This window comes from Zingiber officinale, chromosome 5B (assembly GCF_018446385.1).
Source record: "Zingiber officinale cultivar Zhangliang chromosome 5B, Zo_v1.1, whole genome shotgun sequence".
NCBI lineage: Eukaryota > Viridiplantae > Streptophyta > Magnoliopsida > Zingiberales > Zingiberaceae > Zingiber > Zingiber officinale.
The window spans coordinates 35,766,358-35,910,536 of record NC_055995.1 but is presented as its reverse complement, the minus strand read 5'-3'; the positions used below and the strand labels follow the sequence as shown (position 1 = coordinate 35,910,536).

The following is a 144,179-nucleotide window of genomic DNA, read 5'->3' as shown; positions in this document are numbered from 1 at the left end:
GTGACCAATTTCAGTTCACTAAGTTCCAACTTATTACAAATTAATAACGAAATGAGGCTAACACTAGCCTCTAAATCATAGAAAGTTTTACTAAAAAGTATTGTTCCTATCTTGCAAGGAAATGAAAAGCTTTTATGATTCTTGAACTTTGGAGGCAATGAGTCCATCAGTAGGGCACTACACTCCTTGATTAATGCCACAATCTTGAATCTATCTTTCTTGTACTTATTTGACACTAACTCCTTCATGAATTTGATAAATTTTGACATTTGTTGCAGTATGTCCATCAAAGGGATCTCGATGTAGAGCAACTTAACTTTCTCCAAAAACTTACCAAATTCTTCATCTTTATTTGTGTTGATTAGTCTTTAAAGGAAAGAGATCAGCTGCATTGTTGGTTGAGTGGGAGAATGCCCTTCAACCTCAATGGTACTCTCCTCCTCCTCTTGGGTGCCACCATTATGAGAGGAGGATGGAGAGAGGTCTACATTAGTCGCTAGTCCCATCCGTGAAGCAGTTACTTGGGGTTCCCCCAAGGTTCGTCTACTCCTAAGTTCAACTCTGTTGCAGTGCTCGACTGGGTTTACATATCATTTTCCTAGAAATAACTTGGGTGTTCTAGAGGATGATGTAGCTATCTAGGCTACTTGGCTATTCAACATCTTCATATGTTTTTCAGAGTTTTCCATTCTTTGACTTGGTTGTTTGATGCCATTCTTCATTTCAAGTTGATTTGGTAAGATCTTCTCAAGCAGATTTTTAGTCTTTGATGGTTGATAACTCTATTGTTGTTAAGGTTGGAAGTTTTGTTGTTGCCCCGGTTGATAGCTCTTTTGTTGACTTGGTTGATAACTTTTCTCTTGATTATTCTTATAAGAGAAGTTAGGATGATTTCTCCACCCGGGATTATAAGTGTTGGAGTATGGATTGTTTTGTCTCAAATTGAAGTTGTCATTACATCACATTGTTCAATTTGAGCTAGTTGTGCAATAATAGCTTCAAGTGGATAAGCTTCTTAAATATGATCCATATCTCCATAAGAGTCGCAAACTCCCATAATTATACTCACCGGATGGGAACTCATTAATTCAAACTTCTTTGACAAAGCATCAACCATTGTAGATATCAAACTCAAAGTATCATGGTCATATTTATCGGGTATTTTGATTGGATTTCAAGGAAAAAATCATTCCACTTCTTTCTGATATCCACTGGTGATGATTAAGCATCACACTCTCTATGATCTCTTTAGTTTATCTAGACTTTTGTTCATGACTGCTCCACCAGATGTGGAGTCAAGAGACACTTTAGTTTTGTTGTGTCCAAAGGATGTCCACATATCTCCACAATGACATGATATTGTCCACTTTGGGCCAGACCCTCATGGTTTTGTTCTTGGGCTCTCCCCAAAAAGCCCTCATGCCAATGGAGATATCCTATATCCTTTTAAACTCATGATCTTTACCAAATCTTTCCAATATGGAACTTTGATTGAACCCCAACAGTCCTTCCTCAAACGAAGGACCACAATTACTCTCATGGTTCGGGCCTCCTCGCCAGCATCTAGTCACCCTGACTTGCTCTGGGCCTCCCCGCAAGCATCCGCATCCGGTCACCTTGACCTACTCTGAGCCTCCCCACGAGCATTCAGTCACCTTTACCTACTTGGATCTCCCTGTGAGCATCCGGTCACCCTGACCTGCTCGCCTCCCTATAAGTATCGGGTCACCCTAAACTGCTCCAAGCCTCCTCGCAAGTATCTAGTCATCCTAACCTGCTTCGGGCCTCCCAGCGAGTATCCGGTCATCCTGACCTGCTTTGGGGCCTTTCCCACAAGCATATGGTCATCTTGACCTGCTCTAGGCCTCCCCGTGAGCATTCGCTTCCGGTCACTCTTGACCTACTCCGGGCCTCCCTACAAGCATCCAGTCAATCTGACTTACCCCGAGCCTACCTTTAACTTCGTTCAAAGCCACCCCACATTGCATATGGTCTAGACCATGACTCTGATACCATTTGTTGAGACTAAAGGATGTCCACATATCTCCACAGTGGCTTGATATTGTCCACTTTGGGCCTAGACCCTCATGGCTTTGCTCTTGTGATCTCCCCAAAAGACCTCACGTCAATAGAGATATCCTACATGCCTTTAAACTCATGATCTTTACCAAATCTTTTCAATGTGGGACTTTGATTGAACCCCAACAAGTCTGATAGTTGATTCCATTATAGAAAGTGTGAATCACTAGCCATTTTTCCAATCCATGACATGGATATGATCTGAGCATACTTTTAAATCTATCCGACACTTCATAAAGAGATTCCATATTAGTCTATTTGAAGCTAGCAATCTAATTTCTCATATGTGATATTTTACTTGATGGGTAGAATTTGTCTAGGAATACTTTTTCACATTCACCCAAGATGTAATATTGTTTTTTGGTAAAGAAGTGAGCCAGAGTTTCACTCTCTCTCAAAGAAAAACCAAATAGGAGTAGCTTGACTACACCTATTGGTACTCCATTCATGCTTATTTTTTCATAAATTTCATAAAATACCTCAAGTGTTTGTTTGGGTCCTCATGTGAGCTTCCACTAAACTAATATTGTTAGACCATCGTGATTGCTGCAGACTTAATCTTAAAATTATTAGCTCCAACGGTCGATCTAGTAATACTAGACTAGTGACCTTGAGCATAGGTGTTGCACAATCTTTGAGAGGTTTGTTTGCCATGTTTTATATTGCTTGCTCCTCTTGTTGCTTTCACAGAATTTTCCTTCTTTTGAAGGTTCTTTCAATCTCAAGATCTATAGATAATAACTATCTTACAAAATTAGACCTTTGCATACAAGAAAAAGACAATTTAAGAATAGTTATTTGTATTTTCTGAATATAGAAGAATGTAAGTGTAGAAATTAAAATTATAAGAATTAAATATGTGAAAATTAAAGGAAATAAAAGTGCAAACTATATACAAATATTTACAACGTCTAGTCTCACTTAAGTGTCTGTCACTAATGTCAAACAATCCCTGTTGGTGCAATATTCCCTAGGTCAAGGTTGACCGTGTTAACTGAGCCTGAATTGAGTCAAGCTCGAGTCTTGATGTTGTGGTTTCAATGTTTGACAATACATGGAGAGAAGACATGGAGATTGCAGGTGCAATTGTTCATGTGGTGAGATTATAAAGGAAAGTCAAGTAGGTCAAAGTTGACTGGATACTTGACTGGAAATCCTAGTGAGTGAAGCTAGGTAAAAGTCCTAGTGAGTGAAGTCAAGCAAATGGAAAGTCCTAACTGGGAAGTTATGCAATGGGAAGTCCTGGTGAGTGAAGCTAGGCAGAAGGAAATCCTGGTGAGTGAAGCCAGGTGAAACCAAAACAGCACCCAAACCCTATAGAGAAGCGTCGGTGTAGAGTACAAATTCGTCCTCTCTAGAAGGTAAAACCAAAACTGGAGCCGACACTAATCTCCGCTTCAGCTCCTGAAAGCTGGTCTCGCAATCCTTGGACCACGTGAACTTCACACCTTTCCTGGTAAGGCGTGTCAGCGGCATAGCAATACGTGAGAAACCCTCGACAAAATGTCGGTAATATCCGGCCAATCCCAGAAAACTGCTGATCTCCTGAACTGACTTTGGCTGCTCCCAACTGGTGACAGCCTCGATCTTCTGAGGATCAACTGAAATACCTCTGCTAAAAACCACGTGTCCCAGAAAACCGACTGAGGATAACCAGAATGCACACTTGCTGAACTTCGCGTACAGCTGATGTCGTCTAAGAGTCTCCAAGACTATACGAAGATGTTGTGCATGCTCCTCCTTGGAATGCGAGTAGACCAATATATCATCGATGAAAACGATAACAAACTGGTCCAGATACTCCATAAAAATGTGGTTCATCAAGTCCATAAACACCGCTGGAGCATTGGTAAGCCCAAATGGCATTACCAGAAACTAATAATGACCGTATCTCGTACGGAAAGCTGTCTTCTGAATATCTGAGTCTCTGACCCTCAACTGCCGGATCGTAGATCAATCTTAGAATACACTGATGTACCTCTGAGCTGATCAAACAAATCCTCGATCCATGGTAGAGGATATTTATTTTTGACGGTCACTGCATTCAGCTGTCTGTAGTCAATACATAATCTCATAGTGCCGTCCTTTTTCTTGACAAATAATACCGGAGAACCCCATGGAGAAACACTAGGGCGAATGAATCCCCTGTCTAAAAGCTCCTGGAGTTGAACCTTCAGCTCGTTCAACTCTTTTGGTGCCACACGATAAGGAGCTTTCGATGCCGGTGCGGTCCCCGGAATCAGCTCAATAGCGAACTCCACTTGCCTTCTGGGAGGCAAACCTGGTAACTCCTCTGGGAATACATCCGGATACTCTCGGACTACCGGAACGTCGGAGAGCTGCGAACTACCGCTGTCCTCAATACTAATCAAAGATAACAGAAATCCCTGACAGCCATGTGACAGCAGCTTCTGAGCCTGAATCGCCGAAATGATCGATATGTCGTCGTCTCTGATGTCAGTGAAATCCCACGAGGGTTGGTTCGGAGGCTGGAATGTGACCACCCTCGTCTGGCAATCAACTGTGGCATGATATGCTGACAAACAATCCATGCCAAGAATGATATCAAACTCGACCATCTCCAATACTAGAAGATCTACCGTAAGTATCATGTTGCCAAAGTCTAACGGGCAACCTCTGACCTCCTGGGTGACGTCTAAAGTATCACCGGACGGTAGGGAGACGGTCAATCGCTGCAGTCTAAAAGTAGGTAATCTACCAATCTCCCGCATAAAGGTACGGGATATAAAAGAGTGCGAGCTACCAGTATCAATCAATATATCAGCGGAAAATGTATAAATGGAAATCATACCGCGGAAAACGGATCCGTCGGCCCGCTGTGCATCCTCCCTGGTAATCGCATGAACACGTCCAGTCTCTGGCGGAGGAGGAGGTGGTAACGCTGCCAGCGGCTGCTGCGGCTGGGCAGAAGCCTGCCACTGAGGCGCTGCTGGATAATGTGCCAGAGAAGACTGAGAAGGCGGCGACTGATATTGTGTCGATGGCTGGGACTGAGTCTGGTACTGGCCTAGAGGCTGAGGCTGCATCTGATATTGCCCCTGCGTCGGATAATAAGGTCTTGGAACAGAACTCTGGGGTGCTATGGAAGCACTGGAGTACTCCTGTCCAAGCATGCCAAATGTCGCTGTTGCAGGTGAAGCACTCCGTTGCTGGCCATGCGAAGGTTGGGCTCTTCGCCCTCCTCGATAAGTTCCGGACTGACTGGACTGTCCTCCATGATCAGACCCTCCGGAAGTCATATGTTGTGTCTTCTGCGGACAATCTCGGCTCTGGTGCCTAGGCAGTTTGCAATGAAAGCAAACTGACTGTCCCAGAGAGCAGGCTGAGGTGATGTGATCTCTGGACCCACATCTGAAACAGCGAATGTCGTTGGCAGGTTGTTTCCGGTTCTGCTGGGGAGACCGGAAACATCCTGAAGAAGACTGCCCTAATTTCTGAGGTTTACGTGATACCCCAGATGTACCCTGATCTGACCGACTACGCCTGCTCTACTGTGGTGTAGCCTGAGGTTGCTGGATCTACCCAGATGTCTGACCCGGCTGTTTCCTTTTTCTATATGGAAACACTCTCTGCTGCGCTGACTCAATCAATAGGGCTCTGTCTAAAGTCTCCAGATAGGAAGTGGTACCAAGACCGGCAAGTCTTACTTACAAATGTCCATCCAACCCCTGAATGAACTGCTGTATACGTGAACTATCTTCCGCAACAAGCTCTGGACAAAATCTAGCCAATCTGTCAAACTCTGCATTATACTCAGTCACTGTCCGATTGTTCTGTCGCAGACTCAGGAAATCATGCCGGCGAGCCATCTGATAAGCTCGTGGAAAGAAACGGCTCTCAAAGGCCTCTCTGAATCTGGCCCAAGTGATGTTCTGCTCACCGATGATGGAACGCTAGGTAATCCACCAGGTGTCGGCCGCGTCCCATAAATGAAAAGCAGCTAGCTCTGCTTTCTCCCACTCGGAGCAAGCCATATATAAGAAGGTCCGCTCCATAGTCTCAATCCAAGACAGGGCCACACTCGGATCACAGTCTCCTCGGAAGAGTGTAAATCGACTCTTCATCGACTCTGCCAACACTGGAATCCTGGCTCGAGCCGCAACAATGACAGTGAGGTGTGTCGGAACGGCTGTCGGGACTGGCGGAACCACTGGAGCTTGTGCTACAGGTGGTACCGGTGCATAAACTGGAGGAGGTACTCCCGGTGCTGCTGGGTAAACTGGAGCATATGCCATCGGTGGCACTGTAGGGTGAACATAGGTGGTCGCGACTGGAGGTACAGTAGGTAATGGTACCGAATGTGGAGCAGCCGGTATCCCTGATGCAGGTGCTGCTGGGTACACTGTATATACTGGGGGCACAAGTGCTACTGGTGCCGGATACACGGTGGGTCCAGGTGGCGGTGGTGCCGGGTACGCCGTATGCTACGCTGGAGCAGGTGTCGGGAATGTCAATGGTACCCCTAGTGGTACCGAAAATACAGTAGTAGTGGATACTGTCGGTGCAGCTAAGGTAGGTACCTTTAAGGGAGCCATCGGGGTCTGAGAGCCCGACGCGCCCGCAGTACCCTGAGTCTGTCCTTCACTGACAGGCTCATCTACAGTAGGCATCTCTGGCATATCCAGAGATCCCGCGGTCCTCATACGTGGTCGTCCAGCACCACGTCTCGCAGTAATACGCGTAAATCGCCTCATATCTGTTAAATTATATTACAACTATTACTACCAGTATAACCAATTACCAAAATAACATCATACCTAATTGTTGTCTGGAGTAGGGGTGTCAAAAATGAACCCGACCCGACGACCCAACCCGAGTCGACCCGAAAAAAATCGGGTTCGGGTTGGACATTTTCGGGTTCGGGTCGGGTTCGGGTTGGAGGGTTGGAGAGTAAAATAATTTCGGGTTGGGTCGGGTTGGGTTCGGGTTGACCCGGGTTGGCTTAAATATAGGGTTTTTTGGGTTTAAATCAAATTTTATTTTAAAAATTTAGATGTTTTTATGTATATTAATATCATGTTTGTATGATAATGATGGAATATTGAGATAAAAGTGAAGAATTATAGGGAAAATAGCCCAAAAAAGTCGTTTTGAATCGAATTTTCGGGTTATATGGGTCGGGTTCGGGTTGATCGGGTTGGTCGGGTTCGGGTTCGGGTTGAAGTGTTTTGGGTTGAACTCGGGTTCGGGTCGGGTTCGGGTTGGGTTAAAAAAAAAAAAAAACTCAACCCGACCCAACCCGACCCGACCCGACCCACCCGAATTGACACCCCTAGTCTGGAGATGTTCCGTCGCTGTCCAGTCCCCAAATCGACCTCGGAATTCCATACAAGAAAATCACCGAAAATCCGTATAAATCCGAAAAAAAAGTCCAAAATATATACGTAATGGAAAACCCGTGCAACCAAAATAACAACCCAGTTTGACTCGCAAACTAGGGCTAGCACAACATATCCAAAATACTAAAAGTAGGTATCACACCCTGCTCTGATACCAATAAATTGGTATCAGATAAATCTCGAAAATCCAACACACGGAAATCAAACAAGTATCGCCAAACTTTGGCGCTCTGATACCATATCATTTGGTATCAGGTTATACCAACTATCCAAAATACGAAAATAAAGATCGTAAAACTTAAACTCTAATACCACTAAATTGTCACACCCCGGAGGAGTCCCTGTCCGAAGAAATTTCGACAGCATCTCCCCTGTACAGCGGACAATCTGAAACTTTCTACATCTCATATACCTCAGCCACATGCGGCTGGAATAATAACAGAAATAAAATATAACACACAGATATTCCACGCAGTTTAATATATAACAAACTGAAACAGAAATAGGACTCAAAAACAACCCTACTCAACTACACTCGTAAAGCTCAAATCCGACAATAAGATCAACTTACCTCTTCTGCCGTTCAGGCAGGCATGTAGTAAAACATATCCAAACACCAAAACTATCGACACATACATTCATACCAGATCCATAGTATCAAAAATCCATAGTAAGTCGGACATAGTCTAAACAATAAAACTAAAAGATCATCCAGCATTTTCGTGGTCTGCAGGGACTAGCAACTGGAACTCTCTCCTGACAGCATCAACCTGAAAAATATCAACAATGGAGGCGGGGTGAGTCCAACGCTCAGCAGGTACATCTGATATACATAGTAAGGAAGTAACATCTAGCACTAATCATGCGTACAGTCTCCTGACGTAATAAAGGTAAATGCAATCTGAAATGAACAGGAGAATACTGTACTAACCAGGACCTGGTACAAGGATAAACAGTCTGAGAGGTATAGAAATCTTGTATGCATGTCAAGCATGGTATCCAACCAATATGCAGTAAATAAATGCAGCAAACACAATCACAAGAAATAAATGCATCAATGTGTATGATGTCAATGCAGTCATGGTCACCCCTGACGCCAGTCAGCCATCTCACACCCAATGGTGGGACCGAGTGGGTAGGGTTGTGACAACCGTGCACTCTACATCACTACTCCTGATGAGTGACCGAGTGGACGGGATGCTGTCGGAGTACACACATACTCCTACCCCAAATCATAAATGGGGGAGCGAAATGCTCTCATCTCCCGGTACACGATGACGGGGAGGGGTCTCGACGTGCTACCACACTGCTATCACATTACCCATGAGCGGACCAACGGAGCACCGAACGAGCAAACTGACGTGCTACCACGCTGTGTCATGCTAGCCATGAGCGTCAACAATGGAGCACCGAACAGTGATGAAACTGGCGATGTGCTCGACAATAATGGAGTAATCTATCACACAGCATGCAATCATGCGAATGGTGCATGACACTAAGCATGGTAATATACTGAACCAAATCTATATACATACATGATGTGCACCATAGTCAGTAAATCATATCAAGGGTGCATAGATCAGATAAGGTATCACACCTAGGTCCTGAACATGGTGAAGCATGGTATATCACTACCCCTATAAACATGTATCAGCAGGTAAGGAATAGTATGAGATGCAAAACAAGCAATCAATCAAGCATGTAACAGGTATTGGGTAGTGATTAACCGAAACAAATAAGAAACATAATCTTTGCTATTTGTTAAATTCATTACTATGCATATCAAATGACATAAGTCAAAAGTACCCGCCTCCAATAAGAGGATCGTATCCGAATAGATCCCTCTTCGAGACACCGTCTCGAATCAACGTCCTGTAATAAATCATACAGTTTATCTAAGTTCTGTTTTAACAAAATAGCTAAACAAAGAATCCTATTCCTAAAAAAAATAACAATTGATTAGCTAATCCCTCTTGCTAACATCATGAATCAGATCTAACCCAAACTTAGGTTAGATTCCACATTTCAACCACAATTACCTCCTCTGAATCAGTTATCCCATACCATACAGCATTAATTCATAGTAAACTAAATCAGAAATGAATTTCCAGCCCTTACCCTAGTGCAATATCGTCCCTGTGGACACACGGCCAGGAGATGCAGATGCTGGACAATGCTAGATGGAAGACCTTGCCGCCTTAAATATGTTGTCAACACCACAAAGAAACTATTACTTATCTGTAGGCTGTCCACAACCAAACCCAGCGAAGTTAGGGTTCGGATCCGGCAACAAAAGTAAACCTAGGGCAAGGAAAAAGGGTCAGCTACCTTCGCCAGGGCAGAGACTAAATGGTGGTGCTGATCCTTTCTTCCGGTGAGCTTTTGTGGCAATTTGTCGATGGCGTCAGTGCTAGGGCTGGAAACAGCCAACGCCGAGTGTAGAGGAGAAGGAGAAGACGCCACAGAGAAGATGGCTAGGGCACACGTGCAGATAAGTGGATCCGTGGAGTCGACAGCGCCTGGGGACGGACTTGGTGGACGGCGCTCGGCTACGCCGTAGGCTTCAAGCTAAGGCACAGCGCATAGAAGAGGGGTCGGCGATCGGCTGGCATCGCTGGGCTAGCCCCGTGCGGAAAGAAGAGGGCGATCGGCGCAAAGATTAGAGGGGAAGGAAGGTAGAGGCTTCCAGTGGTCGGCGCTAGGGCTTGGCTGTGGCCGGCAGATTGGGGTTGGCGTCGCGCGAGGGAGATGAGGAGAAGAAAAAAGCTTCAGGTGTGCGGTTCAGGAGGAAGAAAATGAAGGAGAAGGTGGAGGAAACCGCCGTGCGGTTAGGGCTCGGGTTCGCGCGGGGAAGAAGGCTCGGCGTCGGGTGAGAGCACAGCACGAAGAAGGAAAAGAAATAGAAATAAGAAAAATAAAATAAAACTTTTCCTCACTTAAATGGGGTAGCCTAAACAGGCTTTCCCGGAACCCAAATTTTATCCCTGTTAACTCGTCCATACGAGCTCCGAAAAATTCCCGAAAATTTTCCAAAAATTCCGAAAAATTCCCTTATTAATATTTGCCTATTTTCAGTATTTTACATTCTCCCCCACTAATAAAAATTTGGTCCACAAATTTTGTTATCTACCATCAGCAATTACTAACAACAGATATATAGTATAAATGCTGAACGAAAAATAACTCACATACCTCGGATCGTATCCTCGAGCTCAGATCGTATCCTCGAGCTCCCAAGTAGCCTCCTCGTCCGAATGATGCTGCCATCCGACTTTAACCAGTCGGATAGTCTTGTTCCGCAACTGACGCTCTTTCCGGTCGAGAATCCGTACCGGAATCTCCTCATAAGTGACGTCAGGCTGAACTGGAACTGAGACATCTGTCAGCACATGTGTCGGGTCAGGTACGTATCTCCTCAGCATAGATACGTGGAATACATCATGGACGTCTGCCAGGGACAATGGTAGTGCTAGCCGGTAAGCTACCGCTCCGATCCTCTCCAAGATCTCAAAAGGGCCAATATACCACGGAGCTAGCTTACCTCTGAGGCCAAATCTCTTCACCCCTTTCGTGGGTGAAACTCGCAGAAATACATGATCACCAATAGAGAACTCTAGTGGTCTGCGTCTCCGATCAGCGTAACTCTTCTGACGGTCCTGCGCCTCTGACATCCTCCGTCTGATATTACGGACCAACTCTGCATCCTGCTGAGCTCTCTGAGGTTCCAACATCTGGGCCTCTCCAACCTCATCCCAAAGAACGAGTGTCAGACAAGGTCTACCATACAACGCCTCAAACGGTGCCATCTGGATAGCCGAATGAAAGCTGTTGTTGTAAGCAAACTCTACCAACGACAAGTGGTCCTCCCAACTACCTCCGAAATCCATAACACACGACCTCAGCAGGTCCTCTAAAGTCTGAATGGTCCGCTCTGACTATCCATCTGTCTGCGGATGGAAAGCTGTTCTAAATCGGAGCTGCGTGCCCAAGGCCTGCTGCAGACTCTACCAGAAATGAGACGTAAACCGTGGATCTCTATCCGAAATGATACTCAACGGAACACCATGTAATCTGATGATCTCCCGGCAATATAAATCTGCTAATCGATCCAGGGAATCTGTCCTCCGGATCGCTAAGAAGTGCGCGGATTTGGTTAATCGATCAACGATTACCCAAATCGCGTCATGACCTCATCGTGTCCCAGGCAAACCCACCACAAAGTCCATAGTGATATGTGTTGGTGCGGTTAGCACTAACGATTTAACCCAGGTTTTGATGAATGACAAATAGGTTAAGTTAGTCTTGTTGCTGTCTGACACTTTGATCGAGTGTGCAGGAGAAGTCCAGACAGGTCGACGGGCTGACCGGATGTCTGGCAAGAAGTCCAAGCGGGTCGACGGGCTGACCGGACGCTTGGCGAGAAGTCCAGCTAGGTCGACGGGCTGACCGGATAGCTGGCGAGAAGTCCAAGCGGGTCGACGGGCTGACCGAACGCTTGGCGAGAAGTCCAGACGAGTCGACGGGCTGACCGGACGTCTGGCAGGTAAGTGAGGTAAGTCACTGGAGGGGAGTGACTGTGAGGACGCGTTCCCGGGAAGGGGACATTAGGCGTCGATCGGGCTTAGATCCATTTCGGATGTCTAAGTCGAGATCGTGACTAGATTCCGGTCTCAAAAAGACGGAATCTAAGTCATACTCTTTTTTATCCATCTGTTAAACTTTAACTGTGCTAACAATATGTTTTACAGGATACATATTTGCCTCTGACTAACTTTGTTTTGCAGAAAAGGGAGTTTTCTGAACAGGTGGTCCGGCGCCCGAGGATCCGGCGCCAAGGCGAATTCTATCCAGCCGAGTCGTCGCCACATGGAGCATCATGGTTTGTGCAACATTCCGTGCGCCCAAGGGATCCAGCGCTCGAACAAGATATAAAGAAGCCCCGCAGGAGCTTCAAGACAATCAATCAAGCCGAGAACTCTTCATCGCTGGTCTGCTCGACGGCCTGCGACGCCAACAAAGCTCCGACACTACGCTCCGTTCTTTTCCTTTTGTCGGTATTTGTTTTTCGGTTATTAGCATTCCCTGTACGGTTCTTTTGTAATCATTATTCAATTGCTAGTGATTGCCCAACGAAAGTGGTCAAAGACCACGGGCCTTCGAGTAGGAGGGCTCCGAACGAGTAAAACCATTGTGTCTATTTTACTTTTCCGCCGTTTAAACTCTTGTTTTTCGAATCGATATTCACCCCCCTATCGAATCTAACGGTCCTACAAGTGGTATCAGAGCAGGTACCGCTCTGATTTGGTGCAACCACCAATCAGACAAGGGGTGAATTTTCTTTTGTTTTTTTTAATTTTAAAACTGGTGTTTCGTTAACTTAATCAATTTATATTAGTGCAACACGAATCTAGATTTATTTTTCCTATTTTTCTCTTCCCGCACTACTAATCCAAGACCAAGTCTTGGGATATTTTTTTTGGTTATTTACCTGTGCATAGAATGTCTCAACAAGAAGGATTCAGCACAGTACGACCTCCACTCTTCAACGGGGACGACTTTCCATACTGGAAGAAGCGCATGGAGGTCTACCTCAAGACAGACTTCGACCAGTGGATGAGCATTACGAGACCCTACAAAATTCCAGTGGACAATGCCGGGAATCTAGTGGATCCTGAAGACTGGACAGCAGATCTCAAGAAAAAAGCATCAACAGAAAATAAAGCGATCAACACTCTACAGTGCGGACTAACAAGAGAAGAGCTAAACAGAGTCGGTCCACACAAAAACGCTAAAGAACTGTGGGACAAACTGATCGGGCTGCACGAGGGAACAAGCGACGCTAAGGTAACAAAACGAGACCTGCTTTTAAATAAAAATTTTAATATAAAAATGCAGGAAGGAGAAACAGCGAATCAACTCCACGCGAGGATCAAGGACATCCTCAACGGGCTTCATGCGATAGGCCACCAGATGGAGAATAGAGACTTGATAAGGTACGCATTAAACGCCTTTCCACATAATAGTTTGTGGGCATCAATAGTGGATGCCTATAAAATTTCTAAGAATCTTTCTAAATTAAAATTAGATGAGCTTTTCTGTGAATTAGAATTACACGAACAAACTAATGCTGGAGTCGAGAAAGGTATAGCTCTATTTGCAGGTTCCTCCAAAGAAAAGAAAAACAAGCTTGAATTTGAAGAAGAATCTGACCAAGACTCCGAAGAACACCTGGTGAACTTGGTAAGAAAAATGTTCACCAGGAGAAAGAGGAGCTTCAGCAAAAAGGACCTTCAAAAGATCAACTCTCCCTCAGAACAAAAGAACGTGACTTGCTACGGCTGCAACAAAAAGGGACATTACAAGAACGAATGTCCAAAACTGAAGTTCGACAATCCAAAGCCAACCAAAAAGAAAGCACTTAAAGCAACGTGGGACCTCTGACGAATCGGAGGAAGAAGAGCGAAACATCGAGCCACCTCGACCGATGGCCCGCGGGTCGAAACGAAAATGAGTCAAGATGAAGACGGTCCGAACTCAAACAAGCCACGAGTCCGCATTGCTCAAGGCTCGAATGAGGTATATTTTAATTTAAACAAAAAATTTTTTAGAATCATTTCTTGTTTAAATAGTAAATTAACCAAAGTAGAAAATGAGAACAAATTACTTCTTGAGGAAAATCAGAACCTCAAGGAACAATTAAAAAATTCGAATCCAACTCAAGATCCAACACTTGAGGAGGAGAATTTATCATTAAAAAATGAAATAAACAATTTAAAGGAGATGTTAAAAAAATTCACAACAAGATCAAAAAATTTAGACCTAATCCTAAATAATCAAAAAGCATGTTATAATAAAACCGGACTAGGATATAAGTCAAATTCAAATAAAACCTTCAAATCATTAATAACCCAATACAAGTCAACCAATTTAGCTTGGGTTCCGAAAGCGTGTAGGACTTAATCAATATTATATACCTAAAGAAAAAATACATTATATAAAAGTGTATAAACCAAACCAAAATCCAAAATACAAACCTAAATCAAATTCAAAATCTAAACAGTTTAAAAATCAACAAAATTATCACCAAGTTAACTATAACTATAAAAAGAATCGACACAAGCCTAAAACCAAAATCTAAATTAATGGCCAATAATTCAGGGGGAGGCTCCAGAATAGCTGGCACCTCCAAAACTAACCTACCCGACAGGGTAACCCAAAACAAATTAACCCGGCAGGGTAATTAGGAGTAGTTAAAAAGAGACCAAGTTTAACTTGAATCATGGTACTGGTGAAATTTTTGGATGATAGTACGTTAGGGAATCTTGGGCATCGCATGTCTAGAAAGATATGACTTCGATCTGGTGCATTTGGCCAAGTGGAACTGACCGAATCTACCCTTAAATGAATCCTAACCAGTTAGACCAAGATTTAGTTCTAAGTTCCGTGGATAGGACTATTCGGAAAACCTCGAAAGGTTGGTTACTTCTAATGATGTCCATGTGACTCACCAAGTTTAGAAGTTTATCCGAAGAATGCCTATTTGTGGAAACCAAAACTAAATCTGAATCTAACACACGTTAAACCAAAACTCCATAATTAAAAATCCAATTTCATCTCACGAAATCATAGAATTTCCTGATTGAAAATATAGATCGGGTGAGATGAATAAGGTTTTAATTTTAAACTTAAAAAATTAATTTCAAAATTTTAATTTTAAACTTAAAAAAAAATTATTAATTTCAAAATTTTAATTTTAAACTTAAAAATTAATTTCAAAATTTTAATTTTAAACTTAAAAATTAATTTCAAAATTTTAATTTTAAACTTAAAAATTATTTTCAAAATTTTAATTTTAAACTTCAAAAAAAAAAAAATTAATTTCAAAATTTTAATTTTAAACTTAAAAAAAATTATTATTTCCAAAATTTTAATTTCAAACTTAAAAATTAATTTCAAAATTTTAATTTTAAAATTTTAATTTTAATTTCAAAATTTTAATTTTAAACTTAAAAATTAATTTCAAAATTTTAATTTTAAACTTAAAAAATTAATTTCAAAATTTTAATTTTAAACTTAAAAATTATTTTCAAAATTTTAATTTTAAACTTAAAAATTATTTTCAAAATTTTAATTTTAAACTTAAAAATTAATTTCAAAATTTTAATTTTAAACTTAAAAATTAATTTCAAAATTTTAATTTTAAACTTAAAAATTAATTTCAAAATTTTAATTTTAAACTTTAAAAAAAAAATTATTAATTTCAAAATTTTAATTTTAAACTTAAAAATTAATTTCAAAATTTTAATTTTAAACTTAAAAATTTTAAACTTAAAAATTATTTTCAAAATTTTAATTTTAAACTTAAAAATTATTTTCAAAATTTTAATTTTAAACTTAAAAATTAATTTCAAAATTTTAATTTTAAACTTAAAAATTAATTTCAAAATTTTAATTTTAAACTTAAAAATTAATTTCAAAATTCTAATTTTAAACTTAAAAACTTTATTATTTTCAAAATTTTAATTTTAAACTTAAAAATTAATTTCAAAATTTTAATTTTAAACTTAAAAATTATTTTCAAAATTTCAATTTTAAACTTAAAAATTATTTTCAAAATTTTAAACTAATTTCAAAATTCTAATTTTAAACTTAAAAAATTAATTTCAAAATTCTAAACTTAAAAAGAATTATTTTAAACTTAAAACTTAACTTGAAACCTAATTTAAAAAAAAAAAAAAAAAAAAAAAAGGTCAAAAACCAGGGGCGGGCGCCCCTGGTATTCCCCTCCGGGGCGCCCGGAGGGGGATCCGGCGCCAGCAACCCCGGCCCGGAAGGATCCGGCCTGAGTCCCTATAAATAAGGGCAGCGCCCCAATCTTGCACCACTAATTTCACTTTGCCAAGGTTCACTCCGAACCTCAGTAAAGTATTTAAATCTAAATTTTCTGAAGACGCTGTTGCGATTCAACCGAGGTCGTCAAATCTATATTTTTCGATGGCTCCTCAGTAAAATTCTTCCCCATTGAAAATTTTATTAGAATTTATCTTCTCAATCTTTTCTTAGAATATTCTTTATTTATATACTGAGGAAACGAACAAATACGGTGCCGGACCTCCAATGCTAGTATGCACTAGGTTTCCCTGCATTTAACTTAGGATTAAGTTTGAGTCAACCATTTATAAGGCAATTAGGACTACCTGCATAGATAGATCGTTCTTTTTAAGGTCATGTCCCTCCGCTTTAGAGGTTATAGGCCACTATAACTTAAGGAACCTTGTCGAATGTACCAGTCCAATAAACATAAGTCTGTGTGCCGAATTTTGCAATAACCTAGTAAAAGTAGACGACTTCACCTATACCACTAGGGCAACAGGCACTGATATTGTATTTTCCCCTACGACTATCCGAGAGTTTTTAGAGTTGCGTCCATCTACTTGCTCCTTTTTGTGCTATCCTCCGAGGGATCTACCATTCGAAGATCCCTACTCACATATTACTCTCGATACGATTTATTCGTATTTTTTTGGGGGAGAGAGAGATCCCACTGTGACACAGTTTAGGTCAGTAGAACTTCGGGTCCAGGACTACGCTCTTTATAGGGTTGTAGTCATTTACATTTTACCACTGACTACTCGGGACATCGTTGTGATGCGCCCATTCCATTCGTTCTTACTTTATGCCCTAATTCATAGGTTAGACATTGACATCAGCCTACATATCTTCTCCACCATTATCTACTCAGCTGGATTCGTGACTGATAGTCGAGTCCATATGCCATTTGGTCGCATTCTGACAGCCTATATGTCCTCGTTGCACATTGATGTCACTAGAGGAGACGTTGCCCATATGACCGAGTTCGATGTTATAGCCGCTCGGAACTTTTCTCTAGCCGGTATCCAGATAGATAGAGATGACGGGACTATGTCTTGGCGGAGGGGGGCACAGCACCAGCCCGATCCAGACGCACAGGTGGACGAGTTCATGCTCGCACTATTCCCAGAGGAAGTCGCTCTGGCTCCACCACCGCCCCCAGCTCGAGCACCACATCACGCTCATCGCTCTCTAGTCGACCGTATGACCGGACTAGAGAGAGCTATGGCGAGTCTCCAGCAGGAGAACTCTGACTTTCATCGGGACATTCGGCGAGAGGTAGCCGAGTTACGAGCTGCCGGGGATACCCGACACACTGAGCTGATGGCGCTTCTCCGATCCTTGGGGTCTGGACCACCCCCTTCATCTTCTCAGTAGATCTAGTTATGACTCACTTCTGTAGCTACACTACCTGTAAATTATTTTGGATCTATCTAGTGGTATTTCAGACTTACATTGAAAATGTTCTATCTTGATAGGCTAGGAATTTTCAATTTCAAAATTGTTTTCAAAAATCACTCTTTCAAATTATAAGTCAAACTTATTTGTTTTCAAAACTTTCCATTTTTAGATTTTCAAAAACAAGTTTTGGCCTTAGACTAGTTTTGAATCCTTAGAAAGCATGTACCCATAGGACTAGTTTTTGAGCATCTCACCAACACCTTAGGTTTACCTTGCTTGTGTTTGACAAACATAGAAAGGGGTGAGATGCATAGGCCAACTGTCTGGACTTAAGATGCTTATTTCAGTGCATCAGCATAAGTCTGGACGTTAAATACAATTCAGATATTAATCAGATTAAAGTTCATCAGTCAAGTCAAACACTGACTGGTTATAATTAACTTAATCTGACTAACCAAGTGAAAGCTACTATCTTCTGATAGTTAGTTAGTACCTAATTGGTTAGACAGCTGGTTAAAGATAAGTGTCAAGTTCAGGGGGAGAAATTAATGTGTGTTTGAAAAAGGTTTTTTTTACATCTATGTTAAAACTAACTTATTTTTAAAACACCAGTTTTCAAAAAGTTAAATTTAACTAAGTTTAAATCCCACCTAATTTTTAAACCTGATTTTAAAAGTTGAATATTGCAAAGTTAAACTTATTCAGTTTTGTAACATATGCTTGAAAATTCAACTTTCCAAACTTAGCTTTTATCAAATTAGCCTTAAAACTTTATTTTGGCAAAAAAAAATTTTACTTGCTAAATTTTTTTTTGAAAAATTGAAGTTAAAAATTCACCTTGTTGAAAAGTAAATGTTATTTAAACATGCAAAGTAAATTTGAAAACCTGATTTGAAAATCTTTACAAACTTATGAAACTTGATTAACTTTATACTTTTCAAAATTTAACTTGTCTCCCCCAAGTCAATTTGGCTATTTTCTTGGTGTTAAAAAAAATAAATCAAAGTATATTGTAAAATCTGATTACTTTTTGCAGTAACTCAACACTATAATTGTTTACCTTTGCTTATTTTTGATGAATGCCAAAGGGGGAGGAGGGTTAGGTGGTTAAGTTTGCTAAACCAACTTGAAAATACAAACTAACTTCAAAATCACATAAATGCATGTTGTTTCTTGTATATGTTTTCACTAACTTAACCAAGTTGTCATTCCATCAAAAAGGGGGAGATTGTTGGTGCGGTTAGCACTAACGATTTAACCCAGGTTTTGATGAATGACAAATAGGTTAAGTTAGTCTTGTTGCTATCTGACACTTTGATCGAGTGTGCAGGAGAAGTCCAGACAGGTCGACGGGCTGACCGGATGTCTGGCAAGAAGTCCAAGCGGGTCGACGGGCTGACCGGACGCTTAGCGAGAAGTCCAGCTAGGTCGACGGGCTGACCGGATAGCTGGCGAGAAGTCCAAGCGGGTCGACGGGCTGACCGGACGCTTGGCGAGAAGTCCAGACGGGTCGACGGGCTGACCGGACGTCTGGCAAGTAAGTGAGGTAAGTCACTGGAGGGGGGACCGTGAGGACGCGTTCCCGGGAAGGGACATTAGGCGCCGATCCGGCTTAGATCCATTTCGGATATCTAAGTCGAGATCGTGACTAGATTCCGGTCTCGAAAAGACGAATCTAAGTCATACTCTTTTATCCATCTGTTAAACTTTAACGTGCTAACAATCTGTTTAATACATATTTGCCTCGGACTAACTTTGTTTTGCAGAAAAGGAGTTTTCGAAACAAGGTGGTCCGGCGCCGGATCCTGCCCGAGGTCCGGCGCCGGATCCGCTACCGGAGGTCCGGCAAGGCTAATTCTATCCACCGAGTCGCCGTCACGGAGCATCATGGTTTGTGCAACATTATTCCGTGCGCCGAAGGGATCCAGCGCTCGAACAAGATATAAAAGAAGCCCTGCAGAGCTTCAGACAATCAATCAAGCCGAGAACTCTTTCATCGCTGGTCTTGCCGCCGACGCCGGCGACGCCAACAAAGCTCCGACACTACGCTCCGTTCTTTTCCCTTTTTGTCGGTATTTGTTTTTCAGTTTCATTAGCATTCCCTGTACGGTTCTTTTGTAATCATTATTCCGAATTGCTAGTGATTGCCCAACGAAAGTGGTCAAGGACCACGGGCCTTCGAGTAGGAGTCGTCACAGGCTCCGAACGAAGTAAAACCATTGTGTCTATTTTACTTTTCCGCTGCGTTTAAACTCTTGTTTTTCGAATCGATATTCACCCCCCCTCTATCGAATCTAACGGTCCTACAAGATGTTCCCATTTCCACTCAGGAATAGGAATCCGCTGAAGTAACCCGGCAGGTCTCTGGTGCTCAGCCTTCACCTACTGACAAACAAGACATCTAGCTGCGAAATCCGCGATGTCTTTCTTCATGCCATTCCACTAGTAGGAACACCTCAAGTCTCGATACATACGGGTCCAGCCTGGATGGATCGCAAATCGTGAACGATGAGCCTCCTGAAGTAGCTCCTGTAAGACCGGATGAGACTGAGGTACACACAATCTGCCTCGGAAGTATATAATACCCTCCTCGTCTCATGTAAACTCGGTCTGCTGCCCGGAAGCTATTTGACTACTAATGAACTGTAAATGCTGATCACCAGCCTGTGCCTCACGGATCCTCGTCCTGATCGACGACTGAGCAACCATGGTAACCAAAATACCCTGCTCTATAGATCCCTGCTCCTCAAGGTCTAACTCAGAGAAACCCTGAACCAAGTCTGTAACTGAAACTCGGTGGCAAGCCAAAGTCCCTCTGGACTTCCTGCTGAGTGCATCTGCAACCACATTAGCTTTCCCCGAGTGGTAGCTAATGGTACAATCATAGTCCTTCAGGAACTCCATCCATCTCCTCTGTCGGAGATTAAGCTCCTTCTGTGTGAAAATAGATTTGAGACTCTTATGATCAGTGAGAATCACAAATGTAATACCGTATAGATGATGACGCCAAATCTTCAAAGAATATATGATGGCGGCTAACTCCAGGTCATGAACTGGGTAGTTCTTCTCATGCTCCTTCAGCTGACGAGAAGCATAAGAGACTACTCTGCCGTGCTGCATCAAAACAGCACCCAAACCCTATAGAGAAGCGTCGGTGTAGAGTACAAATCCGTCCTCTCCAGAAGGTAAAACCAAAACTGGAGCCGACACTAATCTTCGCTTCAGCTCCTGAAAGCTGGTCTCACAATCCTCGGACCACGTGAACTTCACGCCTTTCCTGGTAAGGCGTGTCAGCGACATAGCAATACGTGAGAAACCCTCGACAAAACGTCGGTAATATCCGGCCAATCCCAGAAAACTACGGATCTCCTGAACTGACTTCGGCTGCTCCCAACTGGTGATAGCCTCGATCTTCTGAGGATCAACTGAAATACCTCTGCTAGAAACCACGTGTCCCAGAAAACCGACTGAGAATAACCAGAATGCACACTTGCTGAACTTCACGTACAGCTGATGTCGTCTAAGAGTCTCCAAGACTATACGAAGATGCTGTGCATGCTCCTCCTCGGAATGCGAGTAGACCAATATGTCATCGATGAAAACGATAACAAACTGGTCCAGATACTCTAGAAAAATGCGGTTCATCAAGTCCATAAACACCGCTGGAGCATTGGTAAGCCCAAATGGCATTACCAAAAACTAATAATGACCGTATCTCGTATGGAAAGCTGTATTCTAAATATCTGAGTCTCTGACCCTCAACTGATGATATCCAGATCGCAGATCAATCTTAGAATACATTGATGTACCTCTGAGCTGATCAAACAAATCCTCGATCCGTGGTAGAGGATATTTATTTCTAACAGTCACTACATTCAGCTGTCTGTAGTCAATATATAATCTCATAGTGCCGTCCTTTTTCTTGACAAATAATACCGGAGAACCCCATGGAGAAACACTAGGGTGAATGAATCCCCTATCTAAAAGCTCCTGGAGTTGAACCTTCAGCTGGTTCAACTCTTTTGGTGTCATACGATAAGGAGCTTTCGATGCCGGTGCGGTCCCCAGAATCAACTCAATAGCGAACTCCACTTACCTTCTGGGAGGCAAACCTGGTAACTCCTCTGGGAATACATCCGGATACTCTTGGAATACCGGAACGTCGGAGAGCTGCGAACTACCGCTGTCCTCAATACTAATCAAAGCTAATAGAAATCCCTGACAGCCATGTGACAGCAGCTTCTGAGCCTGAATCGCCGAAATGATCGATATGTCGTCGTCTCTGATGCCAGTGAAATCCCAAGAGGGTTGGTTCGGAGGCTGGAATGTGACCACTCTCATCTGGCAATCAATTGTGGCATGATATGCTAACAAACAGTCCATGCCACGAATGATATCAAACTCGACCATCTCCAATACTAGAAGATCTACCGTAAGTATCATGTTGCCAAAGTCTAACGAGCAACCTCCGACCTCCTGGGTGACGTCTAAAGTATCACCGGACGGTAGGGAGACGGTCAATCGCTGCAGTCTAAAAGTAGGTAATCTACCAATCTCCCGCATAAAGGTACGGGATATAAAAGAGTGCGAGCTACCAGTATCAATCAATATATCAACGGAAAATGTATAAATGGAAATCATACCGCGGAAAATGGATATGTCGGCCCGCTGTGCATCCTCCCTGGTAATCGCATGAACACGTCCAGTCTCTGGCGGAGGAGGAGGTGGTAACGCTGCCAGCGGCTGCTGCGGCTGGGCAGAAGCCTGCCACTGAGGCGCTGCTGGATAATGTGCCAGAGAAGATTGAGAAGGCGGCGACTGATACTGTGCCGATGGCTGGGACTGAGTCTGGTACTGGCCTAGAGGCTGAGGCTGCATCTGATACTGCCCCTACGTCGGATAATAAGGTCCTGGAACAGAACTCTGGGGTGCTATGGAAGCACTGGAGTACTCCTATCCAAGCATGCCAAATGCCGCTGCTGCAGGTGAAGCACTCTGCTACTGGCCATGCGAAGGTTGGGCTCTTCGCCCTCCTCGATAAGTTCTGGACTGACTAGACTGTCCTCAATGATCAGACCCTCCGGAAGTCATATGCTAAGTCTTCTGCGGACAATCTCGGCTCTGGTGCCCAGGCAGTTTGCAATGAAAGCAAACTGACTGTCCCAGAGAGTAGGCTGAGGTGATGTGATCTCTGGACCCACATTTGAAACAGCGAATGTCGCTGGCGGGTTGTTTCCGGTTCTGCTGGGGAGACCGGAAACGTCCTGAAGAAGACTGCCTTGATTTCTGAGGTTTACGTGATACCCCAGATGTACCCTGATCTGACCGACTACGCCTGCTCTGCTGTGGTGTAACCTGAGGCTGCTGGATCTGCCCAGATGTCTGACCTGGCTGTTTCCTTTTTCTGTCTGGAAATGCTCTCTACTGCGCTGACTCAATCAATAGGGCTCTGTCTAAAGTCTCCAGATAGGAAGTGGTACCAAGACCGGCAAGTCTTACTTGCAAATGTCCATCCAACCCCTGAATGAACTGCTGCATACGCGAACTATCCTCCGCAACAAGCTCTGGACAAAATCTGGCCAATCTGTCAAACTCTGCATTATACTCAGTCACTATCCGATTGTCCTGTCGCAGACTCAGGAAATCCTGCCGGCGAGCCATCTGATAAGCTCGTGGAAAGAAATGGCTCTCAAAGGCCTCTCTGAATCTGGCCCAAGTGATGTTCTACTCACCGATGATGGAATGCTGGGTAATCCACCAGGTGTCGGCGTCCAAAATGAAAAGCGCACCGCTTTCTCCCACTCGAGCAAGCCATAGAAGAAGGTCCGCCCATAGTCTCAATCCAAGACAGACACTGGATCACGGTCTCCTGGAAGAGTGTAATCGACTCTTCATCGACTCGCCAACATCGAATCTCGCTCGTGCCGCAACAATGTCGTGAGGTGTGCTCAACGGTTGTTTGAATCAAGTGAACCACCGAGCTGGTGCTAAAGTGGTACTGGCATAAACCGGAGGAGGTACTCCTGGTGCTGCTGCATAAGCCATGCCGTCGGTGGCACTGTAGGGTGAACATAGGTGGCCGCGACTGGAGGTACAGTAGGTAATGGTACCGAATGTGGAGCAGCTGGTATCCCTGATGCAGGTGCTGCTAGGTACACTGTATGTACTAGGGGCACAGGTGCTACTGGTGCCGGATACACGGTGGGTCCAGGTGGCGGTGGTGCCGGGTACGCCATAGGCTGCGCTGGAGCAGGTGTCGGGAATGCCAATGGTACCCCTGGTGGTACCGGAAATACAGTAGGAGTGGATACTGTCGGTGGAGCTGAGGTAGGTACCTCTAAGGGAGCCATCGGGGTCTGAGAGCCCGACGCGGCCGCTGTACCCTGAGTCTGTCCTTGACTGACAGGCTCATCTATAGTAGGCATATCTGGCATATCTAGAGATCCCGCGGTCCTCGTACGTGGTCGTCCAGCACCACGTCTCACAGCAATACGCGTAGATCGCCTCATATCTGTTAAATTATATTACAACTATTACTACCAGTATAACCAATTACCAAAATAACATCATACCTAATTGTTGTCTGGAGATGTTCCGTCGCTGTCCAGTCCCCAAATCGACCTCGGAATTCCGTACAAGAAAATCACCGAAAATCCGTATAAATCCGAAACGAAAGTCCAAAACATATACGTAATGGAAAACCCGTGCAACTAAAATAACTACCCAGTTTGACTCGCAAACTAGGACTAGCACAACATATCCAAAATACTAAAAGCAGGTATCACACCCTGCTCTGATACTAATAAATTGGTATCAGATAAATCTCGAAAATCCAACACACGGAAATCAAACAAGTATCGCCAAACTTTGGCGCTCTGATACCATATCATTTGGTATCAGGTTATACCAACTATCCAAAATACGAAAATAAAGATCGTAAAACTTAAGCTCTGATACCACTAAATTGTCACGCCCCGGAGGAGTCCTTGTCCGAAGAAATTTCGACAGCATCTCCCCTGTACAGCGGACAATCTGAAACTTTCTATATCTCATATACCTCAGCCACATGCGGCTGGAATAATAACAGAAATAAAATATAACACACAGACATTCCACGCAGTTTAATAGATAACAAACTGAAACAGAAATAGGACTCAAAAACAACTCTACTCAACTACACTCGTAAAGCTCAAATCCGACAATAAGATCAACTTACCTCTTCTTCCGTTCAGGCAGGCATGTAGTAAAACATATCCAAACACCAAAACTATCGACACATACATTCATACCAAATCCATAGTATCAAAAATCCATAGTAAGTCGGACATAGTCTAAACAATAAAACTAAAAGATCATCCAGTATTTTCGTGGTCTACAGGGGACTAGCAACTGGAACTCTCTCCTGACAGTATCAACCTGAAAAATATCAACAATGGAGGCGGGGTGAGTCCAACGCTCAGCAGGTACAACTGATATACATAGTAAGGAAGTAACATCTAGCACTAATCATGCGTACAGTCTCCTGACGTAATAAAGGTAAATGCAATCTGAAATGAACAGGAGAATACTGTACTAACCAGGACCTGGTACAAGGATAAACAGTCTGAGAGGTATAGAAATCCTGTATCCATGTCAAGCATGGCATCCAACCAATATGCAGCAAATAAATGCAGCAAACATAATCACAAGAAATAAATGCATCAATGTGTATGATGCCAATACAGTCATGGTCACCCCTGACGCCAGTCAGCCATCTCACACCCAATGGTGGGACTGAGTGGGTAGGGCTGTGACAACCATGCACTCTGCATCACTACTCCTGATGAGTGACCGAGTGGACGGGATGTTGTCGGAGTACACACATACTCCTACCCCAAATCATAAATGGGGGAGCACAATGCTCTCATCTCCCGGTACAAGATGACGGGGAGGGGTCTCGACGTGCTACCACGCTGCTATCACACTACCCATGAGCGGACCAACGGAGTACCGAACGAGCAAACTGACGTGCTACCACGCTGCGTCACGCTACCCATGAGCGTCAACAACGGAGCACCGAACAGTGATGAAACTGGCGATGTGCTCGACAATAATGGAGCAATCTATCACACAGCATGCAATCATGCGAATGGTGCATGACACTAAGCATAGTAATATACTGAACCAAATCTATATACATACATGATGTGCACCATAGTCAGGAAATCATATCAAGGGTGCATAGATCAGATAAGGTATCACACCTAGGTCCTGAACATGGTGAAGCATGGTATATCACTACCCCTATAAGCATGTATAAGCAGGTAAGGAATAGTATAAGATGCAAAACAAGCAATCAATCAAGCATGTAACATGTATTGGGTAGTGATTAACCGAAACAAATAAGAAACATAATCTTTGCTATTTGTTAAATTCATTACTATACATATCAAATGACATAAGTCAAATGTACCCGCCTCCAATAAGAGGATCATATCCGAATAGATCCCTCTTCGAGACACCGTCTCGAATCATCGTCCTGTAATAAATCGTACAGTTTAGCTAAGTTCTGTTTTAACAAAATAGCTAAACAAAGAATCATATTCCTAAAAAAATAACAATTGATTAGCTAATCCCTCTTGCTAACATCATGAATCAGATCTAACCCAAACTTAGGTTAGATTCCACATTTCAACCACAATTACCTCCTCTGAATCAGTTATCCCATACCATACAGCATTAATTCATAGTAAACTAAATCAGAAATGAATTTCCAGCCCTTACCCTAGTGCAATATCGTCCCTGTGGACACACGGCCAGGAGATGCAGATGCTGGACAATGCTAGCTGGAAGACCTTGCCGCCTCAAATCTGTTGTCAACACCATAAAGAAACTATTACTTATCTGTAGGTTGTCCACAACCAAACCCAGCGAAGCTAGGGTTCGGATCCGGCAACAAAAGTAAACCTAGGGCAAGGAAAAAGGGTCAGCTACCTTGGCCAGGGCAGAGACTAAATGGTGGTGCTGATCCTTTCTTCCGGTGAGCTTTTGTGGTAATCTGTCGACGGCATCAGTGCTTGGGCTGGAAACAACCGGCGCCGAGTGTAGAGGAGAAGGAGAAGACGCCACATAGAAGATGGCTAGGGCACACGTGCAGATAAGTGGATCCGTGGAGTCGACAGCGCCTGGGGACGGACTTGGTGGACGGCGCTCGGCTACGTCGTCGGCTTCAAGCTAAGGTACAGCGCATAAAAGAGGGGTCGGCGATCGGCTGGCATCGCTGGGCTAGCACCGTGCGGAAAGAAGAGGGCGATCGGCGCAAAGATCAGAGGGGAAGGAAGGTAGAGGCTTCCGGTGGTCGGCGCTAGGGCTCAGCTGTGGCCGGCAGATTGGGGTTGGCCTCACGCGAGGGAGATGAGGAGAAGAAGAAAGCTTCGGGTGTGCGGCTCGGGAGGAAGAAAATGAAGGAGAAGGTGGAGGAAACCGTCGTGCGGTTAGGGCTCGGGTTCGCGCGGGGAAGAAGGCTCGGCGTCGGGTGAGAGCACAGCACGAAGAAGGAAAAGACATAGAAATAAGAAAAATAAAACAAAATAAAATAAAAATTTTCCTCACTTAAATGGGGTAGCCTAAACAGGCTTTCTCGGAACCCAAATTTTATCCCCGTTAACTCGTCCATACGAGCTCCGAAAAATTCCCGAAAATTTTCCAAAAATTATGAAAACTTCCCTTATTAATATTCACCTATTTTCGATATTTTACAGAGTCCTAGCAGGTCAAGGGTGACCAGATACTAGGCATGATGAACTAACAGGTCATGGTTGACCAGATGTTGGTTTAGGAGGCTTTAGACTTGATTTTGGGAGAAATCATGAGCTGGATCGATCGGCCGATCGATTGGGCGAGTCTTCACGACAAGCCTCCTCCCAATTGATTAGTGGATCGATTGGGACGAGTGTGTGATCGCATAGAACAGCGCTGGATCGATTGGTCGATCGATCCAGTGCTCCCAATCGATCAGTGGATCGATTTGGGAGCTGCGATTTCACGCGATAAGCCCTGGATCGATCAGCCGATCGATCAGGCAATTCCTGAGAGCACAAAGGCGCTCTGGATTGATCAGTCAATCGATCCAAAGCCTCCCCGATCGATTGGGAGCAATCCAATCGATTGGGATCCGACCATTGGCGCTGGATAAAGCCATTGGTGTGCGATTCCTTCGGCATTGCTGGCACTGTTCACTCCCGATCTTGATAGCAGCTCTCCACATATTCTTCTACACTCTACTGCCAGTTCTTGAAGAGTTCTTGGAGCAAGGTTTGCTGGTGATCCAAGATCAAGAGGCGGGCTACAACAAGAAGTTAGGGTTAGGGTTTTTACTGTACAACTTGTAAGCTTTTGCTTATCTTGTATTTCCCTTTCTTCTTCTTGTACTGAGAGTGTTGTAGGGCTTCTCCGCCTTTGGTAGTAACCATAAAGGAGTGTTATTCATAGTGGAGGGTGTGTGAGTGCGTGGATCCTTGGATTAGTCACCTCTTGTGAGGTGTATACCAAGTAAATCCTTAGTGTTAGCATTGTGATTGTGTTCTTTGTATTTTCCGCTGCACATCTTTGAAGAAACAAGCAACGAAGAGCACGACGAGCACACCGAGCTATTCACCCCCCCCCCTCTAGCTACATAATCGGTCTCAACAAGTGGTATCAGAGTCAGGTTGCTCTTCACCAGAATCATCACCGGAAGGGGCAACAAAGATAGAGGGTGTAGAAGTTGGAGCAAATTCTAACAAGTCAAAGACTTCATCATCAAGCTCAACTTCAAATGGAATTCCAAGACGGACTTGGATTCGATACAAGGGTGTCTCCATCATTTATTTCAACAAACTTCGATCTTTGGAAATCAAGGATTGAGAATTTCTTGATGATGGAGATAGAGCAATGGTTTGCTCTAATGGAAGGATTTGAAGCTCCAACAAATTCCAAGGGTAAGCCTCTCAAGAAAAGCAAATGGAGTCAAGAACAAGTTCAAAGGAGCAAGGTAAATGATAAAGTGACCAAGATTTTGGTCAATTTATTGCCAAGCAATATTTTGGCTTAAGTTGGAGATTTCAAGGATGCCAAGGAGCTTTGGAGCAAGTTGGCAAAGATTCATGAGATCCCCTCCACTGCACAAATTCAAGAAGAATCCAAAGAGGGTGACTCATTGGATCAAGACCAAGAGGAAGAGGACTCCGAGGTTGAGAGATGCTCAACTTCCGAAGAAGAAGTCCAAGAAGCTTCATCTTCAAAAGAGTACAATGAAAAGGACAAAGAGGGAGCATACTTTTTGTTCAATATACAAGACAAAGATGAAGAAGCCTTCACCTCTAGGATTGAGGGGGAGCAACTTTCATTGACACCGGATCAAGAAGAAGGAGAAGTCTCCACATCCGAGTCAAGAGAAGAAGAGGATGAAGAAGCTTCCACCTCCACAAGTCAAGACAAATCTATTGGAGGAGTATCAAGTTCGGATCAAGAGGAAGCTTCTACCTCCAGATCAAAAGGAGAAGATGTCACCCCTACAAGCAAAGGTATAACAATTTCAATAGAAAATAACAAAAATCATATCATTTGCTTTGAGTGTAGGGAAAAAAGGGCATTACAAAAGTAAATGCCCTAAATTGGCCAAGAAGAAGGGCCAAGTGGCACAAAAGGGCAAGGAGAAGCCCAAGGAGACCGCTCCCGGAACAAAAAGGAGCAAGGAGCACATTGTGTGCTTTTTGTGCAATCAAAAGGGACATTACCGGAGTCAATGTCCCAAGGGGAAGAAGGCGGTCAAGGCTCAAGTAGGAAGCACACCTCAAGGGGGAGTCTCCAAGGTAAAAAGAAAGGTATCATTTATTGAGCCTACTCCCTTGAATAATGGTAAAAAAAACATCCTAGTTCTAATTTTTATCATTTTAATGCTATTTACCATAAGAATAGAAAGCATGAGAGCCTTAAAGAAAAACATGTGGCTCTACATGCTAAAACTACCACACTTAGGTTTAGAAAGGTAGATAAGAATCTAGACAAGGAAACTAAGAATTTTAGTTATAGGTCTAGAAATAAAAATGCTCATGAATTCATTGAAAAACCTAAAGCTAAGGACCTAAAGATGGAAAATCAAGTCTTGAGGTCAAGACTTGATAAGTTAGAAAAGACCTTAAAAAGGATGAAAAATATCCTTAAAGGGCAAAATGAGCATAACCTAGGTTTGGGACAACAAAAGTCATCCAATGGCCATAAAGGTTTAGGATACAAATTTAAGGCTAAGAAGGATGTAATTTCTTACCATAGGGTTCCATATAGCTATAGAACTGAGTCTAGGTCTAAGGGTCAAGTCAAAAGTACAAGGGAAGTTATTCCTAGGAGTATTTTTACAACTAAGGTGACTAAGACTTCTAAAAAGTCTAACAAAGTCACTAAAAAGGTCACAAGGGAAGAAATCCCTAGGGTTGACCTAGAAAGTGTGACCAAGGCTTCTAAGAAGCCTAACAAGGTCACTAGGAAGATATCTAGGGAAGTTATCCCTAGTGAATACCTAGAGCATCCAAGGATCACCAATAGGTTTTGGATTCCTAGGAGCATCTTCTCTACCCCATAAATGGGTGAGAGAGTGTCAACTCCGATTAGAAGGGTAGTTAACTCAACTTTGATGAAGTTAACACTCGGAGAGCATTTTCAAGGTTATTATTAACCTTTGAAAATGATAAGGGGTATATGTTTGCTCTTGAGAAGAGTAAAATGTGTCACATTTTGAGAAATTAGATGATATTTTAAGTGACACAAATTGGGAAAATCATAAGAACTATCAAGTTGGGATTTTGGTATGTTCTTAGGAAATTAAAGGCAATGTATGCCTTAACTCAATTGGTTACTCTTTAAAAGAGTAAATTGTGTCAAAAATTTGAAGAATATGTTTAATTTAAATTGGCACAAATTAGAAAAAGCAAAAGAAATGTCAAAATTAGATTATTGGCATTTTCTTGGGAAATAGTGGGCAATCTAGGTTTTAAATCTTAATTTAGCTAAGGCTTAAGGATACTTAGATAGACAACCTAGGTGTTTCATTAATGCTTAAACTTGTCATGCTTTGTTTGCCCATCATATGTCATGACATCATTTTTGCATTCATATTTTATTATGAAAATCACAAAAATATCATGTCATGTCATACATACATCATATAGTTATAAGAAATTTTCTTTTGAAAATTATTTCTTTTTTATGTAAGCCATAACATATCATGCATTATTTAAATTCTTTACAAATTAAGGAAAAATGACATTTATTAACATGTAACATTCTTGGTGGATGTTCATAACCTCAAACTGCCTAGATAGATATGCATGATCCCTAGCTTAGGGCAAAACCAAAGTTTACATCTCACTAAGAACTATAAGGTGACTTGTATGTGGTTTCGTACACATTAAATACAAGTGAGATGTTAGGATGATGAACAAAACACAAGATGTTGACTCAGTGCATTCTTTTGAGTTTTAAATTCATCAAAACACATAGTTATGTGTTTTCCAATCATTGGGAAAGCTAATGTACAAGTCATGTGCATTGAGCCCAAAGAACATGGTTGGAAATTGGTTTTGAAAATGGTTTTAAAATGCTTTTGGAAAACCTTGATAAAGACTATCTTTTGATAGTACTCATCATTGAAAAGTTAGACACAAACTAGAAGAAAATACTAAAGTTTTTACAAGTTTTCTAGTTTGTGTCAATCTTAGAAAATATGAAGTATTTTCTTAGAAAACTATTTTTCCATGAAAATATATGCCATAAGGAATGTCTACATGAATTTTCATAATTTTTTGAATTTTGTAGAATTTTTGGGGAGTTTCTGAAATTGACTAAAATTAAATTTCAGCTTTTTCAGAGCTTCAATCGATCAGTGGATCGATTGGAGTGCCTCAATCGATCGGGCGATCGGTTGAGAAAGCATTTCTCGCGAGCAGAAGCTCGCTGGATCGATCAGCTGATCGATCCACGCAGTCTGAATCGATCAGTGGATCGATTCAGCAGGATCCAATCGATTGGGGATGCTGATTTTATCTGGGAAAGCTTGATTTCAGCATTTTGGACCACTTTTTAGTCTAGGTAACCATTCCTAGCCCCTCAAAACACATTTGTATCTATTTAGGGGGAGTTTCCATGATGAAAACAATGATGGATTGGTTAAGGACGACTAAGTAGAGGTTTAGGTTGAGGTTTGGTTTCATTATTGAATTTATGAACCTTAAAACTTCTAATTTTGGGTTTCCTAAAGGTTTAGGGATTCCAAGTCATTGTTGGTGCAATGACAGAAGTTACGTGCATGTCTTTAGGGGGAGTTACTCTTTAAGGACATGAAAAATACTTTTCATACACCTTGGAAGGTGGTTAACCTTCTTTCGCGGAAATGCTCAAGGTTAAGCATTTGAAAATAATGGAGAGTGGATATCTTCGTTATTCAAAGGGTGTCTGCTCAAGGATGAGCATTTAAATGATAGTGAAGGGTATGGGACCTTCGTTATCGGATTGTGAGCAACAAGTGAAGTTGTGAACAAAGTTAGGTAACTCTTCAGGAGGAGAGTTTGTTTTTGATGTGTGCCCAAAGATGAGGATTGTTTGTGATGTGTGCCAATAGGGGGAGAATGTAGGGTTTAAGTTAGGCCTTCATTATCTAAGAGGGAGTTTGCCCTCTTAGGGGGGAGAATGTAGGGTTTAACTTATGTCTTTATTACCTAGTGGTTATAGGATTAGCCTAACTTACAGTGGTATTGTTAAGTGGTATTGTCAAACATCAAAAAGGGGGAGATTGTTGGTGCAATATTCCCCAGGTCAAGGTTGACCGTATTGACTGAGTCTGAATTGAGTCAAGCTTGAGTCTTGATGTTGTGGTTTCAATGTTTGACAATACATGGAGACAAGACATGGAGATTGCAGGTGCAATTGTTCATGTGGTGAGATTGTAAAGGAAAGTCAAGTAGGTCAAGGTTGACTGGATACTTGACTGGAAATCCTAGTAAGTGAAGCTAGGTAAAAGTCCTGGTGAGTGAAGCCAGGTAGATGGAAAGTCCTAACTGGGAAGTTAGGCAATGGGAAGTCCTGGTGAGTGAAGCTAGGCAGAAGGAAATTCTGGTGAGTGAAGCCAGGTGAAAGTCCTAGTGAGTGAAGCCAGGCAGAAGAGAAATCCTGGTGAGTGAAGCCAGGTGAAAGTCTTGGTGAGTGAAGTCAGGCAGAAGAGAAGTCCTAGTGAGTGAAGCCAGGCAGAAGAGAAATCCTGGTGAGTGAAGCCAGGTGAAAGACCTAGTGAGTGAAGCTAGGCAGAAGGAAGTCCTGGTGAGTGAAACCAGGCACGAGGAAATCCAGTTGGATCAAGGCTGATCGGACATCTGGTGTTGGAAATACCAAGTAGGTCAAAGGAATTGACCGGATACTTGGTATGAAGTGGAAAGTCTAAGTAGGTCAAAGGGATTGACCGGATGCTTGTCACGAGGAGGAAAGTCCAAGTGGGTCAAAGGGATTGACCGGACATTTGGTGAGCGAGTCCTAGCAGGTCAAGGGTGACCAGATGCTAGGCATGATGAACCAACAGGTCATGGTTGACCAGATGTTGGTTTAGGAGGCTTTAGACTTGATTTTGGGAGAAATCATAAGCTGGATCGATTGGCTCATGCCCAATCGATCGGCCGATCGATTGGGCGAGTCTTCGCGACAAGCCTCCTCCCAATCGATCAGTGGATCGATTGGGACGAGTGCGCGATCGCACAGAACAGTGCTGGATCGATCGGTCGATCGATCCAGAGCCCCCAATCGATCAGTGGATCAATTGGGGAGCTGCGATTTCACGCGATAAGCCCTGGATCGATCAGCCGATCGATCCAGGCAATTGCCGAGAGCACAAAGGCGCTCTGGATCGATCAGCCAATCGATCCAAAGCCTCCCTAATCGATTGGGAGCAATCCAATCGATCAGGATCCGACCGTTGGCGCTGGATAAAGCTGTTGGCGTGCGATTCCTTCGGCATTGCTGGCACTGTTCACTCCCGATCTTGATAGCAGCTCTCCACATATTCTTCTACACTTTACTGCCAGTTCTTGAAGAGTTGTTGGAGCAAGGTTTGCTGGTGATCCAAGATCAAGAGGCAGGCTATAACAAGAAGTTAGGGTTAGGGTTTTTACGGTACATTTTGTAAGCTTTTGCTTATCCTGTATTTCCCTTTCTTCTTCTTGTACTGAGAGTGTTGTAGGGCTTCTCTGCCTTTGGTAGTAACCATAAAGGAGTGTTATTCATAGTGGAGGGTGTGTGAGTGCGTGGATCCTTGGATTAGTCACCTCTTGTGAGGTGGATACTAAGTAAATCCTTAGTGGTAGCGTTGTGATTGTGTTCTTTGTATTTTCCGTTGCACATCTTTGAAGAAACAAGCAACGAAAAGCACGACAAGCGCACCGAGCTATTCACCCCCTCCCTCTAGCTACATAATCGGTCCCAACAATCCCCAGTAACGATACCAAAAACTTATTACAAACCCACAAGTGCATGGCTACATCATCTATAATAAAATATCAACCCCATAGGGATTGATGAGCATTACTGAATTTGCATGGTTAGCTAACTAAACAATCAAAATATTAGTTGAAGTTCTTCGAACTAAAGTTGAGAATGTAAAAGAGAGAAAGAGAGCTTTAAGGAGAACTGGTCAAGGGGAGTGTTCTAGAGGTTTTGTTTCATTCTAATGTTGATTAATGTGTTATGGATTGTTTATCTCAAATCCTCTATCCTTATGTAATGTAGAAAGTCTAACTAAATCCCGACACTCCCCCGTGATGGTTGTATCGGAGTGTTGCTCCCTTGATTACTCGATGTCCCTAGGTAGTAAAGATAACCTAGGATATCTGATTAAAGGATTACCCTTTATCACTTAGGGATCCCTGGTCATATGATCCTAGATTATATAATAAATCTATTAACATAGAATAAGGAACAACTCATTAAGCCTACTTAGGTCCTTTCGTGTAAAAGACTACTCTCCCTTTTAAGGCAATGCTCCTGAAAGTCTGATTACCCCCTATCACGAGGTCTTTGGTCATATGATCCAGAGCATCCCCGTTACGGAGTGAGCGATCTATACATCTAATCAATTAAACATGAAAATTAAGCACAAGCACATCACACACATGTTTAATCAAATAGATACAAGTCATAAACATGTCATTAGAAGGAAAATTAGTAAATTCATAGAATTCACATCAATCTCACATTACAATTACTCGCTTAATTCTAAAACAAAGGGATCTACTCCATGACAAAGACAATTGAACCTAAAGACATTAAGATTACAAGCTTCTTAAACAATTCAAGAGAGAAGAGAGAAGGAAAGTTTATCTAAGGGCGATGTCAGGTCTTTGGATCCAATCCTTATGTCCGGAGAAGATGGAGATGTCAAAAATGACCTTGGATCATCGAAGGAAGTGTGGATGGAGTGTAGATCTTGACCTAGAGTCTCCCCAAGGGGAAAACTCTCCTCCCCTTGAAAGGAGGAAGAACTCCCCTATTTATAAGCAAGGCATGACCTCGTGAGACACGGGTTGTGTCACTGCCGTGCCAACTTGGCACGGTTGAATATTGAGAACTCACATATGAGGGAGTACGATCATGTCTCTTGGACATGACCTTATCTTGAAGTCCTAGACTAGAGGAGGCACGACTGTGTAGATCCACATGGCCACCTCCCTAGTGGCTTCTATAGTGTCCTCTCCTAGGCCTTTAAAGACACAGCCGTGTCTTGAGGCACAACCATGTCCTGCCTCTTTTATAGCCTGGGAGGCACGACCACATAGATCCACATGGTCATGCCTCTTTTGGGCTCTAGAAGGCACACGACTCCGAATATTAGAGACACAGTCATGCTAAGGGGGACGACCATGTCATGACTTCTTCTTGATATTGTTCCAAGGTGTGTTTTGTGTCCATTTCTTCTCCAAATCACAACCTATCAATCAGAAAACCAAAAAAGAGTAAATCTCTGACAAAGAGAGTAATAATACTAAAATAATGATAAAATAGGGGGCAATAGCATAGAATATAATCAAGAAATGTAAGTAGATGTGTATTAAAATAAGGATAAAAGTATATATAAACTACGCATATCATGAGCTTGGCTAGCCACGACCAAGCTGCCCATGGCCAAGTTGCCCAAAGCCCCCTGACCATGAGTTTGGGTTGTTGCGGCCAAGCTACTCGTGGTCGCTAAAATAGATAGGGTGTTATGCTTGTGTTATGTATTGTTAGTATTTTTTTAATCCAAAGAATTGTATTGGCTTATTTTGTCTCCTATGTTTAGGTTGTAAACAATGCATGCTATAGAGCATAATTTAATTATTTAGTTTTATTACATGTATTAGGTTTGAATGGTTTAGGGTAATCTTAATTTAAACTATAGATGCTTAGTATTGTCCTTGTTTTGGTAATATTAGAAATTTTATTCTCATTAAGATACAACGTACATGAACAAAATTTGGATATACAATAGATTAGAAAATAGATTTATTTAAGATAAATTATTTGTTAGAATTGAAGAGTTTATGAACTTTATTAAAAGTCATTCAGAATGTATAAATGACACTCAGTTACATTGTTTGTGTAATCATTGCATATTTAGAAATATAGCTTTCTGTGAAGAGAATACCATAAAGTATATGTATATATATATATATATATAATCAGTGTCTTCCGAATGGTTCCCTGCTCTAGAGGTGGACGGATCGACGAAATGGATGAAGATGGATGTGAAGGATCGAAAGATGCGATAGAGGGGGGGTGAATATCGCATGTTAAAAACTTTTCTTTTGCTTGTGAAACAAATCAGAATAAGCAGCAGAAATCAAAACAAAAACAATACAGATGACATAAGTTGTTTACTTGATTCGGAGCCTAGGTCGATTCCTACTCCAAGATCCGCAATCCTTGATCGCACCGTTGGGTAATCCACTAAAACTCTTCTTTCTGAAATCTTTGAAAAGAAGCAGTGCGTAAAATATGGAGAATGCAAGATAGTAACAAACTACTATCTTTTAGAAATTAAGACAATACAAGCATAAACAAGAAGTCATACCAACACTAGATAGAAGATGAAGCTCGATCGGTATTTCCAAATTGAGCAGCTTGCTTGTGAAAGTGAAGCACAGAGTAGCAAAACGAACAGGAGCTTTGCACAACATTGACTTCAAAATTGATGTCTCGCCTCAGACCTTGAGCTCTATTTATATAAGCCTTGATCGGTCAACTGATAAATTGTTCATGCGATTGATCAGTTCGGTCGACCGAACCTCCTATTGGTCGACTGAATGTGCTCCCTTCCTTCTTCGTCAAGATCTAATCTTTAAGCATTAATGAGCTTTAATAGTTTGGTCAACCGATCACCTTGTTTAGTCGACAGAACAGTGAACTTCGCTGTTCACCGAGATTCACACTTGATTCTGCATTAATGAAGTGATCATTCAATCGATCGATCCCCAGGTTTGGTCAACTAATCAACCTAGATTCCTTTATTGCTTTGGATCGGTCTAATCTGTGCCATATCATTAAGGTTTAGTCGATCGATCTACTGATTTGGTCGACTAATTAGGCTTTGATCGGACTTCACTCTGCTCTGGTTTGATCTTTGGTCTGAGTCAAACTAGTGTGGTCGACCGATCCCTAGGTTCGGTCGACCGATCAGGTCGGTTCCTGCAAAACAGAGTTAAACACAATATATCTCTATAAAACAAAGGTTACCACAGTTTAGTATGATGCATGAGTAGTAATTAACAGTAACACTGTCTTAATCTCAACTTGGAATCTTTCCTAGTTTTTTCAATTGGATCAGCGACCTATGGTTTGTTCCTTCCCAGAAACATGACCTTATCGTCGCTCCTCTCCAGTTTACTTACCTCAACCTACCTGCTAAACATTTGTCCTCCAAACATGTTTGGGTTTTACTGCTTAGCATCCGATCGGCTCATCAGGACTTTTCCTTGATCTTCTGTCCTCCAGACCTATCGAGCTTCCTTGCCAAGTGTCGGGCCCTCTCGACCCACCTGGGTTTCCTGCCTGGCTTCTATGATCTACTAAGACTTTTCCGGTTGAGTAAACATTCTATACACTTAGTTAGCTTGTTAGATCACAACATGACTTAACTTGAACTTTGGACAACATCAAAACTCAGATTCGATTCTGGTACATTTTGTACCAACCATCTCTCCCTTTTTGATTTTTGACAACCAAGGTTCACAGTTAAGTTAATAACATATGCAAAGATAAGTAAATAAGTAATTTTTTTCTTAACACTCCCCCTAAGTTTAATAACTCCCCCTGAGTTTAATAACTCCCCCTGAATTCACTATCTCTCATCTTTTGATACACATCAAAAATAGGGGAAACACAAATAACAAGTTTGAAGTTAGAAAAATAGGAGTTTGTTTAAAAACGTTTAAGCAAGAATCCAAAACATTTAGTCTTTAAAAGAAATTGACTTTGGAAAATGTATCTAAATATTTGTAAAAAGTGGACTTTTTAAAACTTATCCAAAGATACATTTTGAAGATAAATTTTGAAGAGAAGTTTTAAAATTTGAAAGATAAAGGTTAAGTTGAAGATAAATATTTTTAGAAAAACGTAAAAAATAATTTTGAAAATTTGTTAAGTAAAAAATTTGAAAAATAATTTTGAAAATATTATAAGAAGAAAGTTTAAAATGATTTTCAAGAAATTTTTGTAAAGACAAAGGTTGAAAATATGTTAAAGAAAATATTTAGAAATAGTTTTAAAAAAATTTTGTAAAGATAAAGGGTAAAATAATTTTGAAATTATATTAGAGAAAAAATTTGGAAATAGTTTAGAAAAATTTTTGTAAAGATAAAGGGTAAAATAATCTTGGAATTATGTTAAAGAAAAAAATTTTAAAATAATTTTAAATTTTTTTTATAAAGATAAAGGTTAAAAATAATTTTAAAAAATTAAATTTGAATTTCCTTACTCTTGAAATTTTCAAAAATGATATTGAAGCTCCCCCTAAAATTGAAATGTACCTAAAAGTCCAAGCATGATTTTAAAATTTTAAAAAATGTTCTCATGATGAAATGTCCAACCTTCATACTTAGCTAACTACCACAAGATAGCATCTGCTGATTCAGGAAGGTCAATTTGAGCATTTGGTCTAACGAGTTTGTGACTAGCTAGAGTACTCAAATTAATCAATGTGTTTTGTTTAAAACCTAGATTTATAACGATGCACTAACATAAGCATCTGAAATCTTAGGCTAAGTCCTAAGCATCTTACACTGTTCTATGTTTCAATAAACACAAGCAAGGTACCCTACCGTGCTTGGGAGATGTTGGCTTCTAAGACTATAGGAACATGCACTTCTACAGTAAGTCCTAGACTACTCCAAAAAGATAAAATATTTTAAACACTATTTTGAAAACAAATTTTGAAATGGAAATTTTGAAAACATAATTTTGAAAAAAAAAACTATTTAAAGCATATGCATAAATCAATTGAAGAGTAGATTAAAAGTCACATAAATAAAAAGTACTCATAACTAACAAGTACCAAATTCATGCATAGTCATAAGTGTATCAAAATAGGTATCTAGTCCCAAAAGCCACTCATCATCATCTATAACATGAAGATAGTCAAACATCCTACGCTGCTTCCTCTCAAAAGCATCAGCTCGATCAATCATCTCTTGTCAAAAATCTGTAATTTGTCCTTGGAGAGAGTTATACTGATCGGTCATCTTGGTTTCTAAGGAGTCGAATCGTCCAAAAATTTCATCTCAAAGATGACTAAAAAAATCACTGGTCAGTGGAGGAGGTGCATAAGAGCTGCCCTAAGCAGCATCGAAAGAAGGTGTCAATGCAAATCTTGGATCAAAGGGCGACTGATGGTGCTCCTCGACTGCAATCAGGTCATCCTTAGCTTCATCTTCCTCAGCTACAGGTGGAACATATCATGGATGGGTCCGCTTGTACATAAGTGTTGGATCGTAAAGTTCGCTAGAGGAGGGGTGAATAGTGATCATTGAAACTTAATCTAGTAAGCAGCGGAAATAAAAAAATAAGAACAATGCTAACACACTAAGTTTTTACTTGGTTCGAAGCCTTCGTCGACTCCTACTCCAAGGCCCGCACTCATCGAGTGCTTTCGTTGGGCAATCCACTAATAGTTCATGAAAAGAATTACAAAATTAGTACAAGAACTATAAAACTAAATTACCGACAATAAGGAAATTAAAACTGAGTCGCAGGTTGTCGGAGATGCTTCGTAGCGTCGCAGGAGCGTCTTTGGAGCAGTGTGCAATAGAGAAATCATGGTAAAAAGTTATGTTTCATGCTCTAGCGGAAGGTTTCTTATATAGGTAGCTTCGGGCACCTGGATCCCTTCCGGGCACCTGGACTGTGACGTCGGCCTAGCCAATCAACGTGCTCCATGTTTACGATGAGATAGACTTTTGCATTCCGGGCGCTCGGACCACTTTTTCCAGCAAAGCTTTTTCCTACAAGAAAAAGATTAGTCCGAGGCAATAAACATTATACTACACTGCAAAATAAAAGTTAGCACAATTATAAAAACAGAGTAGTAATTAGATTCTATCTCCTCGAGACCAGAATCTGTTAAGAGCTCAACTTAGATTTCTGAAATGGATTTAAGTTGGATCGACACCTACTGTTCCCTCAAACAGGGAACGCGTCCTCATCAAGTCACTCCCCTCCAGTGACTTACCTTAACCTACCGCTGTGCTAGACATTCGGTCAGCCCGTCGACCTGTCTGGACTTCGTGCTAGCTATTTAGACAGCCCGTTGACCTAGCTGGAGTTCGTGCCAGCTATCGGGTCGACCCGTTGACCTAGCTGGACTTCATGTCAGATATCCGGTCAGCCCGTTGACCTATCTGGACTTCATACCAGCTATCCAGTCAACCTGTCGACATAGCTAGATTTCTTGCCAGATATCCGGTCAGCCCGTCGACCTATCTGAACTTCTCCTGCACACTTGGTCAACTTGTTAGATCATAATAAACCTAACTTAACTTACTTTGTCATTCATCAAAATTTTGAGTTGGACCGTTAGTATAACCTGCACCAACAATAAATCCCTCTTCACTAGTCCTAATCCCAGCCAAAGATAATTGTCGAATCCCAATGAGATCAAAATTAGATAACTTGATTAGTTCACCCCGATGAACTCCTACCCCTAAAGAAGCAATGTAAGCAGTGAGGACGTGACACTGGATAATATGAACTTTATTCGAGATGGTGTACCCCGAATAGTAGATAATAGATCTAAACACCCAGTAACTCAAGTCAAAGTCAAGTCGGTGCCTCAGTGTATACATCAGAAAAAGATGCACTAGACATAGAACCCCCTAATCTCTAGAAGACAAAGGATGAATGCAAGACACAATCATCTTATAAAGGGCAATGTCATGTGGACTTAGTGGCATAGTTAATATCTTTTTAGGACGCACCCCCTCAAAGAATTCAGCGTACATGAGATCAAGAGTCAAATGAGCGAAAGGGTGGGTAGGATGTCAGGAAGGGAAGCACTAAAAAAGATGCGATTAACAGAAGGTCAAATTCGCAAAAATCTGAGAAACATATCAAGGTCAAACATCATCTCCCTAGTTGCGACTCTAGTCCTATAGTGATGAAGATCAATTTGACATAAGTTATTAAAAACTCAGAACACATAATAGGATTATATGCATGTCGACAGAAGATAATACTATCAAGTTGAAAATGTTGAGAAATGTTTATGACCTCTGGACAATAAGTTTTATAGAAAGGAAGGTCCAAACAACGAGTCAATATAACTTTAAATTTTTTATTAGGGAAAGATTGACTTAGATCTTCAGTTAAGAATCGAGGGTTCTAGCTAGGATTTAAAGAGCTAGCCTCCCTTTGGGAAGTTGTACGACTCTTTTCACTATTATTAAATGAATGAAATAAATAAATCATAAATAGATATAGAAAGAAGGTTTAGAAAGAGATTACCGAGGCATTATCGCATTCCGAGGAAGGCTGTAACTTGTGAAATAGGCTTGGAAGGCATAGAAGGAGAAGAAGGTGGGGAGAGTGGGATGAGACTCAGCTTCTGACCAAGTATCATATTTATAGACTATGATCGATTAACCAATAAGGGATTCGGTCGACCAATCTCTTAAAAATGTTGTATTTCTAACCAATTAAGAGAAGGTGGTTGGTTTTCGGTCGACCGAACCTATTTTCAATTGACCGATAAATTGAGGGCGGACAACTTTCAGTTAGAAAGGTTGCTTAACTCATGTTAGATTCAAACTTAGCTTTGAGTTAATCAAGCAATTTTCGTAAGGATGACCTTTCAGTCAATGGCGAGGCATATGACCTTCTTGTATATCAACGGTGGACCATTTTCTGAATACTTTTCAAAATAGTCCTGCCCAAAAAACTTAATACTAGATTTTGGTCTAATTAGCTCATATTTGACTGGGGTAGTTTTGGTCAGTTCCACTATGTCTAGTGCACCAGGTAGAATACACAAGATTCAACCTAGACATGCCTTCAAGAAAGCTTCCTTGATGTACTATTATCCCAATCCATTCCGATGCTATATTATTAAGGTTTGATAAACTTTTTAAACTAACCGTTCTAAGCTAAGCAGAAAAGTAAACATAATCCTAAGCATGCATAATAGATCAGGTTGGTTGAACAATTTTTCTATTTACTCCCCCTGAGTCATAGCTTAGATATGGTCTATCTAAGTTGTGAATTTGACTCTTATGGATCAAATAATGATTTGGTTTAATTGGTTTGGTTGAACAATTTTTAGGAACTCATGCTTGGACTTGATTTCTAATATTTTGACTAATTAAGGTCATATATGGTTTGTTGGTTTTGTTTGGTTTATAGCCAAGTCCAAATTTGTTGTACATGATTCATTGCAACCCAAGTACCATATTTAGACACTTGGATCCCAGTTCAAACTTTTCCAACATTTTCTTGAGTCACTCGACTTAACTTTTTAAGTTAGAATTTTCTTCCTCAAGTTTCACAACTTGAGTTGAAGTTCTGACTGAATTTAGTTAGTCGAGATACTCAAGTTAACTTGCTCCTTAAGATGGTCAATTTCCTTTAGTAGCAAGTTATTTTATTTTTCTGAATTTATTATTTTTTTAAACAAACATTTAACTAGTTTAAGTAAATTTGACTTTGAATAAAAGGTTACCATATTGGACCTTTGGTAATGGATATGAATCCGTGGCTATTTTCGGACTCAGTATCAGTCTCGGACTTGTACTCTTTTTCAGACTCGGAATCTTTGTTTCTTGTCATAAGGCCAAGATGGCTCAAGTGCTTCGGTTCTTCCATATCAGACTCCTTAAAAGATGACTCGTCCCACGTTGCTTGAAAGACCTTCTTCCTTCTTGCTATTTTTAGTCTATCCTCCTTCTAATTTAGGCATTCGTATTTGAAATGACCCTTCTTGTTGCATCCATAACAAATCATTTCTGATTTGTTTTGCGTCTAGTTGATTGATGTCTGTTTGGTGCCCCTTTTGAACTTTTTCCTTGTTAGTAATTTTCGGACCATGTTGACCAGCTCCTCTTCATTGGTTGAATCTGAATTAGACTCACTTTTTGATTCATTCTTGGCTATGATTTTGGTTTCTTTGTTTGATCCTGCATATAAGATAATACCTTTCTCGATTTGACTCAAGTTAGACTATTCATGTAATTCTAATTCACAAAAATATTGTCTAATTTAAGAATTGAGAGGTCCCTTAAAACTTTGTATGCATCTACTATTGATGCTCACAAAGTATTTCTCAAGAAGGTGTTTATTGCATACCTTATTATGTCGCAGTTCTCTAGGTTGTGTCCGATCAAATGTAGGCCATTGAGAATATCCTTTAGTCTCGCATGCAGGTACGTGGTCGTCTCTCTAGGAAGCATTTTAATATTAAATAAATTATTTAATAGTAAATCTCTTTTATTTACCTTAGATTCATCGGTTCCTTTATGCAGCTTTACCAGATGGTCCCAGAGTTCTTTTGCATTTTCATAGGGCTCGACTCGGTTCAGTTCTTCCATGGTTAGGCCACACTGAATTATGTTGATTGCTTTGTAGTTTAGTTGTGCCTTCTTAATCATCGGGGGAGTCCAATCTTCTGGTTCTATCGGCTTTCCATCAACCATCGGAGGAGTGTATCCTTTGAGTATGGTGAACCAAAGTTCAATGTCGTTTTTGAGATAGCATTCCATTTTGTTCTTCTAATAGTTGAAATTATCCCCTTTAAACAATGGAGGGAGGACGGTGCTATACCCTTCTTGGTAGGAGTTCGACATCCTTGTGACAAAGAGTAAAAAGGAAGAAAATTTCGAAGACTCTCATCTTGGGATTAGTAGTGCGGGATAAAGAAAAAAAATATTACTTAAGAAATAAAGAAAACACTTTTAAAGAAAAAGAAAAGTTTTTAAAATTGCTCAAAAAATGGTTAAGTAATTTCAGAGCTACCAGGCTCTGATACCAATTGAAGGATCGAAAGATGCGATAGAGGGAGGGTGAATATTGCACGTTAAAAATTTTTCTTTTGCTTGTGAAACAAATCAGAATAAGCAGCGGAAATCAAAACGAAAACTATACAGATGACACAAGTTAGTTACTTGATTCGGAGCCTAGGTCGACTCCTACTCTAAGACCCACGATCCTTGATCACACCATTGGGCAATCTGTTAGTTAGAGCCCTAGAGCCAATCATTTAGGTGATTGTATGGACTCATTGTATCATATTCTTGTATATTAATAAAAGGCATTTGTTTGGTTATTATACTTATTTGTATTAGTGCCAAATAGACTAAGTATAATAGCGTCCTTGAGTAGAAGGTTCATACCTATATCAATCGATTAGTTGAATCGATAGTGAGATGATATAGGGAACACTACTCTAAATCATTCCTAGTCGAGTATTAACATTCAGGGACAATGTTAATACAATAAGACTAGCATGTAGGTCAGCTCGATGACTTGATCTCACAAGTCATGGATATAGAGATATCAAGCTGACACATGGGTATGCATTAGAGAATGTATACTGAATGACCCTCCATGAGAAAGTATCATGGATCGTTATATGAGTGTCATATACTTTCTCATGTGGCTATTAGTATGACTATTAGTCCTTTGACCTGAAGTCACCATGGATCCCTACATAACGAGTTATGTACTTTGGTTTCGTCAAACGTCACCCGTAACAGGGTGGACTATAAAGGCGATTACTGGGTATATAACGAATTATGCAGAGGGATGTGAGTGATGTAGATGGGATCTATCCCTCCCATATGACGGGAGCAACATCGCTATTCTTGATAGAGTGAGACAACTAAGTGCATGGTCATGCCCAAATGAGTCAACATTAGATGTTGAGCTCATTTGATCGAGTGAGTCTACTTGGAGTTCAAGATTTAGATTGATTAGAGGATGACACGGTCTATGCCTCATATTGATCAGTCTAGATGTCTAGGATAGAAGGACAATGTCACATGTTGTGAGGAGTCACAATTAGTAGTCACAAGGTGATGTCGGATCTCGACATTCTTGTAACTTGGGTAGTAATGATGTGTTGCTAGATACCGCTCATTACTTATGCTCCTAAATGGGTTTAGGGGCATTGCCAACGTTACAAGAACCTATAGGGTCACACACTAAGGGCAAATAGATGGAGACTAGGTTCATTTGATGAACCTAAATGATTAGGTTCATATGATGAACCAAATTGGATTAAGAGTAATCCAAAGTATGATAATTGAGTTGGACTCAAGTTGGTTCATGTGTCAAGTGAGTCTAATTTGGACTTAGACTCATTTAATTAATTTAATTCAATGAATAGAGATTCATTAAATTAAAATTGGCTTGGACCAATGGTTAGATTAGATCAACCAAGGGATAGAAGTGGTCAAGTTTGACTTGACTTAAGTAGGAAGATGAAGAGTCATGTTTTTGACTTGACTTTGACTTGACCAATGCCACATCATCAAGGCCTCTTCATTTGGTCAAGTTTGACTTGACCAAATGCCACCTCATGGGAGTTACCAAGAGTTGTGACTCTTGATATTCCATGGGGGTTACAAGGTTTAATGTGGCCGGCCACTTTGAGTGTAAAATGAATGTTTTATTTTTCATTCAAGGCTAATTGATTTTGATCTTCTTCCTCTTGCTCACAATTCTTCTCTCCCTCTTCTCCTTCTTGCCGAGACCTTGCTTGAGTGCTAGCACACTCTAAGGTTTCTTCTCCATCTCTTGCTTGTGTGGATACAAATAGAGAAGTGTCTACTTTGACACTTTTGAGATCCGGCGAACCAAGGACAAGCGGGATTGCGAAGGGCTTCGCTACAAAGGTATAAATGGTTTATCCTTATGTAGATCTACTGTAGATTAAAGTTTTCAAACTCGTACTCGTATTTTCGTTCGGTTTTACCTTGCACGAGATCCGTGGCTTGGGCGATTCGGGGTTTCCGCGACGCGAAAAAGCAGTTTTCGCGGCCACGTGCAAGGCTTGTACGAGTTTGTTTTTATTTTTATGAAAAATAAAACCTTCTGTGATTTTCTGTAAAAATTAGTTTTTTATGATTTTATGGGTAATTTTTCCGTAGAAGCGAAGCACAAGTGTCTCGGCACTTGTAGGCTTCGGCTACCGGAAAGATCTTTCAAAACCGGCTTCGTTTTGCCCCAAATCCATTTGGGACAGCAGGCTTGGGTGCCATTAGATCGCAAAGGAGCAACTCACGATGGTTAGATCGTGGGTAGGGGTACTCCCCCTAACCCCGCAAGGGGATTTGCTCCGCGATCGCACCCGAAATCGCTAAAAACGAACCCGCCGGGAAGATTTTTCCGAAACGGCAATGTCTCGACCCAAATCGTTTTGGGACAGCGGGTTTAGGCGCTGTTGGATCGCAAAGGAACCCTCGCGATGGTTAGATCGCGGGTAGGGGCGATGCCCCTGGGCCCCGCAAGGGGATCCGTTCCGCGATTGCGCCCGAAACCGCTAAACGGGACCGCCGGGAAATTTTATTCGTAAAAATTGTAAAAATTAATTTTAAAATTATAGAAAATTATGAAAAAAATATATAATTTTGAATTATATATTAATTTGTGATAGTCATGACCCAAAGCCCAATATGATTGGTTGTGTTGTAATTCATAATACGGCCTGCGTGTCGTTGTGTGTTTGCGAGTGTTGTATTATATTCGCGACCTGCGCGTCGTGCCTTATCTTATTTTCTTGTTGTAAATTAGATCTAGACTCGAATGTAACTCGAGTTTCAAATTGTAATGTACAAATTGGAGCGGTGGAGGGTCCACACGAGACGAAGTTCCGAGGCGGGCACGAGCAACACAAGGTGGTCAAAGGGAGTAGCTTGAAGAAGCTGTTGACCCTAGGTTGACCAATTGATCTTCTCATTGGCTTGAGAAGATCGTAGTAGGGCCATGACTAAATCACAAATAGATTAATTAATTGCTTGTGTATGTGATACATATTTAATAAGTAGTTAATTAATTAGTGCCTTATGATTAGATTAGATCTAAGTCGTGCACATGATGCACCCTTGCGATTAGATTAGATCTAAGTCGTGCACAAGATGCATCCCTTCTCGATTAGATTAGATCTCAATCGACTCAACTCTAATGCCTAACCGTGCCGTGATACCTATCACTACCTCGATCATATGTATTGTTGAATCTGCCAAAGCAGAGCAATACATATTATCTTGGTAGGATACGGAGGGACAATCTTGGTCCCGTCTATCAACGCATGGGTGAATACAAACTCAATTAGATTGAGTATTCATAGTTACTCGGTTGGATCGAGTCAACTATAGGCATTCTTCCAATAGTTGGAAAGATAGATCAATATCACATCTATATTAACTCTCGGGCGTATTAGCCAAAGCTAACTCGAGTTTTAATATAAATGCGGATATTGATTCTATAAACAAGAGTTGCATAGAGATGTAATTGGTAATCGTTACCTACCGATCATACTAAGCCTTGGGCGTATTAGCCAAAGCTAACTCAAGGGTTAGTATGATGTGGATCTTGTCCCACAAGAATTATAGAATTCAGTGGGAGCATCATTTAATTAAAAGGCCTAATTAAATGATTTTTAAAGAATATGATATTTATTTCTGCAAATTTTTCTGTTGTAGATAACCATGACGTCGAACACGAATTCCTTCTCCCTGCGATCTGTCCTTGAGAAGGACAAGCTCAACGAAGCGAATTTCCTGGACTGGTACAGGAACTTGAGAATAGTTCTCACCCAGGAGCGTAAGCTGTACGTCCTGCCAATGCCCCGCGAGCAGACAAAGATGCTTACAAGAAGCATCAAGACGACGCATTAGATGTGTCCTGTCTAATGCTCGCGACCATGAACTCAAAGCTTCAGAAGCAACATGAGTTGATGGGCGCTTATGATATGGTTGAGCATCTTCGCCAACTATATCAGGGACAAGCGAGGCATGAGAGTTTTGAGATCTCGAAGGCACTGTTTCAGTGCAAGATGTCAGACGGGGCTCCTGTAGGTCCTTATGTACTCAAGATGATTGGGTACATAGAGAACCTACAAAGACTGGGGTTCCGACTTGGCCAAGAACTGGCCACTGACTTGATCTTGCAGTCCTTGCCGGATAGCTATAGTCAATTCGTTCTCAACTATAACATGAACGAGATTGACAAGTCACTGCCCGAGCTACTTAGTATGTTACGAACTGCTGAGATTAACCTTAAGAAGGTTAAGCCCATTCTGATGGTCCAGAAGCACAAGGGCAAGGGCAAGCCCAAAGGTAAGGGAAAGTCCCAAACCAAGGGCAAAGGCAAGGCACTGAAGCCTAAAGGGGTCGCCAGGATGCTACCTGCTTCCATTGCGGTCAGGCCAAGGCATTGGAAGAGGAACGCAAGGTATACTTGGAGGATCTGAAGAAGAAGCGGAGTGAGACTTCCACTTGGTATATATGTTATAGAAGTCAATCTATCTATTTCTATATCATGGGTATTAGATATTGGATGTGCTTCTCACATTTGTCTTGATGTGCAGGTACCGAGAAATGGCAAAGGGCGAGGTGGACCTACGGTAGGCAATGGAGCACGGGTTCTTGCGTTGTAGGAACTTATCACTATCTCGCCCTCGGGCTTGTACTAGATTTAGATGATTGTTGTTATGTGTCTTCTCTTACTAAGAACATAGTTTCAGTTTCTTGTTTAGACAAGAAAGGATACTCTTTTATAATAAAAGACAAATGTTGTTCTGTATATTTAAAAGATATGTTCTATTGTAGTGCACCTCTAATAAACGGACTCTATATTCTAGACCTTGAGAGCCCCATCTATAACATTAGTACCAAGAGGTTCAAGTCAAATGACATGAACCAAACCTACCTCTGGCACTGTCATATAAATGACAAGCGCTTATCCCAGCTCCATAAGGATGGTTTGCTGGACTCATTTGATTTTGAATCATATGAGATATGCGAGTCATGCCTACGAGGCAAGATGACCAAGACGCCCTTTAGTAGGCATAGCGAGAGAGCAACTGATTTGTTAGGACTCATACATAGTGATGTATGTGGCCCTTTCAATGTTGTTGCTAGAGGCGGTTATAGGTACTTCATCACATTTACTGATGATTTCAGTAGATACGGTTATGTGTACTTGATGACACATAAATCTGAATCCTTTGAAAAGTTCAAAGAATTCAAGAATGAAGTACAGAACTAGCTTGGCAAAAGTATTAAGGTACTTCGATCAGATCGAGGTGGTGAATACTTAAGCCATGAGTTTCGTGACTACTTAGCTGAGTGTGAGATTTTATCTCAACTCACTTCTCCTGGAACACCACAGTGGAATGGTGTATCCGAAAGGAGGAATCGTACCTTATTAGATATGGTACGATCTATGATGAGTCACACAGATCTTCCGACATATCTTTGGGGATATGCTCTAGACACGGCAGCTTTCATACTCAACCGAGTTCCATCAAAGGTCGTGATAAAGACACCATATAGGATATGGACTGGGAGAGATGCCCAGGTGTCTTTCATGAGGATTTGGGGTTGTGAGGCTTACGTACGACGTCAAGTCTCAGACAAATTAGGACCCAAATCCGACAAGTGCTATTTCATCGGATATCCCAAGGAAACTAAGGGATATTACTTCTACATTCCCAGTCAGCATAAGGTAGTTGTGGCAAAGACTGGGGTCTTTCTAGAAAGGGACTTTGTTTCTAGAAAGACTAGTGGGAGCGCGTTCGATCTTGAAGAAATTCAAGATGCGAACAATAGCACTCATGCCACGATGGAAATTGAACTGGAACCACAAAGTGTTGTGGATGATGTTGTTCCACAAGGAGTTGAGGAACAACAACCGGTTCATGTAGACATACCTCTTCGCATGTCTGATAGGGTACGTCGTCAGCCTGAGAGATACTCATTTCTCTTGTCTGACCATGATGACATTGTGCTCATAGAGGATGAGCCTACCACCTATCAAGAAGCTGTGATGAGACCAGATTCTGAGAAATGGCTAGAAGCCATGAGATCCGAGATAGAATCCATGTACACCAACCAAGTATGGACTTTGGTTGATCCACCTGAAGGGGTAAAACTCATTGGGTGCAAGTGGGTCTTTAAGAGAAAGACTGACATGGATGGACTTATCTATAAGGGTCGCTTGGTAGCTAAAGGTTTCAAGAAGATTCATGGTATTGACTATGATGAAACCTTTTCTCCAGTGGCGATGTTTAAGTCCATTCGGATCATGCTTGCTATTGCAGCCTACCATGACTATGAGATATGGCAGATGGATGTCAAAACCGCGTTTCTGAATGGAAACCTACTCGAGGATGTGTACATGACACAACCTGAGGGTTTTGTAGATCCACAGCATACTAGCAGAGTATGTAAGGTCCATAGGACTAAAGCAAGCTTCTCGGAGCTGGAATCTTTGATTCGATGATGCGATCAAACAGTTTGGTTTCATCAAGAACGAAGATGAGCCTTGTGTCTACAAGAAGGTTGTAGGGGACATAGTTGTCTTCCTCATATTATATGTGGATGACATACTACTCATTGGGAAGGACATCCCTATGCTTCAGTCTGTCAAGACCTGGCTAGGGAGTTGCTTCTCAATGAAGGACTTAGGTGAGGCATCCCGCATTCTAGGGATACAGATCTATAGAGATAGATCTAAGAGATTGCTTGGCCTAAGTCAGAGTACATACATTGACAAGGTACTCCTTCGGTTTGCCATGCAGAACTCCAAGAAGGGATTTCTGCCGATGTCACATGGCGTGAGTCTTTCGAAGACTCAAAGTCCCTCTTCTAGAGAGGAGAGAGACCGCATGGATCAGATCCCTTATGCCTCAGCCATAGGATCGATCATGTACGCCATGCTATGTACTCGACCAGATGTCTCGTATGCTTTGAGCATGACGAGCAGATACCAGTCAGATCCAGGTGAAAGTCACTGGATAGCGGTCAAGAATATTCTTAAGTACTTAAGAAGGACTAAAGAATATTTCTTGATATATGGAGGTAATGATGAGCTAGCTGTAAAGGGTTACAGTGATGCTAGCTTCCAGACCGACCAGGATGACTATAGATCGCAGTCGGGGTTCGTATTTTGCATTAATGGTGGTGCTGTCAGCTGGAAGAGTTCGAAGCAGGATACAGTAGCTGATTCTACAATAGAAGCCGAGTACATTGCTGCATCAGAGGCAGCAAAGGAGGCAGTTTGGATCCGCAAGTTCATCACTGAACTTGGGGTGATTCCTAGCATCGCTGACCCAGTTGAGCTCTATTGTGACAACAATGGAGCTATAGCACAGGCAAAGGAACCTCGCTCACACCAGCGGACCAAGCACATACTACGGCGCTTCCATCTCATTCGAGAGATTATCGATAGAGGAGATGTGAAGATTTGCAGAGTACCTACAGAGGCTAACATCGCAGATCCCTTGACCAAGGCTTTGGCACAGAGGAAGCATGATGGTCACACTAGGTCATTAGGCCTTAGAGCCTATACTGATTGGCACTAGTGCTAGTGGGAGATTGTTAGTTAGAGCCCTAGAGCCAATCATTTAGGTGATTGTATGGACTCATTGTATCATATTCTTGTATATTAATAAAAGGCATTTGTTTGGTTATTATACTTATTTGTATTAGTGCCAAATAGACTAAGTATAATAGCGTCCTTGAGTAGAAGGTTCATACCTATATCAATCGATTAGTTGAATCGATAGTGAGATGATATAGGGAACACTACTCTAAATCATTCCTAGTCGAGTATTAACATTCAGGGACAATGTTAATACAATAAGACTAGCATGTAGGTCAGCTCGATGACTTGATCTCATAAGTCATGGATATAGAGATATCAAGCTGACACATGGGTATGCATTAGAGAATGTATACTGAATGACCCGCCATGAGAAAGTATCATGGATCGTTATATGAGTGTCATATACTTTCTCATGTGGCTATTAGTATGACTATTAGTCCTTTGACCTGAAGTCACCATGGATCCCTACATAAGGAGTTATGTACTTTGGTTTCGTCAAACGTCACCCGTGGGACTATAAAGGCGATTACTGGGTATATAACGAATTATGCAGAGGGATGTGAGTGATGTAGATGGGATCTATCCCTCCCATATGACGGGAGCAACATCGCTATTCTTGATAGAGTGAGACCACTAAGTGCATGGTCATGCCCAAATGAGTCAACATTAGATGTTGAGCTCATTTGATCGAGTGAGTCTACTTGGAGTTCAAGATTTAGATTGATTAGAGGATGACACGGTCTATGCCTCATATTGATCAGTCTAGATGTCTAGGATAGAAGGACAATGTCACATGTTGTGAAGAGTCACAATTAGTAGTCACAAGGTGATGTCGGATCTCGACATTCTTGTAACTTGGGTAGTAATGATGTGTTGCTAGATACCGCTCATTACTTATGCTCCTAAATGGGTTTAGGGGCATTGCCAACGTTACAAGAACCTATAGGGTCACACACTAAGGGCAAATAGATGGAGACTAGGTTCATTTGATGAACCTAAATGATTAGGTTCATATGATGAACCAAATTGGATTAAGAGTAATCCAAAGTAGGATAATTGAGTTGGACTCAAGTTGGTTCATGTGTCAAGTGAGTCTAATTTGGACTTAGACTCATTTAATTAATTTAATTCAATGAATAGAGATTCATTAAATTAAAATTGGCTTGGACCAATGGTTAGATTAGATCAACCAAGGGATAGAAGTGGTCAAGTTTGACTTGACTTAAGTAGGAAGATGAAGAGTCATGTTTTTGACTTGACTTTGACTTGACCAATGTCACATCATCAAGGCCTCTTCATTTGGTCAAGTTTGACTTGACCAAATGCCACCTCATGGGAGTTACCAAGAGTTGTGACTCTTGATATTCCATGGGGGTTACAAGGTTTAATGTGGCCGGCCACTTTGAGTGAAAAATGAATGTTTTATTTTTCATTCAAGGCTAATTGATTTTGATCTTCTTCCTCTTGCTCACAATTCTTCTCTCCCTCTTCTCCTTCTTGCCGAGACCTTGCTTGAGTGCTAGCACACTCTAAGGTTTCTTCTCCATCTCTTGCTTGTGTGGATACAAATAGAGAAGTGTCTACTTTGACACTTTTGAGATCCGGCGAACCAAGGACAAGCGGGATTGCGAAGGGCTTCGCTACAAAGGTATAAATGGTTTATCCTTATGTAGATCTACTGTAGATTAAAGTTTTCAAACTCGTACTCGTATTTTCGTTCGGTTTTACCTTGCACGAGATCCGTGGCTTGGGCGATTCGGGGTTTCCGCGACGCGAAAAGCGGTTTTCGCGGCCCGAAAAACCCAACACAATCCACTAAAACTCTTCTTTCTGAAATCTTCAAAAAGAAGCAGTGTATACAATATGGAGAATGTAAGATAGTAACAAACTACTATCTTTTAGAAATTAAGACAATCAAGCATAAACAAGAAGTTATACCGACACTAGATAGAAGATGAAGCTCGATCGGTACTTCCAAATTGAGCAGCTTACTTGTGAAAGTGAAGCACAGAGTAGCAGAACGAACAGGAGCCTTGCACAACGTTGACTTCAAAATTGATGTCTCGCCTTGGACTTTGAGCTCTACTTTTATAAGCCTTGATTGGTCGACTGATAAAATATTTGGTCGATCGAACCTCCTATTGGTCAACTGAACACGCTCCTAGGGTTTAGTTGGATCAGCGACTTAAGATTTGTTCCTTCCCGAAACACGACCTCACCATCACTCCTCTCAAGTTTGCTTACCTCAACCTATTTGCCAAACATATTTCCTCCAGACATGTTTGAGCTTTACCGCTTAGCATCCTATAAGCTCACTAGGACTTTTCCTCGATCTCGGTCCTCTAAATCTATTGAGCTTCCCTGCTAAGTTCCGAGCCCTCTCGATTCACTTGGGCTTTCTACCTGGCTTCCACGATTTACTAAGACTTCCCCGGTTGAGTAAACATCCTGTACACTTAGTTAGTTTGTTAGATCATAATATAACTTAATTACTTGAAACTTTGATAACATCAAAACTCAGATTCAATTCTAGCGCATTCTGCACCAACAGGATGCTCTAAGGTTTCTCCTAGAGGGGAAAAAATCCTCTCCTAAGGAGGGAGATGAAGCCCCTGGTCCAAAATGATCCAAGCAAGGATTTACTTGATCCTTTTATACTCTCCATAAACTGCCCATATTTGTAAATTTATATTGTCATGCCCCAGAGGAGTCCCTGCCCGACAAACGGACAACATCTCCTTTATAATAGTGACAATATGAATAATATATACAATGGCACACAACTACTCACAAGCTATAATCAACAGTCCACACGGTTGGAACATACAGAATCACACAGTTATATACACATCCCACTCGGATGGAACAAAATGATCAAAATCACACAATTGCATAATAAACAATCCATACGGCTGTACTAAAAACACAGCAAAAAACGAAAGGAAAGCCCATGCAAACTAAAAAAATACAATGCGTACCGACACGACTTAAACACAATAACAACAAGACAAATACCAAAACGATAAAATAATCATATAGCTAAACACCCAATACAACGCCAATACTATAAGGAAAACGGGTAAGAAAACAAGAGCGAAGTAAAGACCATCTTTTGATGTGACGTGGGATCGACAGATATGATACTCCAAGCGACTCCATAATCACTACCTGCTACTGAGAAAAAATATAACATAGAAATGCGGTGGTGAGTGCTGGTCACTCAGCGGATAATAGACAAGATAATGCATGGTCTATATAAAACATGGAGATCAAAGTATACAGTCTCAGTAGGGAAATAAGAATATGATTATAAACTGACATAATGAATGTATATACCCAATTTGGATTCAACACATACTATCATGATCATAATGTCATAATAAATGAACCTACCCAATCTGGAACTAACATATAAAGTCGAGATTGACATAATAATTACACATACTTGAATTGGTTGAATAACATGGTGAAATAAATAGTAAACTCACCAGATATCATCAACAAACCTGCTCGTAACACCTGAGCAATATAACCGACAACATATACATGTATAATAATGACATGTATGAAGTATGACATCCATATGCAATAATCATAGCTCATACAAGTGCAACATATTACAATCACATATATCTAGTATCTACTAGACATGTATACAAATATATCTCCACAAGATGCACCGTGCATCATATGCAAAAATGCACATGCATGCTCCATGGTCACCCCCACCGCCTCTCAAGAATCACAACTCCTGTATATCTGAGAGGCTTGGGTCCATGATAACTGTACTACTCTCCAGCCACTATAAAGCAACCGAGGTGGATAATGCGCTAAGTAGTTATCTAACTATATAACATCAGGATCCTTGACTACTCACAACGTCGGATGTCACTCCACAAGTTGAGTGGTCGGGTGGCATGACAGGACTAGCTCTACTCCTAGCTACCACTCTCCCACAGTGGTTGAATGGACAATTAATATGTCTGATGACTAGCAAGTGGTCATCAACATGCATATATATATATGACTGGCGACTAACTCATACCACAAGGGAGTAAATGGTTGTCAGCATGTAGTGCAATGATGAACATGATGTAATAATCAGGATACTAGCATGATTATCATCAAAGTAACCTCCCAATCATCATAAACACCTACAATTCTATGATCCATCTAACACCTATATCCATAAGTATAGGTAAATCTAACAGGTGTCCACTAAATATCAAATACAGTAAATAGTAATACTAGACAGTACACACCCTACAACGTAGGTATAATCAACATGAAATCTCCAACAGTCATATCAGACACATATACACATGACCGCATAGGTATAATTAGCAAGAAATCTCCAATAGTCATACCAGCTACATAAGATCATCAAAATAAGCATTATCGACATAATTCCTCCAATAGTATACATCAGAGACATGTACACACAACATAGATACAATCAATATGGTTTCTCCAATAACAAACATCGGACATGTGTACACACACAACATACAAATAGACAATCAATCAGGTGACTCGTACAACACATACAAATCATGTGTACACTTAATGTCAAATGCATAATTAGTATGTTAACTTAGTCATCAAGATATCCCCTACAATACACACTCTACATATGTACACACAATAGAGTCTAGATATTCAAAAGTCAAGACTATATGTGATATAAATAGATCATCTCAAAGGTCAAACATAAGTATCAAGCAGGATAATAATATAGATATATTTTAGATAAAGCAACCTAATCCATCTGTAAAATACCAGAAAATGGTAGATAATAATAAGGGAATTTTCTAAAAATTTTAGAAATTTTTCAGGAATTTTTCGGAGCTTGTATGGACGAGTTAACGGGGATAAAACGGGGCCCGGGAAAGCCTGTTTAGGCTATCTCATTTAAGCGAGGAAAAGTTATTTTTCTTTTCCTTTTTATTTTCTTTTTCTTTTATTCTTATTTCTTCTCCATCGCCGTTTCTTCCTCAAACCCGCGCCTCCTCTCCCGAGTTTTCCCCGACGTCGTGCCCTAACCACCCTTCCTAACCGGCGCCGCAAACCCCGCTGCCTCCCTCTCCTCTGCCCGACGCCGATGATGCCATGGAACAGAGAGCCGGCGGCTGAGCATCCCCTCTTCTCCCTCGTGTGCACGCCCTCACCCTGATCCGTCGGTGTCTGAGCCCTAGCACCGACCTCTCCTCCTCTTCTTCGACCGCCGGTCACTAGGTCCGACCAGTGCCGCCAACGCATGTGCCCTAGCACGCCGGGTGCCACGATTTCTCTGCCCTAGCGTCGTCCTCCTCCCTCTTGTCTCTGCTCGACGACGCCACCCTGCCTTGTCGCCATCGCCGGTGGCCTTTCACTGCCACCTTGTCGCCACCTCGGCTGGAGGTGATCATCCCGCGGCCACTGCATCCCTTCCTTGTGCGCTGCTTGGTTGATCGCCGCCTACTCCCTTGTTCTTGAGTCGAGCCCTAGTTCCTTACTGTAGAGTCAACAAGGTGAGTTGGTTGTAACACTTGATTGAACTCGGGATGTTTTCCTTCTGATCAAGTCCGGCAGTTGTAGGGTTTCGGTGGATTAGTGATTCGGGCAGTGAGGAGGGTCTCCAACAATTTCCCCTATTCCGGCAGCCCTCATTCCAGCAGAATCATCGTCCAGCAGCGGTTGAATTAAGGTAAGGATTGGTATATAATTTATGGAGGTGGATATGTTCAGGACCTAGGTTGTTATACCATAGAGGACCTGTATACTCTAGAGCTGTGGATTTGACTTACTGGTACTAGGGTACGCATTTTATATATATATGGATTAATACAGGATATTGTCATGCTTAGTGTCATGCACCATTCGCATGATTGCATGCTGTGCGATTGTCGGCTCCATTGTTGTTGAGCACATCGCCAGTTACATGTATCTGCACACACGACCACTCATGGGTTAGTGGTATATTCAGGCAGGGTGTGTTGCAGCAGGTGCTCTGTTAAGGGCTCCGTTGGTCCACTCATGGGTTAGTGTGACGCAGCGTTGTAGCAGGACAGGGATCCTTCCCCGTCATCGTGTATCGGGAGATGAGAGCATTGAGCTCTCCCATTTATGATTTGGGGTAGGAGGATAGGTGTACTCCGACAGCATCCCGTCCACTCGGTCACCCATCAGGAGCAGTGACGTCAGAGTGCACGGTTGTCACAGCCCTACCCACTCGGTCTCATCATCATGTGTGAGACGGCTGACTGGAGAGTAGGGGTGACTAGGACATGTCATTGGCATCATACGCATTGATGCATTTATTGCTTGTGCTTGCTGCATTTATTTGCTGCATTTGGTTGGATGCATCTGTTTGACATACATACAGGATTTATGACACTTCGGTTTGATGACCTTTTGGTTCTGGATAGGATTTCCTGGTGAGTACAGCTTCCTCAGTTACATTTCAGTCTTGCATTTTTCCTATATATGATTAGGAAGTTGTATTCCATGTTTATTGCTGTTAGATATATCTTACTAGGAATGTCTATTGGTATTCGCTGAGTTGTTGAACTCACCCCCGTGGACACTATCTTTTTCAGGTACCAGGTTGTTTATGGTGTCGCTTGGAGTATCCTGCCTGCTGGTCCCATGTCACCTCGGAAGATCTGTCTTCGTTGTTGTCCATTTGTACTTTGGTATTTGTGTATCTAGCTTGTGTTTCGGTTTTATTTCCGGAGTGGTGTTTTATGGTGTGGTGTAAGCCTAGCCGGCTAGCATGTCATATATTTTGGTTTTCTATCGTTTTTCTGCTGTGTTTTGGATTTTTGTTCCAGCCGAGTGGGCTAATGATATAAACTGCGTAGATGACTTTATGTTATATTTTTATTACTGTTATTGTTCCGGCCGTGTTGGACGAGGTATATGTGGCCCTGAGGGGTTTGTATAAATGTTTCAGATTGTCACCCGTACAGGGGAGGTGTTGCCGAAATTTCTTCGGACATGGACTCTCCCGGGGCGTGACACCATCAATAAAAAATAACCATGCACTAAGTTCAAAGAACTAAGGAGGCCAAGGAAGAAATATCTGCCTTTATCTGTCGATCATGCTAAACAACCCCACGTTGAGATGTTTGTCTCGAATCAATATCCTGCAAATCACATGATTACAATTTAGCTAATTACATATGCAACAACTAGCTAAATCTCAACCCAAACTAATTAGGGAAATCCTAATCGAATCATCCATAAATCCTTTAATCTTTCCAATCATAATCTACAATCCATCAATTTATCAAATACAACTTAATTAATTTTTTTACAGTCCATTATACTATCTACTACACATCATGAATCAACCCTACATAAATATAACCCACAATCAATTCAATGATCCTAAGAACGATCATACAACAATCTAAATCAACTAATCACCATCAACAACTAATTAACCAAAATAATACAGAAGATAATTTCCAATTTTGTAAAAACACATTTTAATACCTAACACATCTCTTCTCCAACAGTTAAAACAACCTACTATATAAATGGCATCCACACTGTATCAACCCAAAATTGAACAAAAACTCACCTCAATCTCTACACACAGCTCTTCCATGAAGATGTCCATTGCAGCTAGAAATCATGGCTGGTGCTAGATGTTGTTGCTGTCATCCAAACCAAATCCCTAAATCAGCACTAAGTCTAGATCCAACACTCAAATCATATGATAGGTAATTGATTACCTCAAATCTGGCAGCCAATAGAAAGGCACCCTCAAGCGATGATGTTGCTGAAATCATCCGATGACCTGCTATTGGCCAAACATGGCCGGGCATCCCTTCCAAAGGTCCACAGCAAGGTGTCATCTCCGGTGAAGCCTTGTCGCGCATGGAGGAGAAGGAGGCGGCACTATCTAGAGTAAAAGTAGGCTCGATTGCAAGATTTGGAGAGGAACACGACATCAGCTTAGAGTAGAGGAATCCGGTGGCGCTACTAGGCTAAGCTCAACACCGTTAACGGATGGTGATGCCATAGTACAAAGAGGCAGGGTGGCCTAGTGACGCTGATGAAATCAAGCGACAACGTCGATAGAGACACATGATTGAGAAGAAGAGGAGATCAGGTGAAGGTCGGCACCGACATTGCTGATTTGCTCCCTCCCAAAGCTCCTATGGTAGATCTGCACTGGAGATGCAGAGGGGAGAAGGAAGAAATTGGTGTCAGGTGAGGAGAAGGGGATCGGGCAGAGCTTGGATCAGCATTCCTTGCACTCGCATGCCCGAAGGAGGAAGGGGATCAGGCTGTCGGCGATGGATCGACGTCTGTCGCACTCGTGTGGGCGAAGAAGCAAAGGAATCAGTGTAAGAGGAAGAGAGGAAGAGGGAAGAGGGGATTGGGTGAAATTATGTAAGTTAGGGTTTTTTAATTAAAATCATTTATTAACAATACAATCCCAATCAACTCCCACAGGAGGGATATTCCAAGCAGGCTTTCTTCCATCCTAATTGATTCATCCCCTTAAAACGAGTCATACGGACTCCGTTTAAATTTCAAAAAATTTCTAAAAAATTTTAAAAAGTCCAATAAGGTTATTACTCCAATAACACTTATTATTGAATTTGTCGTATCTTACATATATGGCTCCACCAAAATAGTTTTTTTGGCCTTTAAACTTGGTTTTCTTAATTTGGATCTTGAATCAAAGTTGTAGATCTTAAAATTATCTATATTTTCATAGGTAGTACGCTCCATGACTCAAACCAAGAATAAAGTTATGACTGTTCAAAATTTGGTCTGTAGTATAATCCAAGGCTGACACAATCCATGTCGGCTGGTATGGGCGCCCGTGTTAGGCTATGGAAAATGGCCATTTTGGACACGGGTCATGCCCGCCAACATGACCCCTCGTGGTGGGCTATGTTGGGGGCGTTTTAGTGTCGTTTTGTGCCCTATTTTTTCTATACAAACATGCTCGTGTCATGGGATATTGTCGGAGTATATTTCTTGATTAAATTTTCATTTTGATGGTCTTTTGAATCCTTTTTCTTCATAGACGCTTCATGTGTTCGGCTCAATAATGAAGCTCGATGATGAGGCATGATTAGCCCGTGTTAAGCCTTTTTCGCTCTATTCTTTATCTTTCTTAGCCTTAGGAGCATGCCCATGTTATGACATGGCCAGAGCATGCTCCTTGCTCCAACTTCACGTTCGATGCTTCATTTTAGCTCCAAATTCACGTCCTATTAATGAAAATAATTAAATAGTAGTTCTCAGAATTAAAAAAGTAAAAGTAACGAAATTCAAAAAAATTGAAAGTGCGAATATAAATTATGCTCATGAAATGCAACAAGATATATTATAAATAATGCTTAAATATATATATAATCTATGCTCATCACTAGGCCTTAAGCTTAACTAGTTCACGAGACGGGTGATCTTCTCTTAGTTTGTCCATCGAATAAATATAAAAGTGCGAGTAGCCCCTCACCCAATAGCCAATGTCCAGATGTTGGTGCAATCAACCTTTAGGGTTTCAATATTTGACAATATATCTAAGTTTGGTCAACTTGACCAAGAGTTGATCCAAACATAACTTGATGTTTGGGAGAGAGAAGTTTAGTCAGGACTAGATGACTAGCAAAGATGAGTCCTAACCAAAGGTTAGACAATGTGAAAGTCCTGGTGAGTGAATTTGGGCCCTAGTGAGTGAAGCTAGGTAGTGAAAGTTCTGGTGAGTAAAGTTGAGCCCTAGTGAGTGAAGCTGGGTGGTGAAAGTCTTGGTGAATGAAGCTAGACCCTAATGAGTGAAGCTAGGTAGTGGAAGTCTTGGTGAGTGAAGCTAGATCCTAGTGAGTGAAGCTAGGTGGTGGAAGTCCTGGTGAGTGAAGTCGGACCCTAGTGAGTGAAATTAGGTAGAGGAAGTCCTGGTGAGCGAAGCCAGACAATGGAAGTCCTAGTAAGTGAAGCTAAGCAACCCTAGGGGAGATAACCCTAGCTAGGCGGTCGACCGGATCAATGAATCTTGAATTCTGTTAACACTGTTTTACCTTACCATTTTATCTATTGTGCTAACTCAGTGTTGTAGGGAAGTTTAGCTAGGTCGATAGGTCGATCGGATAGTTGATAGGAAGTCCAGACTAGTCAACGAACTAATCAGATGTCTGGCAAAAGGTAAGTCACTAGAGGAAAGTGACTGTGAGAACGCGTCCCAGTTGAGGGACAGTAGGCGTCGGTCCAGTTTAGGTCCATTTGGGATCCCTAAGCTGAGACCTTGACTAATTCTTGGTCTTGGGAGGACAGGAACTAATTACTCTATTCATTATATTTATACTAACACTTGTCTTGCAGGGTATTTGGACTAACACATTTGTTGCAGGACAAGAAAGCAAGTAAAGAAGCAAAACTGCCTTCGGGTGAACATTACCTGAGGGCACCTTCTATGGCTATGGAAGATGTCTCGATACTGTTCATAGAAGGCGCCTTCCATGGCTATGGAAGATGCCTTCCGCATGATAGATTTTGACACAGTCGCAGATAAGTGCTGGTCTGCTCGGGATAAGTTTTGCCTTATTGGAGGCACCTTTTATACTTATGGGAGGTGCCCTCCAAGCCTTTTATAAGGCAGTCTCGAGTAGACACTGACATAACAAGAAGATACAAGCTACTACGCACACATTTGAGCCTCCGACTGCTCCTAGTTCTTGATGTGACACTACTGCGAAGCTGCTGAGTCCGACGACTACTCCGAGGAGTTCCGATCGCACCTGGCAGATAGATTTCAACACAAAGCGCTATCATTTCTATCTTTGAAAGTGTTGGTAATATTTCTTTTTGTACTTAATTAATATAAAAGGACAAGTGTAGTGTGTTGCACTTAGCCTAATTTTTCTTGTACTTGATTCTCTCTTCCGGGGGTACCAGAAGAGATGTTTAGTAGATTGTCCATCGATGGGTCCGCAAGACCTGAGCCTTGGAGTAGGAGTCGCTGAAGGCTCCGAACCAAGTAAAAACCGATTGTGTTTCTTTTTCTGGTGTTTTTTTACTTACTTTCCGCTGCTTATACTTTGATTTTAAAATCGGAAAAGAAGTGTTTTGAAAACCACGTGATTCACCCCCTCCCCCTCTCACGTGTGTCACGATCCAACACCAGATTCAGATTTTTCATTTCATTGGAGGAAAATTATCTGTAGTGCACCATAGCTAGAATTTGAACCGTGGGTACTTGGATATTCTATTAAGCACCTTGTCGTTGCACTGTGCTTGGGGGCCATATTGATTTTTTTATAACCCAAATATCTAACTCTTGAGATCGACTAATCCTGAAGATAACTGGCTTGCTCCCATAAAATTTTCACACTGACCATCTGTAAAATCCGGGAAGCACAGATGAGTCTTGCCAGGCAACTTGGCGTCACCAATGGTTCGAACTCCATAGGCATTAGAGAATGCCCAGTGTGAGATTTGAACCCTCGCTGCATGGGAATTTGTCTTGCCTCTTACCCTTGCACCGTGCCTCGGTGGAGGGGCATATTGATTTTTTTTTTTTTGCTAAATTAGGTATCCAACTTTTTGAATATACTAATCATAGATGTGATCGATTCAACCTTACAGAAGTTTTTCACTAGCCACTAAGATAAATTCGAAAAGTATCTCGTTACTCAATAACTATCGTCTCAAATTTTTTGTCCCACTGGAAAAAACCATCTTATAATGTAGCATAGCTGAAACTCAAATCATGGATACTTAAAAACTATTGGAGCATTGTTATTGCTGCATCATAGCTTGAGGGACAGGAGAGACATATTGATTTTTTTATACTAGATGTTCATATTTTATAATCTGACTAATCTAAACGATTTGACCTTACATTCCATAGGAAGCACAATGGCTTCTAACAAGACATGCTAATTTTATTAATAGTTCAATTGCCTAGATATATCATGTATTAGAATTGAATCGTTATTATTTGAAAAATACATCCTATCTTTTACCATTATACCCAACCTTGAAGGGCCAAGAGGGACGTATTCTAAAGGCCGACATTTAGATATTTTTATTTATTTTTAAATAATTAATTAGGTAACGTTAAATCTATGATGATTAATTTAATCTCACAAAAATTTATATCGAACATCAAGATAAATCGAGAAGCACTCGTAGTGAGTAGTCTAAGAGTCCAACATCCTTTAGTTACGTGCCTCATTTGAATTTTTTTTTTATAAATTTATCATAATTAAGGCTCAAACTATGAATATCTGAGTGATAATCGAGATATCATGTCATTGTACCATAACTCCGGAGGGAATATTTTGATTTTTTATTCACATAGAGATAACGTGCTCGGTCCTATTGAATTTTCCAATTGACCATCGAAAATTCAGGAATCGCAGATAAATGGGAACGGTCCAACACTGTTTATTTGCTGGTTGTTGATTGCCCCGCTAATATCAATTCAATAGAAGTTCTCTAGTAGTTTTGGGCCACTGCCCATTTGAGTTGGGCCTCGCCGCTCCCACGCGACTCTTACCGCAAGGCAAGTCATACGCAATTGCCCAAAAGTCTCCACCATATTTAAAACCCTAGCAAAAAAAACCCCGAACTCGAACCTCCCCGGCCGCGCTCTCTCGCTGCCATGGCGAGCCGAATCCTCATTTCGAGGCTCCACTCATATCTCTCCCTACCAGCGCTGCGTTCTATCTTTCTATCAGGCTCCTCCCCGCCTGCTCCTTGCTTCTCGAGCGCTACCCTTTCATTCCTTAGTCGATCGGCCGGTCCACCGCCCTTCCCTTCTTGTTTGCCTCCACCGTCACCGCTGAGTACTCAATCCACCTCTTCCCGGCCGTTTTCTAGCTTTGCTGCTTCGCCTCCGTCACCTGCGACGAGATTATTTGTAACTACATCAAGACCGTCGCCGAGGTCCTCGGGAGGTGAGTTTTTATTTTTTTTCTTCATCGACTTGTAGTAGCTCTAGGCACCGTGAAATAATCTGATAAAAATAAGTAACATTTTTGTTTTGTAATTGGAAGGTTAATCTTGGAATTGGTTTGAGTCTCTTTCTCTTTTAATTTACTGTGGGATAAAACGGGGTTTATTCTTTGGGTTTTACATATTGTGCTAATTTCTACATTAAATAAGTCTGTGAATGCATCCTTGTCCAGTTCAGATTATTTTAGTTAGTTATTCAAATAGTTCTGCTGCGGTTTGTGCTGAAGTATAGCAATTTCTTCTGCGACATTTTTTCACAAGGCAAGTGAGTATGTAACAGAAACAGAGAATGCACAAGGAACATGATCCCTCAGTCCGCAATTACTCTGAAACTGAAAATCTGTCTTCCATTAAAAAAAAGGAAGATAATACATAAGTGACTCGAGAACTCCAATCACCTCTCATATATCTGAAACTCACTTCAGGATTCACTTCAATAGCTAATACAGAAGAAACAACAAGTGTGTGATATTGTTGTCGTATTTTTACAGTAGATTACAATTATGTCTATCTGTTGTTTGGAACTAGTTCTGATCCTCTATAGCGAATGTGGCAAGAGGAACCCAAGTCAGGTGTAGTCAGTCAAATTCAAGTAAGGTACAAATCTTGTTTGCCCAAACTAGAATCAGTTCAACCAAAATCACTAGGAAGGGATGTAGTGAATGTTAACTTGTCCTAGTTGTTTGGTTTTCGGTCAAGTTGGCTTCATTTTTTTCTCAGAAAATGAAGCATGGGATACTGTGAGTGGTTATGATCTATAGTGTAGCTTGATTTAAGTTGTTTTATCTTGGGTTGAAATGGAGTTAAGTGGGTTTGCAATATGTTTGGCTCGAACTGAGCTCAGAGTGTCCATGCTAGTAAATTTTTTTCCTTGTACGCAATCCATGATAATCCAAAATGATTGGAATATTTCCTCTTTTTAAGGTTTTGGAAATGATTTCCCATCTAATGGCCTCTTACCATGTGTTGCTTAACCTTTAGTGGACTCAAGCCCCCAGGGCGTAGCACAAACGGTGGACGCATGATATCTTTATCGTAATGGCCAGGGGTCGATTTTTAGGAACTGACGACCTGGGATTTACTCCACCATGCGCTTGACACCTGTATACTTGCATGTACCTCCCTCCATATCCGTGGGGCCGACACTAGGGGCCGTTAGCGGATCTACATTTTTTTAGTGGACTCAATATCTTTCTGTCCCACTGTGTCTTTTCCACCTAAACATAAGTTGTTCCTGGATTTGCTTCTATTCATCAGATTACTTTCTGTTCGCGCATACGTTTTTTGCTCTTGACTTGTGTCTTTTATCTAACAATCAGTTGCTCTAACAGGTATTTGCCCAGATTGGTTATGATTTCTTATGAAATCTCATTTTGCTGCAGCAAGAGTTAATATATAGTCTGATTCAGACAGAAACAACCCCCCTTATTGAGACAAATACAACTTTCAAATTAAAAACAACACTCAGATAATAATAATATGCAATTCTGCTTCCTCAACAAAGGTTCAGGAACCATGGTTTGCTTAATGATTGTATTCTGTTACACTCCTACACATGGTAAAAACTGCATTAAACAACAGCTTGCTCTTTGGATTTCCTTTCTTCAGAAGTTCATGAGTTAATCCTTTCTGAAAGTCATTTTCCTTCTGATTGAAGAAAGCTTTCCTACCACATCTTGCCATAAAAAAGGACACAAAGGAGCATCTAAGAAAACAAGAGACAAACTCATCATCTTCAACGCAATAAGCACAGTGTGCACAGTGATCCCCATTTGTGGATTCTGTAAGCACACGTAGGATGTTTGCAAACACTAATTATGTAAAAATTGACATTTGAAGAATGTAACCTTTGAACCACACCATACTGTGTCAATCTACAATTGCTGCCCTACCTTGGGCAAACTCATGCTTATTTGTGATTTCAAGGTAAACTTCCTATCAGGGATGAGCATTCGGTTAATTCGATTAATTTGATATTAATTTTGTATAAAATTTTTTTATTGTTATTTTAAACAAATTTAATTAATTCGGTGTTAACTGAAATAACTAATTCGATTAATTCAGTTTTAGTAAAACTTTGATTTGATACGGTTAGCCAACATGAAATCGGTTTTCGGTTAATTCGGTTAATTTATGAACCGAATTAACCGAATGCTCACCCCTACTTCCTATTAGCACTGTAATTTCATAAAACATAATCATTCTAATCTAATACTTCCAGCTTATAGGTTAAAATGCTATCCCAATAGCTAGAGTAGCTGTGCTTAACTCTGGTGTTTTTCTTCCATTGCTAAACTAAGCAGTTGTGCTTAAGTCTAGTGTTTTTCTTCCACTGCTAAATTAAGTAGCTGTGCTTAAGTATGATGACAAATCTCTTCTTTTATTAAGACATAGAGAATAACTTGAGAAAGCCTGTTACCTACCCATAAACCAGCCCATTCACTGTCCTATTTTCTTTTTACATGGGGATGCCATATCTCTGAGTGATAGCGTGAAGTTAATCCCAATAGCATAACTTGAAAGTGATCCAGCAGTCCATATAGAGTCATTTGTTAATAATCTAGTTGAAATGAATCTTTCTTAGAGACAATATCCTTTAAATATCTGATAAGGAAAGCTTTACTAAGGCAATCTTATGCCCAATCCATCCCTCTTTTTTGGGAGTCCTATCTTCTCAAATGCAACTTTATGCAAACATTGACTATCTTTTCCACACCATACAAACCAAGAAATCAACTATTCAACTGTTATAACCTCTGAATGAAAAACTTTGGAAGAGAGAAAGCAGTTATCCAAGACAATATCCTTTCCATAATGTTATGGTTAATCAACTTTAAACTTCCTGCACAAGACAAACTTTTGAATTTCCATGTTGCAAAGTCTCTTAGGTCCTACCAATCGAATCATAAGATTAATTGGCCGAGCCTTTTGAACCGTCTCCAACCATCTCCAATTTAACCTTTGTCTTGCTCAACTCAGTATTATTTCTCTTTCCTAACTCTCAAAACAATGACTTTTAATCCAGAGACGGATCGACAGCAGGGTTGTCTTGGGCTATAGCCTAACTCGAAAAATCATTGATTACCCATTCAACGTGAGTGCGAGTACCTATACGCCTACAGCGACTCCTCGTCGTCGACACAAGGTGTGCTCATGAGAGATACATTTGAGTTTGGAGGCGGCGTGAACACGATGACAGTGCTTGGCAACGCGTTAGGCTATGGCGACACCAAACAAGGAACGACTTCTCGTTGGGAGCAGAGCTCGTGGGGCTTGGCTGCGGACCACTCTCAGTGATATCTCAGCTAGGATTGGGCAAGTTCTCCCTCTGCCTCACCTCCTTGAACCAATCAAAGAAGAGTCTCCTTCTCTTTGGCTCCCTGACCGATCTCAATGCCGGAGAAGCTGCAACGGCCGTGTAAACGTTCCCGTTGCTGAAGAACCCGCAATAGCCATCCTTTTACTACCTCCCCCTCAAAGGCATCACTGTCGGTTGGACCCACCTCCAAATCTCAAGCTCCACCTTTGCCCCCTAATACGATGGCACCGACGGTGTGATCATTGACTCTGGTGTGTCGATCACGTACTTGGAGGCGGCAGGGTACCAACAAGTGAAGCGGGCATTCCTGAACTAGATGTAGCTATCGGTGGCCGACGGCTACAATGTGGGACTTGACATTTGTTTCTCACTGTCGACAGAATTGTCGTCGGTGGAGATGCGGAAACTAAGGTTCAATTTCGAAGGCTCTTATCTAGATTTGCCGGTGGAGAACTACATTATAGAGGATTCAAGCATGCGATTGTTGTCTGCTTGACCATCATGGGATTGATGGGCTTGTCGATCATTGGCAACATCCGGTTGTAGAACCTGCATATTCTCTACGATTTCTTTTGTCTCAGTGCAGTCTGATACTCTGTGATTTGCTAATTATTGGAAATTATTGCATATCATATCTGATCAATGAGCTCATTGCTTCTCTTCTTTCTTCTGCTTTGATAGTAATCTACTATTTTTTTTAATCAATTCATCCATAGTATATCATGATAATAGGATATCAACAGTATTTGCCAATATTAATATGAAGTTAAATTTTTTTATTACCTATGTAAGCCATAGCCCATTGCAATTCTAATTCTTGGGTCCGTCCCTGTTTAAATCCATTTTAAGGATCTTAGGCTTCTATGCAAGGATGCACCACATAGGAGAATCAATTTCAACCCACTCATTCTAGCTACTCTATAATATAAAGAAATCAATATAAGGCTCTAAAAGGTGAAGACTTTAGAGATCTACTAATTTGAGTTGCAGTTGGAGAATGATCGGAAATGTTAGGAGGTAAAATTATCAGGAGGTAAGAAAACCACATGAGAATCGTGAAAGAGAGGCATTTAGTATTTATCATCACCCTTTCCAACTTTGTAATGGATCAATTCTCCTTGTGGTGCTAATTAATATCTGAAGTGCTAATTATGATAATTGTTGAAATTTTATGATTCATGGTTTGTATCATACGATATGTTACAATTCATGTAGTACAATATTTTTGACTTGTGATCCAAAGTTTAAAAGATATGATGATTTAGTTCAAGGTTCTAAAATTCGCTAGGCGCTAGTCGGGCGGCAGACCAGCGCTTAGTGCCTAGGTTGCTTAGGCGGGGACTAGGCACCGTTAGACGGATTCCTCGGTATCCTTTGATTTATGTGGATTATGGACAATGTCATAATGCAAATTTGAATGTTGCCTTAAACAATTTCATAGCAATGGAGATCTAACTATGTATGCTGAAATAAATGCATATTTTTCAATATAAAAAATGAAAAACTAGAAAAAGAAAACTAATAGTTTTGAGTAAAGAAAATATAATAGACTTAGTAAATACGAGCAAAAGAAAGTAGAACATGCAGTAAGTCATCATAATCATGCAGTAAACAGTAGAACATATATCCAACTCGAATTTTAAAATCTTGCTACAAGCTAAAACAACTTTAGTGGTGGAAAATATTAGAAAATAGTAGTAAGAGTTCAATTTAAGATTATATCATTGTGAACCACTAAGCAAAATATAATTGTTGAATAAAATAAGTCATTCCTTAACAAAATAAGTTCAAAATTACACAACTAATAATATCTTATAGACTTATATTTATTCTACTTCTTCTTCATAATGTTCAATAACTTGTTCTTCATTGGACACAGACTCTATTATTATGATCCTTCTCTTCTTCTTCGGATATAAAATTATCTTGATTAAGTTCTCTCACTCTAGAGCTTCTTCGGAGTTGTAGATTTTCATTTGCTCCACTTTATCAACTATTTGCCAACTGAGTCCGGAGCCTAGTTCAACTTCATCATCTTCCCCACCATCCACAATCCAACGTTGTATATTTGAAGCATCTTTTGCAAGAAGGACATTGACATTCTTTTTTTTTTTTTTTGTTTGTTTAACAATTTAGCATTAAATTGAACAAATACTAGATTATTCAACCTATTGACATCCAACTTATCTCTTTTCTTTATATGAATCTAAACAAAAAGAGAAAGTAAATATTATAGTTTGTACATGAATATAAACTTTAAAAATTATAGCTACTTTAATTAAAGACTGAAAGTTTAAAACTTACTCCTTCAAATGTAGTCCAATTTCTTTCACACCCAGATGAACTTGTAGTTAATGAAAGTATCTTCAATACCATCCTTAGCAAGTTGGGTGTGTGAGCACCGTATGTACTCCATCATGCACATGAATTAAATGTATCATCATTTTTTTCACATGCTTTTGCTATCAATGTTTTTCCAAATAACCTAATCTTATATCTATATTTTGCAAATTCCTTGTTAATAATTGTATCTTGTAGATCTAACTCATTGGCATTCAAAATTTTCAGGCATTCAAAAATCTTCGTCGCGATCTCCTCATAAAGAGCAATAGACCTATCTTTATAGTAAAAATAGGGATTCAACAAAAAAAAGACAGTGGTATGGAATGATAAATCAAGTCTATCCTTTATTTTTGACTCAAATAATGACTATGATAGGCTGATAATTTGATTCTACATTGCTCAGAGCCACTTTGATATCTTCTTTAGTTTGAAGAAACTCCCTATATAGAAACTCCATCGATGACTTTCTATCTCCATCTACTAATTGAAGAACTCTTACCAAAGGAGTAAATATTTTCAAACAAAGTGTCACACCATTCCAAAAACTCATGCTCATCACTGTAGAATAAGCCAATTTCCCTTTGTTTGTTTTTGACCATTTATATTTTTCCCACATATCACTTGTAAACATTGCCCTTAAATTAGTTTTTTTTTCAATCAAATTTTGCAATGTGAGGAAATTTCATACAAACCTGGTAACTCCTGGTCAGATTATGTCTCTCTTCTTCGTGAAATTTCTCATCAATGACAAAGTTTTATGGTGAGTATAGATGAAAATGGTAAAAGACTTAGATTGCTCAAAAACCATCTTATGGTGAGTATAGGTGAAAATGGTAAAAGACTTGGATTGCTCAATAGTCTTTTTATATTGTGGAAGTTTGCCAATACTTTCAAGTATGAGATTAATTGTGAGTTGCACATGAACTCCAAAAGATCCCAGATCGCTTTTCTCTCATCAATTTAGCTGCAGTCATATTGTTGGTAACATTATCTGTTACAATCTGAACAATATTCTGAGCTCTTACTTATTCAACACACTTGTCAACATGTTCAAAAATAAGTTCAGCTGTATGAGCCTTATCTGAAGACTTCTTGGTCTCTAAAAATATAGTACCCTCATTGCAATTAACACACAAATTTAAGAGGCTTCTTTTTTTTCTATCACTCCATGCATTTGTCATTATCGAGCACCCATTCTTTGCCCATTCTTCATGTTTCTTCAGTAATTGTTTTGTTCTTTCAACTTCAGCTTTCAATAGTAACTCCCTAAGTTGATATTGAGTTGGAGATTTGAATCCTGATCCAAATTGACCCACTGCCTCCATTAGTTGCTTGAAGTGATCGTTATCAACAACATTGAATGAGCATTGAATGAGATTCAATTTCATAAACCCATCTCCCAATATATTATTGAACTTGTTGAGTTCTCTCTTTGAAAATAGTCTCATTTATATTTTTTTGGCGAAGCACTTTACTCCCGCTTGAACTTATATTTTCTGGAGCAATTACTGATGCATATCTATCCATGGGGCCAAGTGAAAGAGATTTTTTAATTCCATCCATCCCTTCAATTTCAAAACATTCTTCGTCTAGAGAAATAGACACATCTGCTCTACAATTTCATTCTTCCATTATTTTGTTCTTTTTGTTCCTCCCTTCTAAAATAGCCTATTTGTATGTATTTTTGTCTTTTTGAGATGCTTTTCGACAACCAGATACATTTCCAGGTATTTTTTCAATGTGCTCCTTGATCCTAGACTCCCTCAACATTAATTGTCCACACAACTTACATTTAATTTTATCGAAGTTCTTAGGGTCAATCAATATCCCAAACTTCCATCCGATGTCATTTGACTTTTTTCTAAGAATCCCGAATTCAAGTTGAGTGATAAATGTTGTCGAAAATATATTGCTTCCCATTATGATAACCTGAAAAAATTATATGTAACATAATAAAATTTAATTATACGATACAAAATACAACATTAATAAGTCTAAAAATAGTTTTTTATATATGTTAATTTAATTAATAAAATTTATTAGATATTTATTAAAAAAATAAATTTTAAATAAATTTTTTATATATTTAAATCTGATTTATATAAATTAATAATATTTATTAGAATTTTTTAAATTTTAATATAATTTTAATATTTTTAAATCTGATTTATATAAATTAATAATATTTATTAGAATTTTTAAAATTTTAATATAATTTTAATATTTTTAAATCTGATTTATATAAATTAATAATATTTATTGAAAATTTTTAAATTTTAATATAATTTTAATTCTAATATAATTTTTATATTTTTAAATCTGATTTATATAAATTAATAATATTTATTTAAAAATTAAATTATATATATATATATATATATTTAAATCTGATTATGTAAATTAATTATGTTTATTAGAATTTTAAATATAATTTTTATATATTTAAATCTCTTTTATATAAATTAATAATATTTATTAAAAAAAATTAAATTTTAAATATATTTAATTGGGATAATTTAATTAGGTTTTATGAAATCCTATTATTGAAATTTTTCCAGTTAAAAGTTTTATTTTACTAAATCCTAAAAAAAAATTATGCACAGTACCGTGAAAAACCATGTGACAATCGCCACCACTGGGCGCTGGACGCCTCGCGAGAGGCGTCCGACGCCATTGGAAGCATCGCCGGACGCGTCCGGCGCATTTGGCGAAGTTCGACATTGCTTCTAGTAGCGTCGCTGGAAGCATCGCCGGATGCGTTCGACGTGTCCAGCGAAGTCCGGTGTTGCTTCCAGCGGCGTAGGAAGTGTCGCGGAAAGCTTCCGGCACCGTCGGAAGCATCGCGAGATGTCGCCGGATGCGTCCTGCGACACATCTGGTGGCTGCGGACGCTTCCGGTGGCTGTGGACGCATCCCGCGATGCGTCGTCACCGCTGGAGACGTGCCGCAACGATGACTCATCAGGAGAAACAAATAAAAATAACAGAAACAAAAAAAAAGTAAAAATTTACCGAAAGCGACAAAGCCCAAAGCTCACGCAAACGGGCAAATTATGATTTTGATTTACAAACATAATAAAACTTAAAAGCCTAAAATATTTGAGCTGCAGCATCGAGGCCCGTCAAAGCCCATCGAGGCCCGCCTAGGCAGCTGGGCCGCCTAGGTCATCCGCCTGTTAGGTTTTCGGCGCAGCCTACCGTTGCACAGTGCCTAGGCGGCCGCTTAGGGCGTTTTTTCGAACAATGATTGAGTTTGATTCAATACAATTTGATGCTATAAATTCAATCAATCAAAATGTAGTATAACCAATTAAGATATTAAATCAAATCTAATATATTAGAAATTAAGTTGAAGTCATTGTAAAAGAACAAGGGAAACTTTAAGTCTTTCTCTTTGTCATCCTCATAATTGTGCCTCAGCTCTTCTATGAAGCCCTAGTCAACTTCATTTTGCAAATTCTTCACCTTCACCATTTTACTTCATGAAATATGGAAAAAACTTTTGACATTATACCAAACATCGTTTGTAGCCTGAACTTTATTGTTTCTTAAGTTTCTCTATCTATCACCATCGACCTTGAATCCAAGCAGTTTCTCTATTGACCATGGGAAACTACAGCTTTGACTCCTTTCTTTGTAGAGACATTTGCCACCTTGTGTAAATGTCACTTCGACAAAGATGATGATTTATCCTTCTTTCCCTGTCTCTCAATGCAGCTATGTTCGATAGATAACCTAATCTATTATGAAATATTAGAACAGATAGATAGATCTGCTTACTATTCTCATAAGCTCAGACTTCAATTGGAAAAGTTGATAAAGAAGGATCAAATGGGTGGAATTCAGTTGGACTAAAGTTGAGACCGAGTATTTCAGCCAACGTGGAGGGGATTTTGACAATGTGGACTTGACTTGGTCAAGGTGCAGTCAAGGTCATCCTAAGTTTAGCCTGATTTGGGGTGTTTGAGCAGTTAGATATGGTGGGTCTTTGATTGGTTAGATGTGGTGGATCATATAGGTTTTGAGGATTAGGTTGATTAAGCTGAAGATGGAAGCATTAGGCAGTGTGTTACATGAACTCAGCTAGAGAAGGGTGATAAGTTGTTGCATGAGAATTGCCTTAGGCATGACTTCCAGAAACCACTATAGCAAATCTACCCCCACCCCACCCCATCCGATCCCAACTTTAATGCAATACCTGGACTTCTTTTATGGCATCAAAGTGAGCACCTATATATTGTAGGGAGACATGGTCTTTCAGGTGGAGCTAGCTTGTCAATTTCCTTGACCTTTGAGCAGCTTGATTGGGCACATGTTGCTCTCTTATTCATTGCTTCTTAACCCCATGGACTCATTCGCAAACTTATTGTTACTTACCTACCTTGGACATGCATCTCCATGCTACTAGACCATTGGGCTAGAGGGTAATCATACTCACATCAGTTAGTTGTGGACTTTCTGGTCATAGTGGCAGGATATAACTTGGGCCACTCTCTCACTATTTAGGTTTGAGTGAGGTGCTTTACAATGTCTATCACAGTGGTGTTAAAGGAGCCTTGACATTTACAGGTGAAGCTAAAACTAGTAAGATTGAAATCCTAGTTAGGAATAATAAAAGCTTCATAGGATTAGAGCATAGATCATAAAGTCCTCAATTTAATTAAAATATATTTTAGAACTATTTTCAAAATTTATATTTTCTTCTATATATTAATTTTTCCATACATAGGATTATCACAAACATTTTGTCATAAGTTGTGTTGTTATTTTGGTTGTAACAAGAATGATATATTTTTGATATTGTATCATAGATATGATTTTAATATTTATTTAATTGAGTTATTAATAATTACATAATTAACTCGAGTCACTATAAGTTGTAATTTTTAATTCTTTATTTTATTATAATTATTTATTTATTTATTTATTTATTTAATAATTATAATTTAGTTGTATTATAGTTATTTATTGATTAGTATAATTGATTATTTACTTTTATTTTACTAATAGATTTGTAATTATATTTATAATTTACTGACAATTACAAGAAAATATTTACTAAAGTTCTAAAATTCGCTAGGTGCTAGTTGGGCGGCAAACCAGCGCCTAGCACCTAGGCTGCCTAGGCGAGGACTAGGCGCCGCTAGGCGGATTCTTCGATATTCCTGGTTTTATGTGGACCGTGGACAATGTCATATGCAAATCTGTCTTAAACAATTTCATAGCAATGAAGATCTAACTATGTATGATGAAATAAATGCATACTTTCCAATACCAAAAAATAAAAAACTAGAAAAGAAAACTAACAGTTTTGTGCAAAGGAAATATAATAGGCTCTGTAAATACGAGTAAAAGAAATAGTTGAACAGTAGGACATGCAGTAAGTCATTATAATCATGTAGTAAGCAGTAGAACATATATCCAACTCGAATTTTAAAACCTTGCTATAAACTAAAACAACTTTAGTGGTGGAAAACATTAAAAAATAGTAGCAAGAGTTCAATTCAAGATTACATCATGGTGAATCACTAAGTAAAATATAATTGTTGAATAACATAAATCATGTCTTAATAAAATGAGTTCAAAATTACACAACTAATAATATCTCTCATATTTATTATGCTTCTTCTTTTCCATAATTTTCAACAACTTGTTCTTCATTGAACATAGATTCAATATCATTATTGTGATCCTCCTCTTCTTCTTTGGATGTAAAACCATCTTCATGAAGTTCTCTCACTCTAGAGCTTCTTCGGGGTTATAGATTTTCATCTACTCGACTTACTTCATCAACTATTTGCTAATTGAGCCCGGAGCCTAGTTCAACTTCATCATCTTTCCCACCACCCACAATCCAACTTTGTGCATTTGAAGCATCTTTTGCAAGAAGGACATCGACATTCCTTTCTTTTTCTCTCTTTTGTTTGTTCAACAATCTAGTATTAAATTGAACAAATACTAGATTGTTCAACCTGTTGATATCCAACTTATTTCTTTTCTTTGTATGAATCTAAACAAAAAGAGAAAGTAAATATTATAGTTAGTACATGAATATAAACTTTAAAAATTATAGCTACTTTAATTAAAGACTGAAAGTTTAAAATTTACTTCTTCAAATGCACTCCAATTTCTTTCACACCCAGATGAACTTGTAGTTAATGAAAGTATCCTCAATACCACTCTTAGCAAGTTGGGTGTGTGAGCACCGTATGTACATCATGCACATGGATTAGATGTATCATCATTTTTTCACATTCTTTTGTTGTCAATGTTTTTCCAAATAACCTAGTCTTATCTCTATATTTTACAAATTCCTTGTTAATAATTGTATCTTGTAGATCTAACTCATTGACATTCAAAATTTCCATGCATTCAAAAATCTCCGTCGCGATCTCCTCATAAAGAGCAATAGACCTATCTTTATAGTAAAAATAGGGATTCAACAAAAAAAGGCAGTGGTATGGAATGATGTATCAAGTGTATCCTTTATTTTTGACTCAATAATGGCTATGATAAGTTGATAATTTTATTCTACATTGTTCATGACCACTTTGATATCTTCTTTAGCTTGAAGAAATTTCCCATATAGAAACCCCATCGATGACTTTCTATCTCCATCTACCAATTGAAGAACTCTTACCAAAAGAGCAAATATTTTCAAACAAAGTATCACACCATTCCAAAAACTCATGTTCATCATTGTAGAGTAAGCCAATTTCCCTTTGTTTGTTTTTGACCATTTACATTTCTCCCATATATCACTTGTAAACATGACCATTAAACTAGCTTCTTTTTTAATCAAACTTTGCAATGTGAGGAAATTTGATACAAATCTGGTAACTCCTGATCAGACTATGTCTCTCTTCGTGAAACTTTTCATCAATGACAATGTCTTATGATGAGTATAGATGAAAATGGTAAAAGATTTGGATTGCTCAATAACCTTTTTATATCGTGGAAGTTTGTCAATACTTTCAAACATGAGATTAACCGTGTGAGTTGCACATGAACTCCAAAAAATCCCAAGTCGTTTTTCTCTCATTAATTTAGCTGCATTACAATCTGAACAATATTTTGAGCTCCTACTTGTTCAACACATTTGTCAACATATTCAAAAATAAGTTCAGTTGTATGCGCCTCGTCTGAAGACTCCTTATACTCTAAAAAAGTAGTATCCTCTTGCAATTAACACAAATTTAGGATGCTTCTTTTTCTATCACTCTATGCTTCTGTCATGATCGAACACCCATTCTTTGTTCATTCTTCTTCATGTTTCTTCAGCAATTATTTTGTTCTTTCAACTTCGACTTTCAATAGTGGCTCCCTAAGTTGATATTTAGTTGGAGGCTTGAATCCTGATCCAAATTGACCCATAGCCTCCATTAGTTACTTGAATCTATCATTATTAACAACATTGAATGAGATTTCATTTTCATAAACCCATCTTTCAACATATTGTTGAACTTGTTGAGTTCTCTCTTTGAAAAGAGCGTCATTTATATTTTTTTGGCGAAACACTTTACTCCCACTTGAACATACATTTTCTGGAATTATTACTGATGCATTTCTATTCATGGGGCCAATTGAAAGAGGTTTTTTAATTCTATCAATTCCTTCAAATTCAAGACCTTCGTCTAGAAAAATAATCACCTTTGCTCTAGAACTTTGTTCTTCTTTCTGTTCCTCCCTTCTAAAATAGTCCGTTTGCACTTATTTTTGTCTTCTTGAGATGTTTTTCGACAATCAGATATGTTTTCAGGTATATTTTCAATGTGCTCCTTGATCCTATACACTCCTCCCGACATTGTTTTTTCACACAACTTGCAATTAATTTTATCGAGGTTCTTAGGATCAATCAATATCCCAAACTCACATCCGATATCATTTGACTTTCTTCTAAAAATCCCAGATTTGAGTTGAATGACAGATGCCGTCGAAGATGAATTACTTGTCATTATAATAACAGATAACCTTAAAAAATTATATATAATATAATAAAATTTAATTATATCATACGATACAAAATATAGCATTAACAAGTCGTGAGATTATTTTTTTTTATAGATCTTAATCTAATTAATAAAATTTACTAGATATTTATTAAAAAAAATTAAATTTTAAATAATTTTTTATATTTTTAAATCTGATTTATATAAATTATTAATATTTATTAGAATTTTTTAAATTTTAATATAATTTTAATATTTTAAAATCTGATTAATATAATTATAAATTAATAAATTATAAAATTTATAAATCTGATTTATATAAATTTAATAATATTTATTAGAATTTTTTAAATTTTAAATATATTTTTTTAAATCTGCTATATAAATTAATAATATTTATAAAAAAATTAAATTTTAAATATATTATTTATATATTTAAATCTGATTAACGATTATATAAATTAATTATGTTTATTAGAATTTTATATATAATTTTTATATATTTGAATTTGTTTTACATAAATTAATAATATTTATTATAAAAAAATTTAAATTTTAAATATATTTAATTGGGATAATTTTATTAAGCTTTATGAACCCTATTAAATTATCCCAGTTAGGAATTGTTTTATTTTATTAAATCCTAAAAAAAGAATTATACATAGTAACAAAACGGAAAACGCATGCGACGCGTCGCGGGAGGCGCTTAGGCGCGTCGCCGGAAGCATCGCCGGTCGCGTTCGGCGCGTTTGCGAAGTCCGGTGTTGCTTCTAGTGGTGTCGATAGCATCGCGGAAAGCTTTCGATGCGGCTAGAAGCATCGCAAGATGCTGCCAGACGTGTCCTGCGACGCTTCTGGCTGCTGCAGACGCTTCCGGCAGTTGCGGACGTCCTGCAATGCTTTCAGCGCCGTCGGAGACTTGCTGCGACGACGACTCAACATGAGAAACAAAAAAAAAATTAACAGAAATAAAAATAAAAGCTTACCGAAAGCGGAAGCTGCGGCGATGAGAGAAGATGAAGAGCCTCGAACAAATTAAGATTTTAGATTTAGTCATATTAAAAACCTAAAATATGCCTAAAATATTTGCGCCGCAGAGCCGAGGCCCACAGAAACCTGCGAGGGTTGCCGAGGCGGCCCAGCCGCCTAGGTCACCGGCGCGGCCTGCCGCCGCACAGCGCCTAGGCGGCTGCCTAGGGCATTTTTTCGAATCCTGATATTTACTATAAGATATAACTAAATTTATTGCTAATTACTATGTAACTGAAATTAATAATTACTAGGTACCTATCATACCGACATAATAACTAACAATAATTAATTAAATTGTTATATAATTTATAACAAATAAATAATCTTAACTCTAATTTATTTGTTATAAATTATACTGTTAGCCGGCTAACAATTGAAAGAATCGTACCATTTATATGTATATAGCTCAATAGTTCATCTATCTATCTATATATTTATATGAATATATTCACAATTAATTATTTCCATTGTTCCATGTTCAAAATCACCGTCGCGGAACTCTGTCAGACCTTTGTTATCCCACCTTTGTTCAATTGGTTTTGGAAAGCTTGCAAATCTGGGCAGCATGATTCAGATACTCTAAAGCCTGCTCAAAACCAACATCAAGAATTTACCCTTACAGTATATGTATTCAACTTTTACGTTAAAAACAAAATGAAATTCTGCTTGGAATTCAAGAATTATAAGTTAGCATTACTTTTGATCATTATTTATATAAGCTGCTGGAGTTCAAAACTATCATGAGGGCATTAATCTCAGATTTTTTTTCTAGGTCATACATGTGCATTATTATGTTTTAAATCTTATGATAACCACACGTATTTGTAAATAGATGGGTCTTGATGCATTTAGCTATGCTTCTTGATTAGTTTTCCTTAAGTTCCCTTGCTGGCTCTTGCAGGGCAAGCTTATGGAACAGGTTATGATAATCAGTTGATGTAGATCATTATTCTACTATATAAATAAACTGGATGGTCATCTCAACTTCATGTTTTTCAAATTTCTTCCATATCTGGTTTGGAACTTTTAGAGGAAGATCCTATTTGCTTTTGCCAGCGATCCAACTCAGCCAATCCATGTCACTGGCTGATTTTGTCAACCATAGCTATGAACATTTGGTCTTTCTTGAAGCTTATACATGTTTAACTCTAGAGTAATATGCTTATGCTGTGTGATTTTTCGCCTGAAGATGCTGCAGAAAATATTTCTTGCTGACTTTTTTTTTTCCATATTCAGATTTTCTGCCATCTAGCTATAGGACATCGAAGCATTACTACACCTTTACTCGGCAAGTGCTTCACCTAAGGGACAGTTCCATATATGCTACTGATCAGAAAAGATGGGCTACTCGAGTTGCACATCTAAAATCTGAATATGATCAAGGCAAGATCAGCATCGGACCTCCAAGAGGAGAGTCTGAGAAAGATAGTAAAGATAAGGGGGTAACCTATGTGGGACCTATCACTTCGACCATTAAAAAAGTAAAGCTTTTATCTCTCTCAACCTGCTGCCTGTCAGTGTCTCTTGGACCTGTCATAACATTCATGACTTCACCTGGGATGAATGTCATCCTCAAAGGAGGTGTCGCAATGACTGTGATTTTCCTCAGTGCTTCTACTACTGCAGCTTTGCACTGGTTTGTAAGCCCATATATCCACAAGCTACGATGGGAACCTGGTTCGGATAGCTTTGATGTTGAGATGATGTCTTGGTTGGCTACACCCTTACCGAAAACAATCAAGTTTTCGGACATTAGGCCCCCGGAAACCAATAGACCATTTGTGACCTTCAAGGCGGATGACAATTTCTACTTCGTTGATGTCGAGCACTGCCACAATAAAGCATTACTGGCGAGGTTGACGCCCCAGAAAACAGCCCATGGATCAGCTTTCAAGAACTTGTGACAGGAGTCTTTATCATTTTTGGTGGCATATTTTTCATTTTCATCATTGACTTCTGCAGCATAAATGGCCTTCAGTTCATTGTTAAAAGCCTGAGAGATCGTTCGGTAGTACAATCTAAGTGCTAGACCTTGTTCTGACTATGTTCCCTGTTTTTCACTTGTGTTTCTAATAATTTGTATGCCTGGATGCTGTGAGATCCTGGGTAGTTGTTTGCTAAGGGACAACCATGCTTAGGGTCGAATACTTGGGAGACATTAATATGCCAAATGTTGTCACGATTTGCCTGGAACAAGTTCTTGTTTCTTTTACCTTTTTATTTTAATATATAAATGATCTGGATGCAATTTGATAGCTATAAACGTGTTGAATTACAGTGAGTGATTCTGGGTGACTTGGTTTCAACAAGAAACTGGACTTTAGATTTTACGTAATTCACGGAGAGAAGAAAAGCATTCTTTATTTTGTACTTTTATTTATTTATATATATATATATATATATATTTCTTCCTCCCAATTCGTATATATATATATATATATATATATATATATATATATATTTCTTCCTCCCAATTCGTACAAATCCTTACTAAAGGAGAGACTGCCTTCTTAGAGGACAGTTAAGGTGACCCACGAGAACAGTTAAAGAGGTTATAAGAATCATTAAGGGGGCGTTTGATTTAGGGGAATAGGAGTGAGAAATGGAAATGAGAATTATTGATTGTCATTGTTAATGTTTGGATTATAGGAATAGAAATGCAAATAAGGGAATGAATCTTTGAAATTGGATAATAACTCATTCCCATGTACCTCCCCTTCAATGAGCCATTAGCTTATTTTCATCAATCAAAATATTCCCTTATTCCAAAAATACCCTTGACCTAAAACTAAAATTTTCTCCCTTAATACCAAATATCAAAATATATTTATTTATTTTTTCTTTCATATCACTTCTCTCTCCTTGTTCTCTCTCATCATATTTTCTCTCTCATCATTTTATCACACACTTTCTCTCTCCTTAATCTCTCCTATTACACTCTGTTTCCTCTTTTTTCTCATTACACTTTCTCTCTCATCATACTTTCTCTCTCCTCAATCTTTTCCATCGCACTCTCTTCCTTCTTTTTCTCTCATCATACTTTCTCTCTCATCATTCTTTCTCATCACACTATATTTTCTCTTTTTTTCTTATCACACTTTTACTCTCATCACACTTTCTCTCTCTTCAATCTCTCTTGTCACACTCCCTTTTTTTTTTCTTCATCACACTTTCTCTCTCCTCAATCTCTCTTGTCACACTCCCTCTTTTTTTCCTCAACACACTTTCTCTCTCATCATACTTTCTCTCTCCTCAATCTCTCTCATCACACTCTCTCCCCTCATTTTTCTCATTACATTTTCTCTCTCTTCATCCTCTCCCATCATACTTTCTCTCACATCATATTTTTTCTCTCGTCATGATCTCACCTATCACACTCTCTTTTCTCATTTTCTCTCATCACACTTTCTCTCTCTTCATTCTTTCTCATCACACTTTCTCTCTCATCAGACTTTCTCCCTCATCATTCTCTTTCATCATATTTTTCTCTCACATTCATCTTTCTCTTACATCTAATATTTTCTCTTATTTTCCTTTAAGGGTAAAAAGGGAAATTTTGATTTATTCCGATAGAAAATATGCAACTAATCAAACATTGCTTTTAAGAGTGATATTCATGCTCATACCCATTCTCATTCCACAATACAATGATTTCTATTCCGATTCTTATTATAAGAAAGAATCAAACGCCCTCTAAATTTTAAAGAGAGGACATCTATATCTTTTGTAACGTAGGCAAACCTAACTCTTTAACTATTAAGTCCCACCATTTCTGCGTGTGTGATCACACTCAGCACGCCGCATTTACTTTGAACGCAGCGTCCTGTGGTAGGTCGCAGGTCTTTTTTTATAACAAGATATTGGAGATTTCGCGAGATTGGATTCGGATATGATACGCTCTCCTACACTAAATATGTAAACTACAGGGCAGAGTAAGCTAAAATAATTGTAAAGTTCTCTTACGTCCTTTTTTCTAGAATCCTCTTTCGAGGTTTGGCGGGTGATTCGGTCGGGAGCTTGGAAGCGCGTGATCGCGTTGGGCTGCTCTCGTCGCCGTCACCATCCTCCCATTTCATCTCAGCCGTGCGTTGGCGTCCCGTTTGCCACGCTAAAAGTTTTAAAAGTAAGCTGATCCCGTCGGTTGCTATTGATACTGCTCCGGAGTAACCCTCGCTCTACCGGCTTCATATTTGCAGAAATAGTAAGACGGGTCCGATACCTGGAGTCGGGGAAGTGGCGGTCAATGCGGACTCGTTCGAGCTCAACAAACTCGATTTGAATCTGGCGCATAAGTCCGCCACCCCTCCAAAACCACCCCGTCCTGCGTCGCCCTTCATCGAATGCCACGGAGCTCGCGCATCTCTACGGCGGAGGGAGACGAATCGGCGGCGATCTCGTAGCTCCGGGTTTGCCTCGATCGATCGATCGTCTTGTGCCGACGCACAGTCCCGGCCCGGCCCTCCTTAGGCGTGGCTATGCTGGCGCCTACGGCTCCATACTCCCCCGAGTCGAAGCGGAGATCAACTGAGAATTTTCTTGGTTGATCGAATTTTGTGAGGTCTCTCGTCGTCGGCATCCGTTTGGTTGGGCAAAAAGCGGAGGTACTATCTATTGGAATTCGTTTGACGACTGGTGTGCACGTGAAAGGGCTGCTGTCGATGGATTTAGCTGCAAGTAGTCGGGTATTTTTCCTTTTTCTGTCAAGCTTTTTGAATTTTATTTTGGATTACTTATCTGTAGAGATCATGGAGTTGTGATTATTAGTTTGCAATCAAATGGGGGTCGATTTGGTTTTCATATTTCTTCCTCCTTACCATGTCCGTACAATTCTAGCTTTGTTAATCTCTAGCCTCTAGGGTATCTATATCGTTCACTTGGCTACTTGTAATAGGTTGCATTGTCCATTGTGTTCAATTCTTCTGTAAGTTGTTCGGTTAGCCAGGTTCATTCAAGGTTTTAAAAGATAGAGATAGTTCTAGGCCTAGATCGGTTAGCCCATTACTTTAGTCTCAGCCACAGGGAATATCGAGGGTTGACATGATTCTAATCAGATTTTTTTTTTATTACATTTAGAAATAGTTCATTTATTTATCTTTCACCATTTTAAATTTATTTTATTGGAATCTCATTGAATATACAATATGATTCCTATACGTGTGCATTTGACTAAATCAGATTAAAGTTGTTTCTAACAAAACTCTCTAGTTTAATTTGAAGGGATAAAAAGATTTTAAATTTGAATTTAATTTTATTAAAAAAATGTTGAATCTAAAATTTTCAAATTCAATTGAGTCAAGCTTGGTCAAATTTCATATAATTTTTTAAAAATATTTTTATAGATTTTATACTTTTAAGTTAAATAAATTTTAGTCACAAAATTCAAACTCCAATTTATATCCAAAATATAATATTTTACATCTTAAAAAAATTTAAAAGAAATTAGATCTCTATATTACTCACTCACTCTAATAATTGTAGTTATGTGGGCGAAATAAAATAAATTAAGACCAAATGATGAAATTTTCAACTGTTTCATTATATCAAATATTTTTATTTCAAATTATCAAATAAAATACAGGAAATAAAGTCATATTTAATACCTAAAGTTTATACTAAATATTCGTCAATAAATTTCAAACACAATTATACAGATTTATAAAAGCATATGTTTATTTTAAAGGCTAAACAATGACGATTAATTAAGCTTTATTAGTAAACAAACTAAAAGTTAATAAGGTCAAAGTAAAAGTTCATAAATTATTAGAATTTATGGGTCATGAAACATATTCAATTATTCAAACTATATAATAAAATCTAAAGAAACATTTGAAACAATAATTTACAAACATGGATCAAATCACTAACTAAAATATATAAAAATGAGTATAATTTAGACTGAGAAATAAATTATCATCTTGAAATGATATTAATTTCATCAAATTTTGAGATATATAATTGTTGCAATTTACAAACTATGAAACTAGAAAGAAAAAAATTGCAATAAACACAAATTTTTGTTGAAATGTTAGAGAATTACATCACTTCAAAAACATTATTAATTAACATTCTCAACATTGAAGGCCTCTAGGACTTTCAAATCTGGAATTGCCACAATATTGCAAAATTTGAAAGCAAAGGATGCCGTAGTTTATAGAGTGCTAGGGCCCCCATTTTCTCATTGCTTATTGCAACGTTCTACATGTAAAAGTTAACAAGTTAATAGGAAAGTTAAAACTTAAAAATTAATTGGTTGCAAACATTTTTAAGTCTCACAAGTGAGGTGATCAAATTAATCAATAAATATGAAAATAAGAACAAACGCATAACAATTTAATTAATTATTAAGTACATAATTAATTATAATAAGATAGTTAATTAAAGTTACAATTTATAAAAAGTAAAACTAATAGTTATTTTTAATAATGCATTCAATTAAATAAGTGTGATAGCAAGCGTATAACAATTTAATTAATTATTAAGTACATAATTAATTATAATAAGATAGTTAATTAAAAGTTACAATTTATAAAAAGTAAAATTAATAGTTATTATTAATAATGCATTCAATTAAATAAGTGTCATAGCTATGTTGACATGATATGATATGATATGATACTGAAAACATATCATCAATGATTTTTTTGGTGTAGCTTGAGATTTTAAACTTTGGTTCATAGACATAGATTTAAATTCTGAGAAACACAACTAGTTTATAGTAAGTATCATGCTATAATGTTAGCCCACCTGGACAACTCAAGCATACCACCTAAGCCACCAGGTTGCCTAAGTGAGTTTGCAACTCACTCTTTAAAAGTGTAGCCTAACCACAAGGCAAAGCAGCGTATTGGTTAAAATGACCTAGGTGTGTGTGTAGATTGTTTTTTATAACAATGACAAGGTTGATGTAAAATCTAATGTATCCTTGTTCCTTTCATGCCCATTTTTCTTTTGATACTTGTCTTTCAAATAGAGGTGTTGGTCCATGTGTTAGTATTGTTGGACACAAATTCAAGTTACACTGAATTAAATTCAACTTACAGTCGAAATGACTTGAGCGGATAATTTCAAACTGTCAGCAGGGGCTGGTTTCTGTAACGTGCAGAAGATCAGACTAATTCACCGAGCGGGCAGACCAGAGCGGCAGGGGCAGGTCTGCAGAGCGGCATGGCAGGTCTGCAGAGCGGTAGGACAGGTCTGCAGAGCGGCAGACCAGATCGACAGGGCAGGTCTGCAGAGCGGCAGACCAGATCGACAGACCAGAGCGGCAGGGCAGGTTTGCAGAGTGATAGACCAGAGCGGCAGACCAGATCGATAGGGCAGTTCTGCAGAGCGGCAGACCAGATCGACAGACCAGAGCGGCAGGGCAGGTCTGCAGAGCGGTAGACCAAATTGATAGGGCAGGTCTGTAGAGCGGTAGACCAGAGCGACAGGGTAGGTCTGTAGAACGGCAGACCAGAGCAACAGGGCAGGTCTGCAGAGCGGTAGACTAGAGCGACAGACCAGAGCGGCAGGGCAAGTCTGCAGAGCGGCAGAGCAAGTCTGCAGAGCGGCAAAGCAGGTCTGCAGAGCGATAGACCAGATCTTGATATGGCAAAAGACAGACCGGGTGAGTAGACAGATCTGGCGAGCAAACTGGCCGACCGGGCGGACGAAGAGACCGACCGGGAAAACTCACCGAGGCCTGCGAGAGTCGCAGTTTTCTTGAAACAGATTCACCCACCTTCGGCTGTGCTTCAAGGCTTACAAGGGTTGTCTGTTTCCCAGGATACAACGGCCGACCGTGAATCCGATCAAGCACTGGTGGTCACAACAAACTGAGTTACACTCGATTGCTATCACGTGCACTCCACCGAGCAGGAGTTGCACGATAGAGGAGGAGGGAAAAAATGGAGAGCCTTTGCTTGCTTTCTGTATATTTTTTTCTGCCTATGATCGGAGCCTCCTTATATAGGAGCTCAGATCAATGGCCAGAGTTAATGATCTTAATTGTCATTATTAGCCGAGCCGTGAAACGACCACCATTTCACTCATTATTACTCGGTCGATTTTATTCTGCATTAATCTCGAATTTAATGCATCCGTTTCATAGCAGCAAAAGATCTGCGTGACAAAATGTTAGTTGTTCCACTTGAGCAAATTTTGCCCCGACCGTTCCGGTATTCGTGTGCGCAGGTCGCGCTCGCACACGAGTCAACTTGGTTTAATGCAATCCGGGCCCTGGATTTTCACCCCCCCTGCGCACCCACGCGTGAGAGAGAGCCTCTCCCCATGCATTTGTTCACATCCTCAATGTATGTGAATCAATATAAACCAACAAAAATGCCTTAAAACTTCCAATATAGGACTAAAGTCCCATTCACAATGGAGCCTATTTCCTCTTCCTTTTATTCTCCATTCACTAATTCAACAATCCCCCACATAAATGGAGATAGGGTAAGTGATAGCATTCAACAGTTGAGTCAAGTATAGGATAGATAGGTTTTACCCTTTGAACCTTCCCTTATGAAAATTTGGTTGCTGATAGTAGACATGATGTCCTTGAACTATACTGTCGTCTGTGTAAGCAATGACAAATCTCACCCAAGACTCTCCCTGATACAACTTAGTTCTCATAAGTGTGTTTGTTCTTGGCTATGAACATGCCTGGTTCTGTGAGAAGCTCTAGGAATTGTGCCTCCAATTCTCTTCGAAGCGGCCCACTTCTTTCTCACATAGGTGATCCCTCAAGAGTTGTCATCTACTCTTCTTGATCACTAAAAGCCCATCGGCTTATCCTCGTCTAGTCACTGTTTCATTGGGTTATCTCCCACAGTGTGTCTAGTCAATGCAGATTAGTTGTCCCTTTGAACCTAGTTCTTGGGATCTCCAGTCAGCATAGGTTGGGTGCCCTCTGCACTGATCGCTGGCAACGGCATCAAGCCCATTCCTCGTGAGGAGTTTGCAACTAATTCTCGATTTAATCCTTTGGTTAGCGAATCCGTTAGGTTATCCTTTGACTTCACATAGTCAACCGTGATAACTCCCGTTGAGAGTAGTTGTCTAATGGTATTATGTCTACGACGTATATGTCTAGACTTACCATTATACAGATGGCTCTGTGCCCGACCGATTGCTAATTGATTATCGCAATGTATGCAAATTACCGACACAGGTTTCGACCATCGTGGAATATCTTCTAAGAATTACCGTAGTCATTCAGCCTCTTCACCACATTTGTCAAGAGCTACAAACTCAGATTCCATCGTGCATCCGGTTATTACGGTTTGCTTAGAAGATTTCCAGGAAATGACTACACCGGCTAGAGTGAAGACATATCCACTCGTAGACTTAGAGTCTTTTATATTAGATATCCAACTTGCGTCGCTGTATCCTTCGATCACAGCAGGATATCTTGTATTGTGCAATCCATATTCACAAGTATACCTCAAGTACCTCAGTACTCGTGTTATCCCTTTCCAGTGCTCAACACCGGGATTACTCGTGTATCTACTCAGTTTGTTTACTGCGTAAGCCAAGTCTGGTCGTGTACAACTTATCAAGTACATCAGACTTCCAATCACTCGAGAGTACTCTATCTGAGGGATACTTTCACCTCGATTTTTTGATAGACGTTGACTCGTATATATCGGCGTTCGTGCCAACGCAATATCACCCTGGGTGAATTTCTCAAGAATTTTGTCCACGTAATGGGGCTGACTAAGAACAAGTCATTCTGTTATTCTAAGAATTTTGATTCCTAGAATCACATCAGCTAGGCCCATATCTTTCATGTCAAATCTTGAGTTCAACATATCTTTAATAGATTTGATTATCTTATCATTACTCCCAATGATAAGTATGTCATCTACATAGAGGCACAAGATGACATAGTCACTCGCTGTGGCTCTCATGTAAATACATTTATCACATTCATTGATCTTGAATCCACATTCCTTCATGGGATTATCAAATTTCTCATGTCACTGCTTTGGTGCTTGTTTCAAGCCATATAATGACTTCACCAATCTATAAACCTTTTTTTCTTGTCCTAGCACAGAAAACCCTTCAGGTTGCTCCATGTAGATCTCCTCTTCTAAATCTCTGTTTAGAAAGACTGTCTTTACATCCATTTGATGTAGTTTGAGATTTCATAGAGCAGCAATAGCCAACAATACTCTAATGGAAGTTATTCTTGACACCGGAGAGTATGTATCGAAGTAATCAAGGCCTTCTCGTTGTCAGTATCCTTTGATTACCAATCTGGCTTTGTATTTATCGATTATGCCATCTGATTTCATTTTCTTCTTGAAGATCCACTTGCAACCTAGTGGTTTACTTCCCGGAGGAAGATCCACAAGTTCCTAAATGTGATTTTGCAAGATAGATTTTATCTCAGATGCAATTGCCTCTTTTCAGTGAGGTCCATCAGAAGAGCCTACAACTTCTGAGTAACTTCGGGGCTCACTCTCCAACATGAAAGTGATAAAATCCGATCCATAGGATTTTTCTACCCGAGCTCTTTTGCTCCGTCTAGTTTCAACCTCCACGGGTTCCTCGTCATCATCATCTTCTTCTTCACCTTGTGTTTCGTTTGCCCGTTTTGAGGAGCTAGCATCCTCTCGGGTCTTATACGGAAACACATGCTCGAAGAACGAGGCATTTCTCGATTCAATTATCGAGTTCTTGTGTATCTCCGGTATGTGTGACTCATACACACAAAATCTCCGGTATGTTTGGTCCTATCTTAATCCTTTTCGGATCAGGCACCAACACTTTGGCAAGACACCCCCACATTCGTAAATATTTGTAGGACGGTTGTCTTCCATTCCACAATTCATAAGGGCTCTTATCTATTTTCTTCTGGGTCACCTTATTTAAAAGGTAATTAGAGCTCAATAGAAGAACATTCATCATCTCCTTTAGAGTTCGATTTTTTCGCTCAGCAACTCCGTTTTGCTGAGGAATATAAGGAGCTGTTGTTTCGTGTCTGATCCCGTGTTCAGCACACAACTCAGCGAACGGTGACACATATTCACCGCCTCGGTCACTTCGAACCACCTTAATTTTCCTATTAAGTGTTAGGACCAAAAGTAGCTAGAGGGGGGGGGGGGGGTGAATAGCTCGTCGCGTTGGCTCGGTGGTCGGCGTTGCTTGTTCCTTCAAAGATGTGCAGCGGAAATACAAAGAAACAATCACACAACGCTAACACGGTTGGTTTACTTGGTATCCACCTCACAAGAGGTGACTAATCCAAGGATCCACACCAACACACACACCCTCCACTATGAATAACACTCCTTTATGGTAACTACCAAAGGCGGAGAAGCTCTACAAGACTCAACACAAGAAGAGAGGGAAAGGATACAAGAAATACAAGCTTACAAGCTTACAATGAGTACAAACCCTAACCCTAGCTTCTCTTCTTGGCTTTGATCCGCCTCTTGACTTGGAAGCCTTCCAAGATCCTTCAAGAACTGGCGATCTGAGCTTTGTGAGTGCTGTGGAGAAGCTGGCGAGAGATCTGAGATGAATCTGCGAAGAGATGCCGAAGGAATCGTGCGCCTGCGGCCTTTATCGACGCCAACGGTCGGATCCCGATCGATTCGAATGTTCCCAATCGATCGGGGAGGCTTTGGATCGATCCACGGATCGATCCAGAGCGCCTCTGTGCTCTGGAAAAACACCTGGATCGATCCACGGATCGATCCAGCGCTTATCGCGCGAAGCAGCAGCGTCCCAATCGATTCACTGATCGATTAGGACATCTGGATCGATCCACGGATCGATCCAGAGGCTCTCTATTCGCTAGAAAAGGCCTGGATCGATCCACTGATCGATCCAGCACTTGGTTTTTGCCCAAAACCAAGTTCCAAGCCTCTCAAACCAACATCCGGTCAACCTTGACCTGTTGGTACACCATGCCTAGCATCTGGTCATTCCTTTGACCTGCTAGGACTTCCCACCAAGTGTCTGGTCAATCCCTTTGACCCACTTGGACTTTTCTATTCATGCCAAGTATCTGGTCACTCCCTTGACCTACTTGGACTTCCATCAGATGTCTGGTCAATCCCTTTGACCTATCTGTATTTCCTTGTGCCAAGTATCCAGTCAATCCTTTGACCTACTTGGACTTCCCAACACCAGATGTCCGATCATCCTTGATCCATCTGGATTTTACCTTGCCTGGCTTCACTCACCAGGACTTTCACCTAGCTTTACTCACTAGGGCTTTCACCTGGCTTCACTCACCAGGACTTTCACCTAGCTTCACTCACTAAGGTTTTCAATCTGCCTAGCTTCACTCACTAGGACTTTCCTTCTGCCTGGCTTCACTCACCAGGACTTCCATTCTACCTAACATCCCAGTTAGGACTTCCCAGTCAAGTATCCGGTCAACCTTGACCTACTTGACTCTTCTTCAATCAATTTCTTGTTGTCAAACATCTAAACTCAAACCAAGACTCAGCTTGGTCAACCAGGTCAACCTTGACCTGAGGGATGTTGCACCAACAATCTCCCCCTTTTTGATGTTTGACAATACTACAATAACACTTACAATACCACATGTAAGTTAGGCTAATCCTATAGCCTCAATACTCATGCCACTAGGTAATGAACACATAAATTAAGCTCTTCATTCTCCCCCTAAGAGGGCACACTCCCTCTAGGTAATGAAAGCCTAACTTACACTCATTCACAGGTCCTTTCATTCTCCCCCTATTGGCACACATCAACCCATCTTTTGGCACACATCAACCCATGCCCCAATTTTGAGTACACATCAACAAATCCATTTGTTGACGACTCTCCCCCTGAAGAGTTGCTCCTCGTTGTTCACAACATCACTCGTTGTGATCAACTCGATAATGAAGGTCCCATACCCTTCATTTATCCTTAACTTCTCCCTCAATGTAGACAAATACCCAACCTTGAGCATTTTCTAACCACTTGAGTTCCCACTTGAAATAATGAGGATATCCACTCCCTATTACAAGTTCAAAAGCTCATACATGAGCATTTTCTTTAAAGAAGGTTAACCACCTTCCAAGGTTCATGAAAAATAAATTTTTCATGTCTTTAAAGAGTCCCTCCCCCTAAAGACATGGTGGTAACTTCTGTCATTGCACCAACAATGACTTGGAATCCCTAAACCTTTAGGAAACCCAGATTTAGAAGTTTTGAGGTTCAAATACTCAAAATTTGAAACAAACCTCAACCTAAACTTTAATGAAGCCTTCCTTAACCAATCCATCCTTGTTTTCACATGAAAACACCCTTTGTATGTATACAAATGTATTTTGAGGGGTTTGGAATGGTTACCTAGACTAAAATAGGTTCAAAATGCTGAAAATAAGCTTTCCCAGCCAAAATCAGCATTTTCAATTGATTGGAGTTGGGTTCCAATCGATTGAACCCTGCTGAATCGATCCACTGATCGATTCAATCTTCTTGGATCGATCCACTGATCGATCCAGCGAGCTTTTGCTCGCGAGAAATGCCTTCTCAATCGATCGGCTGATCGATTGAGGCACTCCAATCGATCCACTGATCGATTGGAGGCCTGAAATTGCTGAAATTCAATTTCAGCCAATTTCAGAAACCCCTAGAAAATTCTACAAAATTCCAAAAATCGTAAAAATTTGTGTAGACATTATTTAGGGTATAATTTATCATGGAAAAATAGTTTTCTATGAAAATACATCATATTTTCAAAGATTGACACAAACTTGAGAACTTGCAAAAACTTTAGTGTTTCCTTCAAGTTTGTGTCTAACTATTCAATGGTGATTACTATCAAAAGATAGCCTTCACCAAGGTTTTTCAAAATCATTTTAAAAACATTTTCAAAACCAATATCCCACCATGTTCCTTGGGCTTAATGCACATGACTTGTACATTAGCTTTCCCAATGATGGGAAAACACATAACTATGTGTTTTGATGAACCTAAAAACTCAAAAGAATGCACTAAATCAACATCTTGAGCTTTGTTCATCATCCTAACATCTCACTTGTATCTAGTGTGCACTAAAGCACATACAGGTCACCTTATAGTCTTTGTGAGATGTAGATTTTGGTTTTGCCCTAATCTAGGGATCATGCATATCTATCTAGGCATTTTAAAGATATTAGACATCCACCTAGGATGTCACTTGTTAATAAGTGTTGTTAAATGCCATTTGTCCTTAATTACAAGGAATTAAACTTAATGCATGATAATGTTATGACATACATCAAAAAGAAATAATTTTCAAAAGAAAATATCCTATAACTACATGATGTATGAATGTCATGACATGGTATTTTTGGATTTTTCATAATAAAACATGAATGCAAAAATAGACATGATGTCATGGCATATGATGGGCAAACAATCATGGCAAGATTTAGCATAAATAAAATATACCTAGATTAACTATCTAAGTATCCTTAAAATCTTAGCTAAACTTACAACTTAAACCTAGATTGCCCTAAAGTGCTTCAAGAAAATGCCAAAGCCTAAATTTGCATCTCTAATTTCCTTGATTAATGCATGCCAATTGAAAATAAGCATATCCTCAAATTGTTGGCATATTTCATTTTTCCCAAGAGTAGCACCTTTAAATTAATGCCCGGATCGCCTTAAATTTCCTAAGAACATACCAAAATCCCAACTTGGTAGTTCTTATGAATTTCCCAATATGTGCCATTTAAGATTAAAATCAATTCTTCCACCATTAGGCACATTTTACTCTTTCAAGGAGTAAATAATAATTTCATTTCATTTTCAAAGGTTAACAAACCTTGAAAATGCTCCTTGAGTGTCAATTTTCTCAAAGTTGGGTTAACTACCCTTCTAATCGGAGTTGACACTCTCTAACCCATTTATGGGGTAGAGAAAATGCTCCTAGGAACCCAACACCTATTGGTGCTCCTTGGATGCTCTAGGTACTCACTAGGTATAACTTCCCTAGATACCTTCCTAGTGACCTTGTTGGGCATCTTAGAAGCCTTAGTCACATTTTCTAGGTCAACTCTAGGGATAGCCTCCCTTGTGACTTTGTTAGTGACTTTCTTAGACTTCTTAGAAGTCTTAGTCACTTTGGTTGCAAGGATACTTCTAGGGATATCTTCCCTTGTATCTTTGACTTGACCTCTAGACTTAGGGTTTGTTCCATAGCTATATGGAACCCTATGATAACTAGGCACAACCTTTTTAGCTTTGGGTTTGTATCCCAAACCTCTATGGCCATTGGATGACTTTTGTACCCTTAAACCTAGGTTATGCTCATTTTGCCCTTTTAGGATATTTTCCATCCTTTTTAGGGTCTTTTTCATTTTATCGAATCTTGATCTCAAAACTTGATTTTCTATCATTAAATCCTTAGGTTTTGGTCCATGAGCATTTTTGTTCTTGGGCATGTATCTATTTTCCTTAGTGTTCCCGCCCAAGTGTCTATCTACCTTCCTTACCTTAGGTTGGGTAGTTTTGGCATGTAGGGCCACATGCTTTTCCTTAAAGCCCTCGTGCTTTCTATTCTTATGGTAAATTGCATTAAAATGATAAAAATTAGAACTATCATGCTTTTTACCATAATGTAAAGGGGTAGACTCAATAAATGTTACATTCTTCTTTACCTGGGAGGCTCCCCCTTGACTAATGCCTCCTTGAGCGTTGACCATCTTCTTCCCCTTGGGGCATTGACTTCGGTAATGCCCCTTTTGATTGCAAGAGAAGCATATAATATGCTCCTTGCTTTTCTTTGTGTTGGGGATGATCTCCTTGGGCTTCACCTTGCCCTTTTGTGCCACTTGGCCCTTCTTCTTGGCCAATTTAGGGCACTTGCTCTTGTAGTGCCCATGTTCCCTACACTCAAAGCATATAATATGATTTTTATTATTAATTGAAATATTTATACCTTTGCTTGTAGGGATGTCATCTTTTCCTTTGGATCCGGAGGTAGAAGCTTCCTCTTGATCGGACCTTGATTCTCCTCCATTTGATTTTTCTTGACTTGTGGAGGTAGAATCTTCTTCCTCCTCTTCGTCTCTTGACCCGGATGTAGAAGCTTCTCCTTCTTCTTGATCCGGCGTCACCAAGGATTGCTCCCCCTCAATCCTAGAAGTGGAGGCTTCATCATCTTGAATATGAAACAAGGAGTATGCTCCCTCCTTGTTCCCTTCGTTGCATTCCTTTGAGGATGAAGCTTCTTGGATTTCCTCTTCTTCGGAGGTTGAGCATCTCTCAACCTCGGAGTCCTCCTTTTGGTCTTGCTCCAAGGAGTCACCCTCTCTGGATACTTCTTGCTCTTGTACAGTGGAGGGGATCTCTTCATGAAGCTTGGCCAATTTGCTCCATAATTCCTTTGCATCTTCAAATTCTCCAATTTTGCAAAGGATGGTGCTTGGCAATAAATTGACCAAAAGCTTGGTCACTTTGTCATTGGCCTCGCACCTTTGGACTTGCTCTTGGCTCCACTTGCTCCTCTTGAGAACTTTGCCCTTTGAATTTCTTGGAGCCTTGAAGGCTTCCATTAGAGCAAACCATTGCTCTATCTCCATCATAAGAAAGTTTTCGATTCTTGATTTCCAAGAATCGAAGCTCGTGGAAGTGTACGGTGGAGCCACCCTTGTGTCAAATCCAAGTCCGTCTTGGAATTGCATCTTGAAGTTGAGCTTCTTGAAATCTTTGACTTTTGATGAATTTGCTTCAACTTCTTCACCCTCTAGCTTTTCTTGTTATGCTTGACCCTTCCGGCGATGATTCCGGTGAAGAGCGTCTTTGCTCTGATACCACTTGTTAGGACCAAAAGTAGCTAGAGGGGGGGTGGGGTGAATAGCTCGTCGCGTTGGCTCGGTGGTCGGCGTTGCTTGTTCCTTCAAAGATGTGCAGCGGAAATACAAAGAAACAATCACACAACGCTAACACGGTTGGTTTACTTGGTATCCACCTCACAAGAGGTGACTAATCCAAGGATCCACACCAACACACACACCCTCTACTATGAATAACACTCCTTTATGGTAACTACCAAAGGCGGAGAAGCCCTACAAGACTCAACACAAGAAGAGAGGGAAAGGATACAAGAAATACAAACTTACAAGCTTACAATGAGTACAAACCCTAACCCTAGCTTCTCTTCTTGGCTTTGATCCGCCTCTTGACTTGGAAGCCTTCCAAGATCCTTCAAGAACTGGCGATCTGAGCTTTGTGAGTGCTGTGGAGAAGCTGGCGAGAGATCTGAGATGAATCTGCGAAGAGATGCCGAAGGAATCGTGCGCTTGCGGCCTTTATCGACGCCAATGGTCGGATCCCGATCGATTCGAATGTTCCCAATCGATCGGGGAGGCTTTGGATCGATCCACGGATCGATCCAGAGCGCCTCTGTGCTCTGGAAAAACACCTGGATCGATCCACGGATCGATCCAGCGCTTATCGCGCGAAGCAGCAGCGTCCCAATCGATTCACTGATCGATTGGGACATCTGGATCGATCCACGGATCGATCTAGAGGCTCTCTGTTCGCTAGAAAAGGCCTGGATCGATCCATTGATCGATCCAACACTTGGTTTTTGCCCAAAACCAAGTTCCAAGCCTCTCAAACCAACATCCGGTCAACCTTGACCTGTTGGTACACCATGCCTAGCATCTGGTCACTCCTTTGACCTGCTAGGACTTCCCACCAAGTGTCTGGTCAATCCCTTTGACCCACTTGGACTTTTCTATTCATGCCAAGTATCTGGTCACTCCCTTGACCTACTTGGACTTCCATCAGATGTCTGGTCAATCCCTTTGACTTATCTGTATTTCCTCGTGCCAAGTATCCAGTCAATCCTTTGACCTACTTGGACTTCCCAACACCAGATGTCCGATCATCCTTGATCCATCTGGATTTTCCCTTGCCTGGCTTCACTCACCAGGACTTTCACCTAGCTTTACTCACTAGGGCTTTCACCTGGCTTTACTCACCAGGACTTTCACCTAGCTTCACTCACTAAGGTTTTCAATCTGCCTAGCTTCACTCACTAGGACTTTCCTTCTGCCTGGCTTCACTCACCAGGACTTCCATTCTACCTAACATCCCAGTTAGGACTTCCCAGTCAAGTATCCGGTCAACCTTGACCTACTTGACTCATCTTCAATCAATTTCTTGTTGTCAAACATCTAAACTCAAACCTGATAGGATCGTTCGTACTCGTCTAGAGAGGGGGGTGTGAATAGCCGACCCCAAATCGTCGCGTTTCTACAAACTAGGGTTAGCGCAGCGGAAAATAACACGTAGAAACGAAGGAAAAGAAAACAAACCTCAAACAAAACGATGTAACGAGGTTCGGAGATGATACTCCTACTCCTCAGCGTGTCCGTAAGGTGGACGAAGCCTATCAATTCGTCGGTGGATGAAACCCCGGAAAACCGGCTAATACGAACACTCCTTCTGGGTGGAGAAACCTCGCCACAATACTCTTGCAACAGCAAGATGAATATACAAGAAATACAAGAAAGCAGAAGACAATACGAATGTAAAAACAATCTTGCCTTCTCGTTGACTGGAAGAAGCAACAGCTCCAAGCGCCTACAACAGCAGGTGATCCAGTCGGAAGCTTACGCGAAGCTTTTGGAGGAGCTCAACAAAGCTCAAGCACAGCAGCACTTAGGGACAGGAAGAAGTAGAAACTAAGGCTCACAGCAGCAGCCTTCCTTTTATAACCTGCGAAGAAAGCGAAGAAAACACAGAAGAAATCTAGTCGTTGCGTCGCAACGGCTAGTGCCTGGATCGGTCTGTGGACCGATCAGGCTCCATGTGGATCGGTCCACAGACCGATCCATTCCTAGCCTTCGCTTCTGTTCCGTCTCTGATCGGTCCATCGACCGATCAGGGAACCTCCTAATCGGTCCACAGACCGATCAGGGAACTTCCTGATCGGTCTGGGGACCGATCAGGCTTTGTGCTGATCGGTCCCCAGACCGATCAGCCCCTCTTGCGCCTCGCTCCTATTCGGCTTCTGATCGGTCACCAGACCGATCAGTTATCACACAGTAGGCTACTGATGTGTTACTGATCGGTCACCAGACCGATCAGAATATTCGAGGTATCACTGGATCGATCACCAGATCGATCTAGTTCATGGTTTTCGCCCAAACCAAGTCCAAACCAACATCCGGTCAATCTTGACTTGTTGATACTTCATTCCTAGCATCTGGTCACTCCCTTGACCTGCTAGAATTCCCCGCCAAGTGTCCGGTCAATCCCTTTGTACTTGGACTTTCCTCAACACCAGATGTCCGATCATCCCTGATCCATCTGGATTTTCCCTTGCCTGGCTTCACTCACCCGGACTTTCACCTGGCTTCACTCACCAGGATTTCCACATTGCCTAACATCCCAGTTAGGACTTTTTCACTGCCTGGCTTCACTCACCAGGACTTTCCACACTGCCTAACATCCCAGTTAGGACTTTCCCACTGCCTGGCTTCACTCACCAGGACTTTCCACACTGCCTAACATCCCAGTTAGGACTTTCCCACTGCCTGGCTTCACTCACCAGGACTTTCCACACTGCCTAACATCCCAGTTAGGACTTTCCCTCGTGCCAAGCTCCCTGCTTGGACTTTCCCAGACCTGCTTGGACTTTTCCCCGTGCCAAGTGTCCGTACTTGGACTTTTCCAGTGCCAAGTCTCCATACTTGGACTTTTCGCGTGCCAAGCTCCCTGCTTGGACTTTTCCCGAATCACGGTCAACCAGATCAACCTTGACCTAAGGTTGCACCTACAATCTCCCAAACACCTATTCTTGTCAAACATCAAGAATACAACTCTCTTCTCGTCAAACATCGTCAAACATCAAAACACAACTCGAGTCAGGTCAACTCGAGTCAGGTCAACCAGGTCAACCTTGACCTAAGATTGCACCAACAAAACCAAGACTCAGCTTGGTCAACCAGGTCAACCTTGACCCGAGGGATGTTGCACCAACATTAAGTTGGTTTTCAACCTCATTTTTATAGAGAGCAAATTTCTCTATAGCTTCATCCTTATTTTTGAGAAGATACACATAACAATATTTTGTGTTATCATCTACAAAGTGATGAAGTATTTATTACCACCACGTGTTGGCGTACCTTTTAGGTCGCACACATCAGTGTGGATTAGGTCAAGTGGTTCATTACTTCTTTTAATATGTTGAAAGGATGATCTTGTCATTTTCGCTTCAACACAAATCTCGCACTTGTGTTTTGGGTCAAGGTGGAATGTAGGTATGCTTTGCATATTAATTAAACTACGCAATACATCGTAGTTAACATGTCCTAGTTTACCATGCCATAAACACGAAGACTCAAGCATATAAGTGGAAGAGCTTTCAGTTTTATTTATCTTAGGCTAATCACCATTACATTAAGCTTAAACATCCCATCAGATACATAGCTCCTTCCTACAAACACTCCATTCTTGGACAATACAACTCTGTCCGACTCAAAGACAATGAGAAAGCCATGCTTGCTTAACAGTGATCCGGATACTAGATTCTTTCGAATCTCTAGAACATACAACACATTGTTCAGAGTAAGATTCTTGCCCGAGATCATCTTCAGCACCATCTTTCCGTGGCCCATGATGCCCGAGGTTGCTGAGTCCCTATGAACAGCTTGTCTCCAGTGACTTCTTTAAAGTTGTGGAGTAGCTCCTTATTGCATCAAACATGTCGGGTGGCTCCAGTATCGATCCACCATTGTCGCGGGTTTGAACCGATCAAGTTCAACTCAGAGACCACAGCGCAGAGGTCGCCCATTTCTAGTCCCTCGTTCAGGTTGACCTTTTTCTTCGTCTTCGGCTTTCTGTACTCCGAAGATTTGTGACCCACTTTGTCACAGTTGAAGCATTTCCCAGAGAACTTCTTCTTGTTGATGCCTCCTCTGGCCCCATCTTGGATGATTTGGGATTCTTCCGTTTCGAGCTTTGACCGTGCTCGACGACGTTGGCTTTCACAGTAGCCTGAGAGAACAGCTTTCTCTCCAAACTCTTGTTGTCTTCTTCGATGCGAAGTCGAACAATGAGTTCCTGCACATTCATCTCCTTCCGCTTGTGCTTTAGGTAGTTCTTGAAGTTCTTCCAGCCGGGAGGCAGCTTCTTAATGATAGCAACCACCTGGAAGGTTTCACTCAGAACCATCTCTTCTGAGTGGATCTCATGCAAGATCACCTGAAGCTCCTAAGCTCCTGGACTTGGCTGAGCACCATCTTAGAGTCAACCATCTTGTAGTCCAGGAATCGACCCTCGATGAATTTCTTTGCCCTTGCATCCTCTGTCTTGTATTTCTTGTCCAGGGACTCCCACAGCTCCTTAGCCGTTTTCTTCATGCTATACACAGCGTACAGCGAGTCGGCAAGGTAGTTGAGGATATAGTTTCGGCAAAGGAACTCAGAATGAGTCGATGCCTCTACTGTACTAATGGTTTGCACATCAGCATCCTCAGCACGCTTGGGAGGGTCCTCGGTCAAGAACCGAGCCAGATTGAGCGTGGTCAGGTAGAAGAGCATCTTGTGTTGCCACCTCTTGAAGTTCAGTCCACTGAACTTCTCTGGCTTTTCTCCATGACTGATTGACACAGTTTCAATCGGGGCGGAGGGGGCCTGCACGTGTTGAGTCTATTGCACCTCAACATTTCGTTCCGTGGCCATCTCAACAGAATCGAGTCTGTTTCAAGATTGTTGGACACAAACAATCTGTTGCCGAAGATTTACGAGTATTAGTTGAATTTAAGGTACACTGAATTAAATTCAACTTACAGTCGAAATGACCTGAGCGGATAATCTCAGGCCGCTAGCAGGGACTGGTTTCTGTAACGTGCAGAAGATCAGATTAATTCATCGAGCGGGCAGACCAGAGCGACAGGGTAGGTCTGCAGAGCGGCAGGGCAGGTTTGCAGAGCGGCAGACCAGGTTGATAGGGCAGGTCTGCAGAGCGGCAGACCAGATCGACAGACCAGAGCGGTAGGGCATGTCTGCAGAGCGGCAGACCAGATTGACAGGGCATGTCTGCAGAGCAGCAGACCAAAGCGACAGGGCAGGTCTACAGAGCGGCAGACCAGAGCAACAGGGCAGGTCTGCAGAGCAGTAGACAGAGCGACAGACCAGAGCGGCAGGGTAGGTCTGCAGAGCGGCAGACCAGAGCAACATGGCAGGTCTGCAGAGCGGTAGACCAGATCTTGATCTGGCAAAAGACAGGCCGGGTGAGTAGACAGATCTGGCGAGCAGACTGGCCGACCGGGCGGACGAAGAGACCGACCGGGAAAACTAACCGAGGCCTGCGAGAGTCACAGTTTCCTTGAAATAGATTTGCCCACCTCCGGCTGTGCTTCGAGGCTTATAAGGGTCGTCTGTTTCCCATGATACAACGACCTACCATGAATTCGACCAAGCACTGGTGGTCACGGCGAACTGAGTGGCACCCGATTGCTATCACGTGCACTCCGCCAAGCAGGAGTTGCATGACAGAGGAGGAGGGAAAAAATGGAGAGCCTTTGCCTGCTTTCTATGTATTTTTTTCTGCCTATGATCGGAGCCTCCTTATATAGGAGCTCAGATCAATGGCCAGAGTTAATGATCTTAATGGTCATTATTAGTCGAACAGTGAAACGACCACCGCTTCACTCATTAATACTCGGTCGGTTTTATTCTGCATTAATCTCGAATTTAATGCATCCATTTCACAGCAACAAAAGATCTACGTGGCAAAATGTTGGTTGTTCCACTTGAGAAAATTTTGCCCCGACCAGTCCGGCATTCGCGTGCCCAGGTCGCGCTAGCACACGAGTCAACTTGGTTCAGTGCAATCCGAGCCCTGGATTTGCACCCCCTGCGCACCCACGCATGAGAGAGAGCCTCTCCCCATACATTTGTTCACATCCTCAATGTATGTGAATCAATATAAACCAACAAAAATGCCTTGAAACTTCTAATGTGGGACCAAAGTCCCATTCACAATGGAACCTCTTTCCTCTTCCATTTATTCTCCATTCACTTATTCAACAATCCCCCACATGAATGGAGATAGGGTAAGTGATAACATTCAGTAATTGAGTCAAGTATAGGATAGGTAGGTTTTACCCTTTGAACCTTCCCTTGTGAAAATTTGATTGCTTACTGGATGATAGTAGACATGATGTCCTTAAACTATATTGCCGTCTGTGTAAGCAATGACAAATCTCACCCAAGACTCCCTGATACAACTCAGTTCTCATAAGTGTGTTCGTTCTTGGCCATGAACACGCCTGGTTCTATGAGAAGCTCTAAGAATTGTGCCTCCAATTCTCTTCAAAGCGGCCTCACTTCTTTCTCACATAGGTGATTCCTCAAGAGTTGCCATCTACTCTTATTGATCATTAAAAGTCCATCGGCTTACCCTCGTCTAGTCACTGTTTCATTGGGCTATCCCCCACAGTGTGTATAGTCAGTGCAGATTAGTTGTCCCTTTGAACCTAGTTCTTGGGATCTCTAGTCAGCATAGGTTGGTGTCCTCTGCACTGATCGCTGACAACAGCATCAAGCCCATTCCTCGTGAGGAGCTTGCAACTAACTCTCGATTTTACCCTTTGGTTAGCAAATCCGTTAGGTTATCCTTTGACTTCACATAGTCAATAGTGATAACTCCCGTTGAGAGTAGTTGTCTAATGGTATTATGTCTACGACGTATATGTCTAGACTTACCATTATACAGATGGCTCTGTGCTCGACCAATTGCTGATTGACTATTGCAATGTATGCAAATTGCCGGCACAGGTTTCGGTCATCGTGGAATATCTTCTAAGAATTGTCGTAGCCATTCAGCCTCTTCACCACATTTGTCAAGAGCTACAAACTCAGATTCCATCGTGGATCTGGTTATTACGGGTTGCTTAAAAGATTTCCAGGAAATAACTACACCAGCTAGAGTGAAGACATATCCACTTGTAGACTTAGAGTCTTTTATATTAGATATCCAACTTACATCGCTGTATCCTTCAATCACAGCAGGATATCTTGTATGGTGCAATCCATATTCACGAGTATACCTCAAGTACCTCAGTACTCATGTTATCCCTTTCCAGTGCTTAATACCGGGATTACTCGTGTATCTACTCAGTTTGCTTACTGCGTAAGCCAAGTTTGGTCGTGTACAATTCATCAAGTACATCAGACTTCCAATAACTCGAGAGTACTCTATCTGAGAGATACTTTCACCTCGATTTTTCGATAGATGTTGACTCGTATCTATCGGCGTTCGTGCCAACGCAGTATCACCCTTGGTGAATTTCTCAAGAATTTTGTCCACGTAATGGGACTGACTAAGAACAAGTCCTTCTGTTATTCTAAGAATTTTGATTCCTAGAATCACATCAGCTAGGCCCATATCTTTCATGTCAAATCTTGAGTTCAACATATCTTTGGTAGATTTGATTATCTTATCATTACTCCCAATGATAAGTATGTCATCTACATAGAGGCACAAGATGACATAGTCACTCGCTGTGGCTCTCATGTAAACACATTTATCACATTCATTGATCTTGAATCCACATTCCTTCATGGTATTATCAAATTTCTCATGCCACTGCTTTGGTGCTTGTTTCAAACCATATAATGACTTCACCAATCTATAAACCTTTTTTTCTTGTCCTAGCACAGAAAACCCTTCAGGTTGCTCCATGTAGATCTCCTCTTCTAAATCTCTGTTTAGAAAGACTGTCTTTACATCCATTTGATGTAGTTTGAGATTTCATAGAGCAGCAATAGCCAACAATACTCTAATGGAAGTTATTCTTGACACCGGAGAGTATGTATCGAAGTAATCAAGGCCTTCTCGTTGTCGATATCCTTTGATTACCAATCTGGCTTTGTATTTATCGATTATGCCATCTGATTTCATTTTCTTCTTGAAGATCCACTTGCAACCTAGTGGTTTACTTCCCGGAGGAAGATCCACAAGTTCCTAAATGTGATTTTACAAGATAGATTCTATCTCAGATGCAATTGCCTCTTTTTAGTGAGATCCATCATAAGAGCCTACAACTTCTGAGTAGCTTCGGGGCTCACTCTCCAACATGAAAGTGATAAAATCCGATCCATAGGATTTTTCTACCCGAGCTCTTTTGCTCCGTCTAGTTTCAACCTCCATGGGTTCCTCGTCGTCATCATCTTCTTCTTCGCCTTGTGTTTCGTTTGCCCGTTTTGAGGAGCTAGCATCCTCTCGGGTCTTATACGGAAACACATGCTCGAAGAACGAGGCATTTCTCGATTCAATTATTTAGTTCTTGTGTATCTCCGGTATGTGTGACTCATACACACAAAATCTATACGTAGTGTTGTTTTGTGCATATCCAATAAATATGCAATCAACAATCTTTGGTCCTATCTTAATCCTTTTCGGATCAGGCACCAACACTTTGGCAAGACACCCCCACATTCGTAAATATTTGTAGGACGGTTGTCTTCCATTCCACAACTCATAAAGGCTCTTATCTATTTTCTTCTGGGGCACCTTATTTAAAAGGTAATTAGCTGTTAACACAGCTTCCCCTCTACAGGGACTCTGGTAATCCAGAGCTCAATAGAAGAGCATTCATCATCTCCTTTAGAGTTCGATTCTTTCGCTCAGCAACTCCGTTTTGCTGAGGAATATAAGGAGCTGTTGTTTTGTATCTGATCCCATGTTCAGCACACAACTCAGCGAACGGTGACACATATTCACCGCCTCGGTCACTTCGAACTACCTTAATTTTCCTATTAAGTTGGTTTTCAACCTCATTTTTATAGAGAGCAAATTTCTCTATAGCTTCATCCTTACTTTTGAGAAGATACACATAATAATATTTTGTGTTATCATCTACAAAAGTGATGAAGTATTTATTACCACCACGTGTTGGCGTACCTTTTAGGTCACACACATCAGTGTGGATTAGGTCAAGTGGTTCATTACTTCTTTTAATATGTTGAAAGGATGACCTTGTCATTTTCGCTCAACACAAATCTCGCACTTGTGTTTTGGGTCAAGGTGGAATGTAGGTATGCTTTGCATATTAATTAAACTACGCAATACATCGTAGTTAACATGTCCTAGTCTACCATGTCATAAACACGAAGACTCAAGCATATAAGTGGAAGAGCTTTCAGTTTTACTTATCTTAGGCCTAATTGCCATTACATTGAGCTTAAACAACCCATCAGATACATAGCCCCTTCCTACAAACACTCCATTCTTGGACAATACAACTCTGTCCGACTCAAAGACAATGCGAAAGCCATGTTTGCTTAACAGTGATCCGGACACTAGATTCTTTCGAATCTCTAGAACATACAACACATTGTTCAGAGTGAGATCCTTGCCCGAGATCACCTTCAGCACCACCTTTCCTTGGCCCATGATGCCCGAGGTTGCTGAGTTCCCCATGAACAGCTTGTCTCCAATGACTTCTTCAAAGTTGTGGAGCAGCTCCTTATTGCAGCAGACATGTCGGGTGGCTCCAGTATCGATCCACCATTGTCGCGGGTTTGAACCGATCAGGTTCAACTCAGAGACCACAGCGCAGAGGTCGTCCATTTCTAGTCCCTCGTTCAGGTTGGCCTCTTGCTTCTTCTTTGGCTTTTTGCACTCCGAATATTTGTGACCCACTTTGTCACAGTTGAAGCATTTCCCAGAGAACTTCTTCTTGCTGATGCCTCCTCTGGGTCCCATCTTGGATGATTTGGGGTTCTTCCGTTTCGAGCATTGATCGTGCTCGACGACGTTAGCTTTCACAGTAGTCTGAGAGAACAGCTTTCTTTCCAAACTCTTGTTGTCTTCTTCGATGCGAAGTCGAACAATGAGTTTTTCCACATTCATCTCCTTCCGCTTGTGCTTCAGGTAGTTCTTGAAGTCCTTCCAGCCGGGAGGCAACTTCTCAATGATAGCAGCCACCTGGAAGGTTTCACTCAGAACCATTCCTTCTGAGTGGATCTCGTGCAAGATCACCTGAAGCTCCCGGACATGGCTGATCACCGACTTGGAGTCAACCATCTTGTAGTCCAGGAATCGGCTCACGATGAACTTCTTTGCCCCTGCATCCTCCGTCTTGTATTTCTTGTCTAGGGACTCCCACAGCTCCTTAGCCGTTCTCTTCATGCTATACACAGTGTACAGCGAGTCGGCAAGGCAGTTGAGGATATAGTTTCGACAAAGGAACTTAGAATGAGTTGATGTCTCTACTGTACTGATAGTTTACACATCAGCATCCTCAGCACGCTTGGGAGGGTCCTCGGTCAAGAACCGAGCCAGATTGAGCGTGGTCAGGTAGAAGAACATCTTTTGTTGCCACCTCTTGAAGTTCAGTCCACCGAACTTCTCTGGCTTTTCCCCATGACTGATTGATACAGTTCCAATCGGGGCGGAGGGGGCCTGCACGTGTTGAGTCTGTTGCATCTCAACATTTCGTTCCGTGGCCATCTCAACAGAATCGAGTCTGTTTCAAGATTGTTGGACACAAACAATCTGTTGTCGGAGATTTACGGGTATTAGTTGAATTTAAGGTACACTGAATTAAATTCAACTTACAGTTGAAATGACCTGAGCGGATAATCTCAGGTTGCCAGCAAGGGCTGGTTTCTATAACGTGCAGAAGATCAAACTAATTCACCGAGCGGGCAGACCAGAGCGGTAGGGCAGCGGCAGGGCAGGTCTGTAGAGCGGCAGGGCAGGTCTGCAGAGCGATAGACCAGATCGACTGGGCAGGTTTGCAGAGTGGCAGACTAGATCGACAGACCAATGCGGCAGGGCAGGTCTGCAGAGCGGTAGGGCAGGTCTGTAGAGCGGCAGTCCAGAGCAGCAGACCAGATTTACAGGGCAGGTCTGTAGAGCGGTAGACCAGAGCGACAGGGCAGGTCTGCAGAGCCGCAGACCATAGCGACAGGGCAGGTCTGCAGAGCGGTAGACCAGAGCGACAGACCAGAGCGGCAAGGCAGGTCTATAGAGCGGCAGACCAGAGCAACAGGGCAGGTCTACAAAGCGGTAGACCAGATCTTGATCCGACAAAAGATAGACTGGGTGAGTGGACAGATCTGGCGAGCAGACTGGCCGACCGGGCGGACGAAGAGACCGACCCGGAAAACTGACTGAGGCCTACGAGAGTCGCAGTTTCCTTGAAACAGATTCGCCCACTTCCGACTGTTCTTCGAGGCTTACAAAGGTCGTCTGTTTCCCAGGATACAACGACCGACCGTGAATCCGACCAAGCACCGGTGGTTACGGCGAACTGAGTGGCACCCGATTGCTATCACGTGCACTCCGCCGAGCAGGAGTTGCACGACAGAGTAGGAGGGAAAAAATGGAGAGCCTTTACTTGCTTTCTGTAATTTTTTTTCTGCTTATGATCAGAGCCTCCTTATATAGGAGCTCAGATCAATGGCCAGAGTTAATGATCTTAATGGTCATTATTAGCCGAACAGTGAAACAACCACCATTTCACTCATTATTACTCGGCCAGTTTTATTCTGCATTAATCTCGAATTTAATGCATTTGTTTCACAGTAGCAAAAGATCTACGTGGCAAAATGTTCGTTGTTCCACTTGAGAAAATTTTGCCCTGGTCGATCCGGCATTCGTGTGCGCAGGTCACGCTTGCACATGAGTCAACTTAGTTCAGTGCAATCCAGGCGCTGGATTTGCACCCTCCTGCGCATCCACGTGTGAAAGAGCGTCTCTCCCCATGCATTTGATCACATTCTCAATGTATGTGAATCAATATAAACCATAAAAATGCCTTGAAACTTTTAATGTGGGTCTAAAGTCCCATTCACAATGGAGCTTCTTTCCTCTTTCATTTATTCTCCATTCACTTATTCAACAAGTAGTTGCTCCTTCTTTGTGGAGCTACATCTGGTGATGCTTGCCACAAGATAGACCGGCCTTTAGGAAGTTCTAGACTATTGTGGCTGTATATCTTAGTATTTTTATACTTTTCTTTGGTGAGAGGCGGTGAGATGCTTGCATTGCTTCCCATTAATTCATGTTTAAGTCTACAGGAGTGCTTCATCTTCATGCTATTGACAAAACATCAAAATATTGAACATGAACATGGATTTATATATATCAAAGATAATGGACTGCGATCTTATTGATGCAAAGTGCTATTTCTATTTCAGTTTCTGAAATCTTCTGATCAAATTATTCATTCATGGACTAGAAGTGTTAGTTTATGGAATTGTGATTTTGTTGTAGTTGCAATATGTGCAACAAGCAGTTACAAAGTGATAAGGAAGTTAGTAGTATATGACGTGTGATTACATCATTGTTGTTGGAGGGGTACAATAGTTTAGTCTGCATTTGTTGGGGTCTGTCTTTCACTTTCCCGGGATAAAATATAGGTAGTTAGCATGCATTATAACACATAATTACACTCATTTATTTTTGAACCTCCTTAACAATAAAACATAAATAGAATAAGAGATCAGGAGATGGCACAGTTTGGTTGGTTTATCAGTTTACTAGAGAAATTTCAAACAAATTGAACTGAAATGGTTGAGAATTTTGTTATTGAATTCAAACTCCTAAATCAAACCCAACTGGATTGTTTGTTTTTTGTTTTGGTTTAAATAATATGTTTTTTTATGAGTGTTTCATAGGAATAATTGGTTATTATATTAAAGCTTATATACATATAATTCCGTTGATAGACCGTAAATCAGATATTTTTTTCTTTTTGAGTTTGATTCAGGTTTGTTGATTTTATATTTTGGATCCCCAAAAATATTAAGGTATTTGAGTATATGAATATGTTGAATGCTAATACAAGCTCTTCTTTTTAGGTGCCTGTGACACCAACAGAAAAAAGCACAAAAATTTGTATTTATTAGAAGGATACAATACAGAAAATAGGTTCCTGTGAATGTGGATTTACTAAGATTGGTTCAAATTTTCAAAATCCCTAATCAATGTTGCCATGACCATGTGGATCAAATTAAAAGTTCAATTTATTTATTCCATTTCATAGTCAGTATTTAACTGTTTCTATTTCCAACAAACATAATCACAGTTATCATATACCTTCGAGAATGTGAATTGTGTGTTATTTGTTGACCTAATACAGCTTTTATAGTAGATGAATATGTATGAATATACACAAGTCAAACATTGGAATTTGGGAATGTATTCTTTGAAGAAGATGTGATTTTTCTTTATCTGCATAATTATTCACTCTGAATTTCATTTCTCTCATCAGGATAAGTTGGCCCACTTCAGAATAAAAGAGCTTAAAGATGTGCTGACTCAACTTGGTCTGTCCAAGCAAGGAAAGAAGCAGGTTAGTCACTTAATTCTGTTTCTTTCCTACTCTATATCGGGAAGCAACAAAACATTTATTCCTTATGACATAATTGTTGATGTTCAGTAGGCTGTTGAAATAACTACCTTTTGAAATAATCAATGTTGATCAGCTTTTCCTCATTTGAAATAATCAGTCAATTTGATGGTAGTTGACATTGTATGAGAAAAATGCTGTGCCTTGGTACGTGACCTCATGAGAGAGAAGAGATATATGAGAACAAAAATTATATTATTGCTTGAATAAATAGAATAATTTAGCACCTGAATAATATAAGGCTGGGCTATGGATCTCTTTTGTAGGCTTTACCATAACTTGGTTTAATTATCACATGCAAGATAGACTAGGTGCACTAGAAATAGTAAAAGTTAAGTAGGAAATAAAATAAGAAATATATATTTTAGACCTAGTAGAAATTTGAAAGCCTAAGGAGAAATCCAATTCAACTAAAATATCAAGGTGGTGGCCTTTGATACTTAAGTATATCAAAAAAGGTCTTATATAGTCTCACTTTACTATGTAAGACTAAAAGGACATGGAAATCTTTAGTGCTCATGCTCGTTCAATTCTAACATCGCTAGATGTGAGAAATTGACTATGATACGATGATCCCATGAATCTTGAAGGGGGAATTGGTGTATCTCACTGAATTGGTATTGTTAGTCGTATAGATGGACTTATAACCAAGATTGACTCTCTTGGTGAATCTCTTAACTGTGGATGTGACTAAATCTATTGAGTTGACCTTTCAACAACATATAGAGTTTCCACTATTAGTGATGGAACATGTGGGAGCACAACCAATGTTTGTTATGTGAGGTCAAGCTCGTGTCCAGTTCACTTAAAATCCTTCCAACTGCTAATCATATTAAAACTTTGGATTTATTATTTCTTGATCCAACGATAATGACCATTGATGCTTGATAGGATAGCGATCATCCTGTGAGACGAGAAGGGGAATTGAGAAGAAGACAAGAAGAGAAAACTGTCGTCCTCCAAATTTTTCTAAAACAAGAATTTATTTAATAAACGAGAATAATTCCTCAAAGAGCTAAACACATGTATATAAACTCTAAACTCTAAGACATGAAGAAAGGAAAGAAATCCTAACATATAGATCTCAATTCTTAATTTATAAAGAAAGGAAAAAAATTATAAAAGAAAGGAAAAAAATGTTGGTGCAGGAAGCATCCGACGATCGAACCTGAGTTTTGATAATGACAAAGGATTCAAAGTTAAGGTGTGTGTTGATCTAACAGTCTGAATGAGATTGCAGGAAAGTCCTAAGTGTACTTAGGCAAAAGTCCTAACTGTGGTTAGGCAAGGTGAAAACCCTTGGGGGTGGTAACCCTAGGTCATAGGGGGTGGTAACCCTATGCGGAAAGTCTTGGTGAGTCGAGTACTTCAGGCAAAAGTCCTAGGGGGGTAACCCTAGGTGGAAAGTCCTGGTGTCGCAAACCAGGTGAAAGACTGACCAGCCGAGAAGCGGAAGTCCAGCAGAAAGTCCGGAAGAATCGAGCACCGAGCAAAAGTCCAATCGATCTGGAGGATCGTACTGGCAACAGGTAAAATCTCCTGAGTGGAGTAGGTGAGGACGCGTTCCCCACAGAGGGAACAGTAGGCGTCGGGTTGACCTAGGGTTTCCGGTTGGAAATCCGAAGTCAGACTCAGACAGTCCGGAGACTGTCATCATATTCTATTATCATATCCATATTATTGTTTTGTGCTAACTTTGTTTTGCAGGATATGTGTTTGGGACTAACACTGTTTGCAGGACCAAAGGAGCACAACTTAGCCTCGGATGAACAGTGTCCGAGGCGCCTCCATGGAGCTTGGAGGTGCCTCGGGTGCTAAAGTGACGTGGCTGCGCAGACCCGCTGGAGGCGCCTTCGTGGTGCGCGAAGACGCCTTGGATGCCCCATTGGAGGCGCCTTAAAGATGGATGAAGGCGCCTTCAAGGCGATAAGCGACGACTGTTCAGCGCTGATCTGCACGAGCAATTCGGAAGGGATGGAGGCGCCTTCGGAGGACTTAGAGGCGCCTTGGATATAAGGGGAGTTCGAGCAGCAGTTCCATATAACGAAATCATAACTTCTCCCAAGTGACTCTCTTACGACAAGCTGCGAACTCAACGATCCAGAAGTGCTGCGAATACTTCCCGACGACCCGGAGCTCCAAACCTGATATTTCCTAAGTGTCGTTGGTATTTTTAATTACTGCTTTAAATTGTATTTAGCTTGTAATAATTTTGTGCTTATAGTTGTTGCCCACGGAAAGCGATCAAGGATCGCGGGCCTTCGAGTAGGAGTCGCTACAGGCTCCGAACGAAGTAAATCCCCTGTGTTTGTGTGTTTGCTTTTTATTCTGCTACGTTTTATTTACTCGAGTGTTTTACGATTCCGAAACGAACAAAATAGCCGTGAGCGCTATTCACCCCCCCCCCCCCTCTAGCATTTCTCGATCCAACAATTGGTATCAGAGTGGGGTCGTTTTGAATCGGTGCAACCACCTTTCAAAACAAATTTTAGTGGTATTTTCAGATTTTTCGGAGTCAATTAGAATTTAGCTTTATAGCTATATTCTAATTCTTTTCTCGAATCGGTTTTTATTCGAAGTTGGTGCAACACCACTCGAGTACGTTTTCTTTTAAATTATTCCCGCACTTCTAATCCAAGACTTAGTCTTGGAACAGATTTTCGTTGTTTTTGTCGTGCAGAAGTTCAAATGGCCCATCAAGAGGGTTATTGCACCGTTCGCCCCCCGCTCTTCACCGGAGAAGACTTTAGGTACTGGAAGGGGCGAATGGAAACATTCCTCAAAATCTAGTTTGAGACTTGGATGATCGTCAAGACTGGACTACAACTCCCATCCGACGAAGACGGCAAGCCGACACCCTGCGAAAAATGGGAACCGACCATAATCAAGAAGGTGGAAGCTGATGCCAAAGCGACCTGCACCCTCCAGTACGGACTGACCAAGGAGGAGCTCAATCGAGTTGGCCCGTTCACATCAGCAAAGGAGCTCTGGGAGAAGCTGATCGAACTCCACGAGGGCACCTCCGACACTAAGGTAAGCAAGAGAGATCTCTTGTTTAATAAATTGTATAATCTAAAGATGCAGGAAGGTGAGACGACGAGTTCACTGCACGCAAGAATTCAAGACATCCTCAACTCCCTCCACGGAATCGGGCAGAAGGTAGAAAATAGGGATATCATAAGGTACGCTCTTAACTCGTTTCCAAGGAGTACATTGTGGGCATCAATGGTAGATGCCTACAAAGTCTCTAAGGATCTATCTTGTATTAAATTAGATGAATTGTTTTCGGAATTCGAACTTCACGAGCAGACTAATGCACAGCCAACCGAGAAGGGGGTTGCTTTGGTTGCAGGTACCAGTCGAACACGCGAACCGAGATCACGACGAAGAACTGAACCGGAGTCGGAAGAAGAACCCGACTCAGACGATGAAGACGATGAATTAACAACCGAGTTCGTAAACCTCGTAAAGAAGCACTACAAGAAGAAGAAGGGCTTCAACAAGAGAGATCTAAAGAAGGCAGTACAATCCAAGGAGGTTCAACAGAGTTCGAAGGGTATGTTTGAAGTTATCTGCTACGGGTGCAACCAGAAGGGGCACATCAAGGCCAACTGCCCAAGTCTGAAGGATGCAAAGAAGCGAAAGAAGAAGGCCCTGAAGGCGACATGGGACGAATCCTCAGAAGAAGATACCGACGACGAACTCGATCAGACGAGTCTCCTCGCACTGATGGCTCGGGACCAGATCGACGAATCCGAGAGCGAGAGCGAGTCGGAGGCCGAGTTTGAGCGAAGCAACGGATCCGTATCCATTTCCGAAGGGCCCAATCCCCCTGTAAGTATTCCTCGCCTCAATAACTTAGTTAATTATTTATTACGAAAATTAGCTAAGTCGAATCTTAAAATTAAGTCACTTCTAAAAGAAGTAGCTGTCCTTAAAGAAATGACTAACTCCAAATCTCTGACTGAACCAGTTCAGACTGAAAACTCAACTCAAGCTCAAAAACTTGAGGAAAATTCCAGCATGAAAACTCAAGTCAAGGATCTGGAGAAAATACTAGAACGGTTTTCTTTAGGTTCCAAGAATCTTGACCTAATTCTTGGGACACAAAGAGTCGTTTACAATAGAACTGGTCTAGGATTTAAACCAAAGAAAAAATACAAATCTTATTTATCTCTTGTACAAAAAGCTAATAGAAAATCAGTCCAAGCATGGGTCCCCAAGTCTAAATTGATTAATCAAGTTGGACTTAGTCAATATTGGATCCCGAAGGATCAAATACACTACCTCGATAGACCATATCGAGGCTATGATCCAGGGGGAGCAAAAACAAAAACGATATTAATAAAACGAACATAAATTAAAAAATTTGAAATTAAAAATTCAATTAAAAATTCAATTAAAAATTTGAAATTAAATTATAAATTAAAAAGTTCAAAATTCGAAATTAAATTAAAAAAAATTCAAAATTCAATTAAAAATTCAAAATTAAATTATAAATTAAAAAGTTCAAAATTAAATTAAAAATTCGAAATTAAAAATTTAAAATTCAATTAAAAATTAAAAATTAAAAATTTAAAATTCAATTAAAAATTAAAAATTAAAAATTAAATTCAAAATTTGAAATTAAAAATTAAAAATTAAAAATTAAAAATTCAATTAAAAATTCGAAATTCAAAATTCAAAATTCAAAAATCTAATAAAAATAGAAGGAAGATCCAGAATAGCTGGCACCCCCGACTAAACTACCCGATTGGGTAACCCCACTTAATCTACCTGACAGGGTAACCGAACTTTACCTACCCGGCAGGGTAAATAGGGTTAGAATAAAAAGGGCTAGGCTTAACTTGACCCACGGTACTAGTGAAGTATTGGATGATAGTACGTTGGGGAAGCTTAGTCATCGCATGTCTAGGAAGATATGATTTCGACCTGGTGCATTTGGCTAAGTGGAACTGACCGAAGCTACCCTTTATGGATCATAACCAGTTAGACCAAGGTTTTGTACTAAGTTCAATGAGTAGGACTATTTGGAAAACCTCGAAGGCATGGTTACTTTAATGATGTCCTTGTGACTCACCATAGCCTAGAAGTTTATCCAAAGAACGCCTGCTTGTTGAACCCAAAACTAAACCTAAATCTAACACAAAGTTAAACTAAACTCTAAAATTGAACCTAATTCATCTCACAAAAATTGTAGGATTACTTGATTGAAAATTTAGATTGGGTGAGATGACTAAGGAATAGAAATTTAAAAGAGAATCAAATTTGAAATTCAAATTGAAAATTAAATTCATAATTAATATTATTTTTTCAATTTCAAAATTATTTAAAAATTATTTCAAAATCAATTTCAAAATTATTTAAAAATTATTTTCAAAATCAATTTCAAAATTATTTTAAAAATCTTTTAAAACTTAATTTCAAAATTATTTTAAAAATCTTTTAAAAATCATTTTCTTTTAAAACGTAATTTCAAAATTATTTAAAGTCTTTCAAAAAATTTTCAAAAATCATTTTAAAAATCTTTTAAAACTTAATTTCAAAATTATTTGAAAAATCTTTTAAAATCATTTTAAAAATCTTTTAAAACTTAATTTCAAAATTATTTGAAAAATCTTTTAAAACTTAATTTCAAAATTATTTGAAAAATCTTTTAAAATCATTTTAAAAATCTTTTAAAACTTAATATCAAAATTATTTGAAAAATCTTTTAAATCATTTTAAAAATCTTTTAAAACTTAAGTCTTTTAAAAATTATTTTCAAATTAATTAACTTAAAATTATTTTTCAAATTAAAAATTATTTTTCAAATTAATTAACTTAAAATAAATATTCAAAATTTAATTAATCTAAAGTTTTTATCCAAAATTAACCTACCTAATTCTAAATAAATAAATAAAAAAAAAGGGCACACGTGGCGCCTAAACAAAGGTGCCTCCCACATAAGGGAGGCGCCCTCAACAGCGGCGGGAAATTTCCCGCCGACCTATTTAAGGTGCCTTATGGAGCCTTTAAGGCGCCTTCATTCCTCAATTTTGCCACGAACAGAAGGCCTCTTCTGTTCGTTTCTGCCGAAACACAACCGAAGGTCTCATGCGATTTCTCCCCAACCAAGGCGCCTTCAACCCATCTCTTCCTCCTTTAATCCTAGCAATGCCTCCTAGGTATAATCTAAACTCTTCTCAATCATCTATTATATAAATTTTGTGCTAGTTTTGCTATTTTTCTTGTATAATGTCAAAAATAGGAAGCGTCGTATTGTGGATCCCACACCGGCTATGGCCCCTTCCACGGACCCTAGATTCCCCTTGGAACAACATAGGATAGATTTTGCTAGGTTCACCTTCGAGTCCATTAAACCTAGATATATTGGTAGGGAATTTTTATCCCAATTCTGTCTACCCGCAATCCAGATGATAGACTACTATCATCTAGATAAACTGGTTGACTGCACCACTATAGTCAATCAAGACCTGTGTGCCCAATTCTATCACAACCTTGAAAAGGTTGATGATAGCACCTATTCCACCAGAGTTGGTGGCACTGACCTTCAGTTTACTCCCTCCCTGCTTCGCACCAGCTTAGAGCTTAGGGAGTCTCAGTGTACATTTTTGTGTTACCCGAGTAGGGAGCTATCTTTCGGTGATCCCTATTCCCACATTACCTTAGATGACATCTGCATGCATTTTTTTGGGGAGGAGAGACCCTTTGGCCTGAATGAGTTCAGGTCTACTCTTCTTTGAGTTCAGGACTATGTTATGTACAGAGTCTTGACAACATGCATTCTACCCATCTCATCTCGAGACGTCTCGAAGATGCGATCATCCCACTCGTTCTTTTTGTACACACTCAGTCAACGCCTAGATATAGACATAGCACTGCATATGTTTCATAACATCATTCTTGCATCTAGTACAGTTACATCTGGAGTGATTCATATGCCCTACTGCCATATCCTGACCCAGATATTCTCCGACTCTAGGATAGACATTACTAGAGGGACATTCATCCCACTTACCATTTATGATGAGTTCGGTCAGCGTAGTCTTAGATTAGCGGTTGCAGAGGTCACTGCCGAGGGGATTCTGGCCTGGAAGGGCCGACCACCACCAGTTGCTGCTCCTGGTGCTCCAGAGGCCGAGGACGTACCAGGTGAGGGTGAGGAGTGACCCGACTTCTTGGCAGAGGACTTTTTCGCAGATCCTTCCACCCCTGCCGGACCCTCCACATCAGCCGGGCCTTCGACTTCGGCCCCGCCTTCCGTCGAGGACAGACTTACTCGGCTCGAGATCCAGTCCATTCAGACGCGACGGGCTGTACTAGATAGACATCGCTTCCTCCGATCTCTTCGATCCGAGATAGCTGCAGGGTTCGCTTCTCTCCGAGGCGAAATCCGTCACCAGGGACAGCCTCAGCCTGCACCCGAGCAGCCCCTTGCACCACCCCCAGCTGATGATCCCTTAGCTGCTGATCCTCCAGCTGACGATCCGCCTGCTTGACTCTATCTTTTTAGATTGTCTGGATATGTCACTCACTTTTTGGACCTGGATATCTCACTCACCTTTTGGTTGTATCTTGGAGTTGGTTATCTTATATTTAGCTAACTTATGCTTTAATTCAGCACTTATTTATCACATCTTTCAAAATTGTTTCAAAACCACTTTTAAATTGTTTTGAAAATTATAGGGAAAATAATGATTTTAAAATCCCCTTTTCTTAGAATTTTCAAAAATTGGACTTAGTTTAGGCACTACCCTAGAAATCTTGCTCCCCTAGACTTAAGCCAGAGCATCTCACAAACACCTAGGCATACCTTGCTTGTGTTTGAAAAACATAGAACGACGTGAGATGCATAGGGTACAGCCTGGACTCCAGTATGCTTATATCTGTGCATCATTATGAGTCTTGGCGTTAAATACTTTATTAACAGTAATCAAGTCAAGTCTTCCAGACTTAGTCAAATCTAACTGGACTAAATGACTTAACTTGACTAACCAAGTGAAAACTGCTGCCCTCTAGGCAATCAACAAGTAGCTAAAGGTTAGACAGTTGGTGAAGGAAATGAAAATATTAAGATTAAGTATGCTTGTACTTTAGGGCTCTGATACCTGATCAAAACCAATTAGATAATTTGATTGCTATTTAACTTGACTCATGCTTGGACTTAAGGACCAACTGAAAAAATAACCTAAATTAAATTTTTAGCTACTCTCTCTTCATCCTAAAAATTAACAAGTTCTTACTCCTAATTTTTCAAAAATAAGTATTATTTTATTCAAATTAAGCTAAGTACCTTTTCACTTAAGCTATATTTTCAAATTCAATGTTTGCAAAAGGCTTAGCTAAGTGATTCATATAGCAACTTTAAAACTTTTTCAAACTTAACTAACCTTGAAACCTAAATTCTTGCTAAGATATTTTCCTAAATTACCTTTCAGATTCATTCTTTACTTCGCTAAAAGTATTAAAAATTATAGTTTTGCACAATTTTAACTCATTGCTTTCAAAATTTTAAGTGAATTTTTTTTTTCAAAGTCAACTTAGCACTTATCCCGTTTTTCAAATCCTAATATGTTTTTCAAAAAGAAAAATTTAAAAATTGTTTAAAACTGGCTTATTTTTGATAAATGGCAAAGGGGGAGAGTAGGGAATTCAAAAAGTAAAAGAAAATCTAATTAAAAAAGAAAGTCCTGTATTAAGGGGGAGCTTCACAAAAGTGTTAGCTTAAAGTTATGCTTGTATTTGAATTTATATACTTAAGCTTGTTCACTTAAACCTTTTAAATATATTTATGCATTTGTTTTACTTAACTTTGAATTTGGGTTGCCATAATCAAAAAGGGGGAGATTGTTGGTGTGGGAAGCATCCGACGATCGAACCTGAGTTTTGATAATGACAAAGGATTCAAAGTTAAGGTGTGTGTTGATCTAACAGTCTGAATGAGATTGCAGGAAAGTCCTAAGTGTACTTAGGCAAAAGCCCTAACTGTGGTTAGGCAGGGTGAAAACCCTAGTGGGTGGTAACCCTAGGTCATAGGGGGTGGTAACCCTATGCGGAAAGTCTTGGTGGGTCGAGTGCTTCAGGCAAAAGTCCTAGGGGGGTAACCCTAGGTGGAAAGTCTTGGTGTCGCGAACTAAGTGAAAGACTGGACCAGCCGAGAAGCGGAAGTCCAGCAGAAAGTCCGGAAGAATCGAGCACCGAGCAAAAGTCCAGTCGATCTGGAGGATCGTACTGGCAACAGGTAAAATCTCCTGAGTGGAGTAGGTGAGGACGCGTTCCCCGCAGAGGGAACAGTAGGCGTCGGGTCGACCTAGGGTTTTCGGTTGGAAATCCGAAGTCAGACCCGGCCAGTCCGGAGACTGTCATCATATTCTATTATCATATCCATATTGTTGTTTTGTGCTAACTTTGTTTTGCAGAATATGTGTTTGGGACTAACACTGTTTGCAGGACCAAAGGAGCACAACTTAGTCTCGGATGAACAGTGTCCGAGGCGCCTCCATGGAGCTTGGAGGTGCCTCGGGTGCTAAAGTGACGTGGCTGCGCAGACCCGCTGGAGGCGCCTTCGTGGTGCGCGAAGGCGCCTTGGATGCCCCATTGGAGACGCCTTAAAGATGGATGAAGGCGCCTTCAAGGCGATAAGCGACGACTGTTCAGTGCTGATCTGCACGAGCAATTCGGAAGGGATGGAGGTGCCTTCGGAGGACTTAGAGGCGCCTTGGATACCCTTTATAAGGGGAGTTCGAGCAGCAGTTCCATATAACGAAATCATAACTTCTCCCAAGTGACTCTCTTACGACAAGCTGCGAACTCAACGATCCAGAAGTGCTGCGAATACTTCCCGACGACCCGGAGCTCCAAACCTGATATTTCCTAAGTGTCGTTGGTATTTTTAATTACTGCTTTAAACTGTATTTAGCTTGTAATAATTTCGTGCTTATAGTTGTTGTCCACAGAAAGCGATCAAGGATCGCGGGCCTTCGAGTAGGAGTCGCTACAGGCTCCGAACGAAGTAAATCCCCTGTGTTTGTGTGTTTGCTTTTTGTTCCGCTGCGTTTTATTTACTCGAGTGTTTTACGATTCCGAAACGAACAAAATAGTCGCGAGCGCTATTTACCCCCCCTCTAGCGCTTCTCGATCCAACAAAAAAATTATAAAAGAAAGGAAAAATTATTAACTCACAACCCTAAAATTCTTAAACGGGCTCAAAATTCAAAAATAAACAAAGACAAAAATACTAAAAATACTCTAAATATCAAAAATATTGGAAATTACCAAAAAAATAATAAAAAAAATTTCGAATCCTCCTGCATCAATCACCCCGGTTGAAAGAACTTGTCCTCGAGTTTAGAGTAGTTTCATGTGGTAGCCAGGAAGATCATCTGGCACCAAATTGACAAAATCTACTAGCAACTATTGGACTTTAGGAATCCTCAATCCGTCAAGGAGCACGACATCGTGGATGTTTTTCTTGTCCATCTTCGGGTCCCTCAAGCACTTCGTGAGCGGGTCCATGTTGAGCTCCTCATTATAGGGTAGAAGTCGATGGACTGTCCTGTGAATAATGAGAGTGTTGGTAGGAAGCAATAAATGATGAAGGCGATGGAGGTGAATGGGTAGATGTCGACGATGAGATATGCAACTCTATGGAGAATCTGAATCAATTCCTCATGATGAAGCATCCAATTTTACATTCCAAGATTTCCTATAACTCTTTGTCCAAAAACTCTACATGGATAGATGTGCCTTTAGAACAGCTGCTGAAGTGTCAGGAATCCACGACAGCATAGGAACAGTCTTGAGTAAGAAGAGAAAAAGTCTGCATCAACCTCGCCAGTAGAACTCAATAATTTAGCTGTTGTTTTAAAGTTCGATGAGAGAAAATTTCGCTGTACTGCACACTGCAGTAGGGTAGGCTAGGGTTTGGGGAAATCGTGGGCAAGGTTTAAAATTTCGACCCGTGCCGAGGTTTCGGTCCTAGACCGGAACGATACAATTTCGGTATCGTGCCGTGCCGTGCCAATATAGTTTCAGTATTTTTTAAATATAAAATATATTAATTAAAAATTAAACTATTTAACATAAATATTTAAAAAATAAACAATATAAAAAATAATCTTTTTAAAAAGGAAAAGATATGAAAATAGATAAATAAATAAAAAAAATGTATTATAAATTTTAAATTAAAATAAATGAAATATAAAATTATTTAGATAATTTTATTAGGGTTTAATAAAACCTCTTTAGATTATCTCTATCATAACTAGGAGTTGATTAAAATAATTAACCTAAGTTTAATTAAAAAAAATTCTGAAATCTGATGCCACTCGCGAGCCCACATGATTTTGGCATTGCCGCGGGGTTGCGTGACCTCCCAACCATGGACACGGGGATTGTGTGACTCCTTCGGGGTGACCGCGTTGGTCGTGCGACCCCTCTACAGCGATTGCATGGTCGCACGATGCCTCCGCGGCGACAGGGAAGGATTATGCGACCCCTTCGTTGTGACCACGAGGTCGCAACACATCGTAGCTGTCGCGGGTCTGGTGCTGGGGTCGTGCCGGCGCCAATCGTCGAGTGTAACGAGATGTTTCACCCGTTTCGACCGTCTCGGTACAGCACTTTAAACCATGATCGTGGGCACTAATTGGGGGCAAGGGCCTCAGAGAGCTATGGCTAGATGGGCGGTGGGGCCTTGAGCATCAAGGCGACGAGGTGCACCTTGATATGCTCCTTGGGGGAAACGACGAGCTAAAGAAGGGCGGTGGCGAATTTGGGTCTCTTCGCAGAGTGGGAGAGGGAGACCTTGGCGGCATGGCGAGGCAACTTAGCTACATCCTTCACCTCCGAAGTGACCTCCGGAGTAGGGGTCAAGATCTCCTGATGAACAAAGACAACGAGGATGACTGTCTCTTCAATGGCTTCGACGGACTTCACACCATCATCCTCGATGGCAATAGCCTTTTCTTCAATAGACACTGGTGGGTAGGTAAAGGCTCCTCCTCTTTTGGTGGAGTAGGCTCCTTGACGGTCGGCTTCGAAGGCTCCTTCGTAGCTTCCTTTGGCTTCTTATCCTTAGCCTTGGATGTGGTCTCCTCGATCACATAATCGGCAAGCTTCTTGGGTTCATCGACGACTTTATTCAACTTTGCGAAAGTGTTTGCAAGACCATGAGTATCTGATAGATAACCGAAGCCTTCAACCTCATTTATATCATGTCCTTTGGAAGGAATAATTTCCTCTCTGTCTTGGACGGTAGGGAAATAATACTCATCATCAATCTTGGTTAAACTTGCATTGACACTTCCATCATCTTCTAAAACGCCCAAGTCAATATCCTCCACAATCTCTTTGCCAAAGAATAAATATTGTGAGGCATCAAATAGAACATTACCCCTTTTAAATTTGGATTCTTTAGTGTCAAATTCCTTCTCCAAATCATCTTTGAACCTCAGCCGTTGAAGCTATTGCCCTCCATTACGAAACCTAATTGTTTCTGGAATAAAGCTTGAGTGTAACCGAAAAGAAGAATGTGGCTCTTCATATTCTTTTTCATTTTCTCCCAATCCCTGATCTTGGCCTTGCTTTGTCGGTCTCGTGAGCATCACAAGTGCTCCTATCATGTCGATGTTAGACCTTTGAGTTTAAAGACAACAAATTTTATTTTCACTTGATTGGGAACTTCCTTTTAATAAAAAAATTCTCTCCACTTAGTTAAGCCAATCAACGAATCCCTCGGTCTATGAAGTGCCATCAATTAAAAAAACGAGGTCTCCATAAGGCTTCTCCCGACCATAGTGTTCCCAATGTGTAGCTTGATGATGATATGAGTTTTCGAAGGTATACTCAGATTTCCGATTTGAGATCTCATGGTCTTTAAGATTTTGCATCACCGCGGCTAAACGCTGGGTTAAATATACGACTTGCATCCTTAATCTTATCTTAGGTGCTACGACCATGGTGCGAGGCTTCCTCAGCCTGAACCCGCCAGCCAAAATCACGACCACGACGACCTTCCATTGGATCTGATACTCGACTTCTTTAATCGGAAGCTCTGATATCAACTGACGTCGACTAGGATAGTGATTATCCTGCAGGCTGAAGAGAAGGGGGAATTGATCAGGAGAAGGCAAGAAGAGAAAACTGCTATCCTCCAGATTTTCCAAAAAAGAAAATTTTATTTAATAATCGAGGATAATTTCTCAAACAGCTAAATACATGTTTATATGGATTCTAAACCTTAAGACATAAAAAAAGAAAAGAAATCCTAATATATAGACCCCAATTCCTAACTTGTAAAGAAATAAAAGAAATTCTAAAAGAAAGAAAAAATTATGAAGAGACAACCCTAAAATTCCCAAATGAACTCAAAATCCAAAAATACAAACAATAAAAAATTACCAAAAATACTAAAAATTACCAATAATAATAATAATCTCCCAATCCTCTTGCATAGTCATTCTTTCACTGTTAAGCTAAACAATATTTCTTAAAGCTTTTCCTACAAGTGTCAAGAGAAAGCTATTCTTTCTATTAAATGAGAATACAATTGGGAAAAATTATTATTTAACATGAGAAACAAAGTTGTTTATAGTTGGGCAACGAAAGTTTTTTTTATTCTTTTGCTACAAGTTGTTTTGTTTATATTTGTAAAAATTCTAAATATAATGCTTATGGATGATTTAAAAGTTATGAAATTAGTAAAAAAAAAAAGGTCTTATGTATACTTTAATAGTTGATTCCATCCCAAAATGATTGGGGCATCCTCTTAATATATAAACACTATGAATCATCGCACGCCCCTAGGCTATGGTGTAGTGGAAGGACTTTCCTCCAAATGGGAAGCGTAACCAAGGAATGTTGGACTTATGGGCCGCTTGCAGACACTTCTCGATTTGCCCAGGCGGCCGGTGGGAATTTTCCGTGGGCCCGGACTGGTCGCCCCAAGTTCGACGTTACCTAACCTAGTTAATCATTTTTTTTACTATGAATCATCACACTTATCCATGCTATCCATTTGGGACTTTGTGCATGAGAACTCTTTTTGAAACACACTCTCACAATCATTATGACTCCAAGACATGTATTTTCTTTGATATCATGTGAAAGTTCAAGAGGAAGCCCAATCCGGACAAATAGGTGGGACCTTAAGTATGCCCAAGAACAACCTCAATCATATGAAACTATAGGAGGAAGTGAGTCTTATTACTTTCTTTTTCAAAACAAAGTTGTATTGTAGTCCTAAACCTACTATTTTGAATTGTCCTACTTTTATTTACTTCATTCTCCTTAGTGAACTCATTTTTTGTCATGTGGAAATCCATGTCTTTAAGGAACCAGAGGATTTACATCTTGATTCATCCCTTAAAATGAATAAGGCAAGATTGCCAATTATAGTGAGGTGGAACCATTGTTTGCGCATCAACCACTGTTTAAAATCTTGTTCTGGCTTTCGGTCCCTAGCTGAGACAAGATGCAGCTATTTGTTGGGATGTTGGTGGTACGTTGAACAATTAAAGAGAAGGGGAAAGAGCATATAAGGGGGAAAGAGGTTAGATCTTAGATGTTCATAGAGGGGACACAGGGTTGCAAGCCGGACTCAAAGACTCATAGGATCATACTCAAAGATGGTGTGGGAGACAACATACAATGTTTACACCAGAAGACAATGCAAAGGCCGGCCAGAATTGACGATGGCACAAAGACAGTAGAGCTTCCCTCATGTGATCTTGCTTTATGTTCAATTTAACGTTGGAAGCTCACTTTGTTCAATTTGGCATTAGATGATTATCTCGAGCTGATTTCACATTTTAACACAATTTTTTTAAAAAAATTAAAGATTTTAGATATTTTGAGAAATTAACCTTTAAATTTTTCAGACTTTAAACAATTAATTATTAAGTTTTAAAAAAAATATTTTAAAGATTAAAAAATATTGCTTTTGTAGCAAAGGTCATTATGACCACATCAGGCGCAATATATATATATATAAAACTTTATTTTAAACTTTATAATAATTCGAAGCTACCCCTGTGCGGGGTCCTGAAAAAGGATCCATTGTATGTAGTCTTATCCTATTTTTTATAAGAGATTATTTTAATTTTAAAAATTAAAATAATTAGCAAAATTATTGATTTTCCCTACTAATTTGAAGAATCTATTTTATATTTTAATATAATTTTAAAAAAAACGACATAATTCTTAAAATTATTGAGTTTCAAGAAAATTTTAGAAACATAATTTGGGATTTTCAAGTAATTTAGAATATTCTAAATAATTTCAAAAATTAATTTTGTCAAATTTTAATAATTTCAAAATTAATTTACACTTTCTAATGATTCAATTTTTTTTTAATATTTTAATGTTTAATTGCCTGACCAAAATCAACTTTGATTTTTAACAAAATGAAAATAGACTTTAATCTCCTACTTTAACAAGTCATGCACAAATGACTGTATATTGCCTTATATTAGCCATTAAGGTAGGTGCAAGGCTAGAGTCAACTCGGTCATTTTTGAAACTACTCCAACAGATTGATTCAACATGAACAAAGCTTCAATGAGGCTTACATTACTTTTGTTCATTTGTTACTTCTATATTTGGGTATACATCATGAGATTAAGAGCTTCTTGTGTTATTGTTTGTGATTTTGGTTTGGGAAGATTAAGGCTACTAGTTCGTCAATCGTGTTTTAAAGCATAGGTATGTCGTTATGCATATTTGATATTGGGTTGTCTGCAAATGCAGCTATAGAAGAGCTGGAATTAGAGGAAGAGGAGTATATTCAAATTAAGGAAATGATTCATATATCAGTTGGAAAAAGAAATTTATCCTTCGAGCAAAAGTTCGGACCACTTTTACAGAACTTAAAGAAGCAAGGAATTATTGGAGAAAATCCTCTGTAACATTGGCAGAAGAACAAAATTGTATGCCAGCTAGATATCAAGAACCTGGAATTTATTATTGAAGACAGACCTCTGAAGTACTTAACTCCTATTCAGAAGAAAGCTTTCACAAAGCATGTCAAGGCTCTTATGGAATTGGGTATTATCCGACCAAGAAAAAGCAGACATCGGACAACAACGATTATTGTAAATTCGGGAACTACTATTGATCCCATTACAAAGGAAGAAAAGAAAGGTAAGGAGAGATTGATATTCAATTACAAGCGCTTGAATGATATAGCACATAAAGACCAGTGCACTTTACCTGGTATCAATACCATCCTAAAGAAGGTTAGTAATAGTTGTATTTTTTTAAAATTTGATTTGAAAAGTGGTTTCCATCAGGTTGCTATGCATCTTGATTCTATTAAATGGACGACATTCTGGTCCCTGATGGACTATATGAATGGCTAGTCATGTCATTTAGTCTTAAGAATGCACCAGCGATTTTCTAAAGGAAGATGATTTATGTTTTAAAGGGGCAGGAGATTTTATTGTCATATACATAGATGATATTTTGGTATTCTCTCCAGATGAAAGAATTCATGAGCAACACCTCCAGAAAATACTCAGTATTTGTCCAGAAAATGGGTTGATATTAAGCCCAACAAAAATGAAAATCGTCGTGCCCGAAATTGAATTTTTAGGCGCTATCATTGGCAATTGCAGGATCAAGTTGCAACCCCATGTGATTACAAAAATTACAGATTTTAATGACAGTGAACTAAAAACTGTCAAAGGAATGCGGTCTTGGCTAGGGTTGTTAAACTATGCTAGAAACTATATCCCTAACTTGGGAAAATTGCTTGGACCCTTATATGCTAAGACGCCCTCAAATGGAGAAAGAAGGTTGAACCAGCAAGATTGGGATTTAATTCACCAGATCAAAGCCAAGGTAAAACAATTACCGGACCGGACCTTGAGCTACCTGTTGGTTAGTCCTAGGAAAATTATACCGGTTCCACTATACAAAAATTTTGTACAAGCATACCGGTTCCACTGTACAAAAATTTTGTACAAGTGTCGAACCTTTCCTTAAATAACCTATTGTGTTCTTTAGAAGTTAAATTAGGAATCGCAGACGGAACTTAACATCATTGATTCCAAATTTAACTTATCTGTTCTTAATAGTTTAGATTTGAATCGCAAACAGAACTTAACACTATTGATTCAAAACCATCTATGTTATTAATTCCTGTAAAATACTGGAAAAATGGCGGATAATGGTAAGGGAATTTTCTGGAATTTTTGGAAATTTTTCGGAAATTTTTCGGAGCTCATATGGATGAGTTAGCGAGGATAAAAACAGGGCCCCGGGAAAGCCTGTTTAGACTACCCATTTAATTGAGGAAATGTTTTATTTTCCTTTTTAATTTATTTTCTTTTTCTTTTATTTCTTTTTCCCGTTCTTTTCCCGATCCTCGCCGAACCTGCGCCGCACCCTTGCGGTTATCTTCTCCCAAGCCAACCCGATCGCCCCCTCTCCTTCTCTTCCTCTCCCGAGAGTCGGCCACCAGCAAGTATCCCTCACCCTCTTGCAACACCGCCGGCCTTCTCTTCTCTCTTCCCTTACTGTGTCGTGCCCTAGTTAGGGTTCACAGCCGCTGCCGCGCCTCTGCATCCAGCACTAGCCTTATGGATCGAAAGCGCTAGAGGGGGGGGGGGGGTTGAATAGCGCTCGTGACTATTTTAACGATTTAAAACATAGAATAGAAACACAGCGGAAAGTAAAATCAAACACACAGAGACGTAGGTGTTTTACTTCGTTCGGAGCCTGTAGCGACTCCTACTCGAAGGCCCGCGGTCCTTGACCGCTTTCAGTGGGCAACAACTATAATATCGGAATTATTACAAGCTAGAGTACAATTAGTGCAATAAAGAAACTATACCAACGAACAGGAGAATAGAGAACTTTTGGAGTTGATTCGTTGGAGTAACAGAGCGTTGTTGAGGCGTTTTAGCAGCAGTACACGGAAGAGCGCAGTTTTCTTGTTCGAATTCAATGATCTGAGCTGCACCTCGAGGTCTCCTTTTATAACTCTGCAAGGTCTAATCCAGATCCCCAAGTCTCGGGATCAGATTTGACCCGAAGCGGATCGGTCGACCGATCCTCACGTTCGGTCGACCGATCAGATGATCTCCACTTCATCTGATCCGTCCATCCGTCGCTCCGCTTCGATCTGGTCAAACTTTATCCCTGCGTTCGGTCGACCGATCCCGAGGTTCGGTCGGCCGATCAGTCTCCTCTGACCCGGACACCTCGGCTTGATCCAATCGACACCTATCCCAGGTTCGGTCGACCGATCCCGAGGTCCGGTCGACCCATCCCTGGTCGAACCCGGTCCTGCTTCTGGAGATCTGATCTGGTAGCTTGGAGGTTTGGTCGACCGATCCCAAGGTTCGGTCGACCGATCCTGGTCAGTTCTAACCCTGCATAAAACTGTTAGTTACCTGCAAAACAGAGTTATAACACAAAAAGATAACACGATAAATATAATTGTCAGTCATCGGACTGACCGGGTCTGACTTCAAGTTTCCGACCGAAAACCCTAGGTCGACCCGACGCCTACTGTTCTCTCTACGGGGAACACGTCCTCACCTACTCCGCTCAGGAGATTTACCTGATGCCAGTTCGGTCCTCCAAACCGACTGGACTTTCCGCCTAGGGTTACCACCCCCTAGGACCTAGGGTTACCACCCCCTAGGGGTTTTCTCCACCTAGGGTTACCACCCCCTAGGACCTAAGGTTGTCGCCCCTTAGGGTTTTCCTCCACCTAGGGTTACCTCCCCCTAGGACCTAAGGTTGCCGCCCCTTAGGGTTTTCCTCCACCTAGGGTTACCTCCCCCTAGGACCTAGGGTTACCACCCCCTAGGTTTTTCACCTGCCTAGCCGTAGCTAGGACTTTTGCCTAAGTATCCCTTAGGACTTTTCTGCAAGCTCCATGAACCTTGTTAGATCACCACATATCTTAACTTTGAATCCTTTGCCATTATCAAAACTCAGGTTCGATCATCGGATGCTTCCCGCACCAACAATCTTCCCCTTTTTTATTATAGCAACTGAAATTCAAAGTTAAGTAAAAACAAGTGCATAATAAAAATATAGGTGAGCAGGCTTAAGTAAATAAAACCAAATATAAGCATAGCTAACACTTAAGCTCCCCCTTAATACAGAGCTTCCTTTTATTTTTGAATTTCTTACTCTCCCCCTTAATAAAAGCAACATTTTTTTTTGTTGAATTTCCTTACTCTCCCCCTTTGCCATATATTAAAAAAAAATTACTTAAAAATTATTCTTTTTACTTAGAAATTTTTTTGAAAACCATAACTAAGTATGGAGTGAATTCAATAGGTATGCAAAAATTTATAAAGATGGCTAGGTTTGAGGGTTGTTATCTGAGCCGCTTAGCTAAGCCTTTTTCAAACATTAAATCTAGTTTCAGTTTGAAAAGGTACTTGAAAATAATAATTTTGAAGAAAATAGGTGTGAGAATCTATGAAATCTTAGGACGAAATTTAGGTTATTTATTCAGGTGGTCCTTAAGTCCAAGCATGAGTCAAGCTAAATAGTTGTTAACTTAATTGTTTTGATCATGTATCAGAGCCCTAAAGTAAAAGCATGCTTAAGTTTAACATTTCCTTCACCAACTGTCTAACCATTAGCTACTTGCTGATTGCCTAGAGGGCAACATCTTTCACTTGGTTAGTCAAGTAAAGTCATTTAATCTAGTTAGATTTGACTAAGGCCGGAAGACTTGACTTGATTACTATTAATAAAGTATTTAACGCCCAGACTCATATTGATGCACAGAAATAAGCATTCTTGAGTCCAGGCTGTACCCTATGCATCTCACACAATTCTATGTTTTACAAACACAAGCAAGATATTCCTAGGTGTTTGTGAGATGCTCTGGCTTTAATCTAGGGGAACAAGATTTCTAGGGTAGAGACTAGGCTAAGTTATATTTTTTTTGAAAATTCTAAGAAAATGGGATTTTAAAATCATTATTTTTCCTAGATTTAAAAAAAAAATGAGTTTTGAAATAAGATAGTGAATTTTGAAAATTAATATCTATTCTACCCAGCACATTCCTATTTGCCTTCTAAGTGCGCTGAACTCAAGTTCAGGTAAGGGCTTTGTGAAGATGTCAGCTAGGTTTGATTTTGACTCAACATAGTTGAGTTCAATATCACCCTTAGCTACGTGATCCCTTACAAAATGATGTTTCACTTCTATATGTTTAGTCCTTGAGTGATGAATTAGGTTTTTTGTTAGATTTATTGAGCTTATATTATCAATTGAGATTTTAGTTTTATGATACTCTAGTTGATAATCTCTAAGGGTATGCATCATCCACAGCAACTGAGATGTGCATTCACCTAAGGCTATATATTCAGCTTCAGTGGTAGATAAAGCAACACAGTGTTGCTTTCTACTTGACCAACTTACTAGGCATTGTCCTAGAAATTGACAGCTACACTTGTGCTTTTTCTGTCTAGCTTGCATCCGGCATAGTTTGAGTCAGAGTAGCCAGTTAGGTCAAGGGTGCCAGATCTAGGATACCATATTCCTACATTTAAGGTTCCCTTAACATACCTAAGGATTCTTTTGACAAGGGTTAAGTAAGACTCTTTTGCACAAGATTGGTATCGTGCACACATACCTACTGCAAAAATAATGTATGGTCGACTTGCAGTCAGGTATAGTAGACTTCCTATCGCACTTCGATAGTATTTCAAGTATATTGATTTACCTTCTAAGTCTGAGTCAATTTTAGCATTTGTAGTCATTGGTGTATTGATTATTTTTGAGTTTTCCATGCCAAATTTTCTAATTAATTCCTTAGCATATTTAGTTTGATAAATGTAAATTCCATCTTTAGTTTGCTTAATCTGTAAACCTAAGAAGAAGTTAAGTTCTCCTACCAGACTCATTTCGAATTCATTTTCCATTAGTTTGGTGAATTCTTTTAGAAATTTAGAGTTTGTGGAACCGAAAATAATATCGTCAACATAAATTTGGGCTATAAAAATGTCATTTTCTAAGGTTTTTACGAAAAGGGTTGGGTCTATTTGACCTTGGTTAAATCCTTTTGATATTAAATAGTTGGACAGACGTTCATACCAAGCCCTAGGTGCTTGTTTTAGTCCGTATAGGGCCTTTTTAAATTTAAGGACATAATTTGGTTGTTCTAAGTCTTCAAATCCAGGGGGTTGACCTACATACACTTCTTCTTTAATAAATCCGTTTAAAAATGCAGATTTTACATCCATTTGAAATAGCTTGAATCCTTTGTGTGTTGCATAGGCTAGCAACATCCTAATGGATTCAAGTCTTGCTACTGGAGCATAGATCTCGTCATAATCTAACCCTTCTACTTGACTGAATCCTTTAGCTAATAACCTAGCTTTGTTTCTAACTATTTCACCTTGATTATTTAATTTGCTTCTAAAAACCCATTTAGTGTCAATTATGGATTTGTTAACGGGTTTAGGCACTAATTCCCAGACCTGATTTCTTTCAAATTGAGTCAATTCTTCTTGCATTGCTAGAGTCCAATCTGGGTCTGGTAGGGCTTCTTTTATGGTTTTGGGTTCGATTTTTGAAATCAAGGCTATTTGGCTCTGGTTTCTATAAGATGATCTAGTTCTGACTCCTACAGTTGGGTCACCCAAAATTTGGTCAGTTGGGTGATTTGTGCTTGTTCTAGTTGGTTGTATACCATTTGAGTTAGTGATTTGTTCTTCAGATTCAATAGGTTCAGGTTGTATTTCGTCATCTTCTCTGTTTATTGGGTTAATATTTTCTGTATTTTCATTTATTGTGTTGGGTAACTTATTTTCTTCATCAAATATTATATTTATTGTTTCTTCTACTCTTAGGCTATTTTTGTTATATACTCTATATGCTCTACTGGTTGTTGAATACCCTAAAAATATTCCCGGGGTTGTTTTTGATGTAAATTTCCCTAAGTAGTCTTTAGTGTTCAAAATGAAGACTTTACACCCAAATACTTTTAAGTAGTTTAAGTTGGGGATTTTATTATAAAAAATTTCATAGGGTGTTTTATTTTGTAATTTGTTAATTAAAATCCTATTTTGAATGTAACATGCTGTACTAATTGCTTCAGCCTAGAATTGATTAGATAGTTTATATTCGTTTAACATAGTTCTAGCAGCTTCTTGTAGGGTTCTATTTTTACGTTCTACTATACCATTTTGTTGAGGGGTCCTAAGGCAGGAGTATTCATGTTTGTACTCATTTATTTCACAAAATTTAGTAAAGTTGTGATTCTCAAATTCTCCTCCATGGTCACTTCTTATCCTTTTAATTTTAGTATCTTTTTCATTTTATGTTAATTTGCAAAAATTACTAAATATTTCAAAGGTTTCATCTTTTGTTTTTAGAAATTTTACCCAGGTGAACCTGGAGAAATCATCTATTATAACTAAGCAATACTGGTTCTTGCTTAGTGACTTGGCTCTATGTAAATCAAATAGGTCTAGGTGAAGAAGCTCAAGTAAACAAGTAGTTCTACCTAGATTGATTGACTTGTGGGTTGACTTGGTTTATTTTCCTTGTTGACATGCATTACAGATTGAATTTTCAATAACACTTTTAATTTGGGCAATCCTCTAACCAGTCTATTTTGACTCATTTTTGAAATGAGTCTTGTGTGAGTGTGACCCAATCTCCTATGCCACAACTCAGTTTCGTCTTGTTGTGTTAGAAAATACTTTATTGAGGGTGTTGGTAGATAAATGGTGTAGACATTATCTTTCCTAGTGCCCTTAAGTATGATTTTTGGATTATCAATATGTTTGACTATACATTCGGACTTGGTAAAATTAACTGAGTAACCAGTATCGCATAATTGGCTTATACTTAATAAATTGAAATTAAAATTTTCAACTAATAATACTTTTCGAATAATAAAATCGGAATTAAGTTCGATATTACCTTTTCCGATTACTTTCAGTTTTCCATCGTTGTCGAATGCAACTGATCCTAGATTCTTTAGTTTTAGCTTAGTGAACTTCAACCTATCTCCAGTCATATGTCTGGAGCATCCACTGTCCAACATCCATTGATCCAATTCCTACACATAAAGTAGTTTGATGGATCAAAAGACAGTTTAATTTAAGTTAATTTTAATTTTGAAAAAATTTACTTTCGAAAATATTTAAGTTAATTTTAATTTTGAAAAAATGTTAAGTTAATTTTAATTTTGAAAAAATTTTAAGTTAATTTTAATTTTGAAAAATTTTACTTTAATTTTAATTTTGAAAAAAAATTAAGTTAATTTTAATTTTGAAAAAAAAATTTATGTTAATTTTAATTTTGAAAAAAAATTAAGTTAATTTCAATTTTGAAAAAATTTTACTTTAATTTTAATTTTGAAAAAATTTTACTTTAATTTTAATTTTGAAAAATTTTAAGATAATTTTAATTTTGAAAAAATTTTAAGTTAATTTTAATTTTGAAAAAATTTTAAGTTCATTTTCAATTTTGAAAAAAATTTAAGTTAATTTTAATTTTGAAAAAATTTTACTTTAATTTTAATTTTGAAAAATTTTACTTTAATTTTTATTTTGAAAAAATTTTAAGTTAATTTCAATTTTGAAAAAATTTTAAGTTAATTTTAATTTTGAAAAAATGTTACTTTAATTTTAATTTTGAAAAATTTTAAGTTAATTTTAATTTTGAAAAAATTTTAAGTTAATTTTAATTTTGAAAAAATTTTACTTTAATTTTAATTTTGAAAAATTTTTAAGTTAATTTCAATTTTGAAAAAATTTTAATTTTGAAAAAATTTTAAGTTAATTTCTTAGTCATCTCACCCAATCTAACTTTTCAATCAGGGACTCCTATAATTTTTGTGAGATGAATTGAGGTTCAATTTTTGGATTATGTTTAACTTCGTGTTAGATTCAGGTTTAACTTTGGGTTTAACAAGTAAGCATTCTTTGGATAAACTTCTGGGCTATGGTGAGTCACAAGGAACTCATTAAAGTAACCATGCCTTCGAGGTTTTCCAAATAGTCCTACCCATTAAACTTAATACTAAACCTTGGTCTAACTAGTTAGAATCCATTTAAGGATAGCTTCGGTCAGTTCCACTTGGCCAAATGCACCAGGTCGAAGCCATATCTTCCTAGACATGCGATGCCCAAGCTTCCCTAACGTACTATCATCCAAAAACTTCACCAGTACCGTGGGTCAAGTTAAACCTAGCCTATTTTATCTAACTTAAATTACCCTGCCGGGTAGTCTACTCTTGTTTACCCATTTCAGGTAGATTAAGTTTGGTTACCCAGTCGGGTAGTTTAGTTGCGGGTGCCAGCTATTCTGGATCCTCCTTCTATTTTCAATTGAATTTAGAATATTAAGTTTAATTTTGAATTTTAATTTTAAATTTTTATTTCGAATTTTTAATTTAAATTTTAATTTTTTTTTAATTTAGTTTGATTTTAATCGTTTTCCTTCTAGCTCCCCCTGGATCATAGCTTCGATATGGTCTATCGAGGTAATGTATTTGATCTTTAGGAACCCAATACTATCCGAGTCCAACTTGATTGATCAGGTTGGACTTGGCAACCCATGCTTAGATCATTTTTCTATTTGTTCTTTGTATTAGAGATAAATAAGACTTATACTTCTTTTTCGATTTATATCCTAATCCAGTTCGATTGTAGATTGCCCTTTGTGTTCCAAGAATCAAGTCAAGATTCTTGGATCCCAAGGAAAATCGTTCTAAGGTTGTCTTCAAATCTTTGACTTGACTTTTCAGGTTGAAATCTCTTCCTCAAGTTTTTGAACTTGAGTTGAGGTTCCAGTCTGAACAAGTTTTTGAACTTGAGTTGAGGTTCCAGTCTGAACTGGATCAGTCAAGGATTCGTTATTAGTCGTTTCTTTAAGGAGTGTTACCTCCTTCAGAAGCGACTTGATTTGAATTTTGGACTTAGCTACTTTATGCATTAAATAATTAATCAAGCTATATAAACGGTTTGTACTTACAGAGGGGTTTGACCCTTCGGAAACGGATACGGATCCGTGGCTTCTCTCGGACTCGGCTTCCGATTCGTCCTCGCTTCCGGATTCGTTGGTGTAGTCCCGGGCTGTCAACGCGAGAAAATTCATCTGCTCAAGTTCTTCGTCGTTGGATTCCTCGGAAGAAGACTCGTCCCACGTTGCTTTCAAGGTCTTCTTCGTCCTTGGTTTCTTTGGATCTTTTTGGTTCGGGCAGTTTGCCTTGATGTGCCCCTTCTGATTTCACCCGTAGCAGGTCACTTCGAATTTGGCCTTCGAGCTTGATTGGGCTTCTTGGACTGGATGACCTTTCTGACATCCTTTTTGTTGAAACCCTTCTTTTTGTAAAGTTTCTTTACCAAGTTGACTATTTCGGTTGTAAGCTCGTCGTCGTCTTCCGAATCTGGTTCTTCTTCTTCTGACTCAGGTTCGGTTCTGCGCTTTATCTTTGATTCGCGTACTTTCCCTGTTCCTGCAACCAAAGCTAACCCTTTCTCGGTCGGGCGTGCATTAGTCTGTTCATGAAGTTCGAATTCTGCAAACAAATCATCTAACTTAATGGTAGATAAGTCCTTAGAAACCTTGTAGGCATCTACCATGGATGCCCACAAGGTGTTCCTTGGAAAGGCATTTAAAGAATACCTTATGATGTCTCGGTTGTTTACCTTTTGTCCAATTGCATGAAGACCGTTGAGCAGATCTTGAATCCGGGCATGGAGTTGGGCAGCTGTCTTACCTTCCTGCAGTTTGATATTAAATAATTTATTGAAAATTAAGTCTCTTTTACTTACTTTGGTGTCGGACGTCCCTTCGTGAAGTTCAATGAGCTTCTCCCACAGCTCCTTGGCACTGCTGAAGGGGCCGACGCGGTTGAGTTCTTCTTTTGATAGACCACACTAGAGGGTGCAAGTCGCCTTGGCATTAGCTTCCACCTTCTTAATCAGAGATGCGTCCCAGTCCTCGTAGGGTAGTGGTTTGCCGGCGCTATCAGTTGGTAGTTGGAGGCCGGTTTTGATAATCATCCAGACTTCAAAATGAGTCTGGAGATATGCCTCCATCCGACCCTTCCAGTACCCGAAGTCGTCTTCGGTGAATAGCGGGGGACGGGCTGTACTGTAGCCTTCTTGAAGGGCCATTTAGATCAACTATATAAAACAAATAAACAACAAGAAAATCCCAGGACTTGGTCCTGGATTAGTAGTGCGGTATGAAAAAATAGATCACGAACTCGGGTGGTGTTGCACCAACCTCGAGCAGAAAACCGATTCGAGAAAAAGAATTAGAATATGGCTATAAAGCCAAATTCTAATCGACTCCGAAAAATTTGAAAATACCACGAAAAAATTATTTTGAATGGTGGTTGCACCGATTCAAAATGACCCCGCTCTGATACCAATTGATGGATCGAAAGCGCTAGAGGGGGGTGAATAGCGCTCGTGGCTATTTTAACGATTTAAAACACAGAATAGAAACGCAGCGGAAAGTAAAATCAAACACACAGAGACACAGGTGTTTTACTTCGTTCGGAGCCTGTAGCGACTCCTACTCGAAGGCCCGCGGTCCTTGACCGCTTTCAGTGGGCAACAACTATAATATCGGAATTATTACAAGCTAGAGTACAATTAGTGCAATAAAGAAACTATACCAACGAACAGGAGAATAGAGAACTTTTGGAGTTGATTCGTTGGAGTAACAGAGCGTTGTTGAGGCGTTTTAGCAGCAGTACACGGAAGAGCGCAGTTTTCTTGTTCGAATTCAATGATCTGAGCTGCACCTCGAGGTCTCCTTTTATAACTCTGCAAGGTCTAATCCAGATCCCCAAGTCTCGGGATCAGATTTGACCCGAAGCGGATCGGTCGACCGATCCTCACGTTCGGTCGACCGATCAGATGATCTCCACTTCATCTGATCCGTCCATCCGTCGCTCCGCTTCGATCTGGTCAAACTTTATCCCTGCGTTCGGTCGACCGATCCCGAGGTTCGGTCGATCGATCAGTCTCCTCTGACCCGGACACCTCGGCTTGATCCAGTCGACAACTATCCCAGGTTCGGTCGACCGATCCCGAGGTCCGGTCGACCGATCCCTGGTCGAACCCGGTCCTGCTTCTGGAGATCTAATCTGGTAGATTGGAGGTTCGGTCGATCGATCCCAAGGTTCGGTCAACTGATCCTGGTCAGTTCTAACCCTGCATAAAACTGTTAGTTACCTGCAAAACAGAGTTAGAACACAAAAAGATAACACGATAAATATAATTGTCAGTCATCGGACTGACCGGGTCTGACTTCAAGTTTCCGACCGGAAACCCTAGGTCGACCCAACGCCTACTGTTCCCTCTACGGGGAACGCGTCCTCACCTACTCCGCTCAGGAGATTTACCTGATGCCAGTCCGGTCCTCCAGACCGACTGGACTTTCCGCCTAGGGTTACCACCTCCTAGGACCTAAGGTTACCACCCCCTAGGACCTAAGGTTGCCGCCCCTTAGGGTTTTCCTCCACCTAGGGTTACCTCCCCCTAGGACCTAAGGTTGCCGCCCCTTATGGTTTTCCTCCACCTAGGGTTACCTCCCCCTAGGACCTAGGGTTACCACGCCCTAGGTTTTTCACCTACCTAGCCGTAGCTAGGACTTTTGCCTAAGTATCCCTTAGGACTTTCCTGCAAGCTCCATGAACCTTGTTAGATCACCACATATCTTAACTTTGAATCCTTTGTCATTATCAAAACTCAAGTTCGATCGTCGGATGCTTCCCGCACCAACATAGCCGACCACCACAGTGCTTGCCGACGCCGCCGTCTCTCGACTCCAGCGTCGGCCTTCTCCACTTGACCGTGCCCTAGTCTTTCTTCTCCAACTCAGCGCCGGCACCCTTCCTCTCTTTCTCTGTGTGCCGACACTGACCCAACGCCGGCCACGTCTCTAGCTAGGCACCGTCGACCCCACAGTAGACCACATATTCCTGGGTTTCGCTGCGGGATGGTGCCCTAGTCATCGCCACCTGTACTACCGGTGAGTGGTTGTATTGAGCAGATCTTCTTCCTTACTAGGACTAGTTTCTCTTGTGTGTTCTGGTCAGGATGAGCTCCAACAGAGGCTTCACGGTCATATACTCATCATCCATTTACCTTTGTTTTGGTTGTGAGCTTGATCTTGCTTCTACTGCCCAATTGATTTTCATATTTACAAGGAGGACTTCCATCAGATCACTGATGAGGTAAATGCATCAAATCATTGCTCCTTTGTTGGTTTGGTTTCGTTTCAAGGTTGCCTCTTTGATTCTTATGTTAGACTATTCTGTTTGGATTAGGAATTCAATTGGGCATATGGAATGTGAAGATTTTAGATCAGTATTGGGGATATTGATTCAAGGTAAGCTATGTGTGGAGTTTTGGTTGTATTTCTATGAGTATTTGTAGGATATGCATTTATATCGGATTATGTTGGAGATATTGTAACCTGCAGTTGCTTGGTTAGTTGTGGATTTAGGTAAGTTACGATGGATTCATGTTTAACCTAACCTAATGTGATTATGGAAGGCTTAATCTATTGTAGTTGTGATGAATTAAGTACAATTGATTTATGTTGGATTAGATTTAATCCTTGGATTTATTAGAGAGGATCATATTTCTAATCGTAAGTTGATCAGTGAAAGGAAATGATTGTGTTGATTGAGGATTACTGATTAAAGAGATTAATTCAAGTTAATCATTAATTAGGATTAATTAATGATGGATCGATTAGGGTTTTTCCTAATTAAGTTGGGTTGGATTTAGCTAGTTATTGTTTATAAAATTAGCTAAATTGTATATCACGTTATCTGCAGGACTTTGATTCGAGACGGTGTCTCGACGAGGGATCTATTTCGGATTGGACCTTTCTATTGGAGGCGGGTACCTCTTGACTTATCTTTTTATGATATTGTCAATTGGATATGCATAGTATTTTATAGCTGCAAGCAATGATCATGTTTGCCTTTGGTATGTCACGGTTTGATACCCATAGCATGATCTGTTTGGTTGCTTGTTATGTATCCATGTTTATACTTCATGATTCTTACCATGAGTACTTTAGTTCCTAGAGTAAGTGACATACCATGCTTTACTGAGTTTAGAACTAGACTCTGGATTTTTATTATCTGACATGTGTATATATATTTTTATATCATACCTGATCTGTGTACATAGACCTTTGCTCTGATCCATGTACATTGTTGGTACATATTTTATGGAGGTGGATATGCTCAGGACCTAGGTGGTTATACCATAGAGGACCTGTATACCCTAGATCTATGGATTTGACTTACTTGTACTAGGGTACACATTTTTATATGTATATATGTGGATTTGGTTCATGATATTGTCATGCTTAGTTTCATGCACCATTCGCATGATTGCATGCTGCGTGATAGGCTGCTCTATTATTGTAGAGCATATCGCCAGTTTCATCACTGTTCGGTGCTCCGTTGGTCCGCTCATGGGTAGCGTGACGCAGCGTGGTAGCACGTCAGTTTTTGCTCTGTTCAGTGCTCCGTTGGTCCGCTCATGGGTAGTGTGACGCAGCATGGTAGCACGTCAGGGATCCCTCCTCGTCATGGTGTACCAGGAGATGAGAGCATTGCGCTCCCCCACTTATGATTTGGGGTAGGAGTATGTGTGTACTCTGACAGCATCCCGTCCACTCGGTCACTCATCAGGAGCAGTGACGTCAGAGTGCACGGTTGTCGCAGCCCTACCCACTCAGTCTCACCATTGTGTGTGAGATGACTGACTAGCGTCAGGGGTGACTATGTCATTGGCATCATATGCATTTATTGCATTTATTTACTTGTGTTTGCTGCACTTATATGCTGCATTTTGGTGGATGCATTTGTTTGACATGCATACAGGAGGCATATTGTGTATCTAGTTTGACGACCCCTTTTGTTCTGGATAGGAGTTCCTGGTGAGTACAGCTTCCTCAGTTACCTTTCAGTTTTGTATATTTCCTATATATGATTAGGAAGTTGTATTCCATGTTTATTGTTGTTAGATATATCTTGCTAGGCATGTTTATTGGTATTCGCTGAGTTGTTGAACTCACCCCCGTGGACACTATCTTTTTCAGGTACCAGGTTGTTTATGGTGTCGCTTGGAGTATCCTGCTTGCTGGTCCCATGTCACCTCAGAAGATCTGTCTACGCTGTTGTCCATTTGTACTTTGGTATTTGTGTATCTAGCTTGTGTTTCGGTTTTGTTTCCAGAGTGGTGTTTTGTGGTGTGGTGTAAGCCTAGCCGGCTAGCATGTCATATATTTTGGTTTTGTATAGTTTTTCTGCTGTGTTTTGGATTTTTATTCCAGCCGAGTGTGCTGATGATATAAACTGCGTGGATGACTTTGTGTTATTTTTTTTATTACTGTTATTGTTCCGGCCGTGTTGGCCGAGGTATATGTGGCCCTGAGGGCTTTGTATAAATGTTTCAGATTGTCACCCGTACAGGGGAGGTGCTGCCGAAATTTCTTCAGACAGGGACTTCCTCGGGGCGTGACAATTCCATTAAATATTAATTTTCAAAATTGGCTTCCAGGACTGCATGGCGAGGCACATGACCTTCTTGAATATGGGAGCAACCACCACCGCCTAGACAAAGCCTTTTAAGGAAAGCTAATATTTAATTTCCTTAAATAACTCTAGGTTAACCAAAAAGAACAATCGAATCACAAATTCAAAAAATAAAGAAAACACAAACTCGAAAAATAAATTTGAAAACTCTAGAATCATATGCTTTTTGTGTTTGGTATTTCCAAAAATAACTATACAAAGAAAACCAGTATGATGCGGAAAACAATTACTAGTTATACCTTTCTTTGTTAGCAAATAACCTCTTGATCTTCTACCGTATCCCTCTTCTTATCCCGGACGTTGTGTGGGCAACGATATACCGAGATGAGAATCCACCTAAGCCACCTTCTTCTCCAAGCAAGATTCGGCCACCACATAAACTCCAAGAGATGTGAGGTTCGGCCACCACCACCAAGCTCCAAGGGATGCTAGAAACAAAGCCTCCTTTCTCTCATTCTTCTCCTAGCTAGAACCGACCACCATGGACTTCTCTTGTGTTGATGTCGCTGGCCACAAAGGAGGAAGAGAAGAGACCCTAGGGCCAGCCACACCAAGGAGGAAAAGAGAGGAAGAAAATAGAATAGAGTCGTTCACCATGAAGGCACCTCTACCCCCTCTTTTATATTCCTTGGTCTTGGCAAATAAGGAAATTTTAATAAAAACTTCCTTAATTCCTTTGCCATGAAAAAGAAAATTTATTTAATTAAAAACAATTTTCTTTTCTTAATTATAATGGCCGGCCACTTTTAATCCCCAATCAAGGAAAGTTTAATTCACAGAAGAATTAAAACTTCCTAATTTGTTTCTGGAAATTTATAAAAAATTTCTCTAATAATTTTTTCCTTTATGGTGGTTTGTAAAAAGTAAATTTTATAAATTAAAATCTTTCTTTTAAACATGTGGATGATTTCCAAAAAGGAAAGTTATCTCTAAAAATTAAAATCTCCTTTCAATCTACAAATAAGGAAAGATATCAAATCTTTTCTTAATCTTTTGTAGAAACTAATAAAAGAGAATATTTAATTTTTAAACTCTCTTTTAAATCATGAACATGGTTAAAAAAGGAAAGTTTTCTCAAAATTAAAATCTACCTTTCAATCTACAAATAAGGAAAGATTTCAAAACTTTTCTTAATCTTTTGTAGAAAGCTATAAAAGGAAAGATTTAAATTTTAAACTCTCTTTTAAAATCATTGAATCCACATAAGAATAATTTTTAAAAATAAAATTCCTTTTTATTTTAATAAGGTCGGCCACCTAAGCTTGGGTTCAAGTTAGGGCCGGCCACCTCATGAACCCATGAACCATGCCTTTGGCCGGCCCTAGCTTGGACTACAAGCTAGCTTGGCTGACCCTTATAGGATGGGTAAGAAGGTGGGTATAGTACTCTATAATTAAGAGGCTACGATAGGGACCGAGAGAAGGAATTGGTTTTGGTCTCCCGATGAAATTAAGCATCCCGTGTTCTCCCCGAACACATAACTTAATTTCATCAATAATAATTCATTCCACTAAAGTACTATTATTGAACTACCGCACCAATCCCAAATTACATTTTGGGCTCCTCTTATTTTGAGTGTGTTAGTCTCCTTGTGTTTAAGATAATGAATGTCCACTAATTAAATGAGTTACTGACAACTCACTTAATTAATATCTTAGTCCAAGAGTAGTACCACTCAACCTTATCATCATGTCGGACTAAGTCCACCTGCAGGGTTTAACATGACAATCCTTATGAGCTCCTCTTGGGGTCATTCTCAACCTAGATTACTAGGACACAGTTTCTTTCTATAATCAACAACACACACTATAAGTAATATTATTTCCCAACTTATCGGGCTTATTGATTTATCGAGCTAAATCTCACCCATTGATAAGTCAAAGAAATAAATACTAAATATATGTATTTGTTATTATATTAGGATTAAGAGCATACACTTCCATAATAACTAAGGTCTAGTTCTTTTATAAAGTCAGTACAAAAAGAACTTACCTAAAATGGTCCTACTCAATACACATAGAGTGTATCAGTGTAATTTATTAGTTAAGATAAACAAATACTTAATTACACTACGACTACTTCAACGGTTTGTTCCTTTCCATTTTAGTCGTGAGCAACTATTTATAATTTATAAAGAATTGATAACATGATCTTCTGTGCGTAACACCACACACCATGTTATCTACGATATAAATTAATTGAACAACTACACTTAACATAAATATAGATACTTGACCAATGTGATTCTTATTTCTAAATAAATGTTTATACAAAAGCTAGGCTTTTAGTATATACTCTAACACTACCCCCACCAGAATGTTATATAATCCTTGAGGTGGATGGATGTATGGACGGATGGGGTGAGATCTGTAAATGGAAAAGGAAGAAGTTTGATCCTGTTTCTTCAGAAAAAATTTGTGCTTACTCAAGTGGTAAATTCAATCCACCTAAGTCAACAATTGATGTGGAGATCTATGCAGTCATGAATACAATGGAAGCCATAAAAATTTATTTTCTAGATAAATCTGAGCTTCTTATCAGAACAGACTGCCAGGCTATTATTAGTTTCTTTGGAAAAATGGCTAATCATAAACTCTCTAGAGTAAGGTGGATCTCCTTTACTGACTATATTACCGGGGCTGGACCTACCGTACAATTCGAACATATAGACGGCAAAAACAATTAGGTAGCTGACTCTTTAACCCGTCTAATTTCTGTGTTAATATTTTCAGAATGGTCGGAACAGCATTTAGGCCAACTGGCGTTGCTAACACCAGCCATCAAAGAAGTCACGAACCAGCCACATCCGCAAGCTCAGGACCTACTGGACAAGATGACTCAAGCCCTCTCGAAATCGTTGAACAGTACCAACAAAAGATTGCTACAAGACATGGAAGACCAGTCTCACTTGATGAATACCACCAGATTTCAGAAGAACTGCACGCTATTGAACAAAGAGCAACCATCCGAGCTGTCAATGCTCTAAAGCAGCTCAGGCTTATCCATTCCCTCAAGCGACAAGAGTGCAACAAGTGTCGAGGAAAGGATAACTGGTGGAACGATTGGTACCCAGCGGTAGAACAATGTGACAGACAGCTATCACATGCTGCGTATCTTCTTCAAGATTGTATGACAAGAATGGGTAACTTTAAAGTTTAAATACAACGGGCGTGATGGACCCAAGATAAAGAAGATTCGCGCATGATAAAAGCAATATGTAAATAAGTGTGAGCAATAATGCACTACTTTATAAAAGTAGATGCGCTGTGAGCTGTAAATAAGTAGATAAGACACTGCTTTTCCAAAAGATGCAAAGTTCTTCCTATCTTCTTATCAACAAATGTAATGTTTTACCTTAGCATCTACTTTTGGTATAATTCCTGAACAAATACATCTTTTTTATAATGCTTTTTAAAGATGCATCTTCTTTACAAAGAATTTTGTGACAGCACAATCATTCTCAGATACCAAGGAAAAGTAGAATTTATTGAAAATCTTTTGGGAGAAATTGAAAAAATAACCTGGATACAATGGAGAATGACCTATGCTACAGAATATGATGCTCTCATAACAATTAGTGAAGGAAGAGAAGGGACCCAAAATATATTGTCCCAAATGAGAAGGGTATTTTCTGCAGAAGATCCTACCCAAGGGTCCACTAAAATTCAAAACTCCGCCTACAGAGATCTTGAGAAACTATCCTGTGACAACGTAAAGAACATAATCCAATATATCAATGAATACATGAGGTTAGCGGCCAAAACTGGAAGATTATATGCAGGACTGGAGCTATCAAAAAAATTCTGGCTTAAAATGTTGGGAGACCTTGGAAATCGAATCAAAGCAGC

At 40.0% G+C, this 144,179-nt stretch overlaps 1 protein-coding gene, 1 long non-coding RNA gene and 1 other non-coding gene across 3 annotated transcripts; all 3 read left to right on the top strand.

The window, feature by feature from the left end:
* The first annotated feature begins 2,259 nt into the window (after positions 1 to 2,259).
* On the top strand, positions 2,260 to 2,366 carry LOC121988173. Its single transcript, XR_006113915.1, has one exon. It is a non-coding gene; the product is annotated as a small nucleolar RNA R71 (small nucleolar RNA).
* Positions 2,367 to 64,388: 62,022 nt separating this feature from the next.
* Positions 64,389 to 81,690, top strand: LOC121984348. Its single transcript, XM_042537239.1, has 2 exons — positions 64,389 to 64,735; positions 80,672 to 81,690. Exons 1-2 carry the CDS (start codon positions 64,441 to 64,443, stop codon positions 81,337 to 81,339), a joined length of 963 nt encoding a protein of 320 aa, XP_042393173.1. The 5' UTR covers positions 64,389 to 64,440; the 3' UTR covers positions 81,340 to 81,690.
* Positions 81,691 to 83,281: 1,591 nt separating this feature from the next.
* On the top strand, positions 83,282 to 125,891 carry LOC121987346. The gene is made up of 3 exons (XR_006113514.1): positions 83,282 to 84,117; positions 109,620 to 109,700; positions 125,508 to 125,891. It is a non-coding gene; the product is annotated as an uncharacterized LOC121987346 (long non-coding RNA).
* Positions 125,892 to 144,179: the final 18,288 nt, after the last annotated feature.

Bases quoted from the DNA above. Each gene is read 5' to 3' on its own strand.
- LOC121984348 (XM_042537239.1), top strand. From the start codon at position 64,441: ATGGCGAGCCGAATCCTCATTTCGAGGCTCCACTCATATCTCTCCCTA. The intron at 64,736-80,671 runs GTGAGTTTTTAT...TTCCATATTCAG, and splicing joins GTCGCCGAGGTCCTCGGGAG to ATTTTCTGCCATCTAGCTAT.